Raw genomic sequence first — 144,179 nt, forward strand, 5'->3', positions numbered from 1 at the left:
TAGCATGAGCTGTCATTCCTGCAACTGATGCCACTCCACCTATCATTTTTATATTTCTCAATATAATTTTGCTTGACTTGTCTTGTCATTTTCAATTCAAAATGATCTCTTGCCATTCTGACACCCATTTTACACACCTAGCACGCCTTTTGATATTGAATATATCTTTACCCTGCACCATTTTATATCATAGCTCCCAAGACTGGGATTTCTAGCAAGTGGAAGTATAGAAGTGCATCGAATTGAGCACTAATTGTTCTCTTGCACCCGAGAAGGTAAAATCTCTTCAGGAGAGAGAGATCTTAGGAAAGCTGAAGAAAACAAAATGGAATGGAAAGCAAACATAAAGAGGAGACAGCTGTTTAAGATATTGGTTGAGGCCTAGTGGTAGTATCCCTATCTCTGAGTCAGAAGGTTGTAGGTTCATGTCCCAGTCCAGTCACAGAATCACAGAATCACACAGTGCAGAAGAGGCCCTTTGGCCCATCGAGTCTGCAGCGACACATGAGAAACACCTGACCTACCTACCTAATCCCATTTACCAGCACTTGGTCCATAGCCTTGAATGTTATGATGTGCCAAGTGCTCATCCAGGTACTTTTTAAAGGATGTGAGGCAACCCGCCTCCACCACCCTCCCAGGCAGTGCATTCCAAACTGTCACCACCCTCTGGGTAAAAGAATTTTTCCTCACATCCCCCCTAAACCTCCTGTCCCTCACCTTGAACTTATGCCCCCTTATGATTGACCCTTCAACCAAGGGGAACAACTGCTCCTTATCCACCCTGTCCATGCCCCTCATAACCTTGTACACCTCGATCAGGTCACCCCTCAATGTTCTCTGCTCCAATGAAAACAACCCAAGTCTATCCAACCTCTCTTCATAACTTAAATGTTTCATCCCAGGCAACATCCTGGTGAATCTCCTCTGCACCCCCTCCAGTGCAATCACATCCTTCCTATAATGTGGCGACCAGAACTGCACACAGTACTCCAGCTGTGGCCTCACTAAGTTTCTATACAACTCCAACATGACCTCTCTACTTTTGTAATCGATACCTCGATTGTTAAAGACAAGTGTCCCATATGCCTTTTTCACCACCCCACTAACATGCCCCTCCGCCTTCAGAAATCTATGGATACACACACTAAGGTCCCTTTGTTCCTCAGAACGTCCTAGTGCCATGCCATTCATTGAATACTTCTTTGTCAAATTACTCCTTCCAAAGTGTATCACCTCACACTTTTCAGGGTTAAATTCCATCTGCCACTTATCTGCCCATTTGACCATCCCATCTGTATCATCCTGTAGCCCAAGACACTCAACCTCACTGTTAACCACCTGGCCAATCTTTGTGTCATCCGCAAACTTATTAATCCTACCCTCCACCTAGTCATCTATGTCATTTATATAAATGACAAATAATAGGGGACCGAGCACAGATCCCTGTAGTACGCCACTGGACACTGGCTTCCAGTCACTAAAGCATCCTTCTGTCATCACCCTCTGCCTCCTACAACTAAGCCAATTTTGAATCCACCTTATCAAATTACCCTGTATCCCATGTGCCTTTGCCTTCTTTATAAGTCTCCCATGTGGGACCTTGTCAAAGGCTTTGCTGAAATCCATATAAACTACATTTTTAGTGTTCAGTTAATGCATTCTTAAAAAACACTAATAATAACAATAGACTAAATCTGCATAAGTTGTCCTTAGGTTTTACATTGAAATTATTAAATTTTTGGGTCAGTTTTAATTATTGTGCCTGAGCAAAGATATACCACTCAGAGCAACTGTCAGTGAAACTGGCTGTTCAATCTTTTTTAAAGTGGGTTTAAAGGTCTTGGTGTAAGTTGTGGTATCAGCTTAGTCTGAAGTTGTGCTGGTTTTACTGTGATCCCTTGCTGTTCTGGGACCCTTGACTGTCCAGTTCTTCCTCTCTCCCCTCAACCGCTCAACCCCTCAAAGATTGAGCAGCACCTTGTCTTGTGTCTGGAGTAATGTAACTCCCCGTTAATGGCCATTTTTGAATAACCGGTGTCACCCATTCCCTGGGAATGCTGGATAACAAAGATTTTACTGTACTAAGGAAGTGCTGCACTGTCAAAGGTGCCATTTTGCAAATGAAATCTTAAACCAAGTCTGCATCTTCGATGGGTGTAATTAAGTCCAATATTTATCCTTCAATAAACATCACAAACTTAAATCACCTCATCATTATCATATTATTGTTCTGAGAGCTTGCAGTGTACAATTCTGCTGCTGCATTTCCTACATTACAACAGTGATTACACTTCAAAGGTACTTTATTGGAAGGGAAGTGTTTTGCAATATCCTGAGGCCATGAAAGTGCTACAACAACGCAACTCTTTATTCCAATTGTGTTCATGGATAATCAACGCCCTCAATCATAACCTCTTACCTTTATGTCTAATGACTGTGTGGGCTTTGGTTTCTCTCTTGATACATCTACTTCAGTCCTATGCCCACTCTAAAATGCAGCTATTCACCTGTAAAACATGGTGGGGGCTCATCAAGAATGGATTTAACAACCACCTTTCTTCCCAGACCCCCCAGGCACCTAGAGCCTGCACTGGATCCTTTATATCACCATGCATTTGCCTGCTTCTGTGGCAAGGGTTTAGAGGATTAACATAGGAGGAATATAGAAGATTATGGGATGATCTAATCAAAGTGTTAAAAATGATCAGGGTAGATACGGTCAAACTGTTTCCTTTGGTGATGGAGTTCAGCACAACCATAAAATAGAACTAGGCCAGTCAGGGGTGATTCAGGAAGCACCTCTTCACACAGAGGGTAGTGGGGAGTATGGAGTTCTCTCCTTTAAAAGGCTGTTGAGGATTGGGCCAACTGAAATGTGCAAAACTGAGATCAATGGATTTGTGTTGGGTAAGGGTAATCAAGGGATAGAGAGCAAAGTGGGTAAAATGGGAGATCAGCTATGATCTTATTAAAATGCTGGAACAGCTTGAGCGGCTGAACCATCTACTCCTGTACCAAAGCAATAAATGAACTGTGAATTTATTTAACTCCCTTGCTCTCTCAGGTTATTCCTACATTGTTCCTGTGCCCCTAGCTCTCATCCTGTAGACCTTGTACAGGCAGTGGTAAAGACATGGAAAATTCACCTCATTAGTTAAAAGTGACAGCCAGAAAGATTCTTGCTACTGAGCTTTTCCTGTTGCTGCTGTTGGATCTGGTCCCAGAACAAATAACCTTAAAATTAGATAAAAGCAAAAAACTGCGGATGCTGGAAATCCAAAACAAAAATAAAAATAAAAATACCTGGAAAAACTCAGCAGGTCTGGCAGCATCTGCGGAGAGGAACACAGTTAATGTTTCGAGTCCGTATGACTCTTCAACAGAACTAAGTAAAAATAGAAAAGAGGTGAAATGTCAGCTGTTTAAGGGGGTTGGGACCAGTAGAGCTGGATAGAAGGCCAGTGATAGGTGGAGATAGCCAAATGATGTCATAGACAAAAAGACAAAGAGGTGTTGACGGTGGTGATATTATCTAAGGAATGTGCTAATTAGGGTAGAAAGCAGGACGAGCAAGGTACAGATAGCCCTAGTGGGGGTGGGGTGGGGTGGGGTGAAGGAATCAAAAAAGGCTAAAAGGTAGAGATAAAACAATGGATGGAAATACATTTAAAAATAATGGAAATAGGTGCGAAAAGAAAAATCTATATAAATTATTGGAAAAAAAGTGGTGGAGGGGAGATCGGAAAGGGGGTGGGGATGGAGGAGGGAGTTCATGATCTAAAATTGTTGAACTCAATATTCAGTCTGGAAGGCTGTAAAGTGCCCAGTCGGAAGATGAGGTTCTGTTCCTCCAGTTTGTGTTGAGCTTCACTGGAACAATGCAGCAGGCCAAGGACGGACATGTGGGCATGATAGCAGGGTGGAGTGTTGAAATGGCAAGCGACAGGGAGGTCTGGGTCATGCTTGCAGACAGACCGATGGTGGTCTGCAAAGCAGTCACTCAGTCTGCGTTTGGTCTCTCCAATATAGAGGAAACCGCATTGGGAAGGCTGTAAAGTGCCTAGTCAGAAGATGAGGTGCTTTTCCTCCAGTTTGCGTTGAGCTTTACTGGAACAATGCAGCAGGCCAAGGATGGACATGTGGGCCTTAAAACCTTAAAATTAGAGCTAGGTTGTGCAGGGGGTGGGCCCGGTTAACTCAATTGGCTATATGGCTAGCATGTGGTTCAAAGTAAGACCAAAAGCACAAGATTTGATCCCAGTTCTTGCTGAGTTAGATTCAGGACCTGCCTCCTCACCCTGCCCCATACTAAAATGACAACATGAGCCACAGTTCATCAACCCTCGAATAATTGAGGATGTTACCTGAAGAAGAAGATTGTTCAGGGGCGATGTAAAGAGCACTTCTTCACACAAAAGCCAGTGGAAATCTAGAGCTCCCTCCCCAAAAAATTGTTGCGGTTGAGGGGTCAATTGAAAATGTTAAAACTTGAGACTGAATACAATTGAGAACCTGGCTGAATACAGAAAGTTCAGAGGGGAGGTGAAAAAGGGAAGTAAGAGAAGCAAAGAGGGTGTACGAAAAGAGACTGGCAGCTAACATAAAAGGGAATCCCAATATCTTGCATAGGCTTATAAATAGTAAAAAGGTGGTAAAAGGAGGAGTGGGGCCGATTAGGGACTAAAAAGGGGATTCACACATGGAGGCAGGGGGCATGGCTGAGGTATTAAATTAATATTTTGCACCTGTCTTTATCATGGAAGAAGATACTAAACTGGCCATGGTGAAAGAAGAGGAAATTCAGCCACTAGAAGGGTTTTAAATTGATAAGGAGGGGATATTGGGTATTCTCTCTGTACTTAAAGTGCATAAGACACTGGGTGAGATGCATCCAAGGATACTGAGGCAAGTGAGAGTATAAATTTCAGAGGCACTGGCCATAATTTTTCAGTCTTCCTTAGACTCAGGAGTGGTGCCAGAGGACTGGAGAATTGTTCAAGAAAAGCTGTAAGGAAAAACCCAGCAACAACAGACCCCAGTCAGTTTAACTATAGTGGTGGGGAAACTTCTGGAAGCTATAATTTGGAGCAGAATTAATAGTCACATGGACAAGTGTTGGTTAATTAAGGAGAACCAGCATGGATTTCTTAAGAGAAAATCATGTTTAACTCACTTGCTGGAGTTTTTCAAAGAAATAATAGAAAGGGTTGATGAGGGCAGTGCTGTTGATGTGGTGTACATGGGCTTCCAAAAGGCATTTGATATAGTGCCATACAACAGACCTGTGAGAAAAGTTTTGGCTCGTGGAATAAAAGGGACATTAGCAACATGGATACAAAACTGGCTGAGTGACATGAAACAGAGAGTAATGGTTTATTGATGTTTTTAGGCTGAAGGAAGGTTTGTAGTGAAGTTCCCCAGGGATCAGCATTGGACCCTGGCTTTTCCTGATATTTATTAATGATATAGACCTTGGTGTACAGGGAAAAATTTCAAAATTTGTGGATGATACAAAACTTGGAAGCATTGTAAACTATGTAAATTATGTAAACATTGTAAACTCCTTCTATTGAACTACAAAAGGACATAGATAAGTTGGTTGAATGGGTGGATAGGTGGCAGATGAAGCTCAATGCAGAGAAATGTGAGGTGATACATTTTGGAACATGGAGAGATGGTATAACATTAGGATACTACTCCAAAGGGCATGCAGGAGCAGAGGGACCTGGATGTATATGTACATAAATCATTCAAGGTGGCAGGACACGTTGAGAGAGCAGTTAATAAAGTTTACGTATCTGCGGCTTTATTAATAGGGGCATGGAGTTTGAGGGCAAGGAGGCTATGTTGAACTTGTATAAGATACTAGTTGGACCTCAACTGGAGTATAGCATATAGTTCTGGGTGCTGCATTTTAGGAATGATGTGAGGGCATCGGAGAGAATGCAGAAGATGTTTACGAGAATGGTAAAGGGGATGAGGAACTTCAGTTATGAAGTAAGATTGGAGAAGTTGGGACCCTTTTCCTTGGAGAAAAGAGGAGATTTGATAGAGGTATTCAAAATCAGGAGCGCTCTGGACAGAGTAGATAGGGAGAAACTGTTCCCGCATGGATGTAGGATGAGAGGGCACAGATTTGAAGTAATTATTGGCAAAGGAAGCAAAAGCGATATGAGAAAAAATGGTTAAGCGAATGGTTAAGGTCTGGAATGCAATGCCTGGGAGTGTGCTGGAGGCAGGTTCAATCAGAGCTTTCAATAGGGAATTAGATGATTATTTGGAAGGAAACAATCTGCAGGGTTACAGAGAGAAGGTGAAGGAAACAGCAGTAGGTGAAATACTTAAATGGAGAGCCAGCACAGACATGATGGGTCAAATGGCTTCCTTCTGCATTATAACAATTCCGTCATTCTGTGATAGATTTTTGTTGAGCAAGGATTTTAAGCGTTACAGAACCAATTAAAGTAAATATGATTCAGGCCAGCCGTGATCTAATTGAATGCAGACTGAGAGGCTGAATGGCCTCCTCCTGTTCCTTTGTAAGCATACATCAGATTATTCACCCATTAACTGTGAATGCAGTATCTGTTTATTTCCCTTTCCTTTCCACATATTGCTATTGATTTCAGTGTTATTATTCCAATCTACTGAACCACAAGGAAGGCTGTTCATGTTGTTTCTGTAGGATTTCTAGTGATCTTCAACCAGAGTTACAGCAAGAGAGCAGCAAACTTAATGGCCTAGAAATTGGTATGCATTTTGCCCATTCTTTAGAGGGCACAAAAGTTGGATGGCCAACGCCCAATTTGTACAGATGCAGGTTCCACTGACAAATTTGTGGTCCTTTTTTATTACACATCCTGAATGGACACCTAAAAATAATGTTAGACCCCATAAATAGGCAATTTAGCAGTCAACGTCTTTTTAAAAATTTATCGGTGTTTAGCGGGGCAGGCTTTGGATTCCACAGGGGTTATGATTCTCGTGACCCCATCTGTAGCCCGCACCCTCCCCCTTCCCTAGAATTACCAGAGGGTCATTGCCTGGAAGGCTGGCAACCTGACGTTGGCAACGTTCCTTGGAAGAGCTGCCTGGGGCGGGAGTTTGCACCTGGCAGCTTGCACCAAGTGTATTGATGGAGCTCAAGAACCAACTTCCAATGAGCCTGGGGCCTCTCAGTTTGGGCACAAACTGGTCACAATCTGAGCCCGAAAACAGGTTTAGATTAATTTCTAGGTTATAGAATTTCAGGGCCAAGATATTGTGATAAAGTATATTCGTAATTTTCTAATTCTTAATTTAGGAGAATTTTTAAAAAAATGCAGGCTAAGTTTCTTAGGGCGGAATTTTATGGCCCTGTTGTGGTGAGGGCAAGGCTGGGAAATCTGGTGACCTGTTCAAAAGTCCTTGACTTTGTCGGGACTGCCCCTAAAATTCTGCCCTTGAAATCCCAAAAACATGGATCAGGGTAGGCCAAACTTAAACATCGGATTTAGCCAGGAATAGCAGGAAGAGGCACAAACCATTAAAGTTAGCCAGAAACACAAGAATCAAACACCTTCCTGTAACTAGGGAACCTTTGAAAACACTGGAGAAATGGTCTAGCCCACTTATGCCATATCATCATTCTGTTGAGTTTGAAACAACCTTTGGCTGTATCATATTTAGAGTACTGTACATTGTTCTGATCTCCATATTTTAAAACAGTATTGTAGAAGGTACAAAATATTTATGAGGATGATATCAGAACTGTGAGGGTGTAACTATCAGGAAAGACTGAGGAGGGTGAGGCTCTTTTATCTAGAAAAGAGAAGGCTGAAGGGCGACCTGATAGAGATTTTTTTTTTAATTCATTCACGGGATGTGAGCTTCGCTGGCTGGGCCAGCATTTATTGCCCATCCCTAGTTGCCCATCAGAAGGTGGCGGTGAGCCGCCTTCTTGAACTGCTGCGGTCCATGTGGTGTAGGTACACACACACTGCTGTTAGGGAGGGAGTTCCAGGATTTTGACCCAGCGACAGTGAAGGAATGGCAATATAGTTCCAAGTCAGGATAGCGAGATCTATGAAGGGGTTTGTTAGGCTAGATGTAGAGATGTTTCCACTTGTGGGGGAGTTCAGAAATAAATGTCACAACTTTATAAGATTGTCACCAGCAAATCCAATAAGGAATGGAGGAGAAGCTGTTTTACCCAGGGAGTGGTGAGAACATGGACTTAGTTACCACATGCAGTAACTGAAGTGAATAGCATAGATGCATTTAAGGGTAAGCTCAATAGACACAGGATGGTGTCGGGGGGCATTAAAAACTAGGATATGCTGATAGGATGAGATGAAGAAGGGTGGAGTAGGTTTATGTGGAGCATAAACACTGGCATAAACTAGCTGAGCTGAATAGCGTTTTACCAAGATGTAAATTCTATGCAAAATCTCTTGGGTTTCTGCTAGGCTGCAGCCAATGTTACAGTGATAGCCCAGCATAATACCATGAGTAGCATGGAATAGCAGTACTAAGAAAATATGGCACAGCGGAGCCAGAGTCAGCTGGGACCAATATGCTTTGAAATCTCCAACAGAAGACATTGCATCAACCAACAAAAAACGTGTTTGCCTTACCCACTGCAACTCAAATATGATTAGTGACCGCAATGTCATAGTCACCAGAAAACTTGGAGATACTTAACTGGATAGTAAAGATGTTAAGAGACATGGAACGGGAGCAGGAAATTGAGATTAAAGAGGCAGAGCTGCCAAGACCAACAAAGTAATTGAACAGGGTTAAATAGCCCAATAGCCAAGTTCTGTCCTTACATAACTCCAACTGCTGCCATATTGTCATTAACACAACAATGGATGTGGATAGAATAACTGTAGAGGGACCTCCCTATTCCCTGCTATTACATCAGCCATCTCCTCAGTGTTTCTGCCAATCTTCTGCCCAAGTTACAACTCAAGATTGGGAGAGCCTCAGTTGAAATTTCGATCCAGTTACTTCCCTCCCTGTAAGACATTTTGAAACAAAATTCTACTCTTGCATGAAATGTCAAGCGAACTTGGCTGAGTATCTACTTTAATATTTCAGTCCCATTGATTTCATAATCAAAATCAATACCCCTCCTACTTTATCAAGAAGGCACGATTTTCACATTCCGCAATATGATTTGTCATAAAATGTGCTTACAGGAGCTGAAAGTGAAACAGATATTGTAACAAAACTTCTGTTATGAAAGTGGACACATCCCAAAATAGGAACATAGGAATGGTTCAACCAAAAAAAGGCCAAGGTCCATTTAATTGGCCTTCTATCACTCTGGTAGATGGCTGATATAATGATCATGATGTTGTTGACTAATCATGGTCAATCTCTATTGATTAGCCTACTACAGACCCAGACATAAGGTGAGGAAATTCCCAATGGTGGAGAGGTTTGGGAATTATATTTCCAAAGTCATCAATTCCTGCCAAGCATTCTACATTTACCAACTGTAGTTTTATATTGGTAGTCTCAGTGTAAAATATCAATGATCTTTCCTAATGCCTTCCATCAGGCACAAGAGATGTATTTTAGAGCAATCGAGAAGCTCAGTAGTCAAATGATAGCTGGATGCACTTTTTTGAGTTCCTATGTTCCTGTACTGAGTATATTCAAGTCAGAGACTGAAGATTTCTGGGTATTAAAGGCATCAAGGGATATAGGGGTTAGTGAAGGAAAATGGCATTGTGGTAGAAGATCAGTCATGATCTAGTTGAACAGTGGAGCAAGCTCAAGGGGTGAATGTCCAACTCCTGCTTCTGTGTTCCTTTGTTTCAAGTGGTTCCTTAGGTAAATCCAAAACTCAAAGGGTGGTTGTTGGGGGGCGGTGGCGGGGAGAGGGGAGAGTGGACTTTGTCAACAGTATGTCATTCCCGATAGTGCAACCAGAAGTGTGTGTCACTTCTGCCCTCTTACTTTTTCCCATTTCCCAGACAATTACAATTGAAATTTAAAGTTCTGGAAGCTTGCACATGAAACATATTCAATTCCATGGCAGGGGCTGCTTTTCAATGGTGAATCACCATCAGCTGACAAAGCTGCAGCTGGGGGTGGGCTATAAAGGAACCTCCTGGTCAAACAGGAAGGGCACGTATCAGGGCCACAGCTTTCCTGCCCAACTACATTGCCATTGACATAGGGATTGAGAGCACAAATGTGGCTCGGGTGTTCTATAAAATAAATATTTCACATCACAGTGGTTTCACTTTATTCATGTGTGCATCACTGTTATTTGTTGAGACTAGCTTAGTCAGAAAGCTAACTGTACTGGCACGCCTCATTGTTGGCATGCATTGATGATTACAAGGGAAATTAGGGACATTTCCTTTAATGTGGGAGAAACAATGTTTTTTTTTGCTCATTCTTTATTGAATGTTCATGTAAGGGTCCAGTGTTGTACTCAACCACTCTTGTGGGGTATAGCTGAACTTGTAGGCTCAGCTGACCCTCCCTTTCCTGCATTTTAAAGGACATTGTCCCAGACCAGTTTCAGCGGGGAGAATTGAAATGTTGAAAGTGAACTCAAAGCCCTGTAAGGACTCTACTAGCCAACATCCTGAGATGGACAGTACTGACACCACCCTTTAGGCCCCTCATTTTTTTTCTTTGACGGTATGTTCCCACCACTCCACTCTCCACCACACAGAGGATCCAGGCCCTTCGCACTTCACTGTTCTATGCCCCCGACCCCACCCTCTGTCCTCCCCTGGATCCCACTCCAACGCCTTGCCCTCTCCCATAACTGATTCATCCTTGTTGTTCTGGAGCCTCCATGAAAACTGCCATTCTCCTGCTCCCCCGCCTTGTGCTGGAGAGTTAACCAAGCAAAACTGCTGGTCTTACACACAACTGCACAAAGTTGACTGGTGCACACCACCTTTAAACTAATGTGAGCCAGGTGCCACGAGTTTCTCGTGTGCCACTGACTTTATCTTGAAGGTAGGACGTAATTAAAAAAAAGTTTTACACTAATGACTATTCATGGCATGCAAATGTATTAGAAGCGTGAACCTGCCACAGACCAGCGTGAGGCTCGACACGCCGTAAACACACCATTGACTTTATCTCTGCATCTTAACCCGCCATCGGTATATTGATATTTCACTTCCCGCCTAATTAAGTCACCTCACACGCCATGTTTCCTGCTCTTGTGAGCTCCATAAAACCCCTCCCTCCCCAGCCCAAATGCCCCTAAAGTTGGATATTAGGTGAAGCCAAGATCAGTTGGGAAATGTTGGTAAAATGAAGAGGACTATGGGCCAGAGGTAATTTTCCAATGAGTTCAGAAAGTTGTGGGATTATCTGAACGAGGTGCTCAAAATGATTAAAGAATACGACAGGGCAGTTACAGAAAAAAAAACAATTTCCTTTGGTGGGAGAATCCTAAACAAGAGGGCACCATCTATAAATTTAGGAGTGAGATGAGAAAACAATTTCTTTTCACGCATAGGATGCGAAAATCTGGAACTGTCTCCATCAAAAGGCTGTGGATGCTTGGGATCAACTGAAGCCTCCAAGATTTAAATCAATAGATTTTTGGAAGGATCGCAGGGGATAGAGAACAATGGCAGGAAAATGGGGTTGAGGTGCAGATTAGCCATTATTTAATTGAATGGGGCAACAATTTTGAGGGGCTGAATGGCCTACCCTGTTCCTAATGCAATAACTGAACTGTGGATTTATTTAACATCTGTGCACTCTTAAACTACTCATACATTGTCCTTGTGTTCCTAGCCTTCTTAAAGATCATGTAAAGGCAGTGGTAAATGTCTAGAAAACTCACCTCTTCAGTTAAAAGTGAGAAGCAGAAAGACTGTTGTTACTGGGCTTTTCCAGTTGTAACTGGTCTCAGTAAACAAGCTATCATGCTCCTGCCCAGTTCAAGGTAGAAACAATATTGGGCAAAACCTCTAGAAAAATAAATGATATTTAGGAGAAACTTTTTTAACCAGAGGTTGGTGAGAATGTGGAACTCACTGTCCCATGGTGTAGTTAAAACAAATTATATGATGTATTTAAGGGGAAGTTAGTTAAGCAAGAATGAATAGAAGGATAAGTTGATTGGTTTAAATGGAGTAGGGTGAGTGGAGGCTCATATGGAGGATAAACACTGGCATAGACTGGCTGGGCCAAATGTTGTAAAATTCTGTATCGTTCTACTTAATGTCAAATTGAGCACAAAGAGCGTCATTGCAGTAAAGGTGGGTGGTTTAAAAGAAATGCTAATAGTGATGCTACTCTTTGAAAATACAGACTGAAGGTGAGTCTATCCTTTCATTCAGGGAGGAACCTTGCCCTTGTTGGGTGGGCTTGGCGGGGGCGATCGGGAAGCCAACCGTTGCCCGCAATTTCACACAGGCGGGCCAGTTAAAGCTTGCCCAGCGTGAAACATGAGCTTCAGTGCTCAGCACTGCCTGAGAGGGGTGATGGAGGGTGAGCGGGGCGAGTGTAAACTTCGCCCATGCGCACGAGTGCCATTTGCAAATCATCCTGAGGCACAGAGCTGCCTCAGGGAGATGAACAAATTACAAAAGAATAAAGATTTTATAAATGTTATAAAACATGTCCCCTCATGTGACTCTGTCACATGAGCAGGAACGTGTTAGTAATTAATTTTTAAAGTTTTTATTGGATTTTTATTTGCTTTTGGAAACCTCACTCGCTCGTGGATGAGGTTTCCTAAAAAGTGCAAAGGCTACTTGGCCTTTTCGTCTGCTTGAGAACCGTAAGGTTGGACAGGCAGTGAAAAGCTTCTTTTAATTAACTTTTTAATGGCCGCAATAGGCCTTTTAATTGTCAGCAGGCATGTTGCTGATTCTGGCATGCGCCCGCCAACTGAATTGTGCGTCATTTCACACTCAGTCGGATTGGGCATGCGTCCACCCAACGAGCTAAAATTTTTTCCATATGTGTACAAATAGAGAAACACCTGGAGAAGGAAAGGTAAACCTTCTCTTTAAAAGGGATCTGTTTGACTGACACCCTTATCTAAGTATATGCTGATAATGAGAATCATTCTGGGTCCTGGTTACAAACCTCCTTGTTAAAAATTTTGGCATGATAAATTGCTGTTTGGTGGTTGTGTCCCACACCTGCCTGTTCTTACAGCCCAGCATCACAGGAAGCAACATTCTTTTCCATAATCATTTTCAGGGCTTTCTCTTAATGCAACAGTGGAAACCGATAGAGTTGAGCAGTGAGGACTCCAGTGGTCTTATCTTTCAGCCAGACCAGCCCATTTCCATTTCCATTTCCCCAAGACAGCCTCATGTCCATTATTAGTTATTACATAATAGGGCCATTGAGTTCAGCAATGTGCAGAATTAATTGCTGCTTCACTTCTGAATTTCCTTTGGCAGCTGATGTTTCTCTGTGGTAAATTGTAACTTGGTAAAATGGATTCTGAGAATGGTATATCTTATCGGTTGCACTTATATGAGGCATAAAAGATTCTCATTAAGACAACCCATTAAACCCTGGCTCTGTACCAGGACCATCCCAAATGAAATTCAGATTCTAAATGCCTGCTTCAGACTTTCGAACTTCTTCAGAGTCAAACACTGTGCTTTGTATTACAGTGAACAAATTGATATTCATTACAATTTGCACTTTCACATAATGCACTCCACGACAGATATCTCAATTCTCGGCATGTAAAAAGGTTTGACTGCAATTGTACGGGGCATTGGTGAGGCCACACCTGGGGTAGAGATTTCCTCCTGTCGGTGGGATTGTGTGGGGGCGGGCGTGGACCTGATCAGCACCCCCGATAGGGTCCGCACTGCCATCTAATGTGGGTGGGCTAATTAAGGCCTGTCCAGGGTGACGCGCGCCCGGAAGAGCTGAGTGCTCCCTGTGTGGGTGGGGGGTGGTGGAGTTGGGGGGAGGGGGGGGGGGGTTGGTTGGGGGGTGGCTTCCTGATTCGGGAGTGCGGTCTTTCGCGCATGCGTGCAGAAGAGCGCAGAAATCTCCCTGAGGCACAGAGGTATCTCATTGAGATTAGTTTTAAGTTTTAACAGTTCAATGAAGTGTTGTAAAAAATTTTATGACATGTCCGCTCATGTGAAACTGTCACATGAGCTGAGACATGTGCATTAATTTTAATTAAAAATTTCTGAAAATTTGAAAGAATTCATGAAACCTCATCCCGCCCGTGGATGAGGTTCCATGAAAAATGCGAAGACCGCCTGGGCTCTTCACCTGCCCGCCAACCTTAAGGTTGGACGTACAGCTTTCTCAGTAGGCTTAATTAGTTCATTGATGATCTTAACAGACTTTCAACAGTTTGGTTGGCGCGCAGCTGACTCGGCTGTGTACCCGCCGAACTGAAAGTCTAAATGACGCGCAGTGAAGATTCAGCCCCTGGAGTAATGTGTGAAGGTTTGATCTCCTTAAAAAAAGGACCTACCTACCCTAGAGGGAGTACAATGAAGGTTCAGTAGACTGGGTTCTGGGATGAGGGGATTGCCCTTTGAAGGGAAATTGTGTAGATTAGGACAATTTTCCCTGGAGTTTAGAAGAATAAATGGTGATCTAATTGAGACACATTAAAGTTTCAAGGGGCTTGACAGCGTAGATGCTGCAAATATGTTTGCCCTTTTTGGGGAATCTAGAACACAGGGTGACAGTCTCAGAACAAGAGGTTAGTCATTTAGGACTGAGGTGAGGAAAAATTACTTCACTCAAAAGCTTATGAATCTTTGGAATTCTCCACCTCAGAGAGTTGGGGATGCTTAGTTGTTGAGTATATTCAAGAGAGGTCAACAGATTTTTAGATACAAAGGAGTTAAGAGTATGGGGATAATGGAGGTGGAACTGAGGTAGAATATCAACCATGATCTTACTGAATGGTAGTGCAGCCTCCAAGGGCTGAATGGCTTTCTTCAGCTCCTATGCTTATGTTCTTCTGTAAAAGGCATCCATTTTTGACCACAGTACAACATGTAGATGCAATTGGCCTCTACTCCTTTACCCTGTTTGCCTGGTGGCTTGCAGCCAAGATGACAGATGCATTAGCACACTGTAGCATCTGGCTCCTAGAAACTGTCAGGGCATGCCCAAGCATGGTTGTTCTCCCTGCTGTTGAACTGAGTGGGGCATGGTTTCATCCCTCATCCTGATCCCTGCCTAGTGACTCCTAGTGTGAGTGCAAGATTGCGTGTGTTGGGTAAGCAAAGCAGGGAGCTAGGCTATGAGGTCCCCTGTAGTTGAATAACCAGTCAACGCTTACTGATTTAATATCATGAGAGCTCGCAGACACTTGTTGAGGCACTACCCCAGCAAAGAAAGATAGGGTAGAGAGGATTTACAAGGAAGCAAATGATAAATGCACAGGAACAATGTGGCAAGCACGTACTGGAGCAACAAAAGTCAAACATGCATTCATGCATTTTTCACCTCCATATTCAAATATTCCAGTGCTCTCCTGGTCTCCATACTTTATAAACTTTGGATCATCCACCCTTCCACAAACATTCACTCCCTCCATCACTAATGCACAGTGGCAGCAGTCTGTATCATCTACAAGGTGCACTGCAGCAACTCACCAAGGGACCTTAGACAGCACATTCCAAACCCACGACCACTACCATCTAGAAGGACAAGGGCAGCAGACACATGGGAACTCCACCACCTGGAATTTACCCTCCAAGCCACACACCACCCTGACATGGAAGTATATCAACGCTCCTGAACTGTCGCTGGGTCAAAATCCTGGAATTCCCTCCCTAACAGTGCTGTGGGTGTACCTTATTCACATGGACTGCAGTGGTTTTAGAAGGCAGCTCACCAGCATCTTCTCAAGGGCAATTAGGGATGGACAATAAATGCTGGCCTACCAAATAAATGCATGTTATTGTAATGAATGAAGGGATGGAAACCAATATAGGATGGGAAGGAGAGTAATATAAATATATGAATCATTTCCACAGTAATGTCAATTGAATGAGAGCTTCTTGACTCCCAAACCATGTGGAATTGAGAGAAGGTCCAGAGAAGTCCAATTCTTGGCTCAATTAACTTTAAAAAAAATTCATTCACGGGATGTGGGATGTGAGTGTTGCTGGCAAGGCTGGCATATATTGTCCATCTCTAATTACCCTTTTGAAGGTGGCTTCTTGAAATTCATTTCAATTTTACTAAGGCTCATTGGTGCCATACTTGGTCAAATGTTGCCTTGAAGTCAAGGTTTGTTAGGAAAGGAGTTCTAGGATTTTGACCCAGCAACATTGAAGTAGCGATGATATAGTTCAGGATGGCATGTGACTTGGAGTCATCTGCAGCCTTTGTCCTTTTAGGTGTGTTATGATACAGCAGGTGGTATTTGCCTGGCTGACCAAATCCACAAGGGAAACTTGGTCATGCTATCACAACAGTTTTGCAATTTGTATTTATTATGAGATGATTTGTGTACTGAATTCAAAAGTAATGAGTCCACTAACACTTTTAGAGATTTAAAAAATTAAATTAAAACATTTATTAACAAAAAAATAAAACACACACTAGACTACAACTATATGGTTATATTGTTATATATATATATTTATATAGTTATACAATTGCTATTATAACAATTCCCAAAAAATCCTAGTTAACCAGATACCTAACTACATACCCCCTTTAAGGCAATAGTCCAAAATGGATTCTAAATTTATATAGATAATCCAGCAAGGTTACCATAAGCACCCACTCGACAGTGGAATATTCCAGGATTGTTATTGGAGCAGCAAACTTCTGCAAAATGGTTAGAGGCTTTTCCCCAAGTCTGTTTCACATGGTGTACCTTTCAGATAATACACGGCCACTCCACACACAGCCTTCCACCCTTCTTTAAATATATTTCTTCCTCTTTAATCTGTAAATCCCATTGTTCCCATGCCTTTGGAACCTACTTTTCCCATAATATGAAAATCTTTTACATTGTCATTATGGTCAGCACTTTTGGGAAACATAATAACCTGACTTATTTATCTAGTTGGTTGTAAACATCCTACCATGTCTCTTTGAAAACTAACCACCTCTTCACTTACCTTAAAATCCAAATTTCATTTACCCCACCATCTGTTGACTTTACCCTAGTTCACTTACTAGCATTTCAGATATCCTTTTACACCTAACTCTTTTGATAATTTGGGACAGAATTTTCCGAGTTGGCGAGTGGGGGCGGGGCACGCTCGCCGACGCGTAAAATGATGCACAGTGACGTTGGGGGGAGCTCCCGACATCACCACGCCCGATTTAAATTTTCAGAAGGATGGGAGCGCAGCCAAATCAGCTGCGCACCCGCCGACCTGCCAATGGCTAATTGAGGTCATTGACAAGGTCAATTAAGTAATTAAAGGACCTGCCCGTCCAACCTTAAGGTTGGCAAGAAGGCCAGGAGCCCCGGCGGAAACTAGAAAAAACATGAAACCTCATCCACATGTAAGGGAAATTTTATTTTTCTATTTTTATCTTTTTGACATTTACAGCCGATCTCCCTGAGGCTGCACTCAGCCTCAGGGAGATGAGTGCGCTCTTCTGTGCACATGCATGAAAGAGCGCACTCTCGATTTTGGGATTCCCCCTTCCCCTGCCTGCACAGGGAATGCATAGAGCTTCTGTGCGGGCATCACGCTGGGCTGGCCCGCCAACGTAAAATGGCGCCACACCCCCAATTGAAGGCACCGATCGGAAGCGCCCCTGTACGCGCCCACCCATCGACTCCCCGCCCCCGCCCAATGGGGGGAAAATTCAGCCCTTGCAGTCTATCCATCTCTAATTTAATTAAATCAGACATACAGACAGAACTATACACACACACAAACATGGCCTACTTTACAATATCTCCCAATAGTGTTATGAAAAATACGATAGTTTCGTGACAGATGGTAAAGGTCATGGGTTTGGAAGGCTGTGGTGAAGAGTGTGAATGATAAGATGGTGTTTGGAGTGCCTGTTAGCAGGTTGCTTTTTGCTGGAAGGTGCTGAATGTCTTGAGTGTTGCTGGAGCTGCACTCATCCAGGAAAGCGGGGAGTATTCCATCACACACCTGACTTGTGCCTTGTAGATGGTAGACAGGCTTTTGGGTGTCAGAAGGTGAGTTACTTGTCTCAGAATTCTCAGCTTCTGACCTGCTCTTGCAGCCACAGCATCTATATGACAGGTCCAGTTAAGTTTCTGAACAATGGTGACCCCTCAGGTATTGAGTGTGGGGGAATTCAGTGATGGTAATGCCATTAAATTACAAGGGAAAGCAGCTTGTCTCTCTCTTGTTGAAGATGGTCATTATCTGCACTTGTGTGGTGTGATTGTTACTTGCCAGTTATTAGCCCAAACCTGAATGCTGTCCAAGTATTGCTGCACACGGGCACAAACTGTTTCATTATCTAAAGAAATGTGAATGAACAGAACACAGGGTAATCATCAGCAAACTGATCTTGGGCTGTATTTCACGTGGCCCCATTGGGTGTGTTTTAGGCAGTTGGACCACATGAAATGTGGTGGATGCTCACCCCATCACTTTCCTACCCACCCTTGAGCTCACCCCCATAATACAGGGTTGGGGTGGGGGGGTATTGGGCAAGCGCCAAAATCAGGAGGCCACACACCATATTCAAATAAGTAATCAAGGGTCAGTTCAGCTTGTTATCAAGTCAATTGACCCTGTTAATACGCTGCCCACATGATAACACTGTTGGCATGGGCAGCAGGGAGGGGGTAGGCAGCCTGATTTTTTACAAAGGGGAAGGAAGAGGTGGGGGGGGTGGCGCTGATACTCAGGCGCTGCCCTTTGCCAATCGGGGGTGGCCCCCGTTAAGATCAAATAACCCCTTCCTTCCTACCTGCCTGCAACCTTTAACCCACCCCCCTGCCTCCTCTCTGGCTTGTGCAAGACCCCGGACTTACATGCTTCGAGAATCCATGGGCCTTCTTCCTTCTCCTTTTGCAGCCCCAGCTGTAGCTACTGACATGCTTTTGGTGCTGCCGGGACTGATGGAGCTGCCGGCCAATCCCAGTAAGGGGAAAAGTCTCACTTGGCCTTTGTTTAGCTGTTCTGCAGCGCCTTATGACTGTGGGGCAGATTGGTGTGGAGCACGTCGGCTCCACACCAACTTTGCTTCCGGTGGGGTGGGGTGGGGTGCAAGCCATCTGCACCATACCCCTTCCCCCCCAAACCCCACCACCGTATTATTCAGCCCCTTTTATTGGATGGAAAGTGATTGCGGCAGCGGGTACATGGTTGGGCTGTGGCACTGCAGCAGTGCCCTGAGCCTAAGATGATTGGCCTCATCTTCTTTTGTGCTGAGCATGACTCCAGCCAGTGGAGAATTTTCCTCCTGATTCCCATTGACTTCAGTTTTTCCCAGGCTCCTTGCTGCCACATTCAGCCAAGTGCTTGCCTTGATGTCAAGGGCAGTCACTCTCGCCTGAGCTCTGGGGTAATCAATACTTTATCTTAAAGAGAAAAGCTAGGTCGAATTGGTCCAAAGCGAATACTTATCAAATAAAATCTTTAATAGTGTCCTTGCCCCAAAAAATTGCCTCATTGCAGACTGGCAGTTGAGTCAGATAACAGGGAGAATTGAATCAGGCAGACGCAAATGTCTAAACTGAGTCTCTACTTGATTAACTGTTTTATGTGATGCATAGACAATGTCAGCTGTTTCAGTACAGATAACTTCAGTGCTGCCGAATCCCAATCAGCATATTGTTTTTCCGCCTGTGTTAGCAGGCTGAGTTAATGTGATCTGAAAGCTTCAAATTTGCCCCAACAGAAGTGTCACTGCTGATGGACAATCCCACCTCGAAGGTTTGAGCTACTTATAAACCATCAAACCAAACTTCTGAGTTAGAACATTATGGTTTTGAGTCCCGCGCCAGAGACTTGAGCCCTTAATCCATGCTGACATCCCAGTGCAGTACTTGGGGGAATGTGACATTGTCGAAGATGCTATCTTTTGGATTAGACATTAAACTGATGCCCCATCTACCCTCTCAAATGGATGTGAAAGATCCCATGACTCTATTTGAAGAGCAAGAGAGTTTATCCCTCTACCGATATGATTAACAGATGATCTAGTGATTGGTATTTTTGCGACCTTGGACATTGTACTTGTTTAATTACAACAGTGATTATACTTCAAAAATACTTAATTGGTTATAAAGCAATATGAGATGTCTGGAGGTCATGAAAGGTGTTATATAAATGCAAATCTCCCTCTTTCCTTTTAGAAACAGACAAGTATTAATTGTAATGCTTGCCTCTCAGCGATGGATTTTCAGTCAGGGGTCAGGAACTAGAAATGAAAGCTAGTTCCAGATCCCGGTCCTGCACGGTGGTGCTTTTAGCACATCCACCGAGATTTTCAAATCTTCAGCCAATTAAAAGTCAGCGGCCGGGCACACTATCCAATCAGGGATGGCAGATAGGCTGCCAATGTTGGAGAGCCAATAGGAGGCCCTCCAATAGCCAAGGCCTCGAAACTATCAATGACCAGATCACCTGTTAATTATATCGGTAGAGGGATCAGCAGCCCCACAGGTCAAGACGTGAGCTGCTGATCTGAAGATCGAAACTGCGAGGGACAGGCCAGGGTAAGTTTTTAAAAATGTTTTTAAACACTACAGCTGTCTGGCCATGATCCTAGGTTATGGAATGGCTAGGAATGGCTAGGCAACCATTATGGTTGAGTGGGGTTCCCTGACGTGATCCATTGGACCCCACCCCACCCTGCCCTGAGCCCAACGTGCTGGTCTGAGCATGGCCCAAGCCAGCATAGGCTGCCTACATTGCCAGCTGGAAATCCTTGTTAGCATGGGAACAGGGCTTAATGGGTCCTGTATTTTTTAAAAATTTATTCTTTCATAGGATGTGAGTGTCACCGACTAGGCCAGCATTTTAACCCTTGAGAAGGTGGTGGTGAGGCAACTTCTTGAACCGCTGCAGTCCATGTGGTTAGGTACACCCACAGTGCTGTTAGGAAGGGAGTTCATGGACTTTGGCCCAGCGATAGTGAAGGAACGATGATACATTTCCAAGTCAGGATGGTGGGTGGCCTGGAGAAGAACTTGCAGGTGGTGGAGTTCCCATGCACCTGCTGCCCTGGTCCTTTGGATGGCAGAAGTCAGTGGTTTGGAAGGAGCTGTTGAAGGAGTCTTGGTGAGTTGCTGCAGTGCATCTTGTAGATGGTACACACTGCTGCCACTGTGTATCAGTGGTAGAGGGAGTAAACATTAAGGATTTTGGATGGGTGCCAATCAAGTGGGCTGCTTTGTACTGGATGGTGTCAAGCTTCTTGAGTGTTGATGGAGCTGCATTCATCCAGGCAAGTGGAGAGTTTTCCATCACATTCCTGAACTTGTGCCTTGTGGATGGTGGACAAGCTCTGGGAAGTCAGGGGGTGAGTTAATCACTGCCGAATTCCCAGTCTCTGACCTGCCCTTGTAGCCACAATATTTATTTGGCTGGTCCAGTTCAGTTTCTGGTCAATGGTAACCCCCAGGGTGTTGATAGTACGGGATTCAGCGATGTTAATTCCACTCAATGTCAAGGGGCAATAGTTAGATTTTGTCTTGTTGGAGATAGTCATTGCCCAGCACTTGTGTGGCACAATTGTTACTTGCCACTTATCAGCCCTAGCCTGAATATTGTCCAGGTCTTGCCACACATGGACATGGACTGCTTCAGTATCTGAGGACTGGCGAATGGTACTGAATATTGTGCAATCATCAGCAAACATCCCCACCTCTGACATTATGATGGAAGGAAGGTCATTGTTGAAGACGGTTGAGGCTGGGACTCTACCCTGAGGAACTCCTGCAGCGATATCCCGGGACTGAGATGATTGGCCTCCAACAGCCACAGCCTTCTTCCTTTGCGCGAAGGATGACTCCACCCAATGAAGAGTTTTCCCTCAGATTCCCATTGACTCCAGTTTTGCTAGGTTCCTTAGTGCCACACTCGATGCCACACTCGGTCAAATGCTGCCTTGATGTCAAGGGCAGTCACTCTCACCTCAGCTCTGAGCTCAGCTCTTTTGTCCATGTTTGGACCAAGCTTGTAATTGAGGTCAGGAGTTGAGTAGCCCTAGTGGAACCAGGACTGAGTGGCAGTGAGCAGGTCATTGCTGAGTAATTGCCACTTGATAGCACTGTTGACAACCCCTTCCATTACTTTACTCATGATTAAGAGTAGACTGATGAGAAGGTGTTTGGCCGGGTTAGAATTGTGCCAGCCAATTAACAATAATAGCAATAACAGCCACTTCCTGGTGGGCAGTTGAACTGACCCTGAGGCACCCTCATTGAAAGGTGGGGTTGGAGCTGTGGCAGCGAACCAGCACAGGGGCTGGTCTTGTGAATTGCATACCTGCCCGCCTCCAATCCAGACCCCGAACTGATTTGAAAATTCAACCTTCTATACCTGAGGGGTGTAAGCAGTGCATTCAACAGAATGGTTTCGTATTGTCCCTTTGATCTTGGTAGGCCAAGTCCATCCTTAGTATTTGGCAGATCAGGAATTATTTTAACCTACAATACAGAAAGAGAATGGGAGCTCATGATTACAAGCTGCAGCTTCTGCGGTCTGGCCCCTAAAGATTACTTAGTCCATCTAGAGAACTCCACCCTTAATTTAATGGGTTTCTAGTTGCATCTACTAGTGGAGATGGTGGTGTAGTGGTAATGACAATAGGTTAATAATGCAGAGGCTCCATACTAATTCTGTGGGGACATGGGTTCAAACTCTACCATGGCGGCTGGTGGAAATTAAATTAATGAAATCTTTGCCGGAATTATTCCCTCATTCAATAGGAGAGGCCAGGAAGCTAACCTCCACCTGTGATTGGCTCTGCTCTGTGATTTCATGTGGGTGGCTCAATTAAAGCTTGCCCTGTGTGGATTGTGAGTGGCAGCACTGAGTGCTACTTGTGTGGAAGGAGGGAGAGCTGGCCTGGAATGCAGTTTGTGCAAAAGGGTGCTTCAATCTCCCTGAGGCACAGAGCTGCCTTAGGGAGATTGCAGTGCTTTCTAAAAACAATTAATAAAGATAATAAAATATATCCCCTATGACTATGTCACATGAGATGGGGCATGTTTTTAATTTCAAAATAAAGTTTTTATTTAATGTACGTTAGCTTTAGGAAACCTCATGCCGCTCTTGGATGAGGTTTCCTAAAAGATATAAAGGTCGCTTGGCCTTTGCGCCTGCCTGCCAACCATTAGGCTGGATGGGCAGCATAAATTTTGAGTTAATTACCTTGTTAATGGCCTTAATAGGCCTTTCAATTAATGGCGGGTGCGCAGCCCACACGCCGAATGTAAAATTCTGGCCTTTGAAAGCTATTCTCAGTAATGGTGACCATGAAACTATCATTGATTGCTGTAAAAACACATCTGGTTCACTAATGTCCTTTAGTCACCCTGTCTGGCCTACATTTGACTCCAGACCCACAGCAACGTGGTCGACTCTTAACTGCCCTCTGAAATGGTCTAGGAAGCCACTCAGTTCAAGGGCAATTAGGGATGGGCAACAAATACTGGGGCCTTGCCAGTGATGCCCATATCCCATGAAGGAATAAATTTTTTAAAAACCCATCCCCGCCTCCACATGATCCAAACAAGGACACCAGCAAGAACAACTTGCATTTATATAGCGCCTCAAAGGTAGTAAAAATATCCTCAGGTATTTTATGGGGGAATTATCAAAACAAATTTGACACTGAGCCACATAGGAATTAAGACAGAGGCAGGTTTTAAGGAACATCTTAAAGAAGGAGAGAGTGGTAGAGGGACAGAGAGCAGAAAATGCTGGAAATACTCAACTGGTGAAGGCAACATCTGTGAACGGAGGAATAGAGTGAACGTTTCAGGTTTGTGAACTTTCATCAGAACTCAGAGTTAGTATATGGGAAGGCAGAGTATGGGGACTCGTCTCCCAGGTAGTTCCAGCACCTCCGGCCTCAGAGACCCAGTGCAAATCTGGAGGTCAGCACTCTAAGTAAGAAGAGGCCTCTGCAGGGATGAAGCAGACCTCGCCAGGGGGTTGGTGGGGAAGTCCTAGCTGGAATGTGACCTGGACCCACCGAAGAGAATGCAAGTACCACAAATCATAGTGTCCCCCTTGGTACAGTACAAACTAGCATTTCCAGCGATTACGACCAATGGGCATTCTCTCCCCACATCAAAGGTTACTGGACAAGATAAGAGAACTTGGGGCAGAATTCTCCAGTCGGCGAGCGGGGACGGGGCCCACTCGCTGACACGTAAGATGACGCGCGATGTCGTGTGGGTGTCATGACGTCACCGCGCGTCATTTAGATTTTCTGTTCAGCGGGTGCACAGCTGACTTGGCTGTGTGCCTGCCGAACTGTCAAAGGCCTATTAAGGCCAGTTAAAAACTAATTAAAACAATTAAATAGCTGCCCGTCCAACCTTAAGGTTGGTGGGCAGGTGAAGAGCCTAGGCGGCCTTCGCATTTTTCATGAAACCTCATCCACGGGCGGGACAAGGTTTCATGAAGTGTTTTAAAATTCAATAAAAATTAATTTAAAAATTCATTGAATTGTCCCAGCTCATGTGACATGTTTTAGAAGTTCTTTTTCCCTTTATTTAAATTTAAAAACCTTAAACTGATATACCTGAGGTCCCGACTCAGGGAATACCACCCCCCACCCCCAGCCTGCACAGGGAGTGCTCAGCGCTTCTGGGCGAGCGTCATGTTGGGCGGGCCTTAATTGGCCTGCCCATGTAAAATGGCGGTGCGGCCCTGATCGGGGGCGCCGATTGGGTTTGCACCTGCCCTCGCCCACCTCCCACACTAACCCCCCAGTGGGGGGAAAATTTTTCCATTGGTGTAGGGGATAACATAATAGCATGGATAAAGGATTGGTTAGGCAACAGGAAGCAGAGGGTAGGGATAAATGGGTCTTTTTGGGTTGGCAAGCTGTAACAAATGGAATGCCACAGGGATCAGTGCTGGGGCCTCAGCTATTTGCAATCTACATCAATGACTTGGATGAGGGGACCAAATGTATGGTAGCCAAATTTACCAATCTCATCAAGATAGGTAGGAGAGTAAGTTGCCAAGAGGAGGTAGAGAGTCTGCAACAGGATATAGACAAGTTGAGTGAGTGGGCAAAGATTTCGCAGATGAAGCATAATGTGGGAAAATGTGAACTTGTCCACTTTGCCAGGAAGAATAGAAAAGGCAGTATATTATTTAAATGGGGAGAGATTGCAGAACATGGTGGTACAGAGGGATCTGGGTTTCCTGTTACATGAATCATAAAAAGTTAGCATGAAGGTACAGCAAATGGAGGCAAATGGAGTGTTGACGTTTATTGCAAAGGGAATGGAATATAAAAGTATCGAAATTTTACTGCAGCTGTACAAGGCCTTGCTACGATCATATCTGGAGTACTGTGTGCTGTTTTGGTCTCCTTATTTGAAAAAAGATATAATTGCATTACAAGCATTTCAAAGAAGGTTCACTCCACTCATTCTTGGGATGAAGGGCTTATCTTATGAAGAAAGGTTGAGCAGGTTGGGCTATACCCATTGAAGTTTAGAAGAATGAGTGGTGATCTTATTGAAACATTTAAGATCTTGAGCGGACTTGATAAGGTGGATACCGGGAGCCAGACATAGGATTATTTGATTAAAATTCATTGTCGACCACCAAGTTTTTAATAAACTGTGTGCGTGTATGTGTTTATTTTTGTTCATTCATGGGATGTGAGCATCGCTGGTTAGGCCAGCATTTGTTGCCCATCCCTAAATGTGTGTGTTTGTAGGTTAAATTTTATTTATTTATTTATTTCCACTGCAACTTTCTCTTTGCTTTTTAATATCTGTGTTGGTTTTTCGGCTCCATTGTTGTTGCACAGTTCACTGGAGGGATTGCAGCCTGTGCAAGACTTCCGGCTCCTGCTTTCATGCTGCGGCTACTCTTGGCCCCCACTCTATGCTGACCATCCACACACCACCACTGCTCAGCAGGGATTACTATGGAGTAATCAGGGACTCTTCCTCTCCCTTTCCCAAGCTTACCATCTCACACCAGAAAGTGTCCTGGTCTTTGTGACTTAGAGCAATGCTAGGCAATGCATTCCCCCAGTGAAGTACTGGAGAGGTGGACTACCTCCTGGTAAGTACGCCAAGCCCTCTTCCAGTGTCTGCATTCCAATACTCATCGACCTTGATCAATCTGAACACCGTGCTAGCTGAGATAGTTCACCCTAAATTCAGAGACCTGCGACCACTTGCCAAGAATATTCACAGATGAGCTTCAGCAAAGAGAATTAGAGAAACTGGATTTGATTCTTTAAAGCAGAGGCAGTCAAGAGCAGATTCACGAGTGGTTGTTCAAAATTATAAAGGTTGTCGATAAAGGAGATAGGGAGAAACTGGTCCCCCAGGTACGAGTGTCAGTAACCACAGGGCACAAGTAATGCCCAATGGTGAGAAGAGTTATGGTGATTCAGAATGCACTGCCTGAAGGAATGGTGGAAGCAGATTTAGTGGTAACTTTCAAAAGGGCTTTGGATAAGTACGTGAGAAGGAGGAATTTGCATAGCTTGGGGGAAGAGGAGGGGGGTGAGACCAATTAGGAGGGTCTAAGAGTCAGTATAGACACAGAGGGCTGAAATGGCCTTGAAACTCTCCGATCAGGGATGTATTTCTTTGAAGAACGGAGGCGTTAGACAAATGACTGCAAACACCAGGACATGTGTGTTACACAGTTCAACATTGATTATTTACCCTAGTTAGAATTGTATAGCAGCCACTTGCACTAAATGGTGACTGCCGGAGGCTAACTATATGCTTCATGTGATTAGCACTGCACCACTATTATGAACAGGTTGAGAGATGGCACAGTGTGCAGATAATAACAATAAAAAGCAGTTTTACAAGATGGGGTGGGTGGAGGGGGTGGCAGTGCAGTCGGCTGAAAGACAATGCTTCTAAACAAAGGGGTTTAGGCTTTTCAGTGGGGAAAAGAATAGCAATATGTAAAGCAATTGTATAATGGGAGCATATAATCATCTCTAGGGTTATGTTGTACATTGTGTGCTTAATAAGAAAGAATAACTTGCATTTGTATAGCACCTTTTTTAACCTCAGGTTGCCCCAAAGTGCTTTAAGTAAATTGAGTACTTTTGAAGTGTAGTCACTGTTGTAATGTAGGAAACAGGACGGCCAATTTGCACACAGCAAATTTCCACAAACAACGATGTCTTAAATGACTGTATCGTCTGTTTTTTTAAAAATGATTTTAGTTAAAGGATAAATATTGCCATGGACATTGGGGAAAATTCCTTGCTCATCTTGGGAATAGTGCAATGAGGTCTTTTACATCCACCAAGAGGGCAGAATGTGCTTGAGTTTAATATTTCATCTGAAAGACAGCACCTCCCACAGAGCAGCACTCCTTCAGTATTGCACTGTGAGTGTCTTATGAACATACATGTCAGCCTGGATTATGTGCTTAAGTCTCTGGAGTCGTACATGAATTTATAATCTTCTGACTCCAGGGCAAGAGGTCTATCCACTGAACTGACACTCATAATATAAGAGTCCAATTTTTTATGGGCAGCACACAACTTGAAATAGACTGGAGTGTAGCACGGTTCCTGTGTGTCCAATAATTTATTGATGAGCTTATGCTTTGAAGTTGAGTAGTATCCCTACTTAATTCACTGCTTACAGTCATTATGAAGCATTGCTGTTCTTCCAACAGGAGAATTATTCAGGCAAGCCCAAAACTCTGCTGCCCATAGTCTAACTTGCACTAAATCCTACTCATCCTTCATCACTATGGATGATGACTACATTGACTCCAAGTCTGGGCAACACCTTAATTTAAAATTCTAATCCTAGCTTTCAACTTTTTCCATGGCCTCACCTCTCCCTATCTTGCTAACCTCCTCTGACTCTACAACGCTCTGAGATCCGTGTGCTCCTCCAATTCTGGCCTCTTGCAGATCCTCAACTTTAATTAATCCATCCTTAGTGTCTATGCCTTCAACCATCTAGGCCTTAAGCTCTGGAATTCCTTCCCTAAACCTTTCCTCTTCTCTATCTTACTCTCCTTCATTAATCTACCTCTTTGACCTAGCTTGATCACCTGAATATCTCTAAGTAGCTCGGTGTCAAATGTTGTCTGATGATGATCTGTAAAGTAGCTTGGGATGGTTTACAAGATAAAAGGTCCTTTGTAAATGTAATGTTGTGAATGGTTTGATCAGTGATGCTGAATACCTTGGGGGCTGTCAAAAGTTGACTTACATCAATGACATAGTCACTGAAGTTATGTAAGAGTAAATCTTGGAGGAGCAGGAATGTGATCATGGGGATGCGGGGATTTTATGTGGGCTGTTCTACAGGCCAGATCTACTTTCAAAGCATCATTTGAATATAATCGGTAAATAAGGATGTCAAGCATTGCATCCTCAAAGCCAAGTAGCATTTCACCCTTACTGGAGTGGTACAGGATAATTGGCAGGGAGCAGTGCTAGTTCAGATAATGTCTGCTAAGATTTTTGTTGAGACATGAATATTGGCCAGGACAGCGGGGATAACTCTCTTGCTTCTCTTCAAATGGTACCTCAGGGTCTTTTATATCTGACAGGGCAGACAGTGCCCCAAAAGGCAGTGCAGTGCTCCCTCAGTACTTCACAGGAGTGCCAGTCTATATTATGGGCTCAAGACTCTGGAGCAAGACATGATCTTTTGACTGAAGAAAATGGGCAACTTTGTCCAAAAACTCAGCTTCACCACCTAACAGATATTTGGGTCTCCTTTCCCTTCACTATATTCCCCTCCAATTTGGCTTTAGTGAATGTTGCTAATGGGCTGAGATGACTTTTGAACCTTCCTAATGTTTTTTATTATTTCTCTCACCCGAATCAGACACTATCCTTTAATTGTCTCCATTCCTATAAGTTCTATCACCACCACTCGGGTGCTCCACAGAGCTGCCAAGATCTTGATCTGTGAATAATTATGCAAATTAGCTGATGTATTAAAATTTGAATACTATTAGCATTTTACCCTTCTGGCAAAATTTGTAAAGCTGAAGAACTTACATCAATAGGTCAGAATTGCCCACCCACATAGTAGAGTTTTGGGCTTGCCTGAATAATTCTCCTGTTGGAAGAACAGTGATGCTTCATAATGACTGTAAGCATTAAATTCAGTAGGGATACTTCTCAACTTCAAAGCATGAGCTCATCAATAAATTACTGGACACACAGGAACCATGCTACACTCCAGTCTGTCTATTTCAAGTTGTGTGCTGCCCATAAAAAATTGGACCCATATATTATGAGTGTCAGTTCAGTGGATAGACTCTTGCCCTGGAGTCAGAAGATTGTAAATTCATGACCGACTCCAGAGACTTAAGCACACAATCCAGGCTGACATGTATGTTCATAAGACACTCGTAGTACAATACACAGCGTACACACTCTTGCTCAGATCTCTTTCTTGCTTCAGGTACCATGCCCTGAGGGGGCATTGACGACCATGTTAATCATGCTGTGGTGGTGTGGATCATCTTTGTTGGTGGTACATTCATCCAGTTTACAAGGCTGTTTAAAAAGATTGTTCTTTGTCTGCCTTGATCTTAGAATCATTGACCTTTACAATCAGCATCAAATGTTGTAAATCATGATTTCTTATGACGTTCCCAAGAAATTCTAACTCTCTCTTCCTGATCTTGATCAGCAGAGTTTTTTTGGACTCGGATTTTACTGCAAACACAGCGGGGCTGTAAAGAGTGAGACTTCAGTGAGTAGAGTGGGGCTGTAAAGAGTGAGACTTCAGTGAGCAGAGGGGGGCTTAAATTTAAGGAAGTAGCCTTTTAATTAAAAACAAGCAAAAAGCATGGCAAGGGAGCTCAGTCCCTTGTGTTGTACGACCTGAAGCATGTGGGAATTCTTAGAATCTCCTTGCAGTCTGGATGGCCACATGTGCAGGAAGTGATACCAGCTTGACCAACGGGTTTCAGAGCTTGAGCATCAGCTGGAGACACAAAAGTTCATCTGCGAGGCTGAGGGTTACATGGATAGCACATTTTTAGATGTGGTCACTCCGCAGCTTAAGGAAGTGCAGGCAGAGAGGGAATGGGTGTCTGCCATTCAGAAGAGAGGCAGGCAGGAAGTCAGGAAAGCCCCAGAGTGCAACTCACTCAAGAACTATTTTTCTGTGTTGGAAAATGGTGAGGGTGAGGGTTCCCCTGGAGAGTGCAGCCAGAGCCAAGTTCACGGCACTGTGGGCGGCTCAGCTGCACAAGGGGGGAGGAGTAAGAGTGCAAGAGCAATAGTGGTAGGAGACTCAATAGTGAGGGGTGCAGACATGTGCTTCTGCTTCCATAGACGGGACTCCAGGATTCTGTGTTGCCTCCCTTGTGCCAGTGTCAAGGATATCACCAAATAGCTGCAGGGCATTTTAAAGTGGGAGGCCGAACAGCCAAATGCTGTGTTCACATTGGTATCAACAACATAGGTAGAAAGAGGGATGATGTCCTGCAACAAGAATTTAGGGAGCTAGGTAGCAGATTAAAAAGCAGGACCTGAAAGATTGTAATCTCTGGATTACTTCCTGTGCCACGTGCTAGTAAGTATAGGAATAGGAGGGTAGAAATGATGAATGCGTGGCTGAAGAGATGGTGAAGGAGGGTGGGCTTTAGTTATTGGGATCACTGGGTCTGTTTCTGGCAAAGGTGGGGCCTGTCCAAGACAGATGGGTTACACCTGAACCTGGACGGGACAAACATCCTTGCGGGAAGGTTTGCTGGTGCTATTGTGGGGGGTTTACACTAATTTTGCAAGGTGATGGGATATGGAGTGGCGGTACAGTAGTGGTGATGCATAACCAAAAATAGAAGAGAAAGAAAGTCAGTCTGGAAGGCAGAGCAAATATAGACCTGTTAAGGCACAAGGGAATAATGCAAGGGTGGATTGCATCTATTTTAATGCAAGGAGTCTTACAAGTAAGGCAGATAAATTGAGGACATGGATTAACACACGGGAACATGATATTGTTGCTACCACAGAGACATGGTTGAGGAAACGGCAGGACTGGCAGCTCAATATTCCAGTGGCAGCATTTCCCATCGGCAAGCGGGGGGGGGCCATTGGGCGGGTGTCCTGATGTCACCGCACGCCATTTAGATTTTCAGTTCAGTGGGCGTGCAGCCAAATCAGCTGCGTGCTTGCCAAACTGTCAAAAGCCTATTAAGGCCTGCTAAAAACTAATTAACTGAGCTGCCCATCCAACCTTAAGGTTGGCGGGCAGGCGACGAGTCCAGGCGGCCTTTGCATATTTCATGGAATCTCATTAACTGGCGGGATGAGGTTTCATGAAGTGTTTAAAAATTCAGCTACATTTTTTCCAAAATTTCATTACCATGTCCCAGCTCATGTGAAACTGTCACATGAGGGGACATGTTTCAAAAGTTTAAAAATGCTTTATTTAAAAGTTTAATACTGAAGCAAATCTCACTGAGGCATCTCTGTGCCTCAGGGAGATCTCTGCGCTCTTTCGTGTGCATGCGCAAAAGAGCACAGGGAACCACTTAGGGAATCCCTCCCGCCCGCACTGGGAGCACTTAGCACTTCTGGGCGCATGTCATGATGGGCGGGCCTCAATTGGCCGGCCCACGTAAAATGGTGGCGCGGAACCGATCGGGGGCGCCGATTGGGTTCGTGCTCCACCCCCCCGCTCACCCCCCCCCGCACAACCCTCCCAATGGGGGGAAATTTTTGGCCCAGGGTACAGAATCTTTAGGTGTGACAGGACCGGGTGTAAATGAGGAGGTGACATTGCACTATTGATCAAGGAGTCAATTACTGCAGTAAGGAGGGATGGTATCTTAGAAGGTTCCTCAAATGAGGCCAAATGGATAGAACTGAAAAACAATAAGGGGGCAATCACTTTGCTGGGAGTGTACTATAGGCCTCCAAACAGCCAGTGGGAGATAGAGGAGCAGATATGTAGGCAAATCTCAGAGAAGTGTAAAAATAATACGGTAATTATAGTAGGGGATTTCAACTTCCCCAATATTAACTGGGATAGTCTTGGTGTGAAAGGCTTAGAGGGGGTAGAATTCTTAAAGTGTGTCCAGGAGAGCTTTTTGAGCCAGCATGTAGAAAGTCCTACAAGACTAGGCGCGGGACTGGACCTAATCTTAGGGAATGAAGCTGGGCAAGTGGTAGAAGTGTTAGGGGAGGGGAGCATTTCGGGGATAGTGACCATAACTATGTAAGATTTAAGGTAGTTATGGAAAAGGACAAAGATGAACCGCAAATAAGGTCATGGACTGGGGGAAGGCCGATTTCAATATGGTAAGACAGTATCTGGCCAAAGTGGACTGAGAGCAGCTACTTGTAGGAAAGTCTACATCAGACCAGTGGGAGTCATTCACAAAGGAAATAGTGAGAGTTCAGGGCCAACATGTTCCCATAAAGGTGAAGCGTAGGATCAACAAGTCCAAGGAACCCTGGATGTCAAAGAATAGAGAGGATTGGATCAGGAACAAATGGAGGCTTATGGCAGATACAGAGGGCTGAAAACAACGGAAGCCCTAGAGGAGTATAGAAAGTGTAGGGGGTACTTAAAAAAGTAATTAGGAGAGCAAAGAGGGGGCGTGAAAAAAACACTGGCGGTAAGATAAAGGAAAATCCCAAGGCATTTTATGAATATTTTAAGGGCAAGAGGATAACCAGGGAAAGAGTAGGGCCCATTGAGGACCCAATTGACAATCTGTGTGTGGAGCCAGAGGACATAGGTGAGGTTTTAAATTATTACTTTTCATCTGTGTTCACTCTGGTGAAGGACGATGTAGGTGCAGAAATCAGGGATGGGGGCTGTGATATACTTGAACAAATTAGCATTGAAAGGGAGGAGGTATTAATGGTTTTAGCAGACTTAAAAATGGAAAAATCCTCAGGCCCAGATGAGGTGTATCGCAGGCTGCTATGTGAGGCAAGGGAGGAGACTGCAGGGACTCTGACATTAATTTTCAAATCCTCCCTGGCCACTGGAGAGGTGCTAGAGGACTGGAGGACAACGAATGTGGTGCCATTATTCAAGAAGGATCGGAGGGGTAAACCAGGTAATTACAGGCCACTGAGTCTAACAGTGAGTGGTAGGGAAACTATTGGAAACAATTCTGAGGGACAGGATTAATCTCCACTTGGAGAGGCAGGGATTAATCTGGGGTAGTCAGCATGGCTTTGTCAGGGGGAGATCATGCCTAACAAATCTGATTGAATTTTTCAAAGAGGTGACTGGTTGTGTAGATGAGGGTAGTGCAGTTGATGTAGTCTACATGGACTTCAGTAAGGCTTTTGACAAGGTCCTGCATGGGAGAATGGCTAAGAAGGTAAGAGCCCATGGGATCCAGGGCAATTTGGCAAATTGGATCCAAAATTGGCTTAGTGGCAGGAGGCAGAGGATGATGGTCGAAGGTTGTTTTTGCGACTGGAAGCCTGTGACGAGTGGTGTACCACAGAGATTGGTGCTGGGACCCTAGCTGTTTGTAGTGTATATTAATGATTTAGACCTGAATATAGGGGTATGATCAGTAAGTTCGTAGATGACACAAAAAATGGTGTCATAAATAATGAGGAGGAAAGCCTTAGATTACAAGACAATATAATTGGGCTAGTAAGATGGGCAGAACAGTGGCAAATGGAATTTAATCCTGAGAAGTGTGAGGTGATGCATTTGGGAGGCAAGGAAATTCACAATGAATGGTAGGACCCTAGGAAGTACAGAGGATCAGAGAGTACAGGTCCATAGATCCCTGAAGGCAGCAGCACAGGTAGATAAGATGGTTAAGAAGGCACATGGGATACTTGCCTTTATTAGCCAAGGCATAAAATATAAGAGCAGGGAGGTTTTGTTGGAGCTGTATAAAATGCTAGTAGGCCACAGCTGGAGCACTGTGTGCAGTTCTGGTCGCCACACTATAGGAGGAATGTGATTGTACTGGAGAGGGTGCAGAAGAGATTCACCAGGATGTTGTCTGGGCTGGAGTGTTTCAGCTATGAAGAGAGACTGGATAGGCCAAAGTTGTTTTCCTTAGATCTGAGAAGGCTGAATCCTGAATACCTGGTGGAGGTATACAAAATTATGTGAGGCATAGTTAGGGTAGATAGGAAGAAACTTTTTTTACTTAGCGGAGGTGTCAGTAACCAGGGGCATCCATTTAAGGTAAGGGACAGGAGGTTTAGCAGGGATTTGAGGAAATATTTTTTCATCCAGAGGTTGGTTGGAATCTGTAACGCACTGCCTTTGGGTGTGGTAGAGGCAGGAACCCTCACAACGTTTAAGATTTGGATGAGCACATGAAATGCCATAGCATACAGAGCTATGGGCCAAGTGCTGGAAAATGGGATTAGAATAGATAGGTGCTTGTTGGCCGGCACGGACACGATGGGCTGAAGGGCCTGTTTCTGTGCAGTATAACTCTATGACTCAATGGCTCTATTGGTAGTGTGATTTATCCGGGATATCTTCATTATTCATCTCAAAAACCACAACTCTGCAGCTTCAATTCTTCTCTGCATTGCATCACCAATCATCCAACACTGGCTTCCGTCTGTGAAAATTGGTGTGATGTAACATTCCAGGATTCTTAGCTTTGTTCTCATGGCTAATTTTGAGTTGATCATAATCTTTTTTTTGAAATGCATCTTTGGCCAATCCAATGCTTTGTCTTATTTCTTGGTCACACTTTCTGTTCAATGTTAACATACTTCATAGGTAACAAAATCTTACACAGATTCGCATTAAAAATACCCAGTGGGATTTAAAAATTAGACTAGCCCCTTGAATTAACTCGAATGTATCTCTTTCATTATTATTTGGACAAATCCTACTTAAAATGTCCAAGGCCACTCTAATTTCATAGAATCTTTGCAAGCCAACCTCTTCAAAAGAAGATAGGAACATAGGATTGTTTCTATGATCATAGGAACATAGGGTCATTCAGCCCCTTGAGTCTGCATGGCTGTTCTGCATCCACCTGCCTTGTTTCTGCACTGTCTAATACCCTTATCAACAAAATCTGCTAATCTCAATTTTAAAATTTTCATTTGAACTCCAGCATCCACAGCCTTTTTTGGGGGAGAGAGTTCCAGACTCTCACTCCACTTTGTGTGAAGATGTGCTTCCTCACATAGACCCCTGAAATAGTCCAGCTTTAACGTTAAGGTTATCCTCCCATGTTCTGGACACCCTTGCCAGATGAAACAGTTTCTCCAGGTGGGTCCTAATCTGAGCTGCGTACAGCTTTAACATAACTTCCATCCCTTTGTATCCCAGCCTTCGAGATAAAGGCCAACTTTCCATCAGCCCGTTCAATTTTGTTTTTTTTGTGCAATCGCTGTAGTTGGACCCTTAACCCTCTCTGTTCCTGCCCAATTCCTGGTTTCTTGCCATTTAGAAAATATCCTGATGTATTTTTCATGGATCCTAAGTGGACGACACATGTGGGTCATTATGACCATACACTCCCCACATTGAACTCCATTTACCACATCATAAGCTGCTCACTTAACCTATCAATGTCCCTTTGCAAATTTCTGCTCTCACCTACATTTTCCACTGTGCCACTTAACTTAATATCATCTACAAACAAATATACAGCTCTCTATTCCTTCATTCAAGTCATTTGTAAATATAGAGTTAGATCCCTTTTGGGAGTAGAAGAAGGAGAAAGACTTTGATTAACTTTGATTTCTGAATAAATTAGACTTTTGATCTGTAAATGTCAAATTGCAATTTTGGCAGGCAGCAGAAGGAAAGCTTTTAACTTGCAGCGAGCTGCTTCTCTCAGGCAAAGTCACAGCAGGAAGTTTGAGATAATGTGAATTTTTGCAAACTTCATTCTTTCATTAAAGGACAAAATGCACACGTGTCTTTCTGTTTCATCAATCAGCATTTTGTAGCAATTCAGGAACCTAGGAAGAGGAGGAGGCCATAGACCTCCTAGAGCATCTAACACCATCAATCCATAATTAGCCATAATCCCCGAGGGACCATAGGCCTCTCTCTCTCTCTGTTCACTGCAATTCTGTGCACCACTGCCATTCCTTGCTCTGTCCTGTTTCTGAACTTGTCCATCCAGTCCTTCTCCAAGCTAACCTATTCTTTCCTGATGTTTCATCTACTGGTTTGGCCAACACCAGACTCTCACCTTGCCTTTTCCAGTGGTTATACTTGTTCAATTTCTGCCACTCAGCAGAGGTTGGCCATCCGATGCAGATAGAGGATGAATGATCTCATTCGTGCAGCCAGGGTAAGGCAACCATCTCATCACTCTAAATTCACACACTCACAAGCCCATTACACATTCACTAGCATCTCACTCACTGCCAGCTCAAGGGACATCACCACCCATTCTCACACACATACCCTCACATGTCTATCCGGCCTCATCTCATCTGGAGACTGCCTCCTCAGCCCTCACTATCTTGAGACCACTTGCACAGATCCACATGTGCCCCCACACACATCCTGGGATACTCTCCTTCCCCAGTACAGCCCTTGTCCTGCAGCCTCTTCCCTTGCTTGAGGCCACTTCTCCCCAAAGCAAGCCCTAGCCCTGTAGCCATTGAAAAGCCACCCACACATGGCTGATCTGGTAGGTAGAGACTGGCCGCGAGTCCCTAAAAGTGATGGGGTGCTGCCTGTGAAGCCTGGTGCTGATGACTGCGAGTGCTGACCGAAGCAAGGTAGGCAAACAAACCTTGAAGTCCCGAATGAATTGCAGCCTGCCAAGTGCACGTCACTTATGTGCTGTTGTGAAACATGTCGGAGTGTTTTCCCAGCGATCTGGGTGGACGATCCAGCTATGGGTGTGGTGGGGACAATTCCGGTGGGCTGGCCTAATAATGACATGCAGGTATATTAAAATGAGGTCCCCAACATCCACTGGCGGGAAACACAGCCCACCATCAGCAGGCTGAGTGGATGATCGCGAACTGCTTTCACACCATCATGAAACCAATAGCACCATATTGTCCACTTACGCCAAGGAACACGCCTGGCGGATGCCAGCATGGAAAATCTCGGCCATCATCTCTATTGGCCAGAGGTCTGCCTTAGAAATGTAAAGGATCTTTGTGAATTTCCTTGGAATTTGATTTCTGTAGTCACAGGTGGCATTGGTGCTACTTTAAAGATAATGAGGTCCCTGCTGGTTTCTGAAGGCTAGAAATTCCTTTTGTGTGAATCATAGCTAGTCAGGCTTCAGTATATTCAGCCTTTGACCATTTTGAAAATAATAATAATGTTATAAAGCGGCCAGGATGATAAAGACATATATATTTTCCTTCATTTCTTCTGGGCATGACACTTTGCTGAAACTGAATGGCTCTGCCTTATTTCCAAGTATATATACCACAACTTTTGCCTATTTGTAAAGTCTCCGATTGAGTCAGATTAAATGTTGTGGTACTCCAATTTGTAGAGTATGCCCCCTAGTTCTAGACTCCCCAATCTGGGAAATAGTTTCTCTCTATTTACCCTATCTGTTCCATTTACTATCTTGAAAACCTTGATCAAATCACCCTTTAAGCTTCTAAATTCCAATTATTGCAACTCTAGTTCGTGTAATCGCTCCTGATAATTTAACATTTGGGCCTGAAGATTTCAGGCAGCGGTTGGGGGGGGGGGGGTGGTGGGGAGGAGGGGGGCGGGGGTGGTCGCTGAGCTCCGCACTGCCAATTAAGGCCTGCCCTGTGTTAGATGCAAGCCGTAGTTCTCAGCGCAACCTGTGCACTGTGCAGGTGGGGGGTGGGGGGAGAAGGGAGCATTTCAACCCCCCTAAGGCATGGAGCTGCCTCAGGATATTGAATCGCTACTGAAGTTATTAAGTACATGGATTAAAAATTTATTTAAACATGTCCCCTCATGTGACTGTGTCACATGAGATGGAACATGATTTTATAGTTAAGAAAAATTTTTCATTTAATTCATAAAAGCTTTAGGAAACCTCATCCCGCTCGTGGATAAGGTTTCCTAAAAAAGGTGAATGCCGCTTGGCCTTTTTGCCTGCCTGCCAACCTTGAGGTTGGACAGGAAGCATTAACAATTACATTAATCACTTCCTTAATGGCCTTAATAGGCTTTTTAAATATCAGCGGGCGTGTAGCCGACTCCGGCCTGCACCCACCTAATGAAACATCGCGATGACATCGGGACGCACGCCCGACGTCATCGTGGGTCAGTTTACGCATCGGCATGTTGGGCCTGCCCCTGCACACCGACTGCAGAATCCTGCCCATGGAGTCCAAGTATAAACCTGGTAAATATATACTGTAGTTCCTCCAACATTAGTATATCCTTCCCAAGGTGTGGTGCCCAGAACTGCTCATAGTGCTCCCACTGTGTTCTAACCAGTGCTTTGTATAGCTGAAGTATGACTTCTACCCCCATGTACTCAAGGTGACTAAGTATAAAAACCAGCATCCTATTAACCTTTATAATTGCTTGCTGTAGTTGTTCATGGCATCTTAATGATTTATGTACTTGGGCTGCCAAGACAGTTTGGGCCTTCACAGTTCCTAGGTTTTGATAATTTAGAAAGTACTCTGCTACATCTGTTTTTTGTCTAAAGTGAATGACCTCATATTTGCCTACATTGAAATCAATTTGCCACAGTTTTGCCTATTCACTTAATTTGTTAATGTTGCATTGTAATTCAGTGCTTCCATCTACACTGCTTACAATGCCTCCTATCTTTGTGTCACAAGAAAATGTGGAAATGTGGCTTTCTATCCCATCATCTGAAGTTGTTAATAAATATGGTGAATAATTGAGGCCCCAACATGGATCCTTGCAGGACACCATCCTTCCCATTAGAATGCATGTTTAATATTCATACTCTGTCATTCAGCCAATTTCCTAACCAGGTCAATAATTTTCCTTCAGTTCCCTGAGTTTCAACTTTAGCCAACACATTTGTCAGCCATGACCTACTCCGTTCAAATCCAGGCTGGTTCTCTCTGATCAGTTGAAAATGTCCAAGGAGTTCAGTCACTCTATCCTTAATTATACTCAAGCAATTTCTAGACAACCAGTGGTCTGCTAACTGGTCTATAGTTCTCTGGTTTCCATCTCAGCTTTATTAAATAGGAGAGTGACATGATTATTTTCCACTCTAAAGGACCAATTCCCTAATCAAGAGAAGTTAGGGCATGTTCAATGTCTTCACTTTTTTCCTTTAAACACTGGCATGGGCACCATCTGGTCCTGAGTCCAACCACCCTGTGGTGTCATTTATTTTCTCCATTACTGTAGTTTTGCTTACGTTAATTTTCAGGAATCCATGTCCCCGACTCAGCATTAGTTTCCTTTACTTAAATACTGATGCAAAGTAATTATTCAGAGAGTCCACCATTTCCTTATTTTCATTGACAATATTATTGCCGTCAGGGTTTAAAGAGCACTCATTGCTCCTGACCAGCCTCCTTTTCCAAACACAATCGTAAACTTTGTGTTGATTTTTGTATTATTTGCAAGATTAACTTCATTCTGCCATGTTGAAGCTTTTACAATCTATTCTGTCCCCCTTTACTGTACTTTGTATCTCTCGCATTTGCTAGGATCTGTGCTTTCTTCTTTTCAAAATTTTTGACAGCTTTCATTTCTTTAAGCTTTCTTATCTCTCTTATCTCAACAACAACAACAATTTATATTTACTTACTCTTTAGTCACCACTTTTACTTTTTTGGCCAGCAGAGCTCTTGCCCATTAGGGGTATAAACTGATTCTTTTTTGAACATTACCCACTGATTCTTTCATTTTACCCACTAACAGATTTGTGCTGTTTACTCTGTATAGTCTCTGCCTCATCACATTGAGTTAGCCTTATTAAAATTTCAAACCTTAGTAGCTGTTTCCCTTTCAAACACTGTGTTGAACCCAGTCATACTATGATCACTGTTAGATAAATCTTCATGCACCCTTAGGCTGTTTGTTAAACCTGGCTCATAACTCATTCTGAAATCTAAAATGGCTTGTCTGCTTGTTGGTTCCAGGACATATTAGTTCAGAACAGTATCATGAGCATACTCAAGAAAATCACTGCCATTCTGACATGTGCTGGACAGCTTATTCCAATCTATATGAAAGTTGAAATCTCCCATTATGTCCAGTCTGCCTTTGCTACATGCTTTTCAAATCTCTGCACTTACACAGTCTACCACTTCATAGCTGCTATTACAGGGCTTATATGCTAGTCGAGACACAATCCTTTTCTAATTCATAATTCTATCCGATAAAGTCTTCAACTACCTACTCACCTATTAGTATATCCTCTTCAGCTATTGAAGCGATTTCATCTTTAACCACTAAGGCTACTCCATCCACCTCTACCATTTTCCCTACTGTTCCTGTACACCTTAGAACCTGGTATATTTACTTTGCAGTCTTTCCCGTCTTGCGGCCATGTCTCAGTAATGGTTAACGCATCACACTCTCCATGTTGAACTTGTGCCTGCCATTCACTCAATTTGTTCCTTATATTCCTTGCGTCTGTATACCCTAACTTTTACCATGGCTCGAATGTGTTACTCACAAGTCTCTTATTTCCCTCTCCTGTCTTAATTACTTTACACCTTTTAGTAGTGCCTGAAGTACAATTTCTGATTCTCACTCTATCTCCCCACTTCCTTTTTGTTTGTTTTTGAAGTTATTCATGCTACGTGAGTCTTCCCCTCCCCATTTACTAGTTTAAAGTCCTCATAATGCCCTGCTTATCCTTTCCACCAGGACCCTGGTCTCAATTCAGTTCAGGTGAAGCCCATCCTCTTGACCCAGTATTGATGCTAGTGTCCTATGAAATGGAAACCGTCTTTCCCACAGGATTCCTTCAGCCATGTGCTTACCTATTTAATCTGCTTATCCCCGCACCAATTTAAACATAGCTCAACTAATAATTGAGGTCCTGATTTTTAATTTAGCTCCTAGTTTCTGCTGCTCTCTAAACAGGATCTCCTGTCTACTCTTCCCCATGTTGTTGTCCCCAACATGGGCCACAAGGACTGGATCCTCCCCCTCCATCTCCAAGATCCTTTCAAGCCAGTTCAAGATGTCCCTCACCCTGGTACCAGGTAGGGAACATGCAAAGCGGGAGTCACAATCCTGCTTACAAAAGATATTATCTGTCCCCCCCAGTTACTGAACCCCTGACAATTACCGCATTATACTCCCCTTCATCCTCCCCACTTTGGAGAACGTTCTGCATTCTGGCAGACCTTCTGACAGTCGCATCCTTGTCTTCACAGGTAGCAAATACATTGTATCTCTTGGACAGGATCATTTTCTGTGGATCCTAATTCTCTACTTCACCTGGGTTCCCCTTACTCTGGTGCACTATTGGTCACTCCAAACTCACTGATCTTGTGCCTCTTTACGATGTCTGGAGCAAATTGTGCAGAAACCCCCCCACCTCTTCTATGCGTCGGAATATCTCCAGCCCAGTGACTGAGTTGGAGAGATTCAAGGTGGCCCAATTGACTGTAGCTGTGTTCACTCAGAGCAGTCTCACTACCCACAAACTGCCACAGTCCAAACACAGAAACTGCCCAGTCTAGATTATTTATATTATTTATATCTACTTTTTAATTTGTTATAAGTTTGTTTTCTTTCTCTAACTTGCACTAACTTGCACTAAGCAGTAAAACAATTCCCCCGACCTGACCCAACTACTCCCCGACCTGACCCGACTCCACCCCTGACCCCACCGACCAAAACCCCCCACAACACGACCTGACTACCTCTCCCGACCACACTAACCCCTGAGAACCTGACTGCCCCTCCCAACCAGACTTGACTTAACCACCACCCGACTATCCCACCAATCTGACCAGACCCGACCCAGCTACACACCTCACACAACTACCCATCTCAACCACCCACCACCCTATCCCTTGCAACCCTACCCACCTGCCACACTCACCAACTTGCCACCCTCCCCACCTGCCACCTCACCCACCTGCCATGCTACCCACCTACAATCTCATCCATCTACCACCTCACCCAGCTGCAGCCCTACCCGCCTACCAACTTAACTCACCCACCCTAATCATTTAACAGAACCACAGAATTGATACAGCACAGAAACAGGCCATTTGGCCCATTGTGCCTGCACCTACCCTCCGAATGAGCAATTCACTTAGAACCATTCCACCGTCTTCTCTCTGTAACCCTGCACAGTCTTCCTTTTCAGATAATAATCTAATTCCCTTTTGAATGCTTCAATTGATCCTGCCTTGGCCACAATCACAGGCAGTGCGTGCCAAACCCTAACCACTCGCTGCATGAAAAAGCTTTTCTTGATATCATTTTTGCTTCTTTTGCCAATTACTTTCAATCTGTGACTGCTGGTTCTCGGTCCTTCTGCCAATGGGAACAGTTTCTCTCTATCTACTCTGTCCAGACCCCTCATGATTTTGAGCACCTCTATCAAATCTCCACTCAATCTTCTCTTCTCCAAGGAGAACAGTCCCTTCTTCTCCAATCTATCTTCATAACAGAAGTTCCTTACCCACGTACCTCACCCACCTACCCTGCCCACTCACTCATTCACCGATTCACCCATTCAATAACATCCACACCTGGGGGGACATTTGAACTTAACTTATGTCAAGTAGTGCTGTAAAAATGGAGGTGTGGCTTGCCTCTACCCTCCCCCCCAAACCCTGCCAATGCGACAGTGCTGCAATGGAGCTTTCCATGGGACTGTAGGCCCCGTGTTTCTGAAGAAGCTGGGCTCGGAAGACCCAGCCAGAAGCGCAGAGCACCGTCAGGATGTTGAAAAGTGCGCTTCCTGGGAGATGCGGATATATTTCTCAAAGGAGCTTCACAGGAGCACGGTCAAAGTTGGACACCAAGCCAGATAAGGGATTAGGGCAGTTTGGTAAATGGAGTCGGTATTAAATGAGCATTTTAAAGGAAGTAGAGAGCCAGAGAGGCTCAAGAAGAGAATTCCACAGCTTTAGGACCAAGGCAGCTGGAGGCATGGCCGCCAGTGATGAGCCAAAGGAAATGGGGGATGCACCAAAGTCAGAGCTGGAGGAGCAGAGAGACCTCAGAGGATTAAGAGACTGAAAGAGGTTATAAAGATATGGTGAGCGAGACTATGGAGAGATTCAAACAAGACGATGAGAACTTTAAAATGGAGGTATTGTGCCTATGTTGTAATTGAAAACAAAATTAATGAAATTTGCTGTGTGAAATAAAGCTGGGTTAAAAATAACAGTTTGGAAGGAAAAGCATACAGAAGCCAATGAGCTGTGGATGTTTACTCTTGATGTGTGCCAACTGAATGGAATAGTTAACAGACCCTAAAGCTAAAATTGTCCTTTGACAATGAAGCATGCTGGTGTGATTTAAAGTCGAAGGAATGCAGCATTTTCAGAGGGCTGAGAGTCTACCTGGCTAATGCAAGTCTCACCAGAATGATAATATGCTATTTGTGTTATTTTCTGGGGTGTTCTATTTGCGGAATTATTCAGAGATCCGGGTGCAGATTTGGATAAGCGCTGGGAACTTTCCCTTGTATTGGGAGCAGAAAATTGCATGCAAGTGAAATTTAAAGGGGTGAGGAGTATTGGACAGAGTAAGGAGGCAAAAGCTTTAAATGCCTTTGTCAAAAGTCAGCTCCACCTGTTATTAAGTGATTTACTTGGATATACGAGCGTTTGGAATGATTAGAGAGAAGAGGGCAAAATATAGCCACAGAAATAGTCATCCCTTATCAGAAGGAGCATCTTATAAAATTATGTTTGTCTTTACGCTGGACCTACCCCTTGAACATATAAACCAGGTTTAAATAGTGAGGCCATGGTTCATAGTGTGGCTCAACCTCAGGCTCCCAGCTCACACCCAAGGAATGGAAGCAACCCCCCCCCACCAACTTTCTGTCATGAGGTTTGATCTCTAGCCTGTGCTGGTCTAGGGTGGGGTGGAAGTAGAGCACTGCAATTGAAATCAGAAGCCTTGGGTTGGGAAAAGGACTTGGGGGGAGTATCGCTCTCCAGAACTTCAATAGACGTGATTGTTCTTAAGTTGTGCTAGTGGGTGATTTAGCTCGAATACTAGGATGACCCTCATTGTTGAGATGCATCCCTGTAGCATGTCTGGCTGGATAATTTACACACGAGGCTGCACACAAACAAAATTGCAACATGAAATGTCCAATGTTCATTATTTATGCAATAGCCAAGTTTTTAAATCAATAATTTCTAAGGAAAACTAAGAACAGGAGGAGACCATTCAGTCACTCAGAACTGTTCCACCATTTAATTAGACTGTGGCATCTCAAACCCATTCACTCACCATATCTCCACGCCCCAACAAAAGTCTATTGATCTCAGTCTCGAAACCTCCCTTTGACCCCCAGCATCCACATCCGTTAGAGGGAGAGATTTCCACTACTCATCATGTGGAAAGGTAGCTCCAATTTCACTTCTAACTGAGCTAACTCTAATATAAGGTTGGGTAGAATTTTCCGTTTGGCGTGTGGGAGGTGGGCCCCACATGTCCGCACATAAAATGACGTGCGGTGATGTCGGGCAAGCATCCTGACATCACCGCGCGCCATCGCGATATTTTGCTGGGTGGGCGTGTGATGAAGTCCAATGCGCGACCACCATTAATTAAGGGGCCACTTAAATCCCTTTAGTGTTCAACCGACGCCGATTTTTCAGCACCCGTGCAACCTTCGGGTCGGCACATGGGAGCAATGGGCAAGCAGGTAGGAGGCATTTGTATTAACCTCATTCACGGGGGGTATAAGAGGGCTCAGTGGGGTCGTGAATCTGCTCTGTGAAGTATTTATTGTTGAAAGTTTTTCAAACTTGCCTGTGTGATCTGCAGTACTTCAGAACAGATCCCAGCAGCTCTTAAACTTCAGGTCAGCACCCTGCAGTGAATAATCTTTTCCGGGCCTGCAGCTTTCAGGAAGCCTTCCCTTAGCCTGGGTATGGGAGCTGATCTGTCCACTGGAGGCAGCTCCTCTGTGGAAGAAGGGAGGGCTAGAAGGGGGAGGAGGCCCGGAGTGGACATTCAGCCTCCAGGGGAGCCACCTTTGAGAGGACAGGCACAGGCACAAGGGGTGCAAGGTCAAGAGGTTGTCCAAGGTGGAAGGGGCCACAGAAGACGCCACTATCCTGCTTCCAGGGTATACAGGCGGCGAAGCAGCTACCTCAATATGTCTGAGGTGCAGTGCTGAAGGAGGCTCCATATTTCAAGGGAGACAGTCAACTATATCGGTCAGATGATTGGGCCTGAGATCTTCCCTAACTGTGTGGGCGGACACCCCATCCCAGTGGCTCTAAAGGTCACCGCTGCCTTCAACTTCTATGCCTCTGGCTCCTTCCAGGGCTCGGTGGGTGATCTTTGCGGTGTCTCCCAATCAGCTGTGCACACTTATGTCGAGCAGATTACAGATGCTCTGTTCAGGCGGGCATTGACCTTCATCCCCTACCGTTGGGACCAGACCAGTCAGACACAGTGAGCCAGAGGCTTCGCGGCCTTGTTGCTGGCTTCCACCGTGTCCAGGGTGCAATAGACTGTACACATGTGGCCATCAAGGCGCCAGCAGGTGAGCCCGGTGCCTTTGTCAACAGGAAGGGCTTCCACTTCATGAACGTGCAGATAGTGTGTGATCACAGGATGCAGATTGTACAAGTCTGTGCAAGGTACCCAGGCAGCTCCCACGATGCCTACATCCTCAGACACTCTCAGGTGCCAGGGCTCTTCAGTGCTCCAGCATGGCTGGATGGATGTCTGCTGGGTGACAAGGGCTATCCCTTCAGTAGGTGGTTCATGACGCCTCTCCACCATCCAATATCAGAAGCTGAGCAGCGGTACAATAGGAGCCAGGGCACCACAAGGGCTGTGGTGGAGAGAGCCATTGGTCTTCTCAAGATGTGCTTCCGATGCCTGGACCACGCAGGGGTTGCACTTCAGTACTCCCCAGATCGTGTCTCGGTGATAGTGATTGCATGTTGCACTCTGCACAATCTTGCGCTGGAAAGGGGGGATGCAGTGGATGATGAAGATGTAGATGCAGTGGCTGTGGCTGCACATGATGGGTCCAGCAGTGAGTCAGAGGATGAGCAAGCACAGGGAAATGCTGAGGGGGTAGATGCTGACCCGGGCATACTCCAGGGAGGCAGGGACACCTGGGAGGCTTTAATCCAATGAAACTTTAGCCAGCACAACACAGATGGATCACCAGGACAGGCGTCTCAATACTTGATACCTAAGTGCAAAATCTGCCAGGTCAGCAACACTAACTAAGGGCCTTGTACATAAAGCTGAATGTCCAACAAATCACTCATTATATTTTTGGTTGACGAAGAAGAAACGAGGCACCCTCAGCCATGGTCACACATCTGCATTTAATGTGTGAAGCAAATAAACTTATCACAAAGAGAAAATAATAATGTTAACAGTCAAAAAGAAATCATAAGGACCTCATCTCGGGCCAACACAAAAGCACCAGTGAAAAACCCATGATGTGCCTAAGGTACCTCATGCTTTAATTTATGGGTGCTACGTCTTGGTGCTGCCCCATTGCTCGGAGTGGCACCTGAGCCAGCCTGCTGACTCTGCTGTCCTGCTGGCCTTGGTGACCTTGGCGATCGCCCTCTGGCCTATGGAGCCAGTGCTGGCCCCGCCTGGGAGGGATCTGCCAGTTCCACAGCTGGCATCTCCCCAGTTGTCTCATAGTCAGATGCTATGGTCACTGGCAGAGGGGTGGAGGAGCTGCTGCCCTCATCCGGAACGCCCTGAGAGGAGCCCGCAGAGAGGACAGGCAGCTGCTGCGCCAACGTGAGGTCACTTCAGACCTCCCTGCTCACCATGGGTGGATGGGCATCGAGCTGGGAAACTTGATGCCCAGGCCATCTCCCACACTGGCACTGACCAGCTGAGGTCAATGCCGATGTGAGGGCTTGCTGGTCAATGCGTATCCCCAGGAAGCCCTGATGGGTCCACGAGAGTTGCTACTCTCTCCATGGAGGATGCATGGTGCTCGGACATGTGGCTCATTTCTTCGGTGAGCATCCCTGTAAACTCCTCCACCATGGAGACCAAGCCAAGCATAGCCTCATGTATCTCCCCCAGATGCTCCTGCACACCCAGCCACATTTCCTGTCCCTGCTGTGTTCCAGACGACTCCAGAGGCAAATCATCAGTCATCGACTGAGCATGTGCCTGGTCTCTTGCAGTCCTCCAACTGCTGGCACCATGGGCACTCTTTGTCTCTGCCAGCTCCTCCAGCGAATGTGACGTGCCATCACCACTGTGCTCCAGGACACTAGCTGATGTTCTAACTCCCACCGAGGTGCTAACATCTGCGCTGGTGCCTACCTCACAGAGATAGTGTGATGCTGGTGAGACTTCAGGGCACTCAGGTGTGAGAGGGGCCATCTGCTGCTCCTCCTCCTGGCCCTGCTCCACAGATGCTGAAAGGAAGAACAAGATTCAGTTAACGTGCAGAAAATGACAAAGTCTATCCCTGACCCCCTGGCTCACTATGCGCTCAACAGTCCATAACCAATGGCCCAGCAATGTTGCAACAATAACTAATTTAACAATCATCAGTGCTGTGGCTGTTGGGAGGACAATGCTGACCTCACTGTTAGGCATAAATACCTGGCGCCCCAGCCTCACCAACACCAGTAGACCTGGGCGCATGGCGCCTCTCCAGTTCAAGGGCCTCCTGTTTGAAGCAGCTTAGTATGGAGAGCTGTGCCTGGCCGCCTCCAGTCCTCACCCGCTCAGCCATGTTCTGCGCATTCTTCTCCTGAAAAGCAGAAAAGAGCATTGATTTGTGTAAATTGTACCTGGACTCTCTTTGTGCACGGCCCACCCCAACCAGAGTGGGACATATCAGGGCTCCAGAGCCTCCTCACCCCACTGCTGCCGAACACTCGCACAAAGATGTTGGGCCTGTTCCCCAACCACCTCCCCCCACCTTGGCCACATGCTGCCTCCATCACATTAGGAACCACACAGTATTTCCTCCCATAGCAGGAAGGCGCAAGCATGTGCAGCATAGAGGGCAGCAGATGGTTCGCTGCCATGCACCCTTGAAGCTACCCTCCCAGCATCTCATCACCCTGACTTGGACATGTCCTGCAGTTCAAGCACTGCACCTAGGTGCAACTCCTCCAGGTTGCCCCCAAACCAGTCATGTGGGAATCAGTGTAACACATGCTACGGGGGAAAACTCATATCCTCATGACCCACTCAGGCTGACCTCAGCAAGGGCAATGTCTGCTTGCCCACCCAGCAAAGGACATATTCCGTCAATGATTCAATGTAGTCACGACACTCAGGCTTGGTGGTGGGGGAGTGGGGGGGGGTGGGGTTGACCACCAACGGGGAGCCTTCCTGCTGGGTTAAGTGGCCAACACCAAAACACCAGAGAGCAACAAGTCGTTGAAGTGCTTGTGACACTGGATCCAGGTTCATCGCACCGCATCGCGGGAGCTCACCTACCACCTCCTCCTGGACACGTTTCGTCATGTGGGGGAGGGCCTCCTCCTCACATCCTGGGGAACCAGCACCTCCCACCGTGCTGCCACCTCCTCGAGGAGGTCAGCAAGGCTGTCATTGGAAAAACGAAGGGCGCACTGGCCCCTCCCTGCTGGCCTACCCTCCAGCCTGGCCTGCTCACCCCCTGCTGCGGCCGAGCACTGGCCATTGTGAGCAGCCTACAGGAGGCTGCCAGGCCTTCATTTAAACAGGTTGCCGGGTCACCATTGGACCCGGCAGTCTGTGCACACCCGCTGCCGCCCGCCCTCTCCCGCTGTCCTCGGGGGTCAGGAAATACGCTGGGCAGGCTTTAATTGGTCTGCCTGCGTAAAATGGCGACGCGGACCCGCTCCCTCTCCGTTCCCCCACCAAATAGAAAATTATGTCCATGTGTCCCTTTGTTCTTGATTCCCACGCCAGAGGAAATGATTTCTCAGCAACAATCCCATCAAGTCCTTTTAACATTTGCAACACCTCAGTCAGATCAGCCCTCAGGACCAGCATTAGGGGAGGGCACATTTCAAAAGGGGAGCAGGAATATTTCAGAATCAATCAAGGATAATGTAGGAGTTGCCGTATTTCACATTGCTATAATTATTGTGCCATTAGTTAACTACTTGATTTTCTATAGCAGCATTTAAGATTCACACTGCATTTCAGCCAACAGCTGCACATGGCGACACCACAAGTCCCGGCCAGATTGGAGATGATTCAACAATTCTTGTAACTCACCAGCTTTGTCATTTTGTGCACAGTGTGGCTCTACAAATCAAGTTAACCAGATAATCTGTCCTCATGGGCGGAATTTTTAGATCGGCGAGCGGATGCGATCGGCAGGTCTGGGATTGGCTGGGGAACGGACCTGCTGCCGTGATAGGCCCCCGACTGCGATTTCAGGCTGGCTGGTCAATCAATGGCCAGCCAGCGTGAAGCGTGCTCTGAGAGGCTCAGCGCTGCCGGGATGGGGGCAGGAAGAGGGTGAGCGCTGGCAGAAAGCTCCCTGAGGGCAGAGAGCTGCCTTGGGGAGCTGAAGAACTGAAAAGTATTAAATAAAGTTTTTAAAATGTCCGAGCATCACAGTCAGTCACCTGAACATATACATGATAAAAATAAAAACAGAATTACCTGGAAAAACCCAGCAGGCCTGGCAGCATCGGCGGAGAAGAAAAGAGTTGAAGTTCCGAGTTCTCATGACCCTTTGACAGAACTTGATAAAAATGCTGTCCATAGATATTCTTTTTCTTTCATTTAACAACTGAAACCTCATCCCGCCCTTGGATGAGGTTTCATGAAAAATGCGAAGTCCGCCTGGCTGATTCTCCCGTCCGCCAACTGTGAGGTTGGATGGCCCACGAAAAATCGGAGGCAATTGCACCTTTACTAACTTTAATTGGCCTCTTAATTGTCGGCGGGCACACTTCCAGCTTTCGCGCACACCTGCCGAACGAAACATCGCGCAATTTCACGTCCGATTGGGCGGAGCACCCGTCCGATCAGCGTACAATTCTGCCCTATCTGTTGGTTTACATCTTTTGTGTGGTGGTAGCAAAAAAAATCAAATCTCAATACCCAAGTCAAATACCTAGACCATAGCTTCCAGTGTCAAAGCACGGACATCTTGGAGGCTGCCTGTGAATGTCCTCTGAGGGCATCCATGGTCCCAAGTTCTGGGAGCGTTGAACAGGTTATATGACGAGGAGACATTGGGCAGAATTTTGCCCTTGGCGTGCGGGCTCGGCCCTGGAAGGCAATTTCATGCTGGTGAGCTTATTAAGGCCCACCCAGCTTGAAATGCAAGTGGCAGTGCTGAGCGCTGTCTGTGTGAGCGTGGGGAGGAGTGCGAGCAGGGTGGGCGTGACCACTGTGTGTGCACGCAGGTGCGCACTACGTAATCTCCCTGAGGCAGAGAGCTGCCACTGGGAGATCAAGGTATATGAAAATAAATAAATAAATAAAAATGTAATGAAACATGTCCCCTCATGACTCTGTCACATGAGCAGAGACATGTTATTCATAAAAAATGAAAGTTTTTATTTTATTTTTATTTGCTTTTGGAAACCTCATCCTGCCAGTGGATGAGTTTTCCAAAAAAGTGTAAAGGCCACTTGGCCTTTTTGCCTGCCCACCGACCGTAAGGTTGGACAGGGCAGGGAAGAATTTATTTCAATTAACTTTTTAATGGTCTTAATAGGCCTTTTAATTGTCGGCGGGTGCACTGTGCGATGACATCGGAACGCTCGACTGTCTGCCTGCTGAGCTAAAAATTTTACCCATTGCGAATAGGGGTTTGTAATCACTGAACCTGACAGTGGAAGAGGAGGATGCCTGAAGAGAGAAATTCTGAGGTCCATCACGCCTCAGGTGAGACAGATTAGGAATATTGAGTTCAGGTAATACTGGGAGAAGGAAGGCCTAATCACCTAGTGAGTGAGGGGGTTTAAAGAAATGGGCCCCGCATTGCCATTGACACTTTTAAAGCATCAAGTTTCACCGCTGCATGTTCCCTCATAATCAACCAGCTCCTATATCACTTAGCTTCTTGACTTCAAAGAATCACAGAATTGTTACAATGCAGAAGGAGGCCATTCAGCCCATCGTGTCTGCACCGGCTCTCTGAGCATTTTAACTTAGTGCCAATCTACTGCCTTTTCCTCGTAACCCTGTACATTGTTCCTACTTAAATAATCATCCAATGCCCTCTTGAATGCTTCAATTGAACCTGCCTCCACCACACTTCCAGTCAGTGCATTCCAAACCCTAACTACTTGCTGTGTGAAAACGTTTTTCCTCACCTTGCATTTGCTTCTTTTACAAAACACGTTTTGTGTCATCCGCAAACTTTTAAATTGTCTCCAGAACACCAAGATTTACAGGGAAAGCAAGGGTCCCAATACTGACCCCTGGGGAATTCCATTGCAAACCTTCTTCCAGCCCGAAAAATACCCATTAACCATTACTCTGTTTCCTATCCCTCAGCCAATTTTTTTATCCACGTCGCTACTGTCCCTTTTATTCCATGACCTATAACTTTCCTCACAAGTCTGTTGTGTGGCACTGCATCGAATGCCTTATGGAAGTCCATATACACCACATCAATGGCCTTTCCCTCATCAATCATCTCTGTTACCTCTTTAAAAAACTCCAGCAAGTTAGTTAGACACGATTTTCCTTCAACGAATCCATGCTGACTGTTCCGAATCAATCCACGTTTTTCCATGTGACAACTAATTCCAACCCAAATAATTGTTTCAAGAAGTTTCTCCACCACCCAAGTTAAACTGACTGCTCTGTATTGCAGGGCAGGTCTTTAGAATCTTTTTTGAACAAGGGTATAATGTTTGCAATTCCCCAATCCTCCAACACCTCCCCTCAAATCCAGGGAACATTAAAAGATTATCGCCGGTGCCTCCGTAATTTCCACTCTCACTTCCTTCAATATTCTTGGATGCATCTCATCCAGTCCTGGTGCCTTATCAACTTTTAAGTACTGACAGCTTATCCAATACCTCCTCCTTATTCAATTTTAAATCCTTCTAGTGACTGAGTATCCTCCTCTGTCACCATGGCCTGGGCAGCATCTACCTCGTAGGTAAACACAGATGCAAAGTATTCATTTAACTCCTCAGCCATGCCTCTTGCCTCTGCGTAAATCCCCTTTTTGGTCCCTAATCAGCCCCACTCCTCCTTTTACCATCCTTTAACTACTAATGTGCTTACAGAATACTTTGGGATTTCCTTTTATGGTAGCTGCCAGTCTTTATTATTAATCCCTCTTTGTTTCTCATATTTGCTTTTTCACATCCCTTCTGAACTTTCTGTATTCAGCTTGGTTCTCAATTGTATTTTCTACCTGACACCTGCCGTAAGCACACTTTTTCTTCTTCAATTTAATTTCTGTCTCCTTTGTCATCTAGGGAGCTCTCGATTTGTTTGTCCTACCCTTCCCTTTTAAGGGAACACACCATGACTGTGCCCAAACCGTCTCTTCTTTGAAGGAAGCCCATTGTTCAGTTACAGTTTTTCCCACCAATCTTTGGTTCCAGTCTATCCGGCCCAACTCCGTTCTTGCCCCATTGAAGTCTGCTCTCTGCCAGTTGATTATTCTTAATCTGGATTGACCAATGTCATTTTCCACTGTCATCCTAAATCTTATGATACAATGATCACTGCCCCCTAAACGTTCCCCACTGTCATTTGATCTACTTGGCCCACCTTATTCCCAAGAACCAAGTCTAGCAGTGCCTCCTTTCTTGTTGGACTGGACACATACTGCTGTAAGAAATTCTCCTGAATACAATCTAGGAACGCTTGTCCCTCACTGCCCCTTATACTACCACTATCCCAGTCAATGTATGGGTCATTAAAGCCCCTTATTATAACCACTGTATGATGTTTACACCTCTCTGTAATTTCCTTGCAGATTATTTCCTCCATATCCCTCCCACTAGCTGGTGGTCTATATGTTACACCGAGCAATGTAATTGCACCCTTCTTATTCCTTAGCTCTAGCCAAATCAATTCTGCCCTTGAATCCTCTGACACATCCTCTTTCTCCAGTACTGCAATGCCCTCCTTAACCAAAAATTTCACCCCCCCTTTTTTCCCTTTCCTATCTTTTCTGAACACCTTGCAATCAGGAATATTTAATACCCAGATCTACCCTTCCTTAAGCCAGGTCTCCGTTATCGCCACAACATCATAATCCCAAAAGGCAATCAGTGCCTGTAACTCCCCAATTTTATTAACTATACTCCATGCATTCACAAACATACAGTGTAACTCTGATTTAGACTTCATTACTTGCTCCCCTACTCCGACTCCATCTATTAAATTATTATTCTTTATTTTAGTGCTATCTGGCTCTCTCAGTATTCCATGCACCCTGGTATTACTTTCTAATATTTTCTCCTGGTTCCCACACCCCTGCTGAGTTAGTTTAAACCCTTCCCAACAGCACTAGCAAAACAACCCACAAGGAACTCAGTCCCAACTCTGTTCAGATGCAACCTCTTTGTACAGGTGCCATCTCCCCCAGAGTCAGTCCCAGTGTCCCAGCAATCTAAAGCCCTCCCTCCTGCACCATCTTTCCAGCCACACATTCATCTGTCTTATCTTCCTATTTCTGTACACACTTGCACATGGCACTGGGAATAATCTGGAGATTACTATTTTAGAGGTCCTATTTGCTAATTTTCTACCCAGCTCTCTAAATTCCGATTGCAGGACCACATCCTCCTTCATTAGTACCAATGTGGACCATGACCTCTTGCTGTTTGCCCTCCTCCTCAAGAATGCCCTGCAGCTACTCTGTGACATCATTGACCCTAGCACCAGGAGGCACAAACCATCCTGGAATCACATTGACGGCCACAGAAAGCCTGTCTGCTCCCCGAACTAAAGAATCCCCTGTCAGCACTGCCCTTTCCCTCTTCTTCCTCCCCTCCTGTACAGCTGAGCCACCCGTGGTGCCACAAGTTTGGCTGTTGCTGCAGTCCTCCAAAGATCCACTGATATCTAAAATGGAAAACTGATTACTGAGCGGGACCTTTGAGGACTCCAGCACTAGCTGCCTGTTTCTCTTGGACTGCCTGGCAGTCACCCATTCCCTATCTCCCTGCTTGCCCATAACTTGCAGTGTGACCACCTCTCTGAATCTGCTATCCACGTGGTTCTCTGCCTCATGGATGTATCTCAGTGACTCCAGCCGCTGCTCAAGCTCTGAAACGCAGAGCTCAAGCTTGTGCAGCCAATGACACTTCTTGCACATGGGCTCGTCTGGGTCATGAGAAGTCACGACTCCCCACGTGCCACAGGACATCATTCCTCTTGGCTGAGCTGTCCTGCCATGCTGTAACCTTAAACTTTTAAATCACTTTTTTACTTAAACTTCAGTTAGTTTTGCTTATTTTAACTAATTTTAACCTTACTCTTGTACAGTTAACTATAAACCGGTGATGAGTAGAAAGTAGTGATTCTCATCCTTACTGACAAATCAGCACCCTCACCTGTACCTACAGACTATTACTTTCCATGTGCTTGTTTAGAAAGTTACACTTCTGTACAGGCACTGTTTTCAATTTCCCAACTGTCTCTCCAATTGTGCTGTTTTATCCTCTGAACACTCACTGTTTTACCTCCTGAACTCTCACTGTTTAATTCTGTGAACTCTCATTGTTTTATCCCCCAAATACTTACTGTTATATCCCCTGAACTCACACTGTTTTATCTCCTGAACTCTCGCTGTTTTATCCCCTGAACTTTCACTGTTTTCTCCCTGAACTCTCGTTGTTTTATCCCCTGAACTCTCGCTGTTTTATCTCCTAAACTCTCGCTGTTTTATCCCCTGAACTCTCACTGTTTTATGTCCTAAACTATCACTGTTTTAACTCCTGAACGCTCGCTGTTTTATCTCCTGAACTCTTGCTGTTTTATCACCTGAACTCTTGCTGTTTTATCATCTGAACTCTTGCTGTTTTATCTCCTGAACACTCGCTGTTTTTTCTCCTGAACTCTCGCTGTTTTAACTCCTGAATGCTCGATGTTTTATCTCCTAAGCTCTCGCTGTTTTATCTCACGAACTCTCACTGTTTTATCTCCAGAACTCTCACAGTTTTATCCTCCAACCTCTTGCTGTTTTATCTACCAAACTCTCACTGTTTTATCTCCTGAACTCCCACTGTTATATCCATGAAACTCGATGTTTTAATCTCCTGCACTCTCGATGTAATATCCCTTGAACTCTCGCTGTTTTATCTCCTGAACTTTCGCCGTTATATCTCCTGGCCTCTCATTGTTTTATCTACTGACATCTCACTGTCTTACCTCCCGAACGTACGCTGCTTTATTTCCTTAATTCTCGCTGTTTTATCTCCCGAATTATCGCTGTTTTATCTCCTCAGGTCTCACTGTTTTTTCTCCTGCAATCTCAATGTGTTAACTCCCAAACACTCGCTGCATCATCTCTTGAACTCTCGCTGTTTTATCTCCCCAACACTCGCTGCTTCATCTCCCGAACTCTCGCTGTTTTATCTCCTGAGCACTTGCTGCTTCATCTCCTGAAATGTCGCTGTTTAATCTGCCAAAAACTCGCTGCTTTATCTCCTAAACTTCTGCTGTTATATCTCCTGAAAACTCGCTGTTTTATCTCCTGAACTCTCGCTGTTTTCTCCACTGAACTCTTGTTGTTTTATTGCCTGAACTCTTGCAGTTTTCTCCACTGAACTCTTGATGTTTTCTCCATGAACTCTTGCTGTTTTATCTCCTGAACTCTTGCTGTTTTCTCCAGAGAACTCTCGTTGTTTTATCCCCTGAACTCTCACTGTTTTATCCCCTGAACACTCGCTGTTTTATCCCCTGAATTCTCACTGTTTTATCCCCTGAACACTCGCTGTTTTATCCCCTGAACTCTCACTGTTTTATGACCTGATATCTCACTGTTTTATCTCCTAAACCCATGCTGTTTTATCTACTGAACTCTCGCTGTTTTATCTCCTGAACTGTCGCCATTTTAACTCCTGATTGCTCGCTGGTTTATCTCCTAAACAATCGCTGTTTTATCTCACGAACTCTCACTGTTTTATCCCCTGAACTCTTGCGGTTTTATCTCCTGAACTCTCATTGTTTTATCTCCTGAACTCTCGCTGTTTTATCCTCCTGAACTCTCGCTTTTTTATCCACTGAAATCTCGCTGTATTATCCTGTGAATTCTCATTGTTTTATCCCCTGAACTCTCATTGTTTTATCCCCTGAAATCTCGCCTTTTAACCTCCTGAACTGCCACAGTTTTCTTCCCTGAACTCTTGTTGTTTTATCGCCTGAGCACTTGCTGTTTTATCTCCTGAACTCTCCCTGTTTGATCTCCTGAACTCTCGCTGTTTTATGATTTGAACACCCGCTGTTTTATCTCCTGGACTCTGATAGTTTTCTCTATGGAACTCTCAATGTTTTATCTCCTGAGATGTCACTTTTTTATCCCCTGAACTCTTTCTGTTCTATCCCCTGAACTCTTGGGGTTTTATCTCCTGAACTTTCATTGTTTTATCACCTGAACACTCACAGTTTTCTCTCCAGAACTCTCATTGTCTTATCTCCTAAGATGTCACTTTTTTATCCCCTGAACTCTTTCTGGTTTATCCCCTGAACACTTGCTGTTTTATCTCCTGAACTCTCATTGTTTTATCTCCTGATCTCTCATTGTTTTATCTCCAGAACTCTCATTGTTTTATCCCGTGAACTCTTGCTGTTTTATTCTTCCGAACACTCGCTGATTCATCTCCTGAAATGTCGGTGTTTTATCTCCCGACTGCTCAGAGTTTTATCTCCTGAACTCTCGCTGTTTTATCTCCTGAAGTCACGCTGTTTTATCTCCTAAACCCTTTCTGTTTTATCCCCTGAACACTTGCCGTTTTATCTCCTGAACTCTCATTGCTTTATCACCTGAACACTTACTGTTTTATCTCCTGAACTCTGGCTGTATTATCTCCTGAACTCTGACTGTTCTATCTCCTGAACTCTCCGTGTTTTCTCCCCTGATTTCTTGCAGTTTCCGCCCCGAGCTCTCATTGTTTCATCCCTTGAAATCTCGCTGTATTATCCCGTGTATTCTCATTGTTTTATCCCCTGAACTCTCGTAGTTTTATCCCCTGAACTGTCGCCTTTTAATCTCCTGAATTCCCGCAGTTTTCCTCCCTGAACTCTTGCTGTTTTATCCCCTGAGCACTTGCTGTTTTATCTCCTGAACTCTCCCGGTATCATCTCCTGAGCTCTTGCTGTTTTATCCCCTGAACTCTCGCTGTTTTATTTGCTGAACTCTCACTGTTTCATCTCCTGAATTCTCACTGATTTTTCTGCTGAACTCTCACTATTTTATCTCCTGAACTCTCACTGTTTGATCTCCTGTACTCTCGCTGTTTTATCCTCCTGAACTCTCGCTTTTTTATCCCCTGAAATCTCGCTGTATTATCCCACGAATTCTCATTGTTTTGACCCCAGAACTCTCATTGTTTTATCCCCTGAACTCGTGCTGTTTTATCCCCTGAGCACTTGCGGTTTTATCTCCTGAACTCTCATTGTTTTATCTCCTGAACTCTCGCTGTTTTATCCTCCTGAACTCTCGCTTTTTTAACCCATGAAATCTTGCTGTATTATCCCGTGAATTCTCATTGTTTTATCCCCTGAACTCTCATTGTTTTATCCCCTGAAATCTCGCCTTTTAATCTCCTGAACTGCCACAGTTTTCTTCCCTGAACTCTTGTTGTGTTCTCCCCTGAACACTTGCTGTTTTATCTCCTGAACTCTCCCTGATTTCTCCCCAGAACACTTGCTGGTTCCTCCCCTGCACTCTTGCTGTTTTCTCCCCTGAACTGTCATTGTTTTATCCCCTGAACTCTCATTATTTTATCCCCTGAACTCTCGCCTTCTTATCTCCTGAACTCCCATTGGTTTCTCCCCTGAACACTTGTTGTTTTATCCCCTGAACACTTGCTGTTTTATCTCCTGAACTCTCATTGGTTTATCCCCTGAACTCTTGCTGTTTTCTCCCCTGAACGCTTGCTGGTTTATCCCCTGAAATGTCTGTGTTTTATATCCCGACTGCTCAGAGTTTTATCTCCTGAACTCTCGCTGTTTTATCTCCTGAAGTCACGCTGTTTTATCTCCTGCACTCTGACTGTTCTATCTCCTGAACTCTCCCTGTTTTCTCCCCTGATTTCTTGCAGTTTCCGCCCCTGAACTCTCATTGTTTTATCCCCTGAACACTTGCCGTTTTATCTCCTGAACTCTCATTGCTTTATCACCTGAACACTTTCTGTTTTATCTCCTGAACTCTGACTGTTATATCTCCTGAACTGTCCCTGTTTTCTCCCCTGATTTCTTGCAGTTTCTGCCCCTGAACTCTCATTGTTTTATCCCCTGAACACTTGCTGCTTTATCTCCTGAACTCTCGCTGTTTTATCCCCTGAACGCTCGCTGGTTTATCCCCTGAACATGCGCTGTTTTAACTCCTGAACGCTCGCTGTTTTATCTCCTGAACTCTCCCTGTTTTATCTCCTGAACTCTTGCTGTTTTCTCCCCTGAACTCTCCCTGTTTTCTCCCCAGAATACTTGCTGTTTCCTCCCCTGAACTCTTGCTGTTTTCGCCACTGAACTCTCATTGTTTTATCTCCTGAACTCTCATTGTTTTATCTCCTGAACTTTTGCTGTTTCATCTCCTGAACTCTTGTTGTTTTATCCACTGAACAATCGCTGTTTTATCTCCTGAACTCTCAATCTTTTATCTCCTGAACTCGCACGGTTTTATCTCCTGAACCCTTGCTGTTTTATCCCCTGAACTCTCGCTGTTTTATTTGCTGAACTCTCACTGTTTTATCTCCAGAACTCCCAGTGATTTATCTGCTGAACTCTCACTGTGTTATCTCCTGAACTCTCACTATTTTATCTCCTGAACTCTCACTGTTTGATCTCCTGAACTCTCGCTGTTTTATCCTCCTGAACTCTCACTTTTTTAACCCCTGAAATCTCGCTGTATTATCCCATGAATTCTCATTGTTTTATCCCCTGAACTCTCGTTGTTTTATCCCCTGAACTCTTGCTGTTTTATCCCCTGAGCACTTGCGGTTTTATCTCCTGAACTCTCATTGTTTTATCTCCTGAACTCTCGCTGTTTTATCCTCCTGAACTCTTGCTTTTTTATCCCCTGAAATCTCGCAGTATTATCCCGTGAATTCTCATTGCTTTATCCACAGAACTCTCGTTGTTTTATCCCCTGAAATCTCGCCTTTAATTCTCCTGAACTCCTACAGTTTTCTTCCCTGAACTCTTGTTTTATCCCCTGAGCACTTGCTGTTTTATCTCCTGAACTCTCCCTGTTTTATCTCCTGAACTCTCACTGTTTTATTATTTGAACACTCGCTGTTTTATCTCCTGAACTCTCCTGTTTTCTCCCCAGAACACTTGCTGTTTCCTCCCCTGAACTCTTTCTGTTTTATCCCCTGTACACTTGCTGTTTTATCTCCTGAACTCTCATTGTTTTATCTCCTGAACTCTCATTGGTTTATCCCCTGAAGTCTTGCTGTTGTATCCCTTGAAATCTCGCTGTATTATCCTGTGAATTCTCATTGCTTTATCCCCTGAACTCTCGTAGTTTTATCCCCTGAACTCTCGCCTTTTAATCTCCTGAACTCCTGTAGTTTTCCTTCCTGAACTCTTGCTGTTTTATCCCCTGAGCACTTGCTGTTTTATCTCCTGAAGTCTCCCTGTTTTATCTCCTGAGCTCTTGCTGTTTTATCTCCTGAACTCTTGCTGTTTTCTCCCCTGAACTCTCCCTGTTTTCTCCCCAGAACACTTGCTGTTTCCTCCCCTGAACTCTTGCTGTTTTCGCCACTGAACTCTCATTGTTTTATCTCCTGAACTCTCATTGTTTTATCTCCTGAACTTTCACTGTTTTATCTCCTGAACTTTTGCTGTTTTATCTCCTGAAGTCTCCCTGTTTTATCTCCTGAACTCTCACTGTTTTATTATTTGAACATTCGCTGTTTTATCTCCTGAACTCTCCTGTTTTCTCCCCAGAACACTTGCTGTTTCCTCCCCTGAACTCTTTCTGTTTTATCCCCTGTACACTTGCTGTTTTATCTCCTGAACTCTCATTTTTTTATCTTCTGAACTCTCATTGGTTTATCCCCTCAAGTCTTGCTGTTTTATCCCTTGAAATCTCGCTGTATTATCCCGTGAATTCTCATTGCTCTATCCCCTGAACTCTCGTAGTTTTATCCCCTGAACTCTCGCCTTTTAATCTCCTGAACTCCTGTAGTTTTCCTCCCTGAACTCTTGCTGTTTTATCCCCTGAGCACTTGCTGTTTTATCTCCTGAAGTCTCCCTGTTTTATCTCCTGAGCTCTTGCTGTTTTATCTCCTGAACTCTTGCTGTTTTCTCCCCTGAACTCTCCCTGTTTTCTCCCCAGAACACTTGCTGTTTCCTCCCCTGAACTCTTGCTGTTTTCGCCTCTGAACTCTCATTGTTTTATCCCCTGAACTCTCATTGTTTTATCCCGTGAACTCTCGCTGTTTTATCTTCTGAAATGTCACTTTTTATCTCACGAACTCTCTCTGTTTTATCTCCTGAACTCTGAATGTTCTATCTCCTGAACTCTCCCTGTTTTTTCCCCAATTTCTTGCAGGTTCCGCCCCTGAACTCTCATTGTGTTATCCCCTGAACACTTGCTGTTTTATCTCCTGATTTCTCATTGTTTTATCTCCTGAACTTTCATTGTTTTATCCCGTGAACTCTTGCTGTTTTATTCTCCCGAACACTCGCTGATTCATCTCCTGCAATGTCGGTGTTTTATCTCCCTACTGCTCAGAGTTTTATCTCCTGAACTCTCACTGTTTTATCTCCTGAAGTTTTGCTGTTTTATCTCCTAAACTCTTTCTGTTTTATCCCCTGAACAATTGCCGTTTTATCTCCTGAACTCTCATTGCTTTATCACCTGAACACTTACTGTTTTATCTCCTGAACTCTGACTGTTCTATCTCCTGAACTCTCCTTGTTTTCAACCCTGATTTATTGCAGTTTCCGCCCCTAAACTCTCATTGTTTTATCCCCTGAACACTTGCTGTTTTATCTCCTGAACTCTCATTGGTTTATCCCCTTAAGTCTTGCTGTTTTATCCCTTGAATTCTCGCTGTATTATCCCGTGAATTCTCATTGTTTTATCCCCTGAACTCTCGTAGTTTTATCCCCTGAACTCTCGCCTTTTAATCTCCTGAACTCCCGCAGTTTTCCTCCCTGAACTCTTGCTGTTTTATCCCCTGAGCACTTGCTGTTTTATCTCCTGACCTCTCCCTGTTTTATCTCCTGAGCTCTTGCTGTTTTATCTCCTGAACTCTTGCTGTTTTCTCCCCTGAACTCTCCCTGTTTTCTCCCCAGAACAATTGCTGTTTCCTCCCCTGAACTCTTGCTGTTTTCTCCCCTGAACTCTCATTGATTTATCCCCTGAACTCTCATTGTTTTATCCCGTGAACTCTCGCTGTTTTATCTTCTGAAATGTCACTGTTTTATCTCACGAACTCTCTCTGTTTTATCTCCTGAACTCTCGCTGTTTTATCTCCTGAACACTTGCTGTCTTATCTCCTGAACTCTCATTGCTTTATCACCTGAACGCTTACTGTTTTATCTCCTGAACTCTGACTGTTCTATCTCCTGAACTCTCCCTGTTTTTTCCCCAATTTCTTGCAGTTTCTGCCCCTGAACTCTCATTGTTTTATCCCCTGAACACTTGCTGTTTTATCTCCTGATCTCTCATTGGTTTATCCCCTGAAGTCTTGCTGTTTTATCCCTTGAAATCTCGCTGCATTATCCCGTGAATTCTCATTGTTTTATCCCCTGAACGCTCGTAGTTTTATCCCCTGAACTCTCGCCTTTTAATCTCCTGAACTCCCGCAGTTTTCCTCCCTGAACTCTTGCTGTTTTATCCCCTGAGCACTTGCTGTTTTATCTCCTGAAGTCTCCCTGTTTTATCTCCTGAGCTCTTGCTGCTTTATCTTCTGAACTCTTGCTGTTTTCTCCCCTGATCTCTCCCTGTTTTCTCCCCAGAACACTTGCTGTTTCCTCCCCTGAACTCTTGCTGTTTTCGCCCCTGAACTCTCATTGTTTTATCCCCTGAACTCTCATTGTTTTATCTCCTGAACTTTCACTGTTTTATCTCCTGAACTTTTGCTGTTTCATCTCCTGAACTCTTGTTGTTTTATCCACTGAACAATCGCTGTTTTATCTCCTGAACTCTCAATCTTTTATCTCCTGAACTCTCACGGTTTTATCTCCAAACCCTTGCTGTTTTATCCCCTGAACACTCGCTGTTTTATTCGCTGAACTCTCACTGTTTTATCTCCTGAACTCCCACTGATTTATCTGCTGAACTCTCACTGTGTTATCTCCTGAACTCTCACTATTTTATCTCCTGAACTCTCACTGTTTTATCTCCTGAACTCTCGCTGTTTTATCCTCCTGAACTCTCGCTTTTTTATCCCCTGAAATCTCGCTGTATTATCCCGTGAATTCTCATTGTTTTATCCCCTGAACTCTCGTTGTTTTATCCCCTGAAATCTCGCCTTTTAATCTCCTGAACTCCTACAGTTTTCTTCCCTGAACTCTTGCTTTATACCCTGAGCACTTGCTGTTTTATCTCCTGAACTCTCCCTGTTTTATCTCCTGAACTCTCGCTGTTTTATTATTTGAACACTCGCTGTTTTATCTCCTGAAGTCTCCCTGTTTTCTCCCCAGAACGCTTGCTGTTTTCTCCCCTGAACTCTTGCTGTTTTCTCCCCTGAACCATTGTCGTTTTATCCCCTGAACTCTCATTATTTTATCCGCTGAACTCTCGCCTTCTTATTTCCTGAACTCCCATTGGTTTCTCCCTGAACACTTGCTGTTTTATTCCCTGAACACTTGCTGTTTTATCTCCTGAACTCCATTGGTTTATTCCCTTAACACTTGCTGTTTTATCTCCCGAACTGTCATTGGTTTATCCCCTGAACTCTTGCTGTTTTATCCCCTGAACGCTTGCTGGTTTATCTGCTGAACACTCGCTGTTTTATCCCCTGAATGCTCGCTGTATTATCTCCTGAACTCTGACTGTTTTGTCTTCTGAACTCTCCCTGTTTTCTCCCATGAAGTCTTGCTGTTTCCTCCCCTGAACTCTTGCTGTTTTTGCCCCTGAACTCTCATTGTTTTATCCCTTTAACTCTCATTGTTTTATCTCCTGAACTCTCGCCTTTTTTATCTTCTGAACTCCCACTGAATTCACCCCTGAACTCTGGCTGTTTTATCTCTTGAACTCACTGATTTTTCTCCCAAACACTCGCAGCTTCATCTCCTGAGCTCTTGCAGTTTTATCTCCTGAACAATCGTCGCTTTATCTCCTGAAATGTCGCTGTTTTATCTCACAAACTCTCTCTGTTTAATCTCCTGAACTCTCGCTGATTTATCTGCTGAACTTTCACTGTGTTATCTCCTGAACTCTCACTGTTTTATCTCCTGAACTCTCACTGATCTCCTCAACTCTCGCTGTTTTATCCTCCTGAACTCTGGCTTTTTTAACCCCTGAAATCTCACTGTATTATCCCGTGAATTCTCATTGTTTTATCCCCTGAACTCTCGTAGTTTTATCCCCTGAGCACTTGCTGTTTTATCTCCTGAACTCTCCCTCGTTTATCTCCTGAACTCTCACTGTTTTATTCCCTGAACACTCGCTGTTTTATCTCCTGAACACTTGCTGTTTTATCCCCTGAACACTCACTGGTTTATCCCCTGAACGCTCGCTGTTTTACCTCCTGAACTCTCACTGTTTTATCTCCTGAACACTCCCTGTTTTATCTCCTAAACTATCACCGTTTTATGTCATAAACTCCCGCGGTTTTTTCTCCCGAACTCTCGTTATTTTATCCACTGAACGATCGCTGTTTTATGTCCTGTACCCTCATTCTTTTATCTCCTGAACTATCAATCTTTTATCTCCTGAACTTCCACTGCTTTATCTCCTGAACTCTCATTGATTTATCTCCTGAACTCCCATGGTTTTAGCTCCTGAACACCCACTGTTTTCGCCCCTGACCTCTCGCTCTTTTATTCCCATGAACTCTTGCTGTTTTATCAGCGGAACACTTGCAGTTTTCTCTCCGGAATTCTGATTGTTTTGTCCCCTGAACTCTCATTGTTTTATCCCATGAACTTTTGCTGTTGTATCTCCTGTACACTCGCTGCTTCATCTCCTGAAATGTCGGTGTTTTATCTCCTGAACTCTTGCTGTTTTATCTCCTGAAATGTCACTGTTTTATCTCATGAACTCTCTCTGTTTTATCTCCTGAACTCTCACTGTTTTATTCCCTGAACACTCGCTGTTTTATCTCCTGAACACTTGCTGTTTTCTCCCCTGAACTCTCCCTGTTTTCTCCCCAGAACACGTGCTGTTTCCTCCCATGAACTCTTGCTGTTTTCTCCCCTCAACTGGCATCATTTTATGCCCTGAACTCTCATTGTTTTATCCTCTGAACTCTCGCCTTCTTATCTCCTGAACTCCCATTGATTTCTCCCCTGAACATGCGCTGTTTTATCTCCTGAACGCTCGCTGTTTTACCTCCTGAACTCTCACTGTTTTATCTCCTGAACACTCGCTGTTTTATCTCCTAAACTATCACCGTTTTATGTCACAAACTCCCGCGGTTTTTTCTCCCGAACTTTCGTTGTTTTATCCACTGAACAATCGCTGTTTTACGTCCTGTACCCTCAATCTTTTATCTCCTGAACTATCAATCTTTTATCTCCTGAACCCCCACTGCTTTATTTCCTGAACTCTCATTGTTTTATCTCCTGAACTCCCATGGTTTTATCTCCTGAAAACCCACTGTTTTCGCCCCTGACCTCTCGCTCTTTTATTCCCATGAACTCTTGCTGTTTTATCAGCGGAACACTTGCAGTTTTCTCTCCGGAATTCTGATTGTTTTGTCCCCTGAACTCTCATTGTTTTATCCCATGAACTTTTGCTGTTTTATCTCCTGTACACTCGCTGCTTCATCTCCTGAAATGTCGGTGTTTTATCTCCTGAACTCTTGCTGTTTTATCTCCTGAAATGTCACTGTTTTATCTCATGAACTCTCTCTGTTTTATCTCCTGAACTCTAGTTCTTTTATCACCTGAACACTCGCGGTTTTCTTTCTGGAACTCTCAATGATTTATCTCCTGCGATGTCACTTTTTTATCCCCTGAACACTTTCTTTGTTATCCACTGAACACTTGCTGTTTTATCTCCTGAACTCTCATTGTTTTTTCTCCTGATCTCTCATTGTTTCATCCCGTGAACTCTTGCTGTTTTATCTCCCGAACACTCGCTGCTTCATCTCCTGAAATGTCGTTTTTTTATCTCCCGACCGCTTATAGTTTCATCTCCTGAACTCTCACTGATTTATCTACTGAACTCGAACTGTGTTTTCTCCTGAACTCTTTCTGTTTCATCTCCTGAGCACTCACTGCTTCATCTCCTGAAATGTCACTGTTTAATCTGCTGAAAACTCGCTGCTTTATCTCCTGAACTCTTGCTGTTTTCTCCACTGAACTCTCATTTTATCCCCCGAACTCTTGCTGTTTTCTCCACTGAACGCTTGATGTTTTCTCAACGAACTTGCGCTGATATATCCTCTGAACTCTCGCTGTTTTCTCCCCTGAACGCTTGTTGTTTTCTCCATGAACTCTCACTGTTTTATCCTCTGAACTCTTGCTGTCTTGTCCACTGAACGCTTGATGTTTTCTCCACGAACTCTCGTTGTTTTATCCCCTGAATTCTCACTGTTTTATCCCCTGAACACTCGCTGTTTTATCCCCTGAACACTCGCTGGTTTATCCCCTGAATGCTCGCTGTATTATCTCCTGAACTCTGACTGTTTTATCTCCTGAATGCTCCCTGTTTTCTCCCCGATCTCTTGCTGTTTCCTCCCCTGAACTCTTGCTGCTGGCACCCCTGAACTCTCATTGTTTTATCCCCTGAACTCTCGTTGTTTTATCCCCTGAACTCTTGCCTTTTTATCTCCTGAACTCCCATTGTTTTCGCCCCTGAACTCTCGCTGTTTTATCTCTTGAACTCTCACTGATGTTTCTCCCGAACACTCGCAGCTTCATCTCCTGAGCTCTTGCAGTTTTATCTCCTGAACATTTGTTGCTTCATCTCCTGAAATGTCGTTGTTTTATCTCACGTACTCTCTCTGTTTTATCTCCTGAACTCTCACTGTTTTATCTCCTGAACTCTTTCTGTTTTATCCCCTGAACACTTGCTGTTTTATCTCCTGAACTCTCATTGTTTTGTTTCCTGAACTATCATTGTTTTATCTCATGAACTCTTGCTGTTTTATCTCCTGAACACTCGCTGCTTCATCTCCTGAAATGTTGGTGTTTTTTCTCCCGACCGCTCATAGTTTTATCTCCTGAACTCTTACTGTTTTATTCCCTGAACACTCGCAGTTTTATCTCCTGAACACTTGCTGTTTTCTCCCCTGAACTCTCCCTGTTTTCTCCCCAGAACACTTGCTGTTTCCTCCCATGAACTCTTGCTGTTTTCTCCCCTGAACTGTCGTCATTTTATCCCCTGAACTCTCATTGTTTTATCCCCTGATCTCTCTCCTTCTTATCTCCTGAACTCCCATTGGTTTCTCCCCTGAACACTTGCTGTTTTATCCCCTGACCACTTGCTGTTTTATCCCCTTAACGATTGCTGTTTTATCTCCTGAACTCTCGCTGTTTTTTCCCCTGAACGCTTGCTGGTTTATCCCCTGAACACGCGCTGTTTTATCTCCTGAATGCTCGCTGTTTTATCTCCTGAACACTCGCTGTTTTATCTCCTAAACTATCGCTGCTTTATCTCACAAACTCCTGTGGTTTTTTCTCCTGAACTCTTGTTGTTTTATCCACTGAACAATCGCTGTTTTACGTCCTATACCCTCAATCTTTTATCTCTTGAACTCTCAATCTTTTATCTCCTGAACTCCCACTGCTTTATCTTCTGAACTCTCATTGTTTTATCTCCTGAACTCCCATGGTTTTATCTCCTGAACACCCACTGTTTTCGCCCCTGAACTCTCGCTGTTTTATCTCTTGAACTCTCACTAATTTTTCTCCCGAACACTCACAGTTTCATCTCCTGAGCTCTTGCAGTTTTATCTCCTGAACACTCATTGCTTCATCTCCTGAAATGTCGCTGTTTTATCTCACAAACTCTCTCTGTTTTATCTTCTGAACTCTCGCTGTTTTATCAGCTGAACCTTGAAGTTTTCTCTCCGGAACTCTCGTTGTTTTATCCCTTGAACTCTCGGCATTTTATCTCCTGAACTCCCACTGCTTTCATCCCTGAACTCTCACTGTTTTATCTCTTGAGATCTCACCGATTTTTCTCCTGAACACTCGCAGCTTCATCTCCTGAAATGTCGCTGTTTTATCTCACGAACTCTCATGGTTTTATCTCCTGAACTCTCTGTGTTTTATCTCCTGAACTCTCACTGTTTTATCAGCTGAACACTTGCAGTTTTCTCTCTGGAACTCTCATTGTTTTGTCCCCTGAACTCTCATTGTTTTATCCCGTGAACTCTCGCTGTTTTATCTTCTGAAATGTCGCTGTTTTATCTCATGAACTCTCTCTGTTTTATCTCCTGAACTCTCGCTGTTTTATCACCTGAACACTCACAGTTTTCTCTTCAGAACTCTCAATGTTTTATCTCCTGAGATGTCACTTTTTTATCCCTATAACTCTTTCTGTTTTATCCCCTGAACACTTGCTGTTTTATCTCCTGAACTCTCATTGTTTTATCTCCTGAACTCTCATTGTTTTATCCCATGAACTCTTGCTGTTTTATCAGCGGAACACTTGCAGTTTTCTCTCCGGAATTCTGATTGTTTTGTCCCCTGAACCCTCATTGTTTTATCCCATGAACTCTTGCTGTTTTATCTCCTGTACACTCACTGTTTCATCTCCTGAAATGTCGGTGTTTTATCTCCTGAACTCTTGCTGTTTTATCTCCTGAAATGTCGCTGTTTTATCTCACGAACTCTCTCTGTTTTATCTCCTGAACTCTAGTTCTTTTATCACCTGAATACTCGCGGTTTTCTTTCTGGAACTCTCTCTGTTTTATCTCCTGAACTCTCGCTGTTTTATCTCCTGAACTCTTTCTGTTTTATCCCCTGAACAAATACTGTTTTATCTCCTGAACTCTCATTGTTTTGTTTCCTGAACTATCATTGTTTTATCCCGTGATCTCTTGCTGTTTTATCTCCCGAACGCTCGCTGCTTCATCTCCTGAAATGTCGGTGTTTTATCTCCCGACCGCTCATAGTTTTATCTCCTGAACACTCGCTGTTTGAACTCCTGAACTCTCGCTGTTTTATCTCCTAAACTCTTTCTGTTTTATCCCCTGAACACTTGCTGTTTTTTCTCCTGAACTCTCATTGCTTTATCCCTTGAACGCTTGTTATTTTATCTCCTGAACTCTCATTGTTTTACCTCCTGAGCTTTCACTGTTTTATCTCCTGAACTTTCGCTGTTTCATCTCCTGAACTCTTGTTGTTTTATCCACTGAAGAATCGCTGTTTCATTTCCTGAACTTTCAATCTTTTATCTCCTGAACTCTCAAGGTTTTATCTCCTAAACTCTTGCTGTTTTATCCCCTGAACACCTGCTGTTTTATCCCCTGATCACTGTCTGTTTTACCTCCTGAACTCTCATTGTTTTATCCCCTGAACTCTCCGTCCCTGTTTTATCTCCTGAACTTTCACTGTTTTTTCACCCAAACACTTGCAGCATCATCTCCAGAGCTCTCGCAGTTTTATCTCCTGAACATTTGCTGTTTTTTCTCCTGAAGTCTCAGTGCTTTATCCCCTGAACTCTCACTGTTTTATCCACTGAATGCTCACTGTTTTATCCCCTGAACACTCGCTGTTTTATCCCCTGAAAACTCGCTGTTTTATCTCCTGAACTTGAACTGTAATATCTCCTGAACTCTCACTGATTTATCTGCTGAACTCCACCTGTATTATCTCCTGAACTCTCGCTGTTTTATCCTCCTGAACTCTCACTGTTTGATCTCCTGAACTCTCGCTGTTTTATCCTCCTGAACTCTCGCTGTTTTATCTCCTGAACTCTTGCCGTTTTATGACCTGAACTCTCGCAGTTTTATCTCCGGAAAGCTAAGTGCATCATCTGCTGAATTGTTGCTGCTTTATCCCCTGAACTCTTTCTGTTTTATCCGGTGAACACTTGCTGTTTTATCCCCTGACCTCTCGTTGTTCTATCCCGTGAACGTTTGCTTTTTTATGCCCTGAACACTCGTTGTTTTATCCCCGAGCGCTCGCTGTTTTATCTCCTAAACTCTCATTGTTTTATCTCCTGATCTCTCACTGTTTTATCTCCTGAACTCTCACTGTTTTATCTCATGAACTCTTGCTGTTTTATCCCCTGAAAATTCGCTGTTTGATCCCCTGAACTCTTGTTGTTCTATCCCGTGTACTCTCGCTGTTTTATCTCCTGAATTCCAATTGTATTATCTCCTGAACTCTCACTGTTTTATCTCCTGAACTCTCGCTGTTTTATCCTCCTGAACTCTAGCTGTTTTATCCCGTGAACTCTCATTGTTTTAGCCCCTGAACTCTCCCTGTTTTCTCCCCTGAACTCTTGCTGTTTACTCCCCTGAACTTTTGCTCTTTTCTCCACTGAAGTCTGGTTGTTTTATCCCCGAACCCTTGCTGTTTTATGCCCTGTGCACTGTCTATTTTATCTCCTGAACTCTCATTGTTTTACCTCCTGATCTCTCACTGTTTTATCTCCTGATATCTCACTCTTTTATCTCCTGAACTCTTACTGTTTTACTCCTGAACACTCACTGTTTGATCTCCTGAACTCTCACTGTTTGATCTCCTGAATCCTCAGCGTTTTATCTCATGAACTCTTGCTGTTTTATCCCCTGAAAACTCGCTGTTTTATCCCCTGAACTCTCATTGTTCTATCCCATGAACTCTCGCAGTTTTATCTCCTGAACGCTCACTGCTTTAGCTCCTGAACTCTAATTGTATTATCTCCTGAACTTTCACGGTTATATCTCCTGAACTCGTGCTGTTTTATCTCCAGAACTCTCGCTGTTTTATTTTTGAACACTCTGTTTTATCCCCTGAACTCTTGCTGTTTCTGCCCCTGGACTCTTGCTCTTTTCTCCCCTGAACTCTGGTTGTTTTATCCCCTCAACTCTTGCTGTTTTATCCCCTGAGCACTGTCTGTTTTATCCCCTGAAATCTCATGGTGTTACCTCCTGAACGTTCATTGTTTTTTCTCCCGAACACTTGCTGTTTCATCTCCTGAGCTCTCGCAGTTTTATCTCCTGAACACTCACTGCTTCATATTCTGAAATGTCGCTGTTTTATCTCATGATCTCTCTCCATTTTGTCTCCTGAACTCTCACTGTTTTAGCCCCTGAAATCTCGCTGTTTTGTCTACTGAACACTCGCTGCATCATCTCCTGGAATGTCGGTGTTTTATCTCCTGAACTCTCACTGTTTTATCTCGTGAACTCTCTCTCTCTTTAATCACCTGAACCATCACTGCTTTATCCCCTGAATCCTTTCTGTTTTATCCACTGAACACTTGTTGTTTTATCCCCTGACCTCTCATTGTTCTATCCCGTGAACTCTCACTTTTTTATCCCCTGAAAACTCGCTTTTTTATCCCTGAACGCTCGCTGTTTTATCACCTGAACTCTCACTGTTTTATCTCCTGATCTCTCAATGTTTTATCTTCTGAACTCTCACTCTTTTATCTCCTGAACTTTCACTGTTTTATCTCCTGAACACTCGCCGTTTGATCTCCTGAATTCTCACTGTTTGATCTCCTGAATCCGCAGTGTTTTATCTCATGAACTCTTGCTGTCTTATCCCCTGAAAGCTCGCTGTTTTATCCCCTGAACTCTCATTGTTCTATCCCGTGAACCCTCGCTGTTTTATCTCCTGACCTCTCATTGCTTTATCCCATGGACTCTTGCTGTTTTATCTCCTGCACTCTCAGTGTTTTATCTCCTGAACTCTCACTGTTTTATCTCCTGCACCCTCGCTGTTTTATCCCCTGAACGCTCGCTGTTTTATGCCCTGCACACTCGCTGTTCTATCCCCTGAAAACTCAGTGTTTTATCTCCCGAACTCTCAGTGTTTTATCTCCTGAACTCTCCCGGATTTATCTGCTGAACTCCAACTGTATAATCTCCTGAACTCTCGCTGTTTTATCCTCCTGAACTCTCACTGTTTGATCTCCTGAACTCTCACTGTTTTATCCTCCTGAACTCTCGTTGTTTGATCCCCGAAATCTCGCTGTTTTATCCCGTGAACTCTCATTCCTTTATCCCATGAACTCTCATTGTTTTATCCCCTGAACTCAAGCCTTTTACTCTCCTGAACCCCCACTGTTTTCTTCACTGAACTCTTGCTGTTTTATTTCCTTACCACTTGCTGTTTTCTCTCCTGAACTCTCGATGTTTTTCCCCTGAACTCTCCCCTTTTTATCTCCTGAACTCCCACTGTTTTCTCACCCGAACTCTTGCTGTTTTATCCCCTGAGCACTTGCTGTTTTATCGCCTGAATTCTCATAGTTCTGTCCCATGAACTCTCATTGTTTTATCCCCTGAACTCTTGCTATTTTATCTCCTGAACACTTGCTGTTTTATCTCCTGAACTCTCATTGCTTTATCCTCTGAATGCTAGCTGTTTTACCTCCTGAACTCTAAGTACTTTATCCAGTGAACACTTGCTATTTTATCTCCTGAACTCTCACTGTTTTATCCCCTGAACACTCGCTCTTTTATCCGCTGAAAACACGCTGTTTTATCTCCTGAACTCTCACTGATTTATCTCCTGAACTTGACCTGTTTTATCTCCTGAACTCTCACTGATTTCTCTGCTTATCTCCAACTGTAGTATCCCCTGAACTCTTGCTGTTTTATCCCCTGAACCCTTGCTGTTTTATCCCCTGAGCACTGTCTGTTTTATCTCCTGAACTCTCATTGTTTTATTCCCTGAACTTTCATTGTTTTATCTCCTGAACTTTCACTGTTTTTTCTCCCAAACACTTGCAGCTTCATCTCCTGAGCTCTCGCAGTTTTATCTCCTAAACACTCGCTGCTTCATCTTCTGAAATGTCGCTGTTTTATTTTCTGAACTCTCACTGTTTGATCCCCTGAACACTTGCTGTTTTTTCTCCTGAGGTCTCAATGCTTTATCCCCTGAACTCTCACTGTTTTATCCACTGAATGCTGACTGTTTTAACCCCTGAACACTTGCTGTTTTATCCCCTGAAAATTCACTGTTTTATCTCCTGAACTTGAACTGTATTATCTCCTGAACTCTCACTGATTTATCTGCTGAACTCCAACTGTATTATCTCCTGAACCCTTGCTGTTTTGTCCTGCTGAATTCTCACTGTTTTATCTCCTAAACTCTCACTGATTTATCTGCTGAACTCCAACTGTATTATCTCCTGAACTCTCGCTGTTTTATCACGTGAACTCTCTCTCCCTTTTATCACCTGAACTCTCGCTGTTTTATCTCCACAACTCTGAGTGTTTTATCTGCTGAACTGTCGCTGCTTTATCCCCTGAACGCTTACTGTTTTATCCGCTGAACACTTGCTGTTTTATCCTCTGACCTCTCGTTGTTCTATCCCGTGAACTCTCGCTTTTTTATCCCCTGAACACTCGCTGGTTTTATCCCTGAATGCTCGCAGTTTTATCTCCTGAACTATCATTGTTTTATCTCCTGATCTCTCACTGTTTTATCTCCTGAACACTCGCTGTTTGATCTCCTCCACTCTCAATGTTTGATCTCCTGAATCCTCAGTGTTTTATCCCCTGACCTCTTGCTGTTTTTTCTCCTGAACGCTCGCTGTTTTATCCCATGAAAACTCGCTGTTTTATACCCTGAACTCTCGTTGTTCTATCCCTTGAACTCTCGCTCTTTTATCTCCTGAACTCTCACTGTTTTAGCTCCTGAACTACAATTGTATTATCTCCTGAACTATCACTGTTTTATCTGCTGAACTCTCACTGTTTTCTCCTCCTGAACTCTCACTCTTTGATCTCCTGAACTGTTGCTGTTTAATCCTCCTGAACTCTTGCTCTTTCATTCCCTGAAATCTCTCTGTTTTATCCTGTGAACTCTTGCTCTTTTATCTCCTGAACTCTCATTGTTTTATCCCCTGAACTCACGCCTTTTAATCTCCTGAACCCCCACTGTTTTCTTCACTGAGCTCTTGCTGTTTTATTTCCTGACCACTTGCTGTTTTCTCCCCTGAACTCTCGATGTTTTATCCCCTGAACTCTCCCCTTTTTATCTCCTGAACTGTATTATCCCTGAACTCTCATTGTTTTATCCCCTGAACTCTTGCTGTTTTATCACCTGAACACTTGCTGTTTGATCTCCTGAACTCTCGTTGTTTTATCCCCTGAACTCTCTCTGTTTTATCACCTGAACTCTCGCTGTTTTATCCCCTGAGCACTTGCACTTTTATGCGCTGAAAACACGCTGTTTTATCTCCTGAACTCTCACTGATTTATCTCCTGAACTTGAACTGTGTTATGTCCTGAACTCTCACTGTTTTATCTCCTGACCTCTCACTGATTTATCTGCTGAACTCCAAGTGTATTATCTCCTGAACTCTCGCTGTTTCATCCTCCTGAACTCTCACTGTTTTATCTCCTGAACTCTCACTGATTTCTCTGCTTATCTCCAACTGTAGTATCCCCTGAACTCTTGCTGTTTTATCCCCTGAACCCTTGCTGTTTTATCCCCTGAGCACTGTCTGTTTTATCTCTTGAACTCTCATTGTTTTATTCCCTGAACTTTCATTGTTTTATCTCCTGAACTTTCACTGTTTTTTCTCCCAAACACTTGCAACTTCATCTCCTGAGCTCTCGCAGTTTTATCTCCTAAACACTCGCTGCTTCATCTTCTGAAATGTCGCTGTTTTGTTTTCTGAACTCTCACTGTTTTATCCCCTGAACACTTGCTGTTTTTTCTCCTGAGGTCTCATTGCTTTATCCCCTGAACTCTCACTGTTTTATCCACTGAATGCTGACTGTTTTAACCCCTGAACACGTGCTGTTTTATCCCCTGAAAATTCGCTGTTTTATCTCCTGAACTTGAACTGTATTATCTCCTGAACTCTCACTGATTTATCTGCTGAACTCCAACTGTATTATCTCCTGAACCCTTGCTGTTTTGTCCTCCTGAACTTTCACTGTTCTTTCTCCCGAACACTTGCAGCTTCATCTCCGGAGCTCTCGCAGTTTTATCTCCTAAACACTCGCTGCTTCATCTTCTGAAATGTCGCTGTTTTATTTCCTGAACTCTCACTGTTTTATCCCCTGAACATTGGCTGTATTTTATCCTTAAGTCTCAGTGCTTTATCCCCTTAACTCTCACTGTTTTTTCCACTGAATGCTCACTGTTTTATTCCCTGAAACTCGCTGTTTTATCCCCTGAAAATTCTCTGTTTTATTTCCTGAACTTGAACTGTATTATCTCCTGAACTCTCACTGATTTATCTGCTGAACTCCAACTGTATTATCTCCTGAACTCTCGCTGTTTTATCACGTGAACTCTCTCTCCCTTTTATCACCTGAACTCTCGCTGTTTTATCTCCACAACTCTGAGTGTTTTATCTGCTGAACTGTCACTGCTTTATCCCCTGAACTCATTCTGGTTTATCCGTTGAACACTTGCTGTCTTATCCCCTGACCTCTCGTTGTTCTATCCCGTGAACTCTCACTTTTTTATCCCTTGAACACTTGCTGTTTTATCCCCGAACGCTCACTGTTTTATTTCCTGAACTCTCAATGTTTTATCTCCTGAACACTCACTGTTTGATCTCCTGAACTCTCACTGTTCGATCTCCTGAATCCTCAGTGTTTTATCTCATGAACTCTTGCTGTTTTATCTCCTGAACTTTCATTGTTTTATCTCCTGACCTTTCACTGTTTTATCTCCTGAACTCTCTATCCCTTTTATCACCTGAACTCTCGCTGTTTTATCGCCACAACTCTGAGTGTTTTATCTGCTGAACTGTCGCTGCTTTATCCCCTGAACGCTTACTGTTTTATCCGCTGAACACTTGCTGTTTTATCCTCTGACCTCTCGTTGTTCTATCCCGTGAACTCTCGCTTTTTTATCCCCTGAACACTCGCTGGTTTTATCCCTGAATGCTCGCAGTTTTATCTCCTGAACTATCATTGTTTTATCTCCTGATCTCTCACTGTTTTATCTCCTGAACACTCGCTGTTTGATCTCCTCCACTCTCAATGTTTGATCTCCTGAATCCTCAGTGTTTTATCCCCTGACCTCTTGCTGTTTTTTCTCCTGAACGCTCGCTGTTTTATCCCATGAAAACTCGCTGTTTTATACCCTGAACTCTCGTTGTTCTATCCCTTGAACTCTCGCTCTTTTATCTCCTGAACTCTCACTGTTTTAGCTCCTGAACTACAATTGTATTATCTCCTGAACTATCACTGTTTTATCTGCTGAACTCTCACTGTTTTCTCCTCCTGAACTCTCACTGTTTGATCTCCTGAACTGTTGCTGTTTTATCCTCCTGAACTCTTGCTCTTTCATTCCCTGAAATCTCTCTGTTTTATCCTGTGAACTCTTGCTCTTTTATCTCCTGAACTCTCGTTGTTTTATCCCCTAAACTCACGCCTTTTAATCTCCTGAACCCCCACTGTTTTCATCACTGAACTCTTGCTGTTTTATTTCCTGACCACTTGCTGTTTTCTCCCCTGAACTCTCGATGTTTTATCCCCTGAACTCTCCCCTTTTTATCTCCTGAACTGTATTATCCCTGAACTCTCATTGTTTTATCCCCTGAACTCTTGCTGTTTTATCGCCTGAACACTTGCTGTTTGATCTCCTGAACTCTCGCTGTTTTATCTCCACAACTCTGAGTGTTTTATCTGCTGAACTGTCGCTGCTTTATCCCCTGAACTCTTACTGTTTTATCCGCTGAGCACTTGCTGTTTTATCCCCTGAACTCTCGTTGTTCTATCTTTTGAACTCTCGTTGTTTTATCTCCTGAACTCACTCTCACTGTTTTAGCTCCTGAACTCCAGTTGTATTAACTCCTGAACTCTCACTGTTTTATCTCCTGAACTCTCGCTGTTTTATCTCCTGAACTCACACCGTTTTATCAGCTGAACACTTGCAGTTTTCTCTCCGGAACTCTCATTGTTTTGTCCCCTGAACTCTCATTGTTTTATCCCGTGAACTCTTGCTGTTTTATCTCCTGAACAGTCGCTGCTTCCTCTCCTGAAATGTTGCTATTTTATCTCCTGAACTCTCACTGTTTTATCGCCTGAACACTTACTGTTTTATCTCCTGAGCTCTCAGTGCTTTATCCCCTGAAGTCTTGCTGTTTTATCTCCTGAACTCTCGCTGTTTTATCCCCTGAATGCTCGCTGTTTTATGCCCTGAACACTCGCTGTTTTATCCCCTGAAAACTCGCTGTTGTATCTCCTGAACTCTCACTGTTATATCTCCTGAACTCTCACTGATTTATCTGCTGAACTCCAACTGTATTATCTCCTGAACTCTCGCTGTTTTATCCTCCTGAACTCTTGCTGTTTGATCCCCTGAAATCTCTCTGTTTTGTCCTGTGAACTCTTGCTCTTTTATCTCCTGAACTCTCATTGTTTTATTCCCTGAACTCATGCCTTTTAATGTCCTGAACACTTGCTGTTTTCTCCCCTGAACTCTTGCTACTTTATCCCCTGAGCACTTGCTGTTCTATCGCCTGAACTCTCATTGTTCTGTCCCTGAACTCTCATTGTTTTATCCTCTGAAATCTTGCTGTTTTATCCCCTGAACACTTGCTGTTTGATCTCCTGAACTCTCATTGTTTTATGTCCTGAGCACTGTCTGTTTTATCTCCTGAACTCTCATTGTTTTATTCCCTGAACTTTCATTGTTTTATCTCCTGAAATTTCACTGTTCTTTCTCCCAAACACTTGCAGCTTCATCTCCTGAGCTCTCACAGTTTTATCTCCTAAACACACGCTGCTTCATCTTCTGATACATCGCTGTTTTATCTCCTGAATTCTCGCTGTTTTATCTCCCGAACTCTCGCTGTTTTATCTCCTGATCTCTCTCTGTTTTATCCCATGAACAGTTTTTGTTTTATCTCCTGAACTCTCAGTGCTTTATCCCGTGAACTCTTGCTGTTTTATCTCCCGAACTCTCGCTGTTTTATCCCCTGAAAACTCACTGTTTTATCCCCAGAACTCTCGTTGTTCTATTCCGTGAACTCTCGCTGTTTTATCTCCTGAACTCACTCTCACTGTTTTAGCTTCTGAACTCCAATTGTATTAACTCCTGATCTCTGACTGTTTTATCTCCTGAACTCTCGCTGTTTTATCTCCTGAACTCTCACCGTTTTATCAGCTGAACACTTACAGTTTTCTCTCCGGAATCCTCATTGTTTTGTGCCCTGAACTCTCATTGTTTTATCCCGTGAGCTCTTGCTGTTTTATCTCCTGAACAGTCGCTGCTTCATCTCCTGAAATGTCTCTGTTTTATCTCCTGAACTCTCTCTGTTTTATCGCCTGAACACTTGCTGTTTTATCTCCTGAGCTCTCAGTGCTTTATCCCCTGAAGTCTTGCTGTTTTATCTCCTGAACTCTTGCTGTTTTATCCCCTGAACGCTCGCTGTTTTATGCCCTGAACACTCGCTGTTTTATCCCTGAAAACTCGCTGTTGTATCTCCTGAACTCTCACTGTTTTCTCTCCTGAACTCTCACTGATTTATCTGCTGAACTCCAACTGTATTATCTCCTGAACTCTCGCTGTTTTATCCTCCTGAACTCTCGCTGTTTTATCTCCAGAAATACAAGTGTTTTATCTGCTGAACTATCGCTGCTTTATCCCCTGAACTCTTTCTGTTTTATCCACTGAAAATTGCTATTTTATTCCCTGACCTCTCGTTGTTCTATCCCGTGAACTCTCACTTTTTTAGCCCCTGAACACTTGCAGTTTTATCCCCGAGCGCTCGCTGTTTTATCTCCTAAACTCTCCCTGTTTTATCTCCTGATCTCTCAGTGATTTATCTCCTAAACTCTCCCTGTTTTATCTCCTGATCTCTCACTGTTTTATGTCCTGAACTCTCGCTGTTTGATCTCCTGAACTCTCACTGTTTGATCTTCTGAATCCTCAGTGTTTTATCTCATGAACTCTTGCTTTTTTATCCCCTGAAAATTTGCTGTTTTAACCCCTGAACTCTCGTTGTTCTATCCCGTGGACTCTCGCTGTTTTATCTCCTGAACTCTCACTGTTTTATCGCCTGAACACTTACTGTTTTATCTCCTGAGCTCTCAGTGCTTTATCCCCTGAAGTCTTGCTGTTTTATCTCCTGAACTCTCGCTGTTTTATCCCCTGAATGCTCGCTGTTTTATGCCCTGAACACTCGCTGTTTTATCCCCTGAAAACTCGCTGTTGTATCTCCTGAACTCTCACTGTTATATCTCCTGAACTCTCACTGATTTATCTGCTGAACTCCAACTGTATTATCTCCTGAACTCTCGCTGTTTTATCCTCCTGAACTCTTGCTGTTTGATCCCCTGAAATCTCTCTGTTTTGTCCTGTGAACTCTTGCTCTTTTATCTCCTGAACTCTCATTGTTTTATTCCCTGAACTCATGCCTTTTAATGTCCTGAACACTTGCTGTTTTCTCCCCTGAACTCTTGCTACTTTATCCCCTGAGCACTTGCTGTTCTATCGCCTGAACTCTCATTGTTCTGTCCCTGAACTCTCATTGTTTTATCCTCTGAAATCTTGCTGTTTTATCCCCTGAACACTTGCTGTTTGATCTCCTGAACTCTCATTGTTTTATGTCCTGAGCACTGTCTGTTTTATCTCCTGAACTCTCATTGTTTTATTCCCTGAACTTTCATTGTTTTATCTCCTGAAATTTCACTGTTCTTTCTCCCAAACACTTGCAGCTTCATCTCCTGAGCTCTCACAGTTTTATCTCCTAAACACACGCTGCTTCATCTTCTGATACATCGCTGTTTTATCTCCTGAATTCTCGCTGTTTTATCTCCCGAACTCTCGCTGTTTTATCTCCTGATCTCTCTCTGTTTTATCCCATGAACAGTTTTTGTTTTATCTCCTGAACTCTCAGTGCTTTATCCCGTGAACTCTTGCTGTTTTATCTCCCGAACTCTCGCTGTTTTATCCCCTGAAAACTCACTGTTTTATCCCCAGAACTCTCGTTGTTCTATTCCGTGAACTCTCGCTGTTTTATCTCCTGAACTCACTCTCACTGTTTTAGCTTCTGAACTCCAATTGTATTAACTCCTGATCTCTGACTGTTTTATCTCCTGAACTCTCGCTGTTTTATCTCCTGAACTCTCACCGTTTTATCAGCTGAACACTTACAGTTTTCTCTCCGGAATCCTCATTGTTTTGTGCCCTGAACTCTCATTGTTTTATCCCGTGAGCTCTTGCTGTTTTATCTCCTGAACAGTCGCTGCTTCATCTCCTGAAATGTCTCTGTTTTATCTCCTGAACTCTCTCTGTTTTATCGCCTGAACACTTGCTGTTTTATCTCCTGAGCTCTCAGTGCTTTATCCCCTGAAGTCTTGCTGTTTTATCTCCTGAACTCTTGCTGTTTTATCCCCTGAACGCTCGCTGTTTTATGCCCTGAACACTCGCTGTTTTATCCCCTGAAAACTCGCTGTTGTATCTCCTGAACTCTCACTGTTTTCTCTCCTGAACTCTCACTGATTTATCTGCTGAACTCCAACTGTATTATCTCCTGAACTCTCGCTGTTTTATCCTCCTGAACTCTCGCTGTTTTATCTCCAGAAATACAAGTGTTTTATCTGCTGAACTATCGCTGCTTTATCCCCTGAACTCTTTCTGTTTTATCCACTGAAAATTGCTATTTTATTCCCTGACCTCTCGTTGTTCTATCCCGTGAACTCTCACTTTTTTAGCCCCTGAACACTTGCAGTTTTATCCCCGAGCGCTCGCTGTTTTATCTCCTAAACTCTCCCTGTTTTATCTCCTGATCTCTCAGTGATTTATCTCCTAAACTCTCCCTGTTTTATCTCCTGATCTCTCACTGTTTTATGTCCTGAACTCTCGCTGTTTGATCTCCTGAACTCTCACTGTTTGATCTTCTGAATCCTCAGTGTTTTATCTCATGAACTCTTGCTTTTTTATCCCCTGAAAATTTGCTGTTTTAACCCCTGAACTCTCGTTGTTCTATCCCGTGGACTCTCGCTGTTTTATCTCCTGAACTCTCACTGTTTTAGCTACTGAACTCCAATTTTATTATCTCCTGAACTCTCATTGTTTTATCTCCTGAACTCTAGCTGTTGTATCCCGTGAACTCTCATTGTTTCATTCCCGGAACTCTCCCTGTTTTCTCCCCTGAACTTTTGTGGTTTCTCCCCTGAACTCTTGCTCTTTTCTCCCCTGAACTGTGCTTGTTTTATCCCCTGAACCCTTGCTGTTTAATCCCCGGAGCACTGTCTGTTTTATCTCCTGAACTCTCATTGTTTTATCTCCTGAACTTTCATTGTTTTATATCCTGAACTTTCACTGTGTTTTCTCCCGAACAATTGCAGCTTCATCTCCTGAGCTCTCGCAGTTTTATCTCCTAAACACTTGATGCTTCATCTTCTGAAATGTCGCTGTTTTAATCTCCTGAACTCTCGCTGTTTTATCTCCTGAACTCTCCCTGTTTTATCCCCTGAACAGTTTTTGTTTTATCACCTGAGCTCTCAAAGCTTTATCCCCTGAACTCTTGCTGTTTGTTCTCCTGAACTCTCACTGTTTTAGCTCCTGAACTCCTTTTTTATTATCTTCTGAACTCTCATTGTTTTATCCCCTGAACTCTCACTGTTTTCTCCCCTGAACATTTGTGGTTTCTCCCCTGAAGTCTTGCTCTTTTCTCCCCTGAACTCTGCTTGTTTTATCCCCTGAACACTGTCTGTTTTATCTCCTGAACTCTCATTGTTTTATCTCCTGAACTTTCATTGTTTTATATCTTGAACTTTCACTGTGTTTTCTCCCGAACAATTGCAGCTTCATCTCCTGAGCTCTCGCAGTTTTATCTCCTAAACACTTGATGCTTCATCTTCTGAAATGTCGCTGTTTTATCTCCTGAAATCTCGCTGTTTTATCTCCTGAACTCTCGCTGTTTTATCTCCTGAACTCTCTCTGTTTTATCCCCTGAACAGTTTTTGTTTTATCTCCTGAGCTCTCAGTGCTTTATCCCCTGAACTCTTGCCGTTTTATCTCCTGAACTCTTCCTGTTTTATCCCCTGAAACCTCGCTGTTTTATCCCCTGAACTCTCGTTGTTCTATCTTTTGAACTCTTGCTGTTTTATCTCCTGAACTCACTCTCATTGTTTTAGTTCCTGAACTCCAATTGTATTAACTCCTGAACTCTCACTGTTTTATCCCCTGAACTCTCCCTGTTTTCTCCCCTGAACATTTGTGGTTTCTCCCCTGAACTCTTGCTCGTTTCTCCCCTGAACTCCGCTTGTTTTATCCCCTGAACACTGTCTGTTTTATCTCCTGAACTCTCATTGTTTTATCTCCTGAACTTTCATTGTTTTATATCTTGAACTTTCACTGTGTTTTCTCCCGAACAATTGCAGTTTCATCTCCTGAGCTCTCGCAGTTTTATCTCCTAAACACTTGATGCTTCATCTTCTGAAATGTCGCTGTTTTATCTCCTGAACTCTCGCTGTTTTATCTCCTGAACTCTCTCTGTTTTATCCCCTGAACAGTTTTTGTTTTATCTCCTGAGCTCTCATTGCTTTATCCCCTGAACTCTTGCTGTTTTATCTCCTGAATTCTTCCCCTGAAAACTCGCTGTTTATCCCCTGAACTCTTGTTGTTCTATCTTTTGAACTCTTGCTGTTTTATCTCCTGAACTCACTCTCATTGTTTTAGCTCCTGAACTCCAATTGTATTAACTCCTGAACGCTCACTGTTTTATCTCCTGAACTCTCACTGTTTTATTTCCTGAACTCTCACCGTTTTATCAGCTGAACACTTGCAGTTTTCTGTCCGGAACTCTCATTGTTTTGTCCCCTGAACTCTCATTGTTTTATCCCGTGAACTCTTGCCGTTTTATCTCCTGAACAGTCGCTGCTTCATCTACTGAAATGTCGCTGTTCTATCTCCTGAACTCTCGTGGTTTTCTCTCCTGAACTCTCACTGTTTTATCTCCTGAACTCTCGTTGTTTTATCTCCTGAACTCTCTCTCTCTTTTATCACCTGATCTCTCGCTGTTTTATCTCCGCAACTCTGAGTGTTTTATCCCATGAACTCACGCCTTTTAATCTCCTGATTCCCCATTATTTTCTTCACTGAACTCTTGTGGTTTTATCAACTGAGCACTTGCTGTTTTATCACCTGAAGTCTCATTGTTCTGTCGCCTGAACTCTCATTGTTTTATCCCCTGGATTCTTGCTGTTTTATCTCCTGAACTCTCGCTGTTTTATCTCCTGAAATCTCACTGTTTTATCTCCTGAACTCTCTTTCTCTGTTATCACCTGAACTCTCGCTCCTTTATCTCCACAACTCTGAGTGTTTTATCTGCTGAACTGTCGCTGCTTTATCCCCTGAACTCTTTCTGTTTTATCCACTGAACACTTGCTGTTTTATCCCCGGACCTCTCGTTGTTCTATCCCGTGAACTCTCGCTTTTTTATCCCATGAACACTGGCTTTTTTATCTCCTGAACTGTCATTGTTTTATTTCCTGATCTCTCACTGTTTTATCTCCTGAACTCTCACTCTTTTATCTCCTGAACTCTCACTGTTTTATCTCCTGAACGCTTGCCGTTTTATCTCCTGAACTCTCACTGTTTGATCTCCTGAATCCTCAGTGTTTTATCTCATGAACTCTTGCTGTTTTATCCCCTGAAAACTCGCTGTTTGATCCCCTGAAATCTCTCTGTTTTATCCCGTGAACTCTCGCTCTTTTATCTCCAGAACTCTCGTTGTTTTATCCCCTGAACACAAGTCTTTTAATCTCCTGAACCCCCCACTGTTTTCTTCTCTGAACTCTTGCTGTTTTATTTCCTGACCACTTGATATTTTCTCCCCTGAACTCTCATTGTTTTATCCCCTGAACTCACCCTTTTTATCTCCTGAACACCTACTGTTTTCTCCCCTGAACTCTTGCTGTTTTATCCCCTGAGCACTTGCTGTTTTATTGCCTGAACTCTCATTGTTCTGTCCCTGAACTCTCATTGTTTTATCCCCTGAACTCTTGCTGTTTTATCCCCTGAACACTTGCTGTTTGATTTCCTGAACTATCGCTGTTTTATCTCCTGAACTCTCTCTGTTTTATCCCCTGAACAGTTTTTGTTTTATCTCCTGAGCTCTCATTGCTTTATCCCCTGAACTCTTGCTGTTTTATCTCCTGAACTCTTCCTGTTTTATCCCCTGAAAACTCGCTGTTTTATCCCCTGAACTCTTGTTGTTCTATCTTTTGAACTCTTGCTGTTTTATCTCCTGAACTCACTCTCATTGTTTTAGCTCCTGAACTCCAATTGTATTAACTCCTGAACGCTCACTGTTTTATCTCCTGAACTCTCACTGTTTTATTTCCTGAACTCTCACCGTTTTATCAGCTGAACACTTGCAGTTTTCTGTCCGGAACTCTCATTGTTTTGTCCCCTGAACTCTCATTGTTTTATCCCGTGAACTCTTGCGTTTTATCTCCTGAACAGTCGCTGCTTCATCTACTGACATGTCGCTGTTCTATCTCCTGAACTCTCATGGTTTTCTCTCCTGAACTCTCACTGTTTTATCTCCTGAACTCTCGTTGTTTTATCTCCTGAACTCTCTCTCTCTTTTATCACCTGATCTCTCGCTGTTTTATCTCCACAACTCTGAGTGTTTTATCCCATGAACTCACGCCTTTTAATCTCCTGATTCCCCATTATTTTCTTCACTGAACTCTTGTGGTTTTATCAACTGAGCACTTGCTGTTTTATCACCTGAAGTCTCATTGTTCTGTCGCCTGAACTCTCATTGTTTTATCCCCTGGATTCTTGCTGTTTTATCTCCTGAACTCTCGCTGTTTTATCTCCTGAAATCTCGCTGTTTTATCTCCTGAACTCTCTCTGTTTTATCCCCTGAACAGTTTTTGTTTTATCTCCTGAGCTCTCATTGCTTTATCCCCTGAACTCTTGCTGTTTTATCTCCTGAACTCTTCCTGTTTTATCCCCTGAAAGCTCGCTGTTTTATCCCCTGAACTCTCATTGTTCTATCTTTTGAACTCTTGCTGTTTTATCTCCTGAACTCACTCTCATTGTTTTAGCTCCTGAACTCCAATTGTATTAACTCCTGAACTCTCACTGTTTTATCTCCTGAACTCTCACTGTTTTATTTCCTGAACTCTCACTGTTTTATCAGCTGAACACTTGCAGTTTTATCTCCGGAACTCTCATTGTTTTGTCCCCTGAGCTCTCATTGTTTTATCCCGTGAACTCTTGCTGTGTTATCTCCTGAACAGTTGCTGCTTCATCTACTGAAATGTCGCTGTTCTATCTCCTGAACTCTCGTAGTTTTCTCTCCTGAACTCTTCCTGTTTTATCCCCTGAAACCTCGCTGTTTTATCCCCTGAACTCTCGTTGTTCTATCTTTTGAACTCTTGCTGTTTTATCTCCTGAACCCTCTCTCATTGTTTTAGCTCCTGAACTCCAATTGTATTAACTCCTGAACTCTCACTGTTTTATCCCCTGAACTCTCCCTGTTTTCTCCCCTGAACATTTGTGGTTTCTCCCCTGAACTCTTGCTCGTTTCTCCCCTGAACTCCGCTTGTTTTATCCCCTGAACACTGTCTGTTTTATCTCCTGAACTCTCATTGTTTTATCTCCTGAACTTTCATTGTTTTATATCTTGAACTTTCACAGTGTTTTCTCCCGAACAATTGCAGTTTCATCACCTGAGCTCTCGCAGTTTTATCTCCTAAACACTTGATGCTTCATCTTCTGAAATGTCGCTGTTTTATCTCCTGAACTCTCGCTGTTTTATCTCCTGAACTCTCTCTGTTTTATCCCCTGAACAGTTTTTGTTTTATCTCCTGAGCTCTCATTGCTTTATCCCCTGAACTCTTGCTGTTTTATCTCCTGAACTCTTCCTGTTTTATCCCCTGAAAACTCGCTGTTTTATCCCCTGAACTCTTGTTGTTCTATCTTTTGAACTCTTGCTGTTTTATCTCCTGAACTCACTCTCATTGTTTTAGCTCCTGAACTCCAATTGTATTAACTCCTGAACGCTCACTGTTTTATCTCCTGAACTCTCACTGTTTTATTTCCTGAACTCTCACCGTTTTATCAGCTGAACACTTGCAGTTTTCTGTCCGGAACTCTCATTGTTTTGTCCCCTGAACTCTCATTGTTTTATCCCGTGAACTCTTGCCGTTTTATCTCCTGAACAGTCGCTGCTTCATCTACTGAAATGTCGCTGTTCTATCTCCTGAACTCTCGTAGTTTTGTCTCCTGAACTCTCACTGTTTTATCTCCTGAACTCTCGTTGTTTTATCTCCTGAACTCTCTCTGTCTTTTATCACCTGATCTCTCGCTGTTTTATCTCCGCAACTCTGAGTGTTTTATCCCATGAACTCACGCCTTTTAATCTCCTGATTCCCCATTATTTTCTTCACTGAACTCTTGTGGTTTTATCAACTGAGCACTTGCTGTTTTATCACCTGAAGTCTCATTGTTCTGTCGCCTGAACTCTCATTGTTTTATCCCCTGGATTCTTGCTGTTTTATCTCCTGAACTCTCGCTGTTTTATCTCCTGAAATCTCGCTGTTTTATCTCCTGAACTCTCTTTCTCTGTTATCACCTGAACTCTCGCTCCTTTATCTCCACAACTCTGAGTGTTTTATCTGCTGAACTGTCGCTGCTTTATCCCCTGAACTCTTTCTGTTTTATCCACTGAACACTTGCTGTTTTATCCCCGGACCTCTCATTGTTCTATCCCGTGAACTCTCGCTTTTTCATCCCATGAACACTGGCTTTTTTATCTCCTGAACTGTCATTGTTTTATTTCCTGATCTCTCACTGTTTTATCTCCTGAACTCTCACTCTTTTATCTCCTGAACTCTCACTGTTTTATCTCCTGAACGCTTGCTGTTTTATCTCCTGAACTCTCACTGTTTGATCTCCTGAATCCTCAGTGTTTTATCTCATGAACTCTTGCTGTTTTATCCCCTGAAAACTCGCTGTTTGATCCCCTGAAATCTCTCTGTTTTATCCCGTGAACTCTCGCTCTTTTATCTCCAGAACTCTCGTTGTTTTATCCCCTGAACACAAGTCTTTTAATCTCCTGAACCCCCCACTGTTTTCTTCTCTGAACTCTTGCTGTTTTATTTCCTGACCACTTGATATTTTCTCCCCTGAACTCTCATTGTTTTATCCCCTGAACTCACCCTTTTTATCTCCTGAACACCTACTGTTTTCTCCCCTGAACTCTTGCTGTTTTATCCCCTGAGCACTTGCTGTTTTATTGCCTGAACTCTCATTGTTCTGTCCCTGAACTCTCATTGTTTTATCCCCTGAACTCTTGCTGTTTTATCCCCTGAACACTTGCTGTTTGATTTCCTGAACTATCGCTGTTTTATCTCCTGAACTCTCTCTGTTTTATCCCCTGAACAGTTTTTGTTTTATCTCCTGAGCTCTCATTGCTTTATCCCCTGAACTCTTGCTGTTTTATCTCCTGAACTCTTCCTGTTTTATCCCCTGAACTCTTGTTGTTCTATCTTTTGAACTCTTGCTGTTTTATCTCCTGAACTCACTCTCATTGTTTTAGCTCCTGAACTCCAATTGTATTAACTCCTGAACGCTCACTGTTTTATCTCCTGAACTCTCACTGTTTTATTTCCTGAACTCTCACCGTTTTATCAGCTGAACACTTGCAGTTTTCTGTCCGGAACTCTCATTGTTTTGTCCCCTGAACTCTCATTGTTTTATCCCGTGAACTCTTGCTGTTTTATCTCCTGAACAGTCGCTGCTTCATCTACTGAAATGTCGCTGTTCTATCTCCTGAACTCTCGTAGTTTTCTCTCCTGAACTCTCACTGTTTTATCTCCTGAACTCTCGTTGTTTTATCTCCTGAACTCTCTCTCTCTTTTATCACCTGATCTCTCGCTGTTTTATCTCCACAACTCTGAGTGTTTTATCCCATGAACTCACGCCTTTTAATCTCCTGATTCCCCATTATTTTCTTCACTGAACTCTTGTGGTTTTATCAACTGAGCACTTGCTGTTTTATCACCTGAAGTCTCATTGTTCTGTCGCCTGAACTCTCATTGTTTTATCCCCTGGATTCTTGCTGTTTTATCTCCTGAACTCTCGCTGTTTTATCTCCTGAAATCTCGCTGTTTTATCTCCTAAACTCTCTCTGTTTTATCCCCTGAACAGTTTTTGTTTTATCTCCTGAGCTCTCATTGCTTTATCCCCTGAACTCTTGCTGTTTTATCTCCTGAACTCTTCCTGTTTTATCCCCTGAAAACTCGCTGTTTTATCCCCTGAACTCTCATTGTTCTATCTTTTGAACTCTTGCTGTTTTATCTCCTGAACTCACTCTCATTGTTTTAGCTCCTGAACTCCAATTGTATTAACTCCTGAACTCTCACTGTTTTATCTCCTGAACTCTCACTGTTTTATTTCCTGAACTCTCACTGTTTTATCAGCTGAACACTTGCAGTTTTCTGTCCGGAACTCTCATTGTTTTGTCCCCTGAACTCTCATTGTTTTATCCCGTGAACTCTTGCTGTGTTATCTCCTGAACAGTTGCTGCTTCATCTACTGAAATGTCGCTGTTCTATCTCCTGAACTCTCGTAGTTTTCTCTCCTGAACTCTTCCTGTTTTATCCCCTGAAACCTCGCTGTTTTATCCCCTGAACTCTCGTTGTTCTATCTTTTGAACTCTTGCTGTTTTATCTCCTGAACCCTCTCTCATTGTTTTAGCTCCTGAACTCCAATTGTATTAACTCCTGAACTCTCACTGTTTTATCCCCTGAACTCTCCCTGTTTCCTCCCCTGAACATTTGTGGTTTCTCCCCTGAACTCTTGCTCGTTTCTCCCCTGAACTCCGCTTGTTTTATCCCCTGAACACTGTCTGTTTTATCTCCTGAACTCTCATTGTTTTACCTCCTGAACTTTCATTGTTTTATATCTTGAACTTTCACAGTGTTTTCTCCCGAACAATTGCAGTTTCATCACCTGAGCTCTCGCAGTTTTATCTCCTAAACACTTGATGCTTCATCTTCTGAAATGTCGCTGTTTTATCTCCTGAACTCTCGCTGTTTTATCTCCTGAACTCTCTCTGTTTTATCCCCTGAACAGTTTTTGTTTTATCTCCTGAGCTCTCATTGCTTTATCCCCTGAACTCTTGCTGTTTTATCTCCTGAACTCTTCCTGTTTTATCCCCTGAAAACTCGCTGTTTTATCCCCTGAACTCTTGTTGTTCTATCTTTTGAACTCTTGCTGTTTTATCTCCTGAACTCACTCTCATTGTTTTAGCTCCTGAACTCCAATTGTATTAACTCCTGAACGCTCACTGTTTTATCTCCTGAACTCTCACTGTTTTATTTCCTGAACTCTCACCGTTTTATCAGCTGAACACTTGCAGTTTTCTGTCCGGAACTCTCATTGTTTTGTCCCCTGAACTCTCATTGTTTTATCCTGTGAACTCTTGCCGTTTTATCTCCTGAACAGTCGCTGCTTCATCTACTGACATGTCGCTGTTCTATCTCCTGAACTCTCATGGTTTTCTCTCCTGAACTCTCACTGTTTTATCTCCTGAACTCTCGTTGTTTTATCTCCTGAACTCTCTCTGTCTTTTATCACCTGATCTCTCGCTGTTTTATCTCCGCAACTCTGAGTGTTTTATCCCATGAACTCACGCCTTTTAATCTCCTGATTCCCCATTATTTTCTTCACTGAACTCTTGTGGTTTTATCAACTGAGCACTTGCTGTTTTATCACCTGAAGTCTCATTGTTCTGTCGCCTGAACTCTCATTGTTTTATCCCCTGGATTCTTGCTGTTTTATCTCCTGAACTCTCGTTGTTTTATCTCCTGAAATCTCGCTGTTTTATCTCCTGAACTCTCTTTCTCTGTTATCACCTGAACTCTCGCTCCTTTATCTCCACAACTCTGAGTGTTTTATCTGCTGAACTGTCGCTGCTTTATCCCCTGAACTCTTTCTGTTTTATCCACTGAACACTTGCTGTTTTATCCCCGGACCTCTCGTTGTTCTATCCCGTGAACTCTTGCTTTTTTATCCCATGAACACTGGCTTTTTTATCTCCTGAACTGTCATTGTTTTATTTCCTGATCTCTCACTGTTTTATCTCCTGAACTCTCACTCTTTTATCTCCTGAACTCTCACTGTTTTATCTCCTGAACGCTTGCTGTTTTATCTCCTGAACTCTCACTGTTTGATCTCCTGAATCCTCAGTGTTTTATCTCATGAACTCTTGCTGTTTTATCCCCTGAAAACTCGCTGTTTGATCCCCTGAAATCTCTCTGTTTTATCCCGTGAACTCTCGCTCTTTTATCTCCAGAACTCTCGTTGTTTTATCCCCTGAACACAAGTCTTTTAATCTCCTGAACCCCCCACTGTTTTCTTCTCTGAACTCTTGCTGTTTTATTTCCTGACCACTTGATATTTTCTCCCCTGAACTCTCATTGTTTTATCCCCTGAACTCACCCTTTTTATCTCCTGAACACCTACTGTTTTCTCCCCTGAACTCTTGCTGTTTTATCCCCTGAGCACTTGCTGTTTTATTGCCTGAACTCTCATTGTTCTGTCCCTGAACTCTCATTGTTTTATCCCCTGAACTCTTGCTGTTTTATCCCCTGAACACTTGCTGTTTGATTTCCTGAACTATCGCTGTTTTATCTCCTGAACTCTCTCTGTTTTATCCCCTGAACAGTTTTTGTTTTATCTCCTGAGCTCTCATTGCTTTATCCCCTGAACTCTTGCTGTTTTATCTCCTGAACTCTTCCTGTTTTATCCCCTGAACTCTTGTTGTTCTATCTTTTGAACTCTTGCTGTTTTATCTCCTGAACTCACTCTCATTGTTTTAGCTCCTGAACTCCAATTGTATTAACTCCTGAACGCTCACTGTTTTATCTCCTGAACTCTCACTGTTTTATTTCCTGAACTCTCACCGTTTTATCAGCTGAACACTTGCAGTTTTCTGTCCGGAACTCTCATTGTTTTGTCCCCTGAACTCTCATTGTTTTATCCCGTGAACTCTTGCTGTTTTATCTCCTGAACAGTCGCTGCTTCATCTACTGAAATGTCGCTGTTCTATCTCCTGAACTCTCGTAGTTTTCTCTCCTGAACTCTCACTGTTTTATCTCCTGAACTCTCGTTGTTTTATCTCCTGAACTCTCTCTCTCTTTTATCACCTGATCTCTCGCTGTTTTATCTCCACAACTCTGAGTGTTTTATCCCATGAACTCACGCCTTTTAATCTCCTGATTCCCCATTATTTTCTTCACTGAACTCTTGTGGTTTTATCAACTGAGCACTTGCTGTTTTATCACCTGAAGTCTCATTGTTCTGTCGCCTGAACTCTCATTGTTTTATCCCCTGGATTCTTGCTGTTTTATCTCCTGAACTCTCGCTGTTTTATCTCCTGAAATCTCGCTGTTTTATCTCCTAAACTCTCTCTGTTTTATCCCCTGAACAGTTTTTGTTTTATCTCCTGAGCTCTCATTGCTTTATCCCCTGAACTCTTGCTGTTTTATCTCCTGAACTCTTCCTGTTTTATCCCCTGAAAACTCGCTGTTTTATCCCCTGAACTCTCATTGTTCTATCTTTTGAACTCTTGCTGTTTTATCTCCTGAACTCACTCTCATTGTTTTAGCTCCTGAACTCCAATTGTATTAACTCCTGAACTCTCACTGTTTTATCTCCTGAACTCTCACTGTTTTATTTCCTGAACTCTCACTGTTTTATCAGCTGAACACTTGCAGTTTTCTGTCCGGAACTCTCATTGTTTTGTCCCCTGAACTCTCATTGTTTTATCCCGTGAACTCTTGCTGTGTTATCTCCTGAACAGTTGCTGCTTCATCTACTGAAATGTCGCTGTTCTATCTCCTGAACTCTCGTAGTTTTCTCTCCTGAACTCTTCCTGTTTTATCCCCTGAAACCTCGCTGTTTTATCCCCTGAACTCTCGTTGTTCTATCTTTTGAACTCTTGCTGTTTTATCTCCTGAACCCTCTCTCATTGTTTTAGCTCCTGAACTCCAATTGTATTAACTCCTGAACTCTCACTGTTTTATCCCCTGAACTCTCCCTGTTTCCTCCCCTGAACATTTGTGGTTTCTCCCCTGAACTCTTGCTCGTTTCTCCCCTGAACTCCGCTTGTTTTATCCCCTGAACACTGTCTGTTTTATCTCCTGAACTCTCATTGTTTTACCTCCTGAACTTTCATTGTTTTATATCTTGAACTTTCACAGTGTTTTCTCCCGAACAATTGCAGTTTCATCACCTGAGCTCTCGCAGTTTTATCTCCTAAACACTTGATGCTTCATCTTCTGAAATGTCGCTGTTTTATCTCCTGAACTCTCGCTGTTTTATCTCCTGAACTCTCTCTGTTTTATCCCCTGAACAGTTTTTGTTTTATCTCCTGAGCTCTCATTGCTTTATCCCCTGAACTCTTGCTGTTTTATCTCCTGAACTCTTCCTGTTTTATCCCCTGAAAACTCGCTGTTTTATCCCCTGAACTCTTGTTGTTCTATCTTTTGAACTCTTGCTGTTTTATCTCCTGAACTCACTCTCATTGTTTTAGCTCCTGAACTCCAATTGTATTAACTCCTGAACGCTCACTGTTTTATCTCCTGAACTCTCACTGTTTTATTTCCTGAACTCTCACCGTTTTATCAGCTGAACACTTGCAGTTTTCTGTCCGGAACTCTCATTGTTTTGTCCCCTGAACTCTCATTGTTTTATCCCGTGAACTCTTGCCGTTTTATCTCCTGAACAGTCGCTGCTTCATCTACTGACATGTCGCTGTTCTATCTCCTGAACTCTCATGGTTTTCTCTCCTGAACTCTCACTGTTTTATCTCCTGAACTCTCGTTGTTTTATCTCCTGAACTCTCTCTCTCTTTTATCACCTGATCTCTCGCTGTTTTATCTCCGCAACTCTGAGTGTTTTATCCCATGAACTCACGCCTTTTAATCTCCTGATTCCCCATTATTTTCTTCACTGAACTCTTGTGGTTTTATCAACTGAGCACTTGCTGTTTTATCACCTGAAGTCTCATTGTTCTGTCGCCTGAACTCTCATTGTTTTATCCCCTGGATTCTTGCTGTTTTATCTCCTGAACTCTCGTTGTTTTATCTCCTGAAATCTCGCTGTTTTATCTCCTGAACTCTCTTTCTCTGTTATCACCTGAACTCTCGCTCCTTTATCTCCACAACTCTGAGTGTTTTATCTGCTGAACTGTCGCTGCTTTATCCCCTGAACTCTTTCTGTTTTATCCACTGAACACTTGCTGTTTTATCCCCGGACCTCTCGTTGTTCTATCCCGTGAACTCTTGCTTTTTTATCCCATGAACACTGGCTTTTTTATCTCCTGAACTGTCATTGTTTTATTTCCTGATCTCTCACTGTTTTATCTCCTGAACTCTCACTCTTTTATCTCCTGAACTCTCACTGTTTTATCTCCTGAACGCTTGCTGTTTTATCTCCTGAACTCTCACTGTTTGATCTCCTGAATCCTCAGTGTTTTATCTCATGAACTCTTGCTGTTTTATCCCCTGAAAACTCGCTGTTTGATCCCCTGAAATCTCTCTGTTTTATCCCGTGAACTCTCGCTCTTTTATCTCCAGAACTCTCGTTGTTTTATCCCCTGAACACAAGTCTTTTAATCTCCTGAACCCCCCACTGTTTTCTTCTCTGAACTCTTGCTGTTTTATTTCCTGACCACTTGATATTTTCTCCCCTGAACTCTCATTGTTTTATCCCCTGAACTCACCCTTTTTATCTCCTGAACACCTACTGTTTTCTCCCCTGAACTCTTGCTGTTTTATCCCCTGAGCACTTGCTGTTTTATTGCCTGAACTCTCATTGTTCTGTCCCTGAACTCTCATTGTTTTATCCCCTGAACTCTTGCTGTTTTATCCCCTGAACACTTGCTGTTTGATTTCCTGAACTATCGCTGTTTTATCTCCTGAACTCTCTCTGTTTTATCCCCTGAACAGTTTTTGTTTTATCTCCTGAGCTCTCATTGCTTTATCCCCTGAACTCTTGCTGTTTTATCTCCTGAACTCTTCCTGTTTTATCCCCTGAACTCTTGTTGTTCTATCTTTTGAACTCTTGCTGTTTTATCTCCTGAACTCACTCTCATTGTTTTAGCTCCTGAACTCCAATTGTATTAACTCCTGAACGCTCACTGTTTTATCTCCTGAACTCTCACTGTTTTATTTCCTGAACTCTCACCGTTTTATCAGCTGAACACTTGCAGTTTTCTGTCCGGAACTCTCATTGTTTTGTCCCCTGAACTCTCATTGTTTTATCCCGTGAACTCTTGCTGTTTTATCTCCTGAACAGTCGCTGCTTCATCTACTGAAATGTCGCTGTTCTATCTCCTGAACTCTCGTAGTTTTCTCTCCTGAACTCTCACTGTTTTATCTCCTGAACTCTCGTTGTTTTATCTCCTGAACTCTCTCTCTCTTTTATCACCTGATCTCTCGCTGTTTTATCTCCACAACTCTGAGTGTTTTATCCCATGAACTCACGCCTTTTAATCTCCTGATTCCCCATTATTTTCTTCACTGAACTCTTGTGGTTTTATCAACTGAGCACTTGCTGTTTTATCACCTGAAGTCTCATTGTTCTGTCGCCTGAACTCTCATTGTTTTATCCCCTGGATTCTTGCTGTTTTATCTCCTGAACTCTCGCTGTTTTATCTCCTGAAATCTCGCTGTTTTATCTCCTAAACTCTCTCTGTTTTATCCCCTGAACAGTTTTTGTTTTATCTCCTGAGCTCTCATTGCTTTATCCCCTGAACTCTTGCTGTTTTATCTCCTGAACTCTTCCTGTTTTATCCCCTGAAAACTCGCTGTTTTATCCCCTGAACTCTCATTGTTCTATCTTTTGAACTCTTGCTGTTTTATCTCCTGAACTCACTCTCATTGTTTTAGCTCCTGAACTCCAATTGTATTAACTCCTGAACTCTCACTGTTTTATCTCCTGAACTCTCACTGTTTTATTTCCTGAACTCTCACTGTTTTATCAGCTGAACACTTGCAGTTTTCTGTCCGGAACTCTCATTGTTTTGTCCCCTGAACTCTCATTGTTTTATCCCGTGAACTCTTGCTGTGTTATCTCCTGAACAGTTGCTGCTTCATCTACTGAAATGTCGCTGTTCTATCTCCTGAACTCTCGTAGTTTTCTCTCCTGAACTCTTCCTGTTTTATCCCCTGAAACCTCGCTGTTTTATCCCCTGAACTCTCGTTGTTCTATCTTTTGAACTCTTGCTGTTTTATCTCCTGAACCCTCTCTCATTGTTTTAGCTCCTGAACTCCAATTGTATTAACTCCTGAACTCTCACTGTTTTATCCCCTGAACTCTCCCTGTTTCCTCCCCTGAACATTTGTGGTTTCTCCCCTGAACTCTTGCTCGTTTCTCCCCTGAACTCCGCTTGTTTTATCCCCTGAACACTGTCTGTTTTATCTCCTGAACTCTCATTGTTTTACCTCCTGAACTTTCATTGTTTTATATCTTGAACTTTCACAGTGTTTTCTCCCGAACAATTGCAGTTTCATCACCTGAGCTCTCGCAGTTTTATCTCCTAAACACTTGATGCTTCATCTTCTGAAATGTCGCTGTTTTATCTCCTGAACTCTCGCTGTTTTATCTCCTGAACTCTCTCTGTTTTATCCCCTGAACAGTTTTTGTTTTATCTCCTGAGCTCTCATTGCTTTATCCCCTGAACTCTTGCTGTTTTATCTCCTGAACTCTTCCTGTTTTATCCCCTGAAAACTCGCTGTTTTATCCCCTGAACTCTTGTTGTTCTATCTTTTGAACTCTTGCTGTTTTATCTCCTGAACTCACTCTCATTGTTTTAGCTCCTGAACTCCAATTGTATTAACTCCTGAACGCTCACTGTTTTATCTCCTGAACTCTCACTGTTTTATTTCCTGAACTCTCACCGTTTTATCAGCTGAACACTTGCAGTTTTCTGTCCGGAACTCTCATTGTTTTGTCCCCTGAACTCTCATTGTTTTATCCCGTGAACTCTTGCCGTTTTATCTCCTGAACAGTCGCTGCTTCATCTACTGACATGTCGCTGTTCTATCTCCTGAACTCTCATGGTTTTCTCTCCTGAACTCTCACTGTTTTATCTCCTGAACTCTCGCTGTTTTATCTCCTGAACCTTCTCTGTTTTATCACCTGATCTCTCGCTGTTTTATCTCCGCAACTCTGAGTGTTTTATCCCATGAACTCACGCCTTTTAATCTCCTGATTCCCCATTATTTTCTTCACTGAACTCTTGTGGTTTTATCAACTGAGCACTTGCTGTTTTATCGCCTGAAGTCTCATTGTTTTGTCCCCTGAACTCTCATTGTTTTATCCCCTGGATTCTTGCTGTTTTATCTCCTGAACTCTCGTTGTTTTATCTCCTGAAATCTCGCTGTTTTATCTCCTGAACTCTCTTTCTCTGTTATCACCTGAACTCTCGCTGTTTTATCTCCGGAACTCTGAATGTTTTATCTGCTGAACTGTCACTGCTTTATCCCCGGAACTCTTTATTTTTATCCCCTGAACACTTGCTCTTTTATCCTCTGAACTATCGTTGTTCTATCCCGTGAACTCTTGCTGTTTTATCCCCTGAACACTGGCTTTTTTATCTCCTGAACTGTCATTGTTTTATTTCCTGATCTCTCACTGTTTTATCTCCTGAACTCTCACTCTTTTATCTCCTGAACTCTCACTGTTTTATCTCCTGAACGCTTGCTGTTTCATCCCCTGAACTCTCACTGTTGGATCTCCTGAACTGTCAGTGTTTTATCTCCTGAACTCTTACTGTTTTATCCCCTGAAAACTCGCTGTTTTATCCCATGATCTCTCGTTGTTCTATCCCGTGAACTCTTACTGTTTTATCTCCAGAACTCTCACTGTTTTATCTCCTGAACACAAGTCTTTTAATCTCCTGAACCCCCCACTGTTTTCTTCCCTGAACTCTTGCTGTTTTATTTCCTGACCACTTGATATTTTCTCCCCTGAACTCTCATTGTTTTATCCCCTGAACTCACCCTTTTTATCTCCTGAACTCCCACTGTTTTCTCCCCTGAACTCTTGCTGTTTTATCCCCTGAGCACTTGCTGTTTTATCGCCTGAACTCTCATTGTTCTGTCCCTGAACTCTCATTGTTTTATCCCCTGAACTCTTGCTGTTTTATCCCCTGAACACTTGCTGTTTGATTTCCTGAACTATCGCTGTTTTATCTCCTGAACTCTCTCTGTTTTATCCCCTGAACAGTTTTTGTTTTATCTCCTGAGCTCTCATTGCTTTATCCCCTGAACTCTTGCTGTTTTATCTCCTGAACTCTTCCTGTTTTATCCCCTGAACTCTTGTTGTTCTATCTTTTGAACTCTTGCTGTTTTATCTCCTGAACTCACTCTCATTGTTTTAGCTCCTGAACTCCAATTGTATTAACTCCTGAACGCTCACTGTTTTATCTCCTGAACTCTCACTGTTTTATTTCCTGAACTCTCACCGTTTTATCAGCTGAACACTTGCAGTTTTCTGTCCGGAACTCTCATTGTTTTGTCCCCTGAACTCTCATTGTTTTATCCCGTGAACTCTTGCTGTTTTATCTCCTGAACTCTCGCTGTTTTATCTCCTGAACTCTTGCTGTTTTATCTCCTGAACCCTCTCTCATTGTTTTAGCTCCTGAACTCCAATTGTATTAACTCCTGAACTCTCACTGTTTTATCCCCTGAACTCTCCCTGTTTCCTCCCCTGAACATTTGTGGTTTCTCCCCTGAACTCTTGCTCGTTTCTCCCCTGAACTCCGCTTGTTTTATCCCCTGAACACTGTCTGTTTTATCTCCTGAACTCTCATTGTTTTACCTCCTGAACTTTCATTGTTTTATATCTTGAACTTTCACAGTGTTTTCTCCCGAACAATTGCAGTTTCATCACCTGAGCTCTCGCAGTTTTATCTCCTAAACACTTGATGCTTCATCTTCTGAAATGTCGCTGTTTTATCTCCTGAACTCTCGCTGTTTTATCTCCTGAACTCTCTCTGTTTTATCCCCTGAACAGTTTTTGTTTTATCTCCTGAGCTCTCATTGCTTTATCCCCTGAACTCTTGCTGTTTTATCTCCTGAACTCTTCCTGTTTTATCCCTGAAAACTCGCTGTTTTATCCCCTGAACTCTTGTTGTTCTATCTTTTGAACTCTTGCTGTTTTATCTCCTGAACTCACTCTCATTGTTTTAGCTCCTGAACTCCAATTGTATTAACTCCTGAACGCTCACTGTTTTATCTCCTGAACTCTCACTGTTTTATTTCCTGAACTCTCACCGTTTTATCAGCTGAACACTTGCAGTTTTCTGTCCGGAACTCTCATTGTTTTGTCCCCTGAACTCTCATTGTTTTATCCCGTGAACTCTTGCCGTTTTATCTCCTGAACAGTCGCTGCTTCATCTACTGACATGTCGCTGTTCTATCTCCTGAACTCTCATGGTTTTCTCTCCTGAACTCTCACTGTTTTATCTCCTGAACTCTCGTTGTTTTATCTCCTGAACTCTCTCTCTCTTTTATCACCTGATCTCTCGCTGTTTTATCTCCGCAACTCTGAGTGTTTTATCCCATGAACTCACGCCTTTTAATCTCCTGATTCCCCATTATTTTCTTCACTGAACTCTTGTGGTTTTATCAACTGAGCACTTGCTGTTTTATCACCTGAAGTCTCATTGTTCTGTCGCCTGAACTCTCATTGTTTTATCCCCTGGATTCTTGCTGTTTTATCTCCTGAACTCTCGTTGTTTTATCTCCTGAAATCTCGCTGTTTTATCTCCTGAACTCTCTTTCTCTGTTATCACCTGAACTCTCGCTCCTTTATCTCCACAACTCTGAGTGTTTTATCTGCTGAACTGTCGCTGCTTTATCCCCTGAACTCTTTCTGTTTTATCCACTGAACACTTGCTGTTTTATCCCCGGACCTCTCGTTGTTCTATCCCGTGAACTCTTGCTTTTTTATCCCATGAACACTGGCTTTTTTATCTCCTGAACTGTCATTGTTTTATTTCCTGATCTCTCACTGTTTTATCTCCTGAACTCTCACTCTTTTATCTCCTGAACTCTCACTGTTTTATCTCCTGAACGCTTGCTGTTTTATCTCCTGAACTCTCACTGTTTGATCTCCTGAATCCTCAGTGTTTTATCTCATGAACTCTTGCTGTTTTATCCCCTGAAAACTCGCTGTTTGATCCCCTGAAATCTCTCTGTTTTATCCCGTGAACTCTCGCTCTTTTATCTCCAGAACTCTCGTTGTTTTATCCCCTGAACACAAGTCTTTTAATCTCCTGAACCCCCCACTGTTTTCTTCTCTGAACTCTTGCTGTTTTATTTCCTGACCACTTGATATTTTCTCCCCTGAACTCTCATTGTTTTATCCCCTGAACTCACCCTTTTTATCTCCTGAACACCTACTGTTTTCTCCCCTGAACTCTTGCTGTTTTATCCCCTGAGCACTTGCTGTTTTATTGCCTGAACTCTCATTGTTCTGTCCCTGAACTCTCATTGTTTTATCCCCTGAACTCTTGCTGTTTTATCCCCTGAACACTTGCTGTTTGATTTCCTGAACTATCGCTGTTTTATCTCCTGAACTCTCTCTGTTTTATCCCCTGAACAGTTTTTGTTTTATCTCCTGAGCTCTCATTGCTTTATCCCCTGAACTCTTGCTGTTTTATCTCCTGAACTCTTCCTGTTTTATCCCCTGAACTCTTGTTGTTCTATCTTTTGAACTCTTGCTGTTTTATCTCCTGAACTCACTCTCATTGTTTTAGCTCCTGAACTCCAATTGTATTAACTCCTGAACGCTCACTGTTTTATCTCCTGAACTCTCACTGTTTTATTTCCTGAACTCTCACCGTTTTATCAGCTGAACACTTGCAGTTTTCTGTCCGGAACTCTCATTGTTTTGTCCCCTGAACTCTCATTGTTTTATCCCGTGAACTCTTGCTGTTTTATCTCCTGAACTCTCGCTGTTTTATCTCCTGAACTCTTGCTGTTTTATCTCCTGAACCCTCTCTCATTGTTTTAGCTCCTGAACTCCAATTGTATTAACTCCTGAACTCTCACTGTTTTATCCCCTGAACTCTCCCTGTTTCCTCCCCTGAACATTTGTGGTTTCTCCCCTGAACTCTTGCTCGTTTCTCCCCTGAACTCCGCTTGTTTTATCCCCTGAACACTGTCTGTTTTATCTCCTGAACTCTCATTGTTTTACCTCCTGAACTTTCATTGTTTTATATCTTGAACTTTCACAGTGTTTTCTCCCGAACAATTGCAGTTTCATCACCTGAGCTCTCGCAGTTTTATCTCCTAAACACTTGATGCTTCATCTTCTGAAATGTCGCTGTTTTATCTCCTGAACTCTCGCTGTTTTATCTCCTGAACTCTCTCTGTTTTATCCCCTGAACAGTTTTTGTTTTATCTCCTGAGCTCTCATTGCTTTATCCCCTGAACTCTTGCTGTTTTATCTCCTGAACTCTTCCTGTTTTATCCCCTGAAAACTCGCTGTTTTATCCCCTGAACTCTTGTTGTTCTATCTTTTGAACTCTTGCTGTTTTATCTCCTGAACTCACTCTCATTGTTTTAGCTCCTGAACTCCAATTGTATTAACTCCTGAACGCTCACTGTTTTATCTCCTGAACTCTCACTGTTTTATTTCCTGAACTCTCACCGTTTTATCAGCTGAACACTTGCAGTTTTCTGTCCGGAACTCTCATTGTTTTGTCCCCTGAACTCTCATTGTTTTATCCCGTGAACTCTTGCCGTTTTATCTCCTGAACAGTCGCTGCTTCATCTACTGACATGTCGCTGTTCTATCTCCTGAACTCTCATGGTTTTCTCTCCTGAACTCTCACTGTTTTATCTCCTGAACTCTCGTTGTTTTATCTCCTGAACTCTCTCTCTCTTTTATCACCTGATCTCTCGCTGTTTTATCTCCGCAACTCTGAGTGTTTTATCCCATGAACTCACGCCTTTTAATCTCCTGATTCCCCATTATTTTCTTCACTGAACTCTTGTGGTTTTATCAACTGAGCACTTGCTGTTTTATCACCTGAAGTCTCATTGTTCTGTCGCCTGAACTCTCATTGTTTTATCCCCTGGATTCTTGCTGTTTTATCTCCTGAACTCTCGTTGTTTTATCTCCTGAAATCTCGCTGTTTTATCTCCTGAACTCTCTTTCTCTGTTATCACCTGAACTCTCGCTCCTTTATCTCCACAACTCTGAGTGTTTTATCTGCTGAACTGTCGCTGCTTTATCCCCTGAACTCTTTCTGTTTTATCCACTGAACACTTGCTGTTTTATCCCCGGACCTCTCGTTGTTCTATCCCGTGAACTCTTGCTTTTTTATCCCATGAACACTGGCTTTTTTATCTCCTGAACTGTCATTGTTTTATTTCCTGATCTCTCACTGTTTTATCTCCTGAACTCTCACTCTTTTATCTCCTGAACTCTCACTGTTTTATCTCCTGAACGCTTGCTGTTTTATCTCCTGAACTCTCACTGTTTGATCTCCTGAATCCTCAGTGTTTTATCTCATGAACTCTTGCTGTTTTATCCCCTGAAAACTCGCTGTTTGATCCCCTGAAATCTCTCTGTTTTATCCCGTGAACTCTCGCTCTTTTACCTCCAGAACTCTCGTTGTTTTATCCCCTGAACACAAGTCTTTTAATCTCCTGAACCCCCCACTGTTTTCTTCTCTGAACTCTTGCTGTTTTATTTCCTGACCACTTGATATTTTCTCCCCTGAACTCTCATTGTTTTATCCCCTGAACTCACCCTTTTTATCTCCTGAACACCTACTGTTTTCTCCCCTGAACTCTTGCTGTTTTATCCCCTGAGCACTTGCTGTTTTATTGCCTGAACTCTCATTGTTCTGTCCCTGAACTCTCATTGTTTTATCCCCTGAACTCTTGCTGTTTTATCCCCTGAACACTTGCTGTTTGATTTCCTGAACTATCGCTGTTTTATCTCCTGAACTCTCTCTGTTTTATCCCCTGAACAGTTTTTGTTTTATCTCCTGAGCTCTCATTGCTTTATCCCCTGAACTCTTGCTGTTTTATCTCCTGAACTCTTCCTGTTTTATCCCCTGAACTCTTGTTGTTCTATCTTTTGAACTCTTGCTGTTTTATCTCCTGAACTCACTCTCATTGTTTTAGCTCCTGAACTCCAATTGTATTAACTCCTGAACGCTCACTGTTTTATCTCCTGAACTCTCACTGTTTTATTTCCTGAACTCTCACCGTTTTATCAGCTGAACACTTGCAGTTTTCTGTCCGGAACTCTCATTGTTTTGTCCCCTGAACTCTCATTGTTTTATCCCGTGAACTCTTGCTGTTTTATCTCCTGAACTCTCGCTGTTTTATCTCCTGAACTCTTGCTGTTTTATCTCCTGAACCCTCTCTCATTGTTTTAGCTCCTGAACTCCAATTGTATTAACTCCTGAACTCTCACTGTTTTATCCCCTGAACTCTCCCTGTTTTCTCCCCTGAACATTTGTGGTTTCTCCCCTGAACTCTTGCTCGTTTCTCCCCTGAACTCCGCTTGTTTTATCCCCTGAACACTGTCTGTTTTATCTCCTGAACTCTCATTGTTTTACCTCCTGAACTTTCATTGTTTTATATCTTGAACTTTCACAGTGTTTTCTCCCGAACAATTGCAGTTTCATCACCTGAGCTCTCGCAGTTTTATCTCCTAAACACTTGATGCTTCATCTTCTGAAATGTCACTGTTTTATCTCCTGAACTCTCGCTGTTTTATCTCCTGAACTCTCTCTGTTTTATCCCCTGAACAGTTTTTGTTTTATCTCCTGAGCTCTCATTGCTTTATCCCCTGAACTCTTGCTGTTTTATCTCCTGAACTCTTCCTGTTTTATCCCCTGAAAACTCGCTGTTTTATCCCCTGAACCCTTGTTGTTCTATCTTTTGAACTCTTGCTGTTTTATCTCCTGAACTCACTCTCATTGTTTTAGCTCCTGAACTCCAATTGTATTAACTCCTGAACGCTCACTGTTTTATCTCCTGAACTCTCACTGTTTTATTTCCTGAACTCTCACCGTTTTATCAGCTGAACACTTGCAGTTTTCTGTCCGGAACTCTCATTGTTTTGTCCCCTGAACTCTCATTGTTTTATCCCGTGAACTCTTGCCGTTTTATCTCCTGAACAGTCGCTGCTTCATCTACTGACATGTCGCTGTTCTATCTCCTGAACTCTCATGGTTTTCTCTCCTGAACTCTCACTGTTTTATCTCCTGAACTCTCGTTGTTTTATCTCCTGAACTCTCTCTCTCTTTTATCACCTGATCTCTCGCTGTTTTATCTCCGCAACTCTGAGTGTTTTATCCCATGAACTCACGCCTTTTAATCTCCTGATTCCCCATTATTTTCTTCACTGAAATCTTGTGGTTTTATCAACTGAGCACTTGCTGTTTTATCACCTGAAGTCTCATTGTTCTGTCGCCTGAACTCTCATTGTTTTATCCCCTGGATTCTTGCTGTTTTATCTCCTGAACTCTCGTTGTTTTATCTCCTGAAATCTCGCTGTTTTATCTCCTGAACTCTCTTTCTCTGTTATCACCTGAACTCTCGCTCCTTTATCTCCACAACTCTGAGTGTTTTATCTGCTGAACTGTCGCTGCTTTATCCCCTGAACTCTTTCTGTTTTATCCACTGAACACTTGCTGTTTTATCCCCGGACCTCTCGTTGTTCTATCCCGTGAACTCTTGCTTTTTTATCCCATGAACACTGGCTTTTTTATCTCCTGAACTGTCATTGTTTTATTTCCTGATCTCTCACTGTTTTATCTCCTGAACTCTCACTCTTTTATCTCCTGAACTCTCACTGTTTTATCTCCTGAACGCTTGCTGTTTTATCTCCTGAACTCTCACTGTTTGATCTCCTGAATCCTCAGTGTTTTATCTCATGAACTCTTGCTGTTTTATCCCCTGAAAACTCGCTGTTTGATCCCCTGAAATCTCTCTGTTTTATCCCGTGAACTCTCGCTCTTTTATCTCCAGAACTCTCGTTGTTTTATCCCCTGAACACAAGTCTTTTAATCTCCTGAACCCCCCACTGTTTTCTTCTCTGAACTCTTGCTGTTTTATTTCCTGACCACTTGATATTTTCTCCCCTGAACTCTCATTGTTTTATCCCCTGAACTCACCCTTTTTATCTCCTGAACACCTACTGTTTTCTCCCCTGAACTCTTGCTGTTTTATCCCCTGAGCACTTGCTGTTTTATTGCCTGAACTCTCATTGTTCTGTCCCTGAACTCTCATTGTTTTATCCCCTGAACTCTTGCTGTTTTATCCCCTGAACACTTGCTGTTTGATTTCCTGAACTATCGCTGTTTTATCTCCTGAACTCTCTCTGTTTTATCCCCTGAACAGTTTTTGTTTTATCTCCTGAGCTCTCATTGCTTTATCCCCTGAACTCTTGCTGTTTTATCTCCTGAACTCTTCCTGTTTTATCCCCTGAACTCTTGTTGTTCTATCTTTTGAACTCTTGCTGTTTTATCTCCTGAACTCACTCTCATTGTTTTAGCTCCTGAACTCCAATTGTATTAACTCCTGAACGCTCACTGTTTTATCTCCTGAACTCTCACTGTTTTATTTCCTGAACTCTCACCGTTTTATCAGCTGAACACTTGCAGTTTTCTGTCCGGAACTCTCATTGTTTTGTCCCCTGAACTCTCATTGTTTTATCCCGTGAACTCTTGCTGTTTTATCTCCTGAACTCTCGCTGTTTTATCTCCTGAACTCTTGCTGTTTTATCTCCTGAACCCTCTCTCATTGTTTTAGCTCCTGAACTCCAATTGTATTAACTCCTGAACTCTCACTGTTTTATCCCCTGAACTCTCCCTGTTTTCTCCCCTGAACATTTGTGGTTTCTCCCCTGAACTCTTGCTCGTTTCTCCCCTGAACTCCGCTTGTTTTATCCCCTGAACACTGTCTGTTTTATCTCCTGAACTCTCACTGTTTTATCTCCTGAACTTTCATTGTTTTATATCTTGAACTTTCACAGTGTTTTCTCCCGAACAATTGCAGTTTCATCACCTGAGCTCTCGCAGTTTTATCTCCTAAACATTTGATGCTTCATCTTCTGAAATGTCGCTGTTTTATCTCCTGAACTCTCGCTGTTTTATCTCCTGAACTCTCTCTGTTTTATCCCCTGAACAGTTTTTGTTTTATCTCCTGAGCTCTCATTGCTTTATCCCCTGAACTCTTGCTGTTTTATCTCCTGAACTCTTCCTGTTTTATCCCCTGAAAACTCGCTGTTTTATCCCCTGAACTCTTGTTGTTCTATCTTTTGAACTCTTGCTGTTTTATCTCCTGAACTCACTCTCATTGTTTTAGCTCCTGAACTCCAATTGTATTAACTCCTGAACGCTCACTGTTTTATCTCCTGAACTCTCACTGTTTTATTTCCTGAACTCTCACCGTTTTATCAGCTGAACACTTGCAGTTTTCTGTCTGGAACTCTCATTGTTTTGTCCCCTGAACTCTCATTGTTTTATCCCGTGAACTCTTGCCGTTTTATCTCCTGAACAGTCGCTGCTTCATCTACTGACATGTCGCTGTTCTATCTCCTGAACTCTCATGGTTTACTCTCCTGAACTCTCACTGTTTTATCTCCTGAACTCTCGTTGTTTTATCTCCTGAACTCTCTCTCTCTTTTATCACCTGATCTCTCGCTGTTTTATCTCCGCAACTCTGAGTGTTTTATCCCATGAACTCACGCCTTTTAATCTCCTGATTCCCCATTATTTTCTTCACTGAACTCTTGTGGTTTTATCAACTGAGCACTTGCTGTTTTATCACCTGAAGTCTCATTGTTCTTCGCCTGAACTCTCATTGTTTTATCCCCTGGATTCTTGCTGTTTTACCTCCTGAACTCTCGCTGTTTTATCTCCTGAAATCTCGCTGTTTTATCTCCTGAACTCTCTTTCTCTGTTATCACCTGAACTCTCGCTCCTTTATCTCCACAACTCTGAGTGTTTTATCTCCTGAACTGTCTCTGCTTTATCCCCTGAACTCTTTCTGTTTTATCCACTGAACACTTGCTGTTTTATCCCCGGACCTCTCGTTGTTCTATCCCGTGAACTCTTGCTTTTTTATCCCATGAACACTGGCTTTTTTATCCCCTGAACTGTCATTGTTTTATTTCCTGATCTCTCACTGTTTTATCTCCTGAACTCTCACTCTTTTATCTCCTGAACTCTCATTGTATTATCTCCTGGACGCTTGCTGTTTGATGTCCTGAACTCTCATTGTTTGATCTCCTAAACTCTCAGTGTTTTATTTCCTGAACTCTTGCTGTTTTATCCCCTGAAAACTCGCTGTTTGATCCCCTGAAATCTCTCTGTTTTATCCCGTGAACTCTCGCTCTTTTATCTCCAGAACTCTCGTTGTTTTATCCCCTGAACACAAGTCTTTTAATCTCCTGAACCCCCCACTGTTTTCTTCTCTGAACTCTTGCTGTTTTATTTCCTGACCACTTGATATTTTCTCCCCTGAACTCTCGTTGTTTTATCCCCTGAACTCACCCTGTTTTATCTCCTGAACTCTTACTGTTTTCTCCCCTGAACTCTTGCTGTTTTATCCCCTGAGCACTTGCTGTTTTATCGGCTGAACTCACAATGCTTTATCCCCTGAACTCTCATTGTTTTATCCCCTGAACTCTTGCTGTTTTATCCCCTGAACACTTGCTGTTTGATTTCCTGAACTATCGCTGTTTTATCTCCTGAACTCTCTCTGTTTTATCCCCTGAACAGTTTTTGTTTTATCTCCTGAGCTCTCATTGCTTTATCCCCTGAACTCTTGCTGTTTTATCTCCTGAACTCTTCCTGTTTTATCCCCTGAACTCTTGTTGTTCTATCTTTTGAACTCTTGCTGTTTTATCTCCTGAACTCACTCTCATTGTTTTAGCTCCTGAACTCCAATTGTATTAACTCCTGAACGCTCACTGTTTTATCTCCTGAACTCTCACTGTTTTATTTCTGAACTCTCACCGTTTTATCAGCTGAACACTTGCAGTTTTCTGTCCGGAACTCTCATTGTTTTGTCCCCTGAACTCTCATTGTTTTATCCCGTGAACTCTTGCTGTTTTATCTCCTGAACAGTCGCTGCTTCATCTACTGAAATGTCGCTGTTCTATCTCCTGAACTCTCGTAGTTTTCTCTCCTGAACTCTCACTGTTTTATCTCCTGAACTCTCGTTGTTTTATCTCCTGAACTCTCTCTCTCTTTTATCACCTGATCTCTCGCTGTTTTATCTCCACAACTCTGAGTGTTTTATCCCATGAACTCATGCCTTTTAATCTCCTGATTCCCCATTATTTTCTTCACTGAACTCTTGCGGTTTTATCAACTGAGCACTTGCTGTTTTATCACCTGAAGTCTCATTGTTCTGTCGCCTGAACTCTCATTGTTTTATCCCCTGGATTCTTGCTGTTTTATCTCCTGAACTCTCGCTGTTTTATCTCCTGAAATCTCGCTGTTTTATCTCCTGAACTCTCTTTCTCTGTTATCACCTGAACTCTCGCTCCTTTATCTCCACAACTCTGAGTGTTTTATCTGCTGAACTGTCGCTGCTTTATCCCCTGAACTCTTTCTGTTTTATCCACTGAACACTTGCTGTTTTATCCCCGGACCTCTCGTTGTTCTATCCCGTGAACTCTTGCTTTTTTATCCCATGAACACTGGCTTTTTTATCTCCTGAACTGTCATTGTTTTATTTCCTGATCTCTCACTGTTTTATCTCCTGAACTCTCACTCTTTTATCTCCTGAACTCTCGCTGTTTTATCTCCTGAACTCTCTCTGTTTTATCACCTGAACTCTCGCTGTTTTATCCCTTGAGCACTGTCTGTTTTATCTCCTTAACTCTCATTGTTTTATCTCCTGAACTTTCATTGTTTTATATCCTGAACTTTCACTGTCTTTTCTCCCAAACACTTGCAGCTTCATCTCCTGAGCTTTCGCAGTTTTATCTCCTAAACACTCGCTGCTTCATCTTCTGAAATGTCACTGTTTTATGTCCTGAACGCATGCTGTTTTATCTTCCTGAACTCTCACTGTTTGATCTCCTGAATCCTCAGTGTTTTATCTCATGAACTCTTGCTGTTTTATCCCCTGAAAACTCGCTGTTTGATCCCCTGAAATCTCTCTGTTTTATCCCGTGAACTCTCGCTCTTTTATCTCCAGAACTCTCGTTGTTTTATCCCCTGAACACAAGTCTTTTAATCTCCTGAACCCCCCACTGTTTTCTTCTCTGAACTCTTGCTGTTTTATTTCCTGACCACTTGATATTTTCTCCCCTGAACTCTCATTGTTTTATCCCCTGAACTCTCCCCTTTTTATCTCCTGAACACCTACTGTTTTCTCCCCTGAACTCTTGCTGTTTTATCCCCTGAGCACTTGCTGTTTTATTGCCTGAACTCTCATTGTTCTGTCCCTGAACTCTCATTGTTTTATCCCCTGAATTCTTGCTGTTTTATCCCCTGAACACTTGCTGTTTGATTTCCTGAACTATCGCTGTTTTATCTCCTGAACTCTCTCTGTTTTATCCCCTGAACAGTTTTTGTTTTATCTCCTGAGCTCTCATTGCTTTATCCCCTGAACTCTTGCTGTTTTATCTCCTGAACTCTTCCTGTTTTATCCCCTGAACTCTTGTTGTTCTATCTTTTGAACTCTTGCTGTTTTATCTCCTGAACTCACTCTCATTGTTTTAGCTCCTGAACTCCAATTGTATTAACTCCTGAACGCTCACTGTTTTATCTCCTGAACTCTCACTGTTTTATTTCCTGAACTCTCACCATTTTATCAGCTGAACACTTGCAGTTTTCTGTCCGGAACTCTCATTGTTTTGTCCCCTGAACTCTCATTGTTTTATCCCGTGAACTCTTGCTGTTTTATCTCCTGAACAGTCGCTGCTTCATCTACTGAAATGTCGCTGTTCTATCTCCTGAACTCTCGTAGTTTTCTCTCCTGAACTCTCACTGTTTTATCTCCTGAACTCTCGTTGTTTTATCTCCTGAACTCTCTCTCTCTTTTATCACCTGATCTCTCGCTGTTTTATCTCCACAACTCTGAGTGTTTTATCCCATGAACTCATGCCTTTTAATCTCCTGATTCCCCATTATTTTCTTCACTGAACTCTTGCGGTTTTATCAACTGAGCACTTGCTGTTTTATCACCTGAAGTCTCATTGTTCTGTCGCCTGAACTCTCATTGTTTTATCCCCTGGATTCTTGCTGTTTTATCTCCTGAACTCTCGCTGTTTTATCTCCTGAAATCTCGCTGTTTTATCTCCTGAACTCTCTTTCTCTGTTATCACCTGAACTCTCGCTCCTTTATCTCCACAACTCTGAGTGTTTTATCTGCTGAACTGTCGCTGCTTTATCCCCTGAACTCTTTCTGTTTTATCCACTGAACACTTGCTGTTTTATCCCCGGACCTCTCGTTGTTCTATCCCGTGAACTCTCGCTTTTTTATCCCATGAACACTGGCTTTTTTATCTCCTGAACTGTCATTGTTTTATTTCCTGATCTCTCACTGTTTTATCTCCTGAACTCTCACTCTTTTATCTCCTGAACTCTCACTGTTTTATCTCCTGAACTCTCGCTGTTTTATCTCCTGAACTCTCTCTGTTTTATCACCTGAACTCTCGCTGTTTTATCCCTTGAGCACTGTCTGTTTTATCTCCTTAACTCTCATTGTTTTATCTCCTGAACTTTCATTGTTTTATATCCTGAACTTTCACTGTCTTTTCTCCCAAACACTTGCAGCTTCATCTCCTGAGCTTTCGCAGTTTTATCTCCTAAACACTCGCTGCTTCATCTTCTGAAATGTCACTGTTTTATCTCCTGAACGCTTGCTGTTTTATCTCCTGAACTCTCACTGTTTGATCTCCTGAATCCTCAGTGTTTTATCTCATGAACTCTTGCTGTTTTATCCCCTGAAAACTCTCTGTTTGATCCCCTGAAATCTCTCTGTTTTATCCCGTGAACTCTCGCTCTTTTATCTCCAGAACTCTCGTTGTTTTATCCCCTGAACACATGTCTTTTAATCTCCTGAACCCCCCATTGTTTTCTTCACTGAACTCTTGCTGTTTTATTTCCTGACCACTTGATATTTTCTCCCCTGAACTCTCATTGTTTTATCCCCTGAACTCTCCCCTTTTTATCTCCTGAACACCTACTATTTTCTCCCCTGAACTCTTGATGTTTTATCCCCTGAGCACTTGCTGTTTTATTGCCTGAACTCTCATTGTTCTGTCCCTGAACTCTCATTGCTTTATCCCCTGAACTCTCGTTATTTTATCCCCTGAACTCTCCCTGTTTTCTCGCCTGAATTTTTTTTGTTTCTCCCCTGAAATCTTGCTCTTTTCTCCCCTGAACTCTGCTTGTTTTATCCCCTTAACCCTTGCTGTTTAATCCCCGGAGCACTGTCTGTTTTATCTCCTGAACTCTCATTGTTTTATCTCCTGAACTTTCATTGTTTTATATCTTGAACTTTCACTGTGTTCTCTCCCGAACAATTGCAGCTTCATCTCCTGAGCTCTCGCAGTTTTATCTCCTAAACACTTGATGCTTCATCTTCTGAAATGTTGCTGTTTTAATCTCTGAAATCTCGCTGTTTTATCTCCTGAACTCTCGCTTTTTTATCTCCTGAACTCTCTCTGTTTTATCCCCTGAACAGTTTTTGTTTTATCTCCTGAGCTCTCAGTGCTTTATCCCCTGAAATCTTGCTGTTTGATCCCCTGAAATCTCTCTGTTTTGTCCCGTGAGCTCTCGCTCTTTTATCTCCTAAACTCTCACTGTTTTAGCTCCTGAACTCTCCCTGTTTTCTCCCCTGAACATTTGTGGTTTCTCCCCTGAACTCTTGCTCTTTTCTCCCCTGAACTCTGCTTGTTTTATCCCCTGAACACTGTCTGTTTTATCTCCTGAACTCTCATTGTTTTATCTCCTGAACTTTCATTGTTTTATATCTTGAACTTCCACTGTGTTTTCTCCCGAACAATTGCGGCTTCATCTCCTGAGCTCTCGCAGTTTTATCTCCTAAACACTTGATGCTTCATCTTCTGAAATATCGCTGTTTTATCTCCTGAAATCTCGCTGTTTTATCTCCTGAACTCTCGCTTTTTTATCTCCTGAACTCTCTCTGTTTTATTCCCTGCACAGTTTTTGTTTTATCTCCCGAGTTCTCATTGCTTTATCCCCTGAACTCTTCCTGTTTTATCCCCTGAAAACTCGCTGTTTTATCCCCTGAACTCTCGTTGTTCTATCTTTTGAACTCTTGCTGTTTTATCTCCTGAACTCACTCTCATTGTTTTAGCTCCTGAACTCCAATTGTATTAACTCCTGAACGCTCACTGTTTTATCTCCTGAACTCTCACTGTTTTGTCTCCTGAACTCTCACCATTTTATCAGCTGAGCACTTGCAGTTTTCTCTCTGGAACTCTCATTGTTTTGTCCCCTGAACTCTCATTGTTTTATCCCATGAACTCTTGCTGTTTCATCTCCTGAACAGTCGCTGCTTCATCTACTGAAATGTCAGTGTTCTATCTCCTGAACTCTCGTAGTTTTCTCTCCTGAACTCTCGCTGTTTTATCTCCTGAACTCTCGTTGTTTTATCTCCTGAACTCTCTCTCTCTTTTATCACCTGATCTCTCGCTGTTTTATCTCCGCAACTGAGTGTTTTATCCCATGAACTCAGGCCTTTTAATCTCCTGATCCCCCATCGTTTTCTTCACTGAACTCTTGCGGTTTTATCCCCTGAGCACTTGCTGTTTTATCACCTGAAGTCTCATTGTTCTGTCGCCTGAACTCTCATTGTTTTATCCCCTGGACTCTTGTTGTTTTATCTCCTGAACTCTCGCTGCTTCATCTCCTGAAGTGTCACTGTTTTATCTCCCGAACACTCGCAGTTTTCTCTCCTGAAATCTCGCTGTTTTATCTCCTGAACTCTCTCTCTCTTTTATCACCTGAACTCTCGCTGTTTTATCTCCACAACTCTGAGTGTTTTAAGTCCTGAACTCTCTCTGTTTTATCCCCTGAACACATGCTGTTTTATCCCCTGAACTTTCATTGCTTTATCCCTTGAACTCTTGCTGTTTTATCTCCTGAACTCTCACTGTTTTATCCCCTGAACTCTTTCTCTTTTATTCGCTGAACACTTGCTTTTTTATCCCCGGACCTCTTGTTGTTCTATCCCGTGAACTCTCGCTTTTTTATCCCATGAACACTGGCTTTTTTATCTTCTGAACTCTCACTCTTTTATCTCCTGAACTCCCCCTGAGCACTTGCTGTTTTATCGCCTGAACTCTCATTGTTCTATCCCTGAACTCTCATTGTTTTATCCCCTGAACACTTGCTGTTTAATCTCCTGAACTATCGCTGTTTTATCTCCTGAACTCTCTCTGTTTTATCTCCTGAACTTTCATTGTTTTTTATCCTGAACTTTAACTGTGTTTTCTCCCGAACACTTGCAGCTTCATCTCCTGAGCTCTTGCAGTTTTATCTCCTAAACACTCGATGCTTCATCTTCTGAAATGTCACTGTTTTATCTCCTGAACTCTCTCTGTTTTATCCCCTGAACAGTTTTTGTTTTATCTCCTGAACTCTCAGTGCTTTATCCCCTGAACTCTTGCTGTTTTATCTCCTGAACTCTTGCTGTTTTATCCCCTGAAAACTCGTTGTTTTATCGCCTGAACTCTGGTTGTTCTGTCTCTTGAACTCTTGCTGTTTTATCTCCTGAACTCACTCTCATTGTTTTAGCTCCTGAACTCCAATTGTATTAACTCCTGAACGCTCACTGTTTTATCTCCTGAACTCTCACTGTTTTATTTCCTGAACTCTCACCGTTTTATCAGCTGAACACATGCAGTTTTCTGTCCGGAACTCTCATTGTTTTGTCCCCTGAACTCTCATTGTTTTATCCCGTGAACTCTTGCTGTTTTATATCCTGAACAGTCGCTGCTTCATCTATTGAAATGTCGCTGTTCTATCTCCTGAACTCTCGTAGTTTTCTCTCCTGAACTCTCACTGTTTTATCTCCTGAACTCTCGTTGTTTTATCTTCTGAACTCTCTCTCTCTTTTATCACCTGATCTCTCGCTGTTTTATCTCCACAACTCTGAGTGTTTTATCCCATGAACTCACGCCTTTTAATCTCCTGATTCCCCATTATTTTCTTCACTGAACTCTTGCGGTTTTATCAACTGAGCACTTGCTGTTTTATCACCTGAAGTCTCATTGTTCTGTCGCCTGAACTCTCATTGTTTTATCCCCTGGATTCTTGCTGTTTTATCTCCTGAACTCTCGCTGTTTTATCTCCTGAAATCTCGCTGTTTTATCTCCTGAACTCTCTTTCTCTTTTATCACCTGAACTCTCGCTCCTTTATCTCCACAACTCTGAGTGTTTTATCTGCTGAACTGTCGCTGCTTTTCCCCTGAACTCTTTCTGTTTTATCCACTGAACACTTGCTGTTTTATCCCCGGACCTCTCGTTGTTCTATCCCGTGAACTCTTGCTTTTTTATCCCATGAACTCTCACTGTTTTATCCTCCTGAACTCTTGCTGTTTGATCCCCTGAAATCTCTCTGTTTTGTCCCATGAGCTCTCGCTCTTTTATCTCCTGAACTCTCACTGTTTTAGCTCCTGAACTCCAATTTTATTATCTCCTGAACTCTCATTGTTTTATCCCCTGAACTCTCCCTGTTTTCTCCCCTGAACATTTGTGGTTTCTCCCCTGAACTCTTGCTCTTTTCTCCCCTGAACTCTGCTTGTTTTATCCCCTGAACACTGTCTGTTTTATCTCCTGAACTCTCATTGTTTTATCTCCTGAACTTTCATTGTTTTATATCTTGAACTTTCACTGTGTTTTCTCCCGAACAATTGCAGCTTCATCTCCTGAGCTCTCGCAGTTTTATCTCCTAAACACTTGATGCTTCATCTTCTGAAATGTCGCTGTTTTATCTCCTGAACTCTCTCTGTTTTATCCCCTGAACAGTTTTTGTTTTATCTCCTGAACTCTCACTGTTTTATCCCCTGAACTCCTGCTGTTTTACCTCCTGAACTCTCGCTGTTTTATTCCCTGAAAACTCGCTGTTTTATCCCCTGAACTCTCGTTGTTCTATCCCTTGAACTCTTGCTGTTTTATCTCCTGAACTCACTCTCATTGTTTTAGCTCCTGAACTCCAATTGTATTAATTCCTGAACTCTCGCTGTTTTATCGCCTGAACTCTCGGTGTTCTATCCCTTGAACTCTTGCTGTTTTATCTCCTGAACTCACTCTCATTGTTTTAGCTCCTGAACTCCAATTGTATTAACTCCTGAACCCTCGCTGTTTTATCTCCTGAACTCTCACTGTTTTATCAGCTGAACATCTACAGTTTTCTCTCCGGAACTCTCATTGTTTTGTCCCCTGAACTCTCAGTGTTTTATCCCGTGAACTCTTGCTGTTTTATCTCCTGAACAGTCGCTGCTTCATCTCCTGAAATGTCGATGTTTTATCTCCTGAATTCTCGTAGTTTTCTCTCCTGAACTTTCGCTGTTTTATCTCCTGAACTCTCGCTGTTTTATCTCCTGAACTCTCCCTCTCTTTTATCACCTGATCTCTCATTGTTTTATCTCCTGAACTTTCAATGTTTTATCTCCTGAACTTTCACTGTTTTTTCTCCCGAACACTTACAGCTTCATCTCCTGAGCTCTCGCAGTTTTGTCTCCTGCACACTCGCTGCTTCATTTTCTGAAATGTCGCTGCTTTATCGCCTGAACTCTCGCTGTTTTATCTCCTGAACTCTCAGTGCTTTATCATCTGAACTCTTGCTGTTTTATGTCCTGAACGTTCGCTGTTTTATCCCCTGAACGCTCACTCTTTTATCCCCTGAACACTCGCTGTTTTATCTCCTGAACTTGAACTGTATTATCTCCTGAACTCTCTCCATTTTAATTCCTGAACTCTTGCTTTTTTATCTCCTGAACTCTCGCTGTTTTATCTCCTGAATGCTCACTGTTTTATCAGCTGAAGACTTGCATTTTTCTCTCCAGAACTCTCATTGTTTTGTCCCCTGAACTCTCATTGTTTTATCACGTGAACTCTTGCTGTTTTATCTTCTGAACACACGCTGCTTCATCACCTGAAATGTCGGTGTTTTATGTCCTGAACTATCACTGTTTTATCCCCTGAACGCTCGCTGTTTTATGCCCTGAACACTCGCTGTTTTATCCCCTGACAACTTGCTGTTTTATCGCCTGAACCCTCACTGTTATATCTCCTAATCTCTTGTTGTTTTATTCCCTGAACACTAGCTGTTTTATCCCTTGAACTCTTGCTGTTTCCTCCCCTGAACTCTTGCTCTTTTCTCCCCTGAACTCTGGTTGTTTTATCCCCTGAACACTTGCTGTTTTATCCCCTGAGCACTCTTTGTTTTATCTCCTGAAATCTGATTGTTTTATCTCCTGAACTTTCACTGTCTTTTTGCTCCCAAACACTTGCAGCTTCATCCCCTGAGCTCTCGCTGTTTTATCTCCTGAACACTCGCTGCTTCATCTCCTGAAATGTTGATGTTTTATCTACTGAACTCTCGCGGTTTTATCTCCTGAACTCTCGCTGTTTTATCTCCTGAACGCTCATAGTTTTATCCCCTGAATGCTCACTGTTTTATCCCCTGAATACTCGCTGTTTTATGCCCTGAAAACCCGCTGTTTTATCTCCTGAACTCTTACTGATTTATCGCCTGAACTTGACCTGTATTTACTCCTGAATTCTCGCTGTTTTATCCCCTGAAATCTCGCTGTTTTATCCCCTGAAATGTCGCTCTATTATCCCATGAACCCTCGTTCTTTTATCCCCTGAACTCTCGTTTTTTTATCCCCTGAACTCTCGCCTCTGTTTCTCCTGAACTCCCACTGTTTTCTTCCCTGAACTCTTGCTGTTTTATCTCCTGAAATCTCACTGTTTTATTCCCTGAACACTCGCTGTTTTATCCCCTGAACACTTGCTGTTTTCGCCCCTGAACTCTTGCAGTTTCCTGCTCTGAACTCTTGCTGTTTTCTCCCCTCAAATATCGTTGTTTTATCTCCTGAAAACTCAGTGTTTTATACTCTGAACTCTCGCTTTTTTATCTCCTGAACTCCCACTGTTTTCTCCCCTGAACCCTTTCTGTTTTATCCCTTGAGCTCTCATTGTTTTATGTCCTGAACTTTCGCTGTTTTGTCTCCTGAACTTTCGCTGTTTTATCTCTGAACTCTCGTTGTTTTATCCCCTGAACAATCACTGTTTTATCTCGTGAATCTATTTTCTCCGCAACTCACATGGTTTATCTCCTGAACTGTTGCTTTTTTATCCCCTGAATGCTCGCTTTATTATCCCCTGAACACTCGCTGTTTTATCCACTGAACTCTCACTGTTTTATTTCCTGAACTCTCACTGATTTATCTCCTGAACTCTCCCTGATTTATCTCCTGAACTCTCGTTCTTTTGTCCCCTGAACTCTCGCCTTTTTATCTCCTGAACTCCCATTGTTTTATCCCCTGAACTACTGCTCTTTTATCTCCTGAACACTCGCTGCTTCATCTCCTGAAATGTCGGTACTTTATCTCCCGAATGCTCGTAATTTTATCTCCTGAACTCTTGCTGTTTTATCTCCTGAACTGTCGCTGTTTTATCTCCTGGACTCTGTCTGTTTTATCACCTGAACTCTTGCTGTTTTATCTGTGGAACTCTGAGTGTTTTATCTGATGAACTGTCTCTGTTGTATCCCCTGAACTCTTTCTCTTTTATCCCCTGAACACTTGCTGTTTTATCTCCTGAACTCTTGCTGTTTGATTCCGTGAACACTAGCTCTTTTATCCCTTGAACTCTTGCTGTTTTCGCCGCTGAACTCTTGCTGTTTCCTCCCCTGAACTCTTGCTCTTTTCTCCCCTGAGCTCTGGTTGTTTTATCCCCTGAACACATGCTGTTTTATCCCCTGAGCACTGTTTCTTTTATCTCCTGAAATCTCATTGTTTTATCTCCTGAACTTTCACAGTTTTTTCTCCCGAACACTTGCATCTTCATCTCTTGAGCTCTTGCAGTTTTATCTCCTGAACACTCACTGCTTCATCTTCTGAAATGTCGCTGTTTTATCTCCTGAACTCTCGCTGTTTTATCTCCTGCACTCTCTCTGTTTTATCCCCGGAACACTTGCTGTTTTGTCTCCCGAACTCTCATTGCTTTATCCCCTGAACCCTTGCTGTATTATCTCCTGAACTCTTGCTGTTATATCCCCTGAATGCTCGCTGTTTTATCCCCTGAACACTCGCTGTTTTATGCCCTGAAAACTCGGTGTTTTATCTCCTGAACTCTTACTGATTTATCGCCTGAACTCGACCTGTATTTACTCCTGAATTCTCGCTGTTTTATCCCCTGAAATTTTGCTGTTTTATCACCTGAAGTCTCGCTGTATTAACCCGTGAACCCTCGTTCTTTTATCCCCTGAACTCTCATTGTTTTATCCCCTGAAGTCTCGCCTTTTTATCTCCTGAACTCGCATTGTTTTCTTCCCTGAACTCTTGCTGTTTTATCTACTGAAATCTCACCGTTTTATCTCCTGAACTCTCGTTGTTTTATTCCCTGAACACTCGCTGTTTTATCCCCTTAACTCTTGCTGTTTTTGCCCCTGAACTCTTGCTGTTTCCTCCCCTGAACTCTTGCTGTTTTCTCCCCTCAACTCTGATTTTTTCTTCTCCTGAAAACTCGGTATTTTATCCCCTGAACTCTCGCCTTTTTATCTCCTGAACTCTCACTGTTTTCTCCCCTGAACTCTTGCTGTTTTGTTCCTTGAACTCTTGCTGCTTTATCTCCTGAACTCTCATTGTTTTATTCCTGAACTTTCGCTGTTTTATCTCCTGAACTCTCAATCTTTTATCTCCTCAACTCACACGCTTTTATCTCCTGAACTGTTGCTGTTTTATCCCCTGAATGCTCGCTGTTTTATCCCCTGAACACTCGCTGTTTTATCCGCTGAACTCTCACTGCTTTATCTCCCGAACTCTGACTTATTTATCTCCTGAGCTCCAACAGTTTTATCCCCTGAGGTCTTGCTGTTTTATCCTGTGAGCACTGTCTGTTTTATGTCCTGAACTCTCATTGTTTTATCTCCTGAACTTTCACTGTTTTATCTCCTGAACTCTCACTGTTTTCTCACCTGAACACTTGCTGTTTTATTCCTTAAGCTCTTGCCGCTTTATCTCCTGAACTCTCATTGTTTTATGTCCTGAACTTTTGCTGTTTTCTCTCCTGAACTTTCGCTGTTTTATGTCCTGAACTCTCAATCTTTTATCTCCTCAACTCACACGCTTTTATCTCCTGAACTGTTGCTGTTTTATCCCCTGAATGCTCGCTGTTTTATCCACTGAACTCTCACTGTTTTATCTCCTGAACTCTCACTTATTTATCTCCTGAACTCCAACTGTATTAGCTCCTGAACTCTCACTGATTTATCTCCTGAACTCTCGTTTATTTATCCCCTGAAATCTCGCCTTTTAATCTCCTGAACTCACACTGTTTTCTTCCCTGAACTCTTGCTATTTTATTTCCTGACCACTTGCTGTTTTCTCCCCTGAAGTCTTGTTGTTGTATCCCCGAACTCCCATTGTTTTATCCCCTGAACTCTCGCCTTTTTATTTCCTGAACTCCCACTGTTTTCTCCCCTGAACTCTTGCTGTTTTATCTCCTGAACTCTCATTGTTCTGTCCCCTGAACTCTCATTGTTTTATCCCCTGAACTACTGCTCTTTTATCTCCTGAACACTCGCTGCTTCATCTCCTGAAATGTTGGTGCTTTATCTCCCGAATGCTCGTAATTTTATCTCCTGAACTCTTGCTGTTTTATCTCCTGAACTCTTGCTGTTTTATCACCTGAACTCTCTTTGTTTTATCACCTGAACTCTCGCTGTTTTATCTTCGGAACTCTGAATGTTTTATCTGATGAACTGTCGCTGTTTTATCTCCTGAACACTTGCAGTTTTATCTCCTGAGCTCTTGCTGTTTTATCTCCTGAACTCTCCCTGTTTTATCCCGTGAACTGCCGCTGTTTTATCTCCTGAATGCTCGTAGTTTTATCTCCTGAACTCTCGCTGCTTTATCTCCTGAAATCTCTCTCTCTTTTATCACCTGAACTCTCGCTGTTTTATCTCTGGAACTCTGAGTGTTTTATCTGCTGAACTGTCGCTGCTTTATCCCCTGAACTCTTTCTGTTTTATCTGCTGAACACTTGCTGGTTTATCCCCTGACCTCTCATTGTTCTATCCCGTGAACTCTCACTTTTTTATCCCCTGAACACTTGCTGTCTTATCGCTGAAGGCTTGCTGTTTTATCTCCTAAACTCTCACTGTTTTATCTCCTGATCTCTCACTGTTTTATCTCCTGAACTCTCACTGTTTTATCTCCTGAACTCTCACTGTTTGATCTCCTGAATCCTCAGTGTTTTATCTCATGAACTTTGGCTGTTTTATCCCCTGAAAATTCACTGTTGTATCCCCTGAACTCTGGTTGTTCTATCCCGTGTACTCTCGTTGTTTTAGCTCCTGAACTCCAATTGTATTATCTCCTGAACTGTTGGTGTTTTATCCCCTGATCTCTCGTTGTTTTATCCTATGAACTCTCCCTGTTTTCACCCCTGAACTCTTGCTGTTTCCTCTCCTGAACTCTTGCTGTTTTCTCCCCTGAAATCTGGTTGTTTTATCCCCTGAGGTCTTGCTGTTTTATCCTGTGAGCACTGTCTGTTTTATCTCCTGAACTCTCATTGTTTTATCTCCTGAACTTTCACTGCTTTATATCCTGAACTTACAATGTTTCTTCTCCTGAACACTTGCAGCTTCATCTCCTGAGCTCTTGCAGTTTTATCTCCTGTACACTCGCTGCTTCATCTTCTGAAATGTCACTTTTTTATCTCACAAACTCTCTCTGATTTATGTCCTGAACTTTCACTGATTTAAGAGCTGAACACTTGCAGTTTTCTGTCCGAAACTGTCATTGTTTTGTCCCCTGAACACTCATTGTTTTTTCCCGTGAAATCTTGCTGTTTTATCTCCTTAACACTCGCTGTTTTATCTCCTGAATTCACTCTGTTTTATCCCGTGAACAATTGCTGTTTTATCCCCTGAACTCTCATTGCATTATCCCCTTTAATCTTGCTGTTTTATCTCCTGACCTCTCGCTGTTTTATCCCCTGAATGTTCGCTGATTTATCCCCTGTACGCTCACTGATTTATCTCCGGATCCCGAACTGTATTATCTCCTGAACTCTCTCTTTTATCGCCTGAACTGTTGCTATTTTATCTCTGGAACTCTGAGAGTTTTATCTGCTGAACCTTTGCTGCTTTATCCCCTGACCTCTTTCTGTTTTATCCGCTGAACACTTGCTGTTTTATCCCCTGACCTCTCATTGTTCTTTCCTGTGAGCTCCCGCTTTTTTATCCCCTGAACAGGTGCTGTTTTATCTGCTGATCTCTCACTATTTTATCTCCTGAACACTCGCTGTTAGATCTCCTGAACTCTCATTGTTTGATCTCCTGAATCCTCAGTGTTTTATCTCATGAACCCTTGCTGTTTTATCCCCTGAAAATTCGCTCTGTTATCCCCTGAACTCTCGTAGTTCTATCCCGTGAACTCTCGCTGTTTTATCTCCTGAACTCTCACTGTTTTAGCTCCTGAACTCCAATTGTTTTTTCTCCTGAACTCTCACTGTTTTATCTGCTGAACTCTCGTTGTTTTTCCTCCTGAACTCTCGCTCTTTTCTCCCCTGACCTCTGGTTGTTTTATCCACTGAAGTCTTACAGTTTTATCCCCTGAACACTGTCTGTTTTATCTCCTGAACTCTCATTGTCTAATCTTCTGAACTTTCACTGTTTTAGCTCCTGAACTTTCAATGTTTTTTCTCCCAAACACTTGCAGCTTCATCTCCTGAGCTCTTGCAGTTTTATCTCGCTTTTTTATTCCCTGAACACTATTTTATACTGTTTTATCCCCGAATGCTTGCTGTCTTATCTCCTGAACTTTCACTGTTTTATCCCCAGAAAACTCGCTGTTTTATCCGCTGAACTCTTGTTGTGCTATTCTGTGAACTCTTGTTGTTTTATCTCCTGAACTGTCACTGTTTTAGCTCCTGAACTCTCGCTGTTTTATCCCCCGAAGTCCCACTGTTTCCTTTCCTGAACTCTTGCTGTTTTATTTCCGACCACTTTCTGTTTTATCTCTTGAACTCTTTCTGTTTTAGCTCCTGAACTCTCTCTGTTTTATTCCATGAATACTCGCTGTTTTATCCCCTGAACTCTTATTGTTTTCTCCATTGATCTCTCCCTGTTTTCTCCCTTGAACTCTTGCTGTTTCATCCCCTGAACACATGCTGTTTTCTCCCCTGAACTCTCGTTGTTTAATCCCCTGAACTCTGGTTGTTTTATACTCTGAACTCTTGCCTTTGTTTCTCCTGAACTCCCAATGTTTTGGCTCCTGAACTCTTGCTGTTTTATTCTCTGAGCACTTGCTGTTTTATCTCCTGAACTCTCGCTGTTTTATCCACTGAAAACTCGCTGTAGTTTCCCATAAACTCTCATTGTTTTATCCCCTGAACTCTCGTTGTTTTATCCCCTGAACTCTCGCCTTTTTTTCTTCTGAACTCCCACTGTTTTCTCCCCTGAACTCTTGCTATTTTATCCCCTGAGCACTTGCTGTTTTATCTCCTGAACTCTTGCTGTATTTTTCCCGTGAACTCTCGCTGTTTTATCCCCTGAACGCTTGCAGTTTTATCCACAGAACTCTCTCGCTGTTTTATACCCTGAACTCTCACTGTCTTATCTCCTGAACTCTCACTGTTTTATCACCAAAAAATTGCTGTTTTATCCGCTGAACTCTCGTTGTTCTATTCTGTGAACTCTCACTGTTTTATCTCCTGAACTCTCAATGTTTTAGCTCCTGAACTCTCGCTGTTTTATCTCCTGCACACGCGTTGTTTTATCCCCTGAACAATCGCTGTTTTATCTCCTGAACTCTCAATCTTTTATCTCCTGAACTCTCACGGTTTTATCTCCTGAACTCTTGCTGTTTTATCCCCTGAATGCTGGCTGTTTTATGCGATGAACTCTCACTATTTCATCTCCTGAACTCTCACTGATCTATCACGTGAACTCGAACTGTATTATCTCCTGAACTCTCACTGTTTTATCTCCTGAACTCTCAATGTTTTATCAACTGAAAACTCCCTCTAGTTTCCCATGAACTCTCGTTGTTTTATCCCCTGAACTTTTGTTGTTTTATCCCCTGAACTCCCACTGTTTTCTTCCCTGAACCCTTGCTGTTTTATTTCGGACCACTTGCTGTTTTATCTCCTGAACTTTTTCTGTTATAGCTCCTGAACTCTCACCGTTTTATCCCCTGAACTCTTTTTGTTTTCTCCCTTGAACTCTCCCTGTTTTCTCCCTTGAACTCTTGCTGTTTCCTCCTCTGAACACTTGCTCTTTTCTCCCCTGAACTCTCGTTGTTTTATCCCCTGAACTCTTGTTGTTATATCCCCTGAACTCTCGCCTTTTTTTCTCCTGAACTCCCAATGTTTTCACCCCTGAACTCTTGCTGTTTTATCCCCTGAGCGCTTGCTGTTTTATCTCCTGAACTCGAGCTGTTTTTTCCCGTGAACTCTCGCTTTTTTATTCCCTGAACACTCGCTGTTTTATCCCCTGAATGCTCGCTGTTTTATCCCCTGAGCACTTGCTGTTTTATCTCCTAAAATCTTACTGTTTTGTCTCCTGAACTCTCACTGTTCTATCCCCATAAAACTTGCTGTTTTATCCGCTGAAATCTCGTTGTTTTATCCCCTGAACTCTCACTGTTTTATCTCCTGGACTCTCACTGTTTTAGCTCCTGAACTCCAATTGTATTATCTCCTGAAGTCTCACTGTTTTCTCTCCTGAAGTCTCACTGTTTTATCTCCTGAAGTCTCACTGTTTCATCTCCTGAATGCTTGCTGTTTGATCTCCTGAACTCTCATTGATTGATCTCCTGAACTCACAGTGCTCTATGTCCTGAACTCTTGCTGTTTTATCACCTGAAAACTCGTTGTTTTATCCCCTGAACTCTCGTTGTTGTATCTCATGAATTCTCGCTGTTTTATCTCCTGAACCCTCACTCTTTTATCCCCAGAAAACTCGCTGTTTTATCCGCTGAACTCTGGTGGTGCTATTCTGTGAACTCTTGTTGTTTTATCTTCTGAACTGTCACTGTTTTAGCTCCTGAACTCTCGCTGTTTTATCCCCCGAACTCCCACTGTTTCCTTTCCTGAACTCTTGCTGTTTTATTTCCGACCTCTTTCTGTCTTATCTCTTGAACTCTTGCTGTTTTAGCTCCTGAACTCTCACTGTTTTATACCATGAATACTCGCTGTTTTATCCCCTGAACTCTTATTGTTTTCTCCATTGATCTCTCCCTGTTTTCTGCCTTGAACTCTTGCTGTTTCATCCCCTGAACACATGCTGTTTTCTCCCCTGAGCACTTGCTGTTTTATCTCCTGAACTCTCGCTGTTCTATCCCGTGAACTCACGCTTTTTTATTCCCCAAACACTCGCTGTTTTATCCCCTGAACGCTCGCTGTTTTATCCCCTGAATGCTCGCTGTTTTATCACCTGAACGCTCACTGTCGTATCTCCTGAACTCTCACTGTTTTATCCCCAGAAAACTCACTATTTTATCCGCTGAACTTTCATTGTTCTATGCCGTGAACTCTCGCTGTTTTATCTCCTGAACATTCGCTGTTTTATCTCCTGAACTCTCACTGTTTTATCTCCTGAACTCTCAATCTTTTATCTCCTGAACTCTCACGGTTTTATCTCCTGAACTCTTGCTGTTTTATCCCCTGAATGCTAGCTGTTTTATGCGATGAACTCTCACTATGTCATCTCCTGAACTCTCACTGATCTATCTCCTGAACTCAAACTGTATTATCTCCTGAACTCTCACTGTTTTATCTCCTGAACTCTCAATGTTTTATCAACTGAAAACTCCCTCTAGTTTCCCATGAACTCTCGTTGTTTTATCCCCTGAACTCACGCTGTTTTATCCCCTGAACTCCCACTGTTTTCTTCCCTGAACTCTTGCTGTTTTATTTCCGACCACTTGCTGTTTTATCTCCTGAACCCTTGCTGTTATAGCTCCTGAACTCTCACTGTTTTATCCCCTGAACTCTTCCTGTTTTCTCCCTTGAACTCTCCCTGTTTTCTCCGCTGAACTCTTGCTTTTTCGTCCCCTGAACAATTGCTCTTTTCTCCCCTGAACTCTCGTTGTTTTATCCCCTGAATTCTTGTTGTTATATCCCCTGAACTCTCGCCTTTTTTTCTCCTGAACTCCCACGGTTTTCACCCCTGAACTCTTGCTGTTGTATCCCCTGAGCACTTGCTGTTTTATCTCCTGAACTCGAGCTGTTTTTTCCCGTGAACTCTCGCTTTTTTATTCCCTGAACACTCGCTGTTTTATCCCCTGAATGCTCGCTGTTTTATCCCCTGAGCACTTGCTGTTTTATCTCCTAAAATCTTACTGTTTTGTCTCCTGAACTCTCACTGTTCTATCCCCAGAAAACTCGCTGTTTTATCCGCTGAAATCGCGTTGTTTTATCGCCTGAACTCTCGCTGTTTTTTCTCCGGGACTCTCACTGTTTTAGCTCCTGAACTCCAAATGTATTATCTCCTGAAGTCTCACTGTTTTCTCTCCTGAACACCCGCTGTTCTATCTCCTGAACTCTCACTGTTTTATCTTCTGAACTCTCACTGTTTTATCTCCTGAAGTCTCACTGTTTTATCTCCTGAAGTCTCACTGTTTCATCTCCTGAATGCTTGCTGTTTGATCTCCTGAACTTTCACTGACTGATCTCCTGAACTCACAGTGCTCTATGTCCTGAACTCTTGCTGTTTTATCACCTGAAAACTCGTTGTTTTATCCCCTGAACTCTCGTTGTTGTATCCCATGAATTCTCGCTGCTTTATCTCCTGAACTCTCACTCTTTTATCCCCAGAAAACTCGCTGTTTTATCCGCTGAACTCTTGTTGTGCTATTCTGTGAACTCTTGTTGTTTTATCTCCTGAACTGTCACTGTTTTAGCTCCTGAACTCTCGCTGTTTTATCCCCCGATCTCCCACTGTTTCCTTTCCTGAACTCTTGCTGTTTTATTTCCGACCACTTTCTTTTTTATCTCTTGAACTCTTGCTGTTTTAGCTCCTGAACACTCACTGTTTTATTCCATGAATACTCGCTGTTTTATCCCCTGAACTCTTACTGTTTTCTCCATTGATCTCTCCCTGTTTTCTCCCTTGAACTCTTGCTGTTTCATCCCCTGAACACATGCTCTTTTCTCCCCTGAACTCTCGTTGTTTAATCCCGTGAACTCTGGTTGTTTTATCCTCTGAACTCTCGCCTTTTTTTCTCCTGAACTCTTGCTGTTTTATCCCCTGAGCACTTGCTGTTTTATCTCCTGAACTCTCGCTGTTCTATCCCGTGAACTCACGCTTTTTCATTCCCCAAACACTCGCTGTTTTATCCCCTGAACGCTCGCTGTTTTATCCCCTGAATGCTCGCTGTTTTATCACCTGAACGCTCGCTGTCGTGTCTCCTGAACTCTCACCGTTTTATCCCCAGAAAACTCACTATTTTATCCGCTGAACTTTCATTGTTCTATGCCGTGAACTCTCGCTGTTTTATCTCCTGAACATTCGCTGTTTTATCTCCTGAACTCTCACTGTTTTATCACCAGAAAACTTGCTGTTTTATCCGCTGAACTCTCGTTGTTCTATTCTGTGAACTCTCACTGTTTGATCTCCTGAACTCTCAATGTTTTAGCTCCTGAACTCTCACTGTTTTATCTCCTGAACTCGCGTAGTTTCATCCCCTGAACAATCGCTGTTCTATCTCCTGAACTCTCAATCTTTTATCTCCTGAACTCTCATGGTTTTATCTCCTGAACTCTTGCTGTTTTATCCCCTGAATGCTGGCTGTTTTATGCGATGAACTCTCACTATTTCATCTCCTGAACTCTCACTGATCTATCTCCTGAACTCGAACTGTATTATCTCCTGAACTCTCACTGTTTTATCTCCTGAACTCTCAATGTTTTATCAGCTGAAAACTCCCTCTAGTTTCCCATGAACTCTCGTTGTTTTATCCCCTGAACCTTTGTTGTTTTATCCCCTGAACTCCCACTGTTTTCTTCCCTGAACCCTTGCTGTTTTATTTCCGACCACTTGCTGTTTTATCTCCTGACCTCTTTCTGTTATAGCTCCTGAGCTCTCACTGTTTTATCCCCTGAACTCTTGCTGTTTTCTCCCTTGAACTCTCCCTGTTTTCTCCCCTGAACTCTTGCTGTTTCGTCCTCTGAACACTTGCTCTTTTCTCCCCTGAACTCTCGTTGTTTTATCCCCTGAACTCTCGTTGTTATATCCCCTGAACTCTCGCCTTTTTTTCTCCTGAACTCCCACTGTTTTCACCCCTGAACTCTTGCTGTTTTATCCCCTGAGCACTTGCTGTTTTATCTCCTGAACTCTTGCTGTTCTATCCCGTGAACTCACGCTTTTTTATTCCCCAAACACTCGCTGTTTTATCCCCTGAACGCTCGCTGTTTTATCCCCTGAACGCTCGCTGTCGTATCTCCTGAATTCTCACCGTTTTATCCCCAGAAAACTCAGTATCTTATCCGCTGAACTTTCATTGCTCTATGCCGTGAACTCTCGCTGTTTTATCTCCTGAACATTCGCTGTTTTATCTCCTGATCTCTCACTGTTTTATCACCTGAACTCTTAAAGTTTTATCTCTTGAACTCTCACTGTTTCATCTCCTGAACTCTCACTGTTTGATCACCTGAACTCCCGCTGTTTTAACCACTGAAAACTCGCTGTAGTTTCCCATGAACTCTCGTTGTTTTATCCCCTGAACTCTCGTTGTTTTATCCCCTGAACTCTTGCCTTTTTTTCTTCTGAACTCCCACTGTTTTCTCCCCTGAACTCTTGCTATTTTATCCGCTGAGCACTTGCTGTTTTATCTCCTGAACGCGAGCATTTTTTTTCCCGTGAACTCTCGCTTTTTTATTCCCTGAACACTCGCTGTTTTATCCCCTGAATGCTCACTGTTTTATCCCCTGAGCACTTGCTGTTTTATCTCATAAAATCTTACTGTTTTGTCTCCTGAACTCTCACTGTTCTATTCCCAGAAAACGCGCTGTTTTATCCGCTGAAATCTCGTTGTTTTATCCCCTGAACTCTCGCTGTTTTATCTCCTGTACTCTCACTGTTTTAGCTTCTGAACTCCAATTGTATTATCTCCTGAAGTCTCACTGTTTTCTCTCCTGAACACCCGCTGTTCTATCTCCTGAACTCTCACTGTTTTATCTCCTGAACTCTCACTGGTTTATCTCCTGAAGTCTCACTGTTTTATCTCCTGAAGTCTCACTGTTTCATCTCCTGAATGCTTGCTGTTTGATCTCCTGAACTCTCGCTGATTGATCTCCTGAACTCACAGTGCTCTATGTCCTGAACTCTTGCTGTTTTATCACCTGAAAACTCGTTGTTTTATCCCCAGAACTCTCGTTGTTGTATCCCATGAATTCTCGCTGTTTTATCTCCTGAACCCACACTCTTTTATCCCCAGAAAACTCGCTGTTTTATCCGCTGAACTCTTCTTGTGCTATTCTGTGAACTCTTGTTGTTTTATCTCCTGAACTGTCACTGTTTTAGCTCCTGAACTCTCGCTGTTTTATCCCCCGAACTCCCACTGCTTCCTTCCCTGAACTATTGCTATTTTATTTCCGACCACTTTCTGTTTCTTCTCTTGAACTCTTGCTGTTTTAGCTCCTGAACTCTCACTGTTTTATTCCATGAATACTCCCTGTTTTATCCCCTGAACTCTTATTGTTTTCTCCATTGATCTCTCCCTGTTTTCTCCCTTGAACTCTTGCTGTTTCATCCCCTGAACACATGCTGTTTTCTCCCCTGAACTCTCGTTGTTTAATCCCCTGAACTCTGGTTGTTTTATCCTCTGAATTCTCGCCTTTTTTTCTCCTGAACTCCCAATGTTTTGGTTCCTGAACTCTTGCTGTTTTATCCCCTGAGCACTTGCTGTTTTATCTCCTGAACTCTCGCTGTTCTATCCCGTGAACTCACGCTTTTTTATTCCCCAAACACTCGCTGTTTTATCCCCTGAACGCTTGCTGTTTTATCCCCTGAATGCTCGCTGTTTTATCACCTGAACGCTCGCTGTCGTATCTCTTGAACTCTCACCGTTTTATCCCCAGAAAACTCAGTATTTTATCCGCTGAACTTTCATTGTTCTATGCCGTGAACTCTCGCTGTTTTATCTCCTGAACATTCGCTGTTTTATCTCCTGAACTCTCACTGTTTTATCACATGAACTCGTAAAGTTTTATCTCTTGAACTCTCACTGTTTCATCTCCTGGACTCTCACTGTTTGATCTCCTGAACTCCCGCTGTTTTATCCACTGAAAACTCACTGTAGTTTCCCCTGAGCTCTCGTTGTTTTATCCCCTGAGGTCTCGTTGTTTTATCCCCTGAACTCTCGCTTTTTTTTCTTCTGATCTCCCACTCTTTTCTCCCCTGAACTCTTGCTATTTTATCCCCTGAGCACTTGCTGTTTTATCTCCTGAACTCTTGCTGTATTTTTCCTGTGAACTCTCGCTGTTTTATCCCCTGAACGCTGGCAGTTTCATCCACTGAACTCTCTCGTTGTTTTATACCCTGAACTCTCACTGTCTTATCTCCTGAACTCTCACTGTTTTATCACCAGAAAACTTGCTGTTTTATCTGCTGAACTCTCGTTGTTCTATTCTGTGAACTCTCATTGTTTTAACTCCTGAACTCTCAATGTTTTAGCTCCTGAACTCTCACTGTTTTATCTCCTGAACTTGCGTAGATTTATCCCATGAACAATCGCTGTTCTATCTCCTGAACTCTCAATCTTTTATCTCCTGAACTCTCACGGTTTTATCTCCTGAACTCTTGCTGTTTTATCCCCTGAATGCTCGCTGTTTTATGCGATGAACTCTCACTATTTCATCTCCTGAACTCTCACTGATCTATCTCCTGAACTTGAACTATATTATCTCCTGAACTCTCACTGTTTTATCTCCTGAACTCTCAATGTTTTATCAACTGCAAACTCCCTCTAGTTTCCCATGAACTCTCGTTGTTTTATCCCCTGAACTTTCGTTGTTTTATCCCTGAACTCCCACTGTTTTCTTCCCTGAACCCTTGCTGTTTTATTTCCGACCACTTGCTGTTTTATCTCCTGACCTCTTTCTGTTATAGCTCCTGAGCTCTCACTGTTTTATCACCTGAACTCTTTTTGTTTTCTCCCTTGAACTCTCCCTGTTTTCTCCCCTGAACTCTTGCTGTTTCCTCCTCTGAACACGTGCTCTTTTCTCCCCTGAACTCTCGTTGTTTTATCCCCTGAACTCTTGTTGTTATATCCCCTGAACTCTCGCCTTTTTTTCTCCTGAACTCCCAATGTTTTCACCCCTGAACTCTTGCTGTTTTATCCCCTGAGCACTTGCTGTTTTATCTCCTGAACTTGAACTGTTTTTTCCCGTGAACTCTCGCTTTTTTATTCCCTGAACACTCGCTGTTTTATCCCCTGAATGCTCGCTGTTTTATCCCCTGAGCACTTGCTGTTTTATCTCCTAAAATCTTACTGTTTTGTCTCCTGAACTCTCACTGTTCTATCCCCAGAAAACTCGCTGTTTTATCCGCTGAAATCTCGTTGTTTTATCCCCTGAACTCTCACTGTTTTATCTCCTGGACTCTCACTGTTTTAGCTCCTGAACTCCAATTGTATTATCTCCTGAAGTCTCACTGTTTTCTCTCCTGAACACCCGCTGTTCTATCTCCTGAACTCTCACTGTTTTATCTCCTGAACTCTCACTGTTTTATCTCCTGAAGTCTCACTGTTTTATCTCCTGAAGTCTCACTGTTTCATCTCCTGAATTCTTGCTGTTTGATCTCCTGAACTTTCACTGATTGATCTCCTGAACTCACAGTGCTCTATGTCCTGAACTCTTGCTGTTTTATCACCTGAAAACTCGTTGTTTTATCCCCTGAACTCTCGTTGTTGTATCCCATGAATTCTCGCTGTTTTATCTCCTGAACCCTCACTCTTTGATCCCCAGAAAACTCGCTGTTTTATCCGCTGAACTCTTGTTGTGCTATTCTGTGAACTCTTGTTGTTTTATCTCCTGAACTGTCACTGTTTTAGCTCCTGAACTCTCGCTGTTTTATCCCCCGAAGTCCCACTGTTTCCTTTCCTGAACTCTTGCTGTTTTATTTCCGACCACTTTCTGTTTTATCTCTTGAACTCTTGCTGTTTTAGCTCCTGAACTCTCACTGTTTTATTCCATGAATACTCGCTGTTTTATCCCCTGAACTCTTATTGTTTTCTCCATTGATCTCTCCCTGTTTTCTCCCTTGAACTCTTGCTGTTTCATCCCCTGAACACATGCTGTTTTCTCCCCTGAACTCTCGTTGTTTAATCCCCTGAACTCTGGTTGTTTTATCCTCTGAATTCTCGCCTTTTTTTCTCCTGAACTCCCAAAGTTTTGGCTCCTGAACTCTTGCTGTTTTATCCCCTGAGCACTTGCTGTTTTATCTCCTGAACTCTCACTGTTCTATCCCGTGAACTCACGCTTTTTTATTCCCCAAACACTCGCTGTTTTATCCCCTGAACTCTTATTGTTTTCTCCATTGATCTCTCTCTGTTTTCTCCCTTGAACTCTTGCTGTTTCATCCGCTGAACACATGCTGTTTTCTCCCCTGAACTCTCGTTGTTTAATCCCCTGAACTCTGGTTGTTTTATCCTCTGAACTCTCGCCTTTTTTTCTCCTGAACTCCCAATGTTTTGGCTCCTGAACTCTTGCCGTTTTATCCCCTGAGCACTTGCTGTTTTATCTCCTGAACTCTCGCTGTTCCATCCCGTGAACTCACGCTTTTTTATTCCCCAAACACTCGCTGTTTTATCCCCTGAACGCTCGCTGTTTTATCCCCTGAACGCTCGCTGTCGTATCTCCTGAATTCTCACCGTTTTATCCCCAGAAAACTCACTATCTTATCCGCTGAACTTTCATTGCTCTATGCCGTGAACTCTCGCTGTTTTATCTCCTGAACATTCGCTGTTTTATCTCCTGATCTCTCACTGTTTTATCACCTGAACTCTTAAAGTTTTATCTCTTGAACTCTCACTGTTTCATCTCCTGAACTCTCACTGTTTGATCACCTGAACTCCCGCTGTTTTAACCACTGAAAACTCGCTGTAGTTTCCCATGAACTCTCGTTGTTTTATCCCCTGAACTCTCGTTGTTTTATCCCCTGAACTCTTGCCTTTTTTTCTTCTGAACTCCCACTGTTTTCTCCCCTGAACTCTTGCTATTTTATCCTGCTGAGCACTTGCTGTTTTATCTCCTGAACGCGAGCATTTTTTTTCCCGTGAACTCTCGCTTTTTTATTCCCTGAACACTCGCTGTTTTATCCCCTGAATGCTCACTGTTTTATCCCCTGAGCACTTGCTGTTTTATCTCATAAAATCTTACTGTTTTGTCTCCTGAACTCTCACTGTTCTATTCCCAGAAAACGCGCTGTTTTATCCGCTGAAATCTCGTTGTTTTATCCCCTGAACTCTCGCTGTTTTATCTCCTGTACTCTCACTGTTTTAGCTTCTGAACTCCAATTGTATTATCTCCTGAAGTCTCACTGTTTTCTCTCCTGAACACCCGCTGTTCTATCTCCTGAACTCTCACTGTTTTATCTCCTGAACTCTCACTGGTTTATCTCCTGAAGTCTCACTGTTCAAGTCTCACTGTTTCATCTCCTGAATGCTTGCTGTTTGATCTCCTGAACTCTCGCTGATTGATCTCCTGAACTCACAGTGCTCTATGTCCTGAACTCTTGCTGTTTTATCACCTGAAAACTCGTTGTTTTATCCCCTGAACTCTCGTTGTTGTATCCCATGAATTCTCGCTGTTTTATCTCCTGAACCCACACTCTTTTATCCCCAGAAAACTCGCTGTTTTATCCGCTGAACTCTTCTTGTGCTATTCTGTGAACTCTTGTTGTTTTATCTCCTGAACTGTCACTGTTTTAGCTCCTGAACTCTCGCTGTTTTATCCCCCGAACTCCCACTGCTTCCTTCCCTGAACTATTGCTATTTTATTTCCGACCACTTTCTGTTTCTTCTCTTGAACTCTTGCTGTTTTAGCTCCTGAACTCTCACTGTTTTATTCCATGAATACTCCCTGTTTTATCCCCTGAACTCTTATTGTTTTCTCCATTGATCTCTCCCTGTTTTCTCCCTTGAACTCTTGCTGTTTCATCCCCTGAACACATGCTGTTTTCTCCCCTGAACTCTCGTTGTTTAATCCCCTGAACTCTGGTTGTTTTATCCTCTGAATTCTCGCCTTTTTTTCTCCTGAACTCCCAATGTTTTGGTTCCTGAACTCTTGCTGTTTTATCCCCTGAGCACTTGCTGTTTTATCTCCTGAACTCTCGCTGTTCTATCCCGTGAACTCACGCTTTTTTATTCCCCAAACACTCGCTGTTTTATCCCCTGAACGCTTGCTGTTTTATCCCCTGAATGCTCGCTGTTTTATCACCTGAACGCTCGCTGTCGTATCTCTTGAACTCTCACCGTTTTATCCCCAGAAAACTCAGTATTTTATCCGCTGAACTTTCATTGTTCTATGCCGTGAACTCTCGCTGTTTTATCTCCTGAACATTCGCTGTTTTATCTCCTGAACTCTCACTGTTTTATCACATGAACTCTTAAAGTTTTATCTCTTGAACTTCACTGTTTCATCTCCTGGACTCTCACTGTTTGATCTCCTGAACTCCCGCTGTTTTATCCACTGAAAACTCACTGTAGTTTCCCCTGAGCTCTCGTTGTTTTATCCCCTGAGGTCTCGTTGTTTTATCCCCTGAACTCTCGCTTTTTTTTCTTCTGATCTCCCACTCTTTTCTCCCCTGAACTCTTGCTATTTTATCCCCTGAGCACTTGCTGTTTTATCTCCTGAACTCTTGCTGTATTTTTCCTGTGAACTCTCGCTGTTTTATCCCCTGAACGCTGGCAGTTTCATCCACTGAACTCTCTCGTTGTTTTATACCCTGAACTCTCACTGTCTTATCTCCTGAACTCTCACTGTTTTATCACCAGAAAACTTGCTGTTTTATCTGCTGAACTCTCGTTGTTCTATTCTGTGAACTCTCATTGTTTTAACTCCTGAACTCTCAATGTTTTAGCTCCTGAACTCTCACTGTTTTATCTCCTGAACTTGCGTAGATTTATCCCATGAACAATCGCTGTTCTATCTCCTGAACTCTCAATCTTTTATCTCCTGAACTCTCACGGTTTTATCTCCTGAACTCTTGCTGTTTTATCCCCTGAATGCTCGCTGTTTTATGCGATGAACTCTCACTATTTCATCTCCTGAACTCTCACTGATCTATCTCCTGAACTTGAACTATATTATCTCCTGAACTCTCACTGTTTTATCTCCTGAACTCTCAATGTTTTATCAACTGCAAACTCCCTCTAGTTTCCCATGAACTCTCGTTGTTTTATCCCCTGAACTTTCGTTGTTTTATCCCTGAACTCCCACTGTTTTCTTCCCTGAACCCTTGCTGTTTTATTTCCGACCACTTGCTGTTTTATCTCCTGACCTCTTTCTGTTATAGCTCCTGACCTCTCACTGTTTTATCACCTGAACTCTTTTTGTTTTCTCCCTTGAACTCTCCCTGTTTTCTCCCCTGAACTCTTGCTGTTTCCTCCTCTGAACACGTGCTCTTTTCTCCCCTGAACTCTCGTTGTTTTATCCCCTGAACTCTTGTTGTTATATCCCCTGAACTCTCGCCTTTTTTTCTCCTGAACTCCCAATGTTTTCACCCCTGAACTCTTGCTGTTTTATCCCCTGAGCACTTGCTGTTTTATCTCCTGAACTTGAGCTGTTTTTTCCCGTGAACTCTCGCTTTTTTATTCCCTGAACACTCGCTGTTTTATCCCCTGAATGCTCGCTGTTTTATCCCCTGAGCACTTGCTGTTTTATCTCCTAAAATCTTACTGTTTTGTCTCCTGAACTCTCACTGTTCTATCCCCAGAAAACTCGCTGTTTTATCCGCTGAAATCTCGTTGTTTTATCCCCTGAACTCTCACTGTTTTATCTCCTGGACTCTCACTGTTTTAGCTCCTGAACTCCAATTGTATTATCTCCTGAAGTCTCACTGTTTTCTCTCCTGAACACCCGCTGTTCTATCTCCTGAACTCTCACTGTTTTATCTCCTGAACTCTCACTGTTTTATCTCCTGAAGTCTCACTGTTTTATCTCCTGAAGTCTCACTGTTTCATCTCCTGAATTCTTGCTGTTTGATCTCCTGAACTTTCACTGATTGATCTCCTGAACTCACAGTGCTCTATGTCCTGAACTCTTGCTGTTTTATCACCTGAAAACTCGTTGTTTTATCCCCTGAACTCTCGTTGTTGTATCCCATGAATTCTCGCTGTTTTATCTCCTGAACCCTCACTCTTTGATCCCCAGAAAACTCGCTGTTTTATCCGCTGAACTCTTGTTGTGCTATTCTGTGAACTCTTGTTGTTTTATCTCCTGAACTGTCACTGTTTTAGCTCCTGAACTCTCGCTGTTTTATCCCCCGAAGTCCCACTGTTTCCTTTCCTGAACTCTTGCTGTTTTATTTCCGACCACTTTCTGTTTTATCTCTTGAACTCTTGCTGTTTTAGCTCCTGAACTCTCACTGTTTTATTCCATGAATACTCGCTGTTTTATCCCCTGAACTCTTATTGTTTTCTCCATTGATCTCTCCCTGTTTTCTCCCTTGAACTCTTGCTGTTTCATCCCCTGAACACATGCTGTTTTCTCCCCTGAACTCTCGTTGTTTAATCCCCTGAACTCTGGTTGTTTTATCCTCTGAATTCTCGCCTTTTTTTCTCCTGAACTCCCAAAGTTTTGGCTCCTGAACTCTTGCTGTTTTATCCCCTGAGCACTTGCTGTTTTATCTCCTGAACTCTCACTGTTCTATCCCGTGAACTCACGCTTTTTTATTCCCCAAACACTCGCTGTTTTATCCCCTGAACTCTTATTGTTTTCTCCATTGATCTCTCTCTGTTTTCTCCCTTGAACTCTTGCTGTTTCATCCGCTGAACACATGCTGTTTTCTCCCCTGAACTCTCGTTGTTTAATCCCCTGAACTCTGGTTGTTTTATCCTCTGAACTCTCGCCTTTTTTTCTCCTGAACTCCCAATGTTTTGGCTCCTGAACTCTTGCCGTTTTATCCCCTGAGCACTTGCTGTTTTATCTCCTGAACTCTCGCTGTTCCATCCCGTGAACTCACGCTTTTTTATTCCCCAAACACTCGCTGTTTTATCCCCTGAACGCTCGCTGTTTTATCCCCTGAACGCTCGCTGTCGTATCTCCTGAATTCTCACCGTTTTATCCCCAGAAAACTCACTATCTTATCCGCTGAACTTTCATTGCTCTATGCCGTGAACTCTCGCTGTTTTATCTCCTGAACATTCGCTGTTTTATCTCCTGATCTCTCACTGTTTTATCACCTGAACTCTTAAAGTTTTATCTCTTGAACTCTCACTGTTTCATCTCCTGAACTCTCACTGTTTGATCACCTGAACTCCCGCTGTTTTAACCACTGAAAACTCGCTGTAGTTTCCCATGAACTCTCGTTGTTTTATCCCCTGAACTCTCGTTGTTTTATCCCCTGAACTCTTGCCTTTTTTTCTTCTGAACTCCCACTGTTTTCTCCCCTGAACTCTTGCTATTTTATCTGCTGAGCACTTGCTGTTTTATCTCCTGAACGCGAGCATTTTTTTTCCCGTGAACTCTCGCTTTTTTATTCCCTGAACACTCGCTGTTTTATCCCCTGAATGCTCACTGTTTTATCCCCTGAGCACTTGCTGTTTTATCTCATAAAATCTTACTGTTTTGTCTCCTGAACTCTCACTGTTCTATTCCCAGAAAACGCGCTGTTTTATCCGCTGAAATCTCGTTGTTTTATCCCCTGAACTCTCGCTGTTTTATCTCCTGTACTCTCACTGTTTTAGCTTCTGAACTCCAATTGTATTATCTCCTGAAGTCTCACTGTTTTCTCTCCTGAACACCCGCTGTTCTATCTCCTGAACTCTCACTGTTTTATCTCCTGAACTCTCACTGGTTTATCTCCTGAAGTCTCACTGTTTCATCTCCTGAATGCTTGCTGTTTGATCTCCTGAACTCTCGCTGATTGATCTCCTGAACTCACAGTGCTCTATGTCCTGAACTCTTGCTGTTTTATCACCTGAAAACTCGTTGTTTTATCCCCTGAACTCTCGTTGTTGTATCCCATGAATTCTCGCTGTTTTATCTCCTGAACCCACACTCTTTTATCCCCAGAAAACTCGCTGTTTTATCCGCTGAACTCTTCTTGTGCTATTCTGTGAACTCTTGTTGTTTTATCTCCTGAACTGTCACTGTTTTAGCTCCTGAACTCTCGCTGTTTTATCCCCCGAACTCCCACTGCTTCCTTCCCTGAACTATTGCTATTTTATTTCCGACCACTTTCTGTTTCTTCTCTTGAACTCTTGCTGTTTTAGCTCCTGAACTCTCACTGTTTTATTCCATGAATACTCACTGTTTTATCCCCTGAACTCTTATTGTTTTCTCCATTGATCTCTCCCTGTTTTCTCCCTTGAACTCTTGCTGTTTCATCCCCTGAACACATGCTGTTTTCTCCCCTGAACTCTCGTTGTTTAATCCCCTGAACTCTGGTTGTTTTATCCTCTGAATTCTCGCCTTTTTTTCTCCTGAACTCCCAATGTTTTGGTTCCTGAACTCTTGCTGTTTTATCCCCTGAGCACTTGCTGTTTTATCTCCTGAACTCTCGCTGTTCTATCCCGTGAACTCACGCTTTTTTATTCCCCAAACACTCGCTGTTTTATCCCCTGAACGCTTGCTGTTTTATCCCCTGAATGCTCGCTGTTTTATCACCTGAACGCTCGCTGTCGTATCTCTTGAACTCTCACCGTTTTATCCCCAGAAAACTCAGTATTTTATCCGCTGAACTTTCATTGTTCTATGCCGTGAACTCTCGCTGTTTTATCTCCTGAACATTCGCTGTTTTATCTCCTGAACTCTCACTGTTTTATCACATGAACTCTTAAAGTTTTATCTCTTGAACTCTCACTGTTTCATCTCCTGGACTCTCACTGTTTGATCTCCTGAACTCCCGCTGTTTTATCCACTGAAAACTCACTGTAGTTTCCCCTGAGCTCTCGTTGTTTTATCCCCTGAGGTCTCGTTGTTTTATCCCCTGAACTCTCGCTTTTTTTTCTTCTGATCTCCCACTCTTTTCTCCCCTGAACTCTTGCTATTTTATCCCCTGAGCACTTGCTGTTTTATCTCCTGAACTCTTGCTGTATTTTTCCTGTGAACTCTCGCTGTTTTATCCCCTGAACGCTGGCAGTTTCATCCACTGAACTCTCTCGTTGTTTTATACCCTGAACTCTCACTGTCTTATCTCCTGAACTCTCACTGTTTTATCACCAGAAAACTTGCTGTTTTATCTGCTGAACTCTCGTTGTTCTATTCTGTGAACTCTCATTGTTTTATCTCCTGAACTCTCAATGTTTTAGCTCCTGAACTCTCACTGTTTTATCTCCTGAACTTGCGTAGATTTATCCCATGAACAATCGCTGTTCTATCTCCTGAACTCTCAATCTTTTATCTCCTGAACTCTCACGGTTTTATCTCCTGAACTCTTGCTGTTTTATCCCCTGAATGCTCGCTGTTTTATGCGATGAACTCTCACTATTTCATCTCCTGAACTCTCACTGATCTATCTCCTGAACTTGAACTATATTATCTCCTGAACTCTCACTGTTTTATCTCCTGAACTCTCAATGTTTTATCAACTGCAAACTCCCTCTAGTTTCCCATGAACTCTCATTGTTTTATCCCCTGAACTTTCGTTGTTTTATCCCTGAACTCCCACTGTTTTCTTCCCTGAACCCTTGCTGTTTTATTTCCGACCACTTGCTGTTTTATCTCCTGACCTCTTTCTGTTATAGCTCCTGACCTCTCACTGTTTTATCACCTGAACTCTTTTTGTTTTCTCCCTTGAACTCTCCCTGTTTTCTCCCCTGAACTCTTGCTGTTTCCTCCTCTGAACACGTGCTCTTTTCTCCCCTGAACTCTCGTTGTTTTATCCCCTGAACTCTTGTTGTTATATCCCCTGAACTCTCGCCTTTTTTTCTCCTGAACTCCCAATGTTTTCACCCCTGAACTCTTGCTGTTTTATCCCCTGAGCACTTGCTGTTTTATCTCCTGAACTTGAGCTGTTTTTTCCCGTGAACTCTCGCTTTTTTATTCCCTGAACACTCGCTGTTTTATCCCCTGAATGCTCGCTGTTTTATCCCCTGAGCACTTGCTGTTTTATCTCCTAAAATCTTACTGTTTTGTCTCCTGAACTCTCACTGTTCTATCCCCAGAAAACTCGCTGTTTTATCCGCTGAAATCTCGTTGTTTTATCCCCTGAACTCTCACTGTTTTATCTCCTGGACTCTCACTGTTTTAGCTCCTGAACTCCAATTGTATTATCTCCTGAAGTCTCACTGTTTTCTCTCCTGAACACCCGCTGTTCTATCTCCTGAACTCTCACTGTTTTATCTCCTGAACTCTCACTGTTTTATCTCCTGAAGTCTCACTGTTTTATCTCCTGAAGTCTCACTGTTTCATCTCCTGAATTCTTGCTGTTTGATCTCCTGAACTTTCACTGATTGATCTCCTGAACTCACAGTGCTCTATGTCCTGAACTCTTGCTGTTTTATCACCTGAAAACTCGTTGTTTTATCCCCTGAACTCTCGTTGTTGTATCCCATGAATTCTCGCTGTTTTATCTCCTGAACCCTCACTCTTTGATCCCCAGAAAACTCGCTGTTTTATCCGCTGAACTCTTGTTGTGCTATTCTGTGAACTCTTGTTGTTTTATCTCCTGAACTGTCACTGTTTTAGCTCCTGAACTCTCGCTGTTTTATCCCCCGAAGTCCCACTGTTTCCTTTCCTGAACTCTTGCTGTTTTATTTCCGACCACTTTCTGTTTTATCTCTTGAACTCTTGCTGTTTTAGCTCCTGAACTCTCACTGTTTTATTCCATGAATACTCGCTGTTTTATCCCCTGAACTCTTATTGTTTTCTCCATTGATCTCTCCCTGTTTTCTCCCTTGAACTCTTGCTGTTTCATCCCCTGAACACATGCTGTTTTCTCCCCTGAACTCTCGTTGTTTAATCCCCTGAACTCTGGTTGTTTTATCCTCTGAATTCTCGCCTTTTTTTCTCCTGAACTCCCAAAGTTTTGGCTCCTGAACTCTTGCTGTTTTATCCCCTGAGCACTTGCTGTTTTATCTCCTGAACTCTCACTGTTCTATCCCGTGAACTCACGCTTTTTTATTCCCCAAACACTCGCTGTTTTATCCCCTGAACTCTTATTGTTTTCTCCATTGATCTCTCTCTGTTTTCTCCCTTGAACTCTTGCTGTTTCATCCGCTGAACACATGCTGTTTTCTCCCCTGAACTCTCGTTGTTTAATCCCCTGAACTCTGGTTGTTTTATCCTCTGAACTCTCGCCTTTTTTTCTCCTGAACTCCCAATGTTTTGGCTCCTGAACTCTTGCTGTTTTATCCCCTGAGCACTTGCTGTTTTATCTCCTGAACTCTCGCTGTTCCATCCCGTGAACTCACGCTTTTTTATTCCCCAAACACTCGCTGTTTTACCCCCTGAATGCTCGCTGTTTTATCCCCTGAATGCTCGCTGTTTTATCACCTGAACGCTCGCTGTCATTTCTCCTGAACTCTCACCGTTTTATCCCCAGAAAACTCACTATTTTATCCGCTGAACTTTCATTGTTCTATGCCGTGAACTCTCGCTGTTTTATCTCTTGAACATTCGCTGTTTTATCTCCTGAACTCTCACTCTTTATCACCTGAGCTCTTAAAGTTTTATCTCTTGAACTCTCACTATTTCATCTCCTGAACTCTCACTGTTTGATCTCCTGAACTCCCTTTGTTTTATCCAATGAAAATTCGCTGTATTTTCCCATGAACTCTCGTTGTTTTATCCCCTGAACTCTCGTTGTTTTATCCCCTGAACTCTCGCCTTTTTTTCTTCTGAACTCCCACTGTTTTCTCCCCTGAACTCTTGCTATTTTATCCCTTGAGCACTTGCTGTTTTATCTCCTGAACTCTTGCTGTATTTTTCCCGTGAACTCTCGCTGTTTTATCCCCTGAACGCTTGCAGTTTTATCCACTCAGCTCTCTCGCTGTTTTATACCCTGAACTCTCACTGTCTTATCTCCTGAACCCTCACTGTTTTATCACCAGAAAACGTGCTGTTTTATCCGCTGAACTCTCGTTGTTCTATTCTGTGAACTCTCACTGTTTCATCTCCTGAACTCTCAATGTTTTAGGTCCTGAACTCTCACTGTTTTATCTCCTGAACTCGCGTAGTTTTATCCCCTGTACAATCGCTGTTCTATCTCCTGAACTCAATCTTTTATCTCCTGAACTCTCACGGTTTTATCTCCTGAACTCTTGCTGTTTTATCCCCTGAATGCTGGCTGTTTTATGCGATGAACTCTCACTATTTCATCTCCTGAACTCTCACTGATCTATCTCCTGAACTCGAACTGTATTATCTCCTGAACTCTCACTGTTTTATCTCCTGAACTCTCAATGTTTTATCAACTGAAAACTCACTCTAGTTTCCCATGAACTCTCATTGTTTTATCCCCTGAACTTTTGTTGTTTTATCCCCTGAAATCCCACTGTTTTCTTCCCTGAACCCTTGCTGTTTTATTTCGGACCACTTGCTGTTTTATCTCTTGAACTCTTTCTGTTATAGCTCCTGAACTCTCACTGTTTTATCCCCTGAACTCTTGCTGTTTTCTCCCTTGAACTCTCCCTGTTTTCTCCCCTGAACTCCTGCTGTTTCGTCCTCTGAACACTTGCTCTTTTCTCCCCTGAACTCTCGTTGTTTTATCCCCTGAATTCTTGTTGTTATATCCCCTGAGCTCTCTCCTTTTTTTCTCCTGAACTCCCACTGTTTTCACCCCTGAACTCTTGCTGTTTTATCCCCTGAGCACTTGCTGTTTTATCTCCTGAACTCTCGCTGTTCTATCCTGTGAACTCACGCTTTTTTATTTCCCAAACACTCGCTGTTTTATCCCCTGAACGCTCGCTGTTTTATCCCCTGAACGCTCGCTGTCGTATCTCCTGAACTCTCACCGTTTTATCCCCAGAAAACTCATTATTTTATCCGCTGAACTTTCATTGCTCTATGCCGTGAACTCTCGCTGTTTTATCTCCTGAACATTCGCTGTTTTATCTCGTGAACTCTCACTGTTTTATCACCTGAACTTTTAAAGTCTTATCTCTTGAACTCTCACTGTTTCATCTCCTGGACTCTCACTGTTTGATCTCCTGAACACCCGCTGTTTTATCCACTGAAAACTCGCTGTAGTTTCCCATGAAATCTCGTTGTTTTATCCACTGAATTCTCGTTGTTTTATCCCCTGAACTCTCGCCTTTTTTTCGTCTGAACTCCCACTGTTTTCTCCCCTGAACTCTTGCTATTTTATCCCCTGAGCACTTGCTGTTTTATCTCCTGAACTCGAGCTGTTTTTTCCCATGAATTCTCGCTTTTTTATTCCCTGAACACTCGCTGTTTTATCCCCTGAATGCTCGCTGTTTTATCCCCTGAGCACTTGCTGTTTTATCTCCTAAAATCTTACTGTTTTGTCTCCTGAACTCTCACTGTTCTATCCCCATAAAACTTGCTGTTTTATCCGCTGAAATCTCGTTGTTTTATCCCCTGAACTCTCACTGTTTTATCTCCTGGACTCTCACTGTTTTAGCTCCTGAACTCCAATTGTATTATCTCCTGAAGTCTCACTGTTTTCTCTCCTGAACACCCGCTGTTCTATCTCCTGAACTCTCACTGTTTTATCTCCTGAGCTCTCACTGTTTTATCTCCTGAAGTCTCACTGTTTCATCTCCTGAATGCTTGCTGTTTGATCTCCTGAACTCTCACTGATTGATCTCCTGAACTCACAGTGCTCTATGTCCTGAACTCTTGCTGTTTTATCACCTGAAAACTCGTTGTTTTATCCCCTGAACTCTCGTTGTTGTATCCCATGAATTCTCGCTGTTTTATCTCCTGAACCCTCACTCTTTGATCCCCAGAAAACTCGCTGTTTTATCCGCTGAACTCTTGTTGTGCTATTCTGTGAACTCTTGTTGTTTTATCTCATGAACTGTCACTGTTTTAGCTCCTGAACTCTCGCTGTTTTATCCCCCGAAGTCCCACTGTTTCCTTTCCTGAACTCTTGCTGTTTTATTTCCGACCACTTTCTGTTTTATCTCTTGAACTCTTGCTGTTTTAGCTCCTGAACTCTCACTGTTTTATTCCATGAATACTCGCTGTTTTATCCCCTGAACTCTTATTGTTTTCTCCATTGATCTCTCCCTGTTTTCTCCCTTGAACTCTTGCTGTTTCATCCCCTGAACACATGCTGTTTTCTCCCCTGAACTCTCGTTGTTTAATCCCCTGAACTCTGGTTGTTTTATCCTCTGAATTCTCGCCTTTTTTTCTCCTGAACTCCCAAAGTTTTGGCTCCTGAACTCTTGCTGTTTTATCCCCTGAGCACTTGCTTTTTGATCTCCTGAACTCTCGCTGTTCTATCCCGTGAACTCTCGCTTTTTTATTCCCCTAACACTCGCTGTTTTATCCCCTGAACTCTTATTGTTTTCTCCATTGATCTCTCTCTGTTTTCTCCCTTGAACTCTTGCTGTTTCATCCGCTGAACACATGCTGTTTTCTCCCCTGAACTCTCGTTGTTTAATCCCCTGAACTCTGGTTGTTTTATCCTCTGAACTCTCGCCTTTTTTTCTCCTGAACTCCCAATGTTTTGGCTCCTGAACTCTTGCCGTTTTATCCCCTGAGCACTTGCTGTTTTATCTCCTGAACTCTCGCTGTTCCATCCCGTGAACTCACGCTTTTTTATTCCCCAAACACTCGCTGTTTTACCCCCTGAATGCTCGCTGTTTTATCCCCTGAATGCTCGCTGTTTTATCACCTGAACGCTCGCTGTCATTTCTCCTGAACTCTCACCGTTTTATCCCCAGAAAACTCACTATTTTATCCGCTGAACTTTCATTGTTCTATGCCGTGAACTCTCGCTGTTTTATCTCTTGAACATTCGCTGTTTTATCTCCTGAACTCTCACTCTTTATCACCTGAGCTCTTAAAGTTTTATCTCTTGAACTCTCACTATTTCATCTCCTGAACTCTCACTGTTTGATCTCCTGAACTCCCTTTGTTTTATCCAATGAAAATTCGCTGTATTTTCCCATGAACTCTTGCTGTTTTTTCGCCTGAACTTTCATTGTTTTATCCCCTGAACTCTCGTTGTTTTATCCCCTGAACTCTCGCCTTTTTTTCTCCTGAACTCCCACTGTTTTCTCCCCTGAACTCTTGCTATTTTATCCCTTGAGCACTTGCTGTTTTATCTCCTGAACTCTTGCTGTATTTTTCCCGTGAACTCTCGCTGTTTTATCCCCTGAACGCTTGCAGTTTTATCCACTCAGCTCTCTCGCTGTTTTATACCCTGAACTCTCACTGTCTTATCTCCTGAACCCTCACTGTTTTATCACCAGAAAACTTGCTGTTTTATCCGCTGAACTTTCGTTGTTCTATTCTGTGAACTCTCACTGTTTCATCTCCTGAACTCTCAATGTTTTAGGTCCTGAACTCTCACTGTTTTATCTCCTGAACTCGCGTAGTTTTATCCCCTGTACAATCGCTGTTCTATCTCCTGAACTCTCAATCTTTTATCTCCTGAACTCTCACGGTTTTATCTCCTGAACTCTCACGGTTTTATCTCCTGAACTCTTGCTGTTTTATCCCCTGAATGCTGGCTGTTTTATGCGATGAACTCTCACTATTTCATCTCCTGAACTCTCACTGATCTATCTCCTGAACTCGAACTGTATTATCTCCTGAACTCTCACTGTTTTATCTCCTGAACTCTCAATGTTTTATCAACTGAAAACTCACTCTAGTTTCCCATGAACTCTCATTGTTTTATCCCCTGAACTTTTGTTGTTTTATCCCCTGAAATCCCACTGTTTTCTTCCCTGAACCCTTGCTGTTTTATTTCCGACCACTTGCTGTTTTATCTCTTGAACTCTTTCTGTTATAGCTCCTGAACTCTCACTGTTTTATCCCCTGAACTCTTGCTGTTTTCTCCCTTGAACTCTCCCTGTTTTCTCCCCTGAACTCTTGCTGTTTCGTCCTCTGAACACTTGCTCTTTTCTCCCCTGAACTCTCGTTGTTTTATCCCCTGAATTCTTGTTGTTATATCCCCTGAGCTCTCTCCTTTTTTTCTCCTGAACTCCCACTGTTTTCACCCCTGAACTCTTGCTGTTTTATCCCCTGAGCACTTGCTGTTTTATCTCCTGAACTCTCGCTGTTCTATCCTGTGAACTCACGCTTTTTTATTTCCCAAACACTCGCTGTTTTATCCCCTGAACGCTCGCTGTTTTATCCCCTGAACGCTCGCTGTCGTATCTCCTGAACTCTCACCGTTTTATCCCCAGAAAACTCATTATTTTATCCGCTGAACTTTCA

Source organism: Carcharodon carcharias, chromosome 20 (assembly GCF_017639515.1).
Source record: "Carcharodon carcharias isolate sCarCar2 chromosome 20, sCarCar2.pri, whole genome shotgun sequence".
NCBI lineage: Eukaryota > Metazoa > Chordata > Chondrichthyes > Lamniformes > Lamnidae > Carcharodon > Carcharodon carcharias.